The sequence below is a fragment of the Gymnoscopelus braueri genome, assembly GCF_963280865.1.
Source record: "Gymnoscopelus braueri genome assembly, chromosome: 2".
Classification (NCBI taxonomy): Eukaryota; Metazoa; Chordata; class Actinopteri; order Myctophiformes; family Myctophidae; genus Gymnoscopelus; species Gymnoscopelus braueri.
Genome location: NC_137604.1, coordinates 17,042,314 through 17,186,492, shown reverse-complemented (window position 1 = coordinate 17,186,492; position 144,179 = coordinate 17,042,314). Strand labels below are relative to the sequence as shown.

At 40.7% G+C, this 144,179-nt stretch overlaps 5 protein-coding genes and 1 long non-coding RNA gene across 10 annotated transcripts in view; 2 read left to right on the top strand and 4 right to left on the bottom strand.

Moving 5' to 3' along the window:
• Positions 1–12,415, bottom strand: part of patl1 (PAT1 homolog 1, processing body mRNA decay factor) — a 20,102-nt gene extending 7,687 nt beyond the window's left edge. The window contains exons 1-11 of one of the 2 annotated variants that reach the window (XM_080446664.1): positions 12,309–12,415; positions 10,744–10,933; positions 9,577–9,682; positions 6,958–7,155; positions 5,960–6,205; positions 5,186–5,274; positions 4,565–4,645; positions 3,732–3,932; positions 3,385–3,486; positions 1,303–1,389; positions 4–233 (exon numbers count right to left, since the gene is read on the bottom strand). In XM_080446664.1, the coding sequence (XP_080302790.1) occupies positions 4–233; positions 1,303–1,389; positions 3,385–3,486; positions 3,732–3,932; positions 4,565–4,645; positions 5,186–5,274; positions 5,960–6,205; positions 6,958–7,155; positions 9,577–9,682; positions 10,744–10,773 (1,370 nt within the window). In that variant the 5' untranslated portion in view covers positions 10,774–10,933; positions 12,309–12,415. The remainder of the gene's footprint in view (positions 1–3; positions 234–1,302; positions 1,390–3,384; positions 3,487–3,731; positions 3,933–4,564; positions 4,646–5,185; positions 5,275–5,959; positions 6,206–6,957; positions 7,156–9,576; positions 9,683–10,743; positions 10,934–12,308) is intronic. The other variant, XM_080446665.1, reaches the window with a different exon arrangement.
• Positions 12,416–15,106: 2,691 nt separating this feature from the next.
• LOC308103187 lies at positions 15,107–19,183 on the top strand. The gene is made up of 3 exons (XR_013934707.1): positions 15,107–15,412; positions 16,087–16,244; positions 17,501–19,183. It is a non-coding gene; the product is annotated as an uncharacterized lncRNA (long non-coding RNA).
• Positions 19,184–27,841: 8,658 nt separating this feature from the next.
• Positions 27,842–77,098, bottom strand: LOC308100171 (SLAM family member 5-like). 4 transcript variants are annotated; one of them, XM_080449116.1, is made up of 6 exons: positions 77,003–77,098; positions 34,705–35,001; positions 34,246–34,515; positions 34,020–34,127; positions 30,274–30,338; positions 27,842–29,727 (listed from the first exon to the last, which is right to left on the bottom strand). In XM_080449116.1, the coding sequence occupies exons 1-6, from the start codon at positions 77,040–77,042 to the stop codon at positions 29,602–29,604; spliced, it is 906 nt and encodes a 301-aa protein (XP_080305242.1). In that variant the 5' UTR covers positions 77,043–77,098; the 3' UTR covers positions 27,842–29,601. The 4 variants fall into 4 exon arrangements, with proteins under 4 accessions (XP_080305242.1, XP_080305241.1, XP_080305244.1 ...); XM_080449115.1 differs by lacking the exon at positions 77,003–77,098 and adding an exon at positions 46,251–46,361; XM_080449118.1 differs by lacking the exons at positions 27,842–29,727; positions 30,274–30,338; positions 34,020–34,127; positions 34,246–34,515; positions 34,705–35,001 and adding exons at positions 71,818–71,856; positions 72,798–72,859; positions 73,504–73,606; positions 73,689–73,958; positions 74,087–74,380 and having other exon boundaries at positions 77,003–77,061.
• On the bottom strand, positions 53,661–62,218 carry LOC308100195 (SLAM family member 5-like). The gene is made up of 5 exons (XM_080449148.1): positions 62,016–62,218; positions 55,776–56,072; positions 55,376–55,645; positions 55,181–55,283; positions 53,661–54,296 (listed from the first exon to the last, which is right to left on the bottom strand). Exons 1-5 carry the CDS (start codon positions 62,092–62,094, stop codon positions 54,260–54,262), a joined length of 786 nt encoding a protein of 261 aa, XP_080305274.1. The 5' UTR covers positions 62,095–62,218; the 3' UTR covers positions 53,661–54,259.
• A 29,821-nt stretch (positions 77,099–106,919) lies between the features above and the next one.
• LOC308094499 (uncharacterized protein) lies at positions 106,920–121,722 on the bottom strand (the record flags this gene model as incomplete). The annotated part of the gene is made up of 7 exons (XM_080441203.1): positions 121,637–121,722; positions 112,464–112,757; positions 112,024–112,293; positions 111,832–111,911; positions 108,990–109,085; positions 107,348–107,426; positions 106,920–107,116 (listed from the first exon to the last, which is right to left on the bottom strand). The coding sequence occupies exons 1-7, from the start codon at positions 121,674–121,676 to the stop codon at positions 106,920–106,922; spliced, it is 1,056 nt and encodes a 351-aa protein (XP_080297329.1). The 5' UTR covers positions 121,677–121,722.
• A 5,074-nt stretch (positions 121,723–126,796) lies between these two features.
• LOC308098206 (uncharacterized protein) lies at positions 126,797–130,676 on the top strand. Its single transcript, XM_080446465.1, has 3 exons — positions 126,797–127,016; positions 127,379–127,576; positions 129,431–130,676. Exons 1-3 carry the CDS (start codon positions 126,833–126,835, stop codon positions 130,438–130,440), a joined length of 1,392 nt encoding a protein of 463 aa, XP_080302591.1. The 5' UTR covers positions 126,797–126,832; the 3' UTR covers positions 130,441–130,676.
• Positions 130,677–144,179: the final 13,503 nt, after the last annotated feature.

Below are 144,179 nucleotides of genomic sequence, written 5' to 3'. Positions count from 1 at the left end.
CACCCTATTCCTCGGCTCTGCATGCGCTGGGTGAGCATGCGTCTGTGCTGCGGGTGGAGGTGGGTTGTGTTGTGACGGATGGGGGGGATATGGTTGTGGTTGGGGGGGCCGAGGGGAGGCGGGGGGCCCATGCGGTGGCCATGGGGGGGCGGAGGACCAGCGAAGAACGGCCTGAAGCCTCCACCACCCGGTAACAAAGGAGGGGCTGGACCACCACGGGGAAACCCTTGCACCTGGATAGAGAGAGAGTGTTGAGATGCATCTGTGATGGTCTGTCAAATTAAACTGATATTATTGAACAGATAGTGCGCAAGAGATCCCACTGCACGCTATCAGTCATATGAATTTACTAAATTTGAGAAAGCCAATGCTGTCAACTACCACCTCCACGTGTTGCACTTTGCAGATCATGTCATAGTCTACTTCTATACATTTAAATTAAAGTAAAGCATATTTCTGTTTAATTATGCACAAAAATAATCAAGTGCTAAGCTAAATTCCTTGTTAAATATTGCAACTCTATTACACGATGTTGAGCTCCCATGAGCACTGGATCTATACTTTCACTTCGTCCATTTGTGGTCTTAGACTGCCACCTTGTGTTTGAAAGGTATTATGACATTGTATATATTCTAGTTGTAGCACTATGTCGAATACAATGCTCTTATTTAATTATTGCAATTGCAGAGTGATCTTTTTGTTACATAACACGTATGTATATAATTTATTTTACTCTGCAGACACCCACATACACAGAAATTGAAGAATTTAAGGAATCCTGGGGTTGCTGATTCTTAAGACTGAAGAACAGTCTGTGTAAATGACTGTGCGATATGTATACTTTCATAAGCGCAGTAGTTAACTCATTCAGTGCCACATGACGTCTAAGACGTCCGTTTTTATCGCCATTGTTAAGCCCTGAGCGCCACGTGACGTCTAAGACGTCATAAAAATAATAACGTTTTTTACTTCTTTTTTTTTTCTGAACCCAAGATATCATGATTTGAAAATGTGCTGCTCCATTCACTTCTTGTTTAACTTCTTACTGAAAAAGCCTGTATCTCGGCTCCTGAGCACTTTTTTTTTACAATGAATTATTGGCTCTGGCACTGGGACAACACAGACAGAAATAAGTCTGGCACTGAATGAGTTAATTAGTAAGGGTGCTAATCTAGCTATATGTTGCACTATCCTGCAGAGTTTGAGTTTTTTGCTGCCATGCTCAGAAAGCACAACAATGCATTGACTCTCTAATTCTTGTTCGTGTTTTTATGCCATCACTGTGCGCTGTCACATACTGACCTGAGAGTTGAGCAGCTGGGCCCGCTGGATCTGTGACAGAACGGGACCAATACCGGGAGGGAACGGACCACGACACAGTGGAGAGTTCTGAAAACACACACCCAGTTAGAACCGCAACAAGAAGAAAAGAACCCCTGATGTATTATGACATTCAGGAGGCTACATCAACAGCTGTTGATCAAAAGTAAAGAATAAATATGAGAGCAAACAGAGATGGAGGGACAGAGGAACAGAAAAGAACAAGATAGGACAGGCTCTATAGAGGATCAAATTAAAGGGACGTTCAGCAGATTTAGACCTATATATAATTTATCTCTAACATACCTGTAGTACTTTGACCTGCAGAGAATATTAGCTCCAGAGCCAGCTGTTCGCTGGAACAGAAGCCGACATGTCTAGTGTCTTGCTGTTAACAAGCATTCTAAACAGGACATGCATCTCTGAAGGGTGGCCATAGCTGAATGGTTAGAGAGCCCGTCTGGGAAGTCAAAGGTCCCAAGTTCAATTCCAGGCCTCAGAAATGTGTCGAACGTCCCTGAGCAAGACATTTAACCCTTAACTGCTCCACAAGCACTACAACCATTGGCTGCTCACTGCTCCTAGTAGTTATAGGATGGGTAAAATGCAGAGGACATATTTCACGTTATGTGCAAATATATAGAGAAAAGAAAACACCCCAAGGGGTGAGGACCAAATTATTATTATATAAAAGCTTTATGGTTACCAACTGCCATATTTACTTTCATCATCTAGAAAGCAACCAACGCAGCACCATCAGTGGATGGTTTTATGGTCTTATTCCAAACTATCAGCTTCAATGTGCTAATGTTTACAAACAAAGGGAGCGTATCCATGTTCCCCAGGTTCCATGTTCCTCGCTTACAACTAACTAACACTAAGGGTAAGCGGGAAACATAGAACCCGGGGAACATAGGGATGACCCCGTTTACAATCTGACCTGACTGATGCAGTGGTTCACATTAAACTACGCTTTCAATTCACGGCAGTCTGTGCTGAGGCAGAGAAAAATAGTTTATTTTAAGTTTAGTAAGTGAACATGATGGCATAACGTCATGAAATAAATTCAAGTGTACCCCTCCCCCACTATGGAAACTACAAACTGCTTGTTTAGTTGTTTTCTAATACCCTGTGGAATGCTTGGTAGCAGCAAAATGCTGCCTCCCTGTTCCAGCCGACTTCGCTTTCTGCAGGTCCAGGAACCACAGGTATGTAAGAGACAAATAGCCAAATAGATCTAAATTTGCCAAACGTACTGTTTAAGGGAAGGATAGAGATGGCTGAAGGACTGATGGCTGGTGGGTAGGGAGACAGGTATGGAAGGACTGACAGCTCTTGAGACTGTATTTACATGTCACTGCTCAGTAAGGTTTGAACTAGCTGACTGTTAATAGATGTGTTTACGCAAGCATGTCATATAACACGACATATACAAGCTTCAAAAATATGTTTGTCATCCAACCTGGACACAAATACAAAATATGAAAACCTAAATAGTATTTTTTTTTTCTCCTTCAAAGGTTTCAGGGATTTTGGTTGCTGTGATCAAAGCTGACAGCTAGCTACAGTGCCAACTGGGTTACAATAATAAATGGAATATACAGAAGGCATTAGTAACAACCTTTCCACACAAACAGGGTATGAGTATTCATGATAACAGCTAAAACGGTACTGCAACTTTTCTTATTTGGCAAATACTTTCCCATTACTATTTACTGACCAACAACTTCAGCAAATCTAGTTTGTCCACTTTGAGAGGGTGACAAATCTTTTTGCTTTGCTTTTGCTTTTCAGCTGAAGTGTGTGATGTAATAGCTTTGACTTTGACTTGTCATTGGTTGTAGAAAATGAACCACTTAAACGGTTACCCGACATACTTCGTTGACCAAGGTCCCCCCAGGAGTATATACTTGTCCCCTCCTTTTTTCTATCTAAACCAAATCTCTTTGCTGAAAATAGCCTATTATGACCAGCCCAGAATAGGGAGGCTAGGGTTCACGTGCATAAGGGACCTGTGGAAGAAAAGAAGGAATGAGGGATGGATGAAGCAGAGGAGAGACTCACAGCTATATTGAGGAGGGTGTTGGGTGACAGGCGGTCAGGGAAGGGAGGAGGATATCTGTGCTGGACTGGGGCTCTCACATGAACCGCCGTGGGGTGGTGGATCTATGCACACAAACACAAACACACACACACACACAATACATATAAAAACACATACACACCAGAACAGCCACATAGAGGACAATACCAAGCACACAAAAAAACACAGGCACAAACAAGGGGAAAAGGGTTACCATCAATCAACACACTTCAGCTCGAACTATGTCAACTCTATTTGAGGGACAAGTGAACGGTGCAAACATAGTGTACAGCAAGAACAGAGATAAAAGGAATTCCTTCAAATTCACCTGATGATTGAGGGCGTGGCTCATTGGCTGTTTGGGCGGAGTCCCGATAGGCACTGCCCTCACAGGAGGGGAGCCAATCACGGGAGAGGAAGAACGTGGAGGGGGGACCCTCTCCGATAAGTCCCGGCACTCCTCCCCCCTCATGGGAGGAGGCCGCTTGGGAAGACCCACCTCCTTGATGATGGACATCAGTGAACTGTCCTGAGGGATGGAAAAGCACCAGAGACACCAATAATAAACATACTGTCCAATGATGGTTGTAGAACAACATCAACATGGCTCACATGCTCACATTCAAACCTTATGATTGATATTTACTCATTACTATTATTATCACAGTTACACTGGGCAGTCGCAAAAGAAAGAGCCTACTAAACCATTTTTACAACACAATATAGTGCATGCATTCAAACATATGGTATGTAAAGGAGAATTCATCTTGGCGTCCATAATTTGGCCATGTCATTATAAATCAAGTGTTAAAAATACACTGAAAGTAGCCGATCTAAAAGCTCACAACGTATTTAAAGTACAACTGGGTGTCCACAACAAATGTACATGCAGATCATTCAAGGTCTCAGAGCCCCCTCTTTAAAGTTGTTTGGGAGACCGCTATTTGCCATTTGTGCAAGAAGTCCTTATGTCATCCACCCTCACAGCAAGATATTTCCAGTTTTCATTTCAGAGAAAGGTGTTTCAATTATTAACCCACTGTTCTGAAGGTTGAGTGGAAGACATGAGCACAACAAGCAGCAATGCAGAGGCCAATGTCTTATTTCTGAGTCACAGTTCTGTAGAAAAGCAAGTAGAATGGAACAGCGAGCGATCCTCACCTCCATGTGAGTGACTAGTCCAGGGGTGAGGCTGATGGGCCCAAAACCCATGTTGTTCTCCCAGATGCTGTGAGAGTTTATCTGAGAGAGAGAGAGAGACAGAACAGGTATGTATGCAGAAGGACAGAGGAAGAGTTCCAGCAGTGCTTTATAGACATGGCAGGCCTCCTTGGAAACTGCCTTGAGTGAGAAAATCTTCTTTCAATCAATACGACGGGTCAATGTTATTATGAGTGCAGATTTATCATTTCACGTGCATCACTATTTGTCTGCATTTAGCCTAGGATGCACCAGCATCAAGTGAGCAATTGTACATTGTATTTCCTATTGCAGTAAATAAGACCTGAAATGGCCCACTATGCTACACATTTGTATTATTGTTTTTACAACAAATATTGTGAAAAGGTTGTGTAGATCTTAGTTCCACGGTCTCCCGGACCCTACCTACAGTACACGTGACTCGCCTCCATGTCATTCTTATCTCATATGTTCAAAAAAGATGGGGGAAAAAAACCCACATGATTTCATTTTCACTCAAGTTTTCAGAGCCGTTGTATGGAATAAAAAGGTAAGTAACAGGACACAGACTCAAATCAATAACGTAGTAGACAGAACACCAACCTGTCCCATGGGAGTAGTCCCTCTACGCAGTAAATGTTGCTGCTGCTGGTAGCTTAGCATGGACGGGGGAAGAGGGCCGGGAGGGAGGCCTGGAGAAAAACACAACACAGAAATATCAGTAGGTTAAAAGTTGTTAATCAAAACGGAATCTGAATCCCTTATCCAATCTTATGGGTAAATTGTTTATGGACAGAACTAAATCTGTACATGGACAAGTGCCCATGTAGTTATAAAAGATACTCTTTCAGCCATGAACAAAGAAACTTGACTGGCCTGCACGGAACCTAACCATAACCCCATCAAACACCTTTGGAAACAATTGGAACCCCAAATGCAAGCCAGGATTATTACATGAGGGTCTGACCTCATTAAAGGTCTTGTGTCTAAACGAAAACAAATCATGGGCATTTATATGGGGTTGGTACTTTGCTACTATATTATAACATTCTCAACTATTCTGAAATGGCTTTTCACTAGTTGGAACATTGCTGCTGCAATTTGCTTCCATTCACCATTCCCACAGATCTGCTTAAAAGATTAATTAACAGATTTGCATGAAACTTGAATACATTTAGATTAATTCATGTAATACATTTGAATAATTAGTGAGCTGGTCCTAAATGGATCAAACCGCATCCCTAATTAAGACGGACTACAGTGCTGACAATACGGCAGTCTTTGATATAGACAATCAGTACACACAAACAAACACAAACATTTTCTGATCTTAAAGGTGCTTAATAAATGAATGAATGAAAGAACGACTTAACTCACCGGAGGCAGAGTGCCCAGCAGGCAGCTGGTGGTGGTGGAGGTGAGGGGGATGGGGCATGGAGGAGGGTGGATGCAGGCCTCTGGGACGCTCCAGCACAGACAGTGCGGACAAACTTGAGCCTAGCGCGCCGGGGGATAGACCGGGGTTCTCGGCTGCCCCGACCCCCGCAATGGCCGGGTCTGCCCCCAGGATGAGTCGGGCCAGGGACTCTGCCAGGTCGCCTCCTGCTCCTCGCTCGGCCAGACCTATGAGAGTCAAGAGTTAGGCACATCTTTGATATGGCTAACAATGTAATTTCCGTTTTAACTTTTATATTGAATAAAATCATCATATGCATGCTAAATCTGTTCCAATAGGGTTCTATACATGCGCACCGCCCCACCCCGAAAAATTGCCGATCTACAAGCAAGGCAAATATGTCATGCCCAGAATAGGGATGCTGGGATTCATACGTTTAAAAGAGACAGCACAAATGCATATCGAGTCCAGATGAACTTGCTGCTGGCCTAGTCAACTTTTTGCTGGAGGAAAATAAGTTGTTAATTTCAGTGGAACTAGGAGGGGCTGTGATGTATGTGTTTTGGCTCACTGTTGCCTCACATGCCAAAATCGTTCCAAGGATTGCTCATATGAGGCCGGAACAAGGTCTTTGAGTCCTGTGTCAATAAGGAGGGAACTTGTAGCATGCACCCGGCATACTAAGTCAAGTTGTCAATCGATGTGTCAACAGGAAGCATAGAGACAATACTTGTTTTTGTTTGACTTTCACGCCTTGGCGTTTCCCTGAGGAATGTAAGCGCCGCAGTATGAATAGGAAACGAAAATCCCTTAACCGCACTGGAATGCTCCTTAAATTAGTTCTGATAATCTAAGAAAGTCTGGTACCTACAGAAACACATCGCAGTCATTGCAATTTCAGCCAGCTGAAACATCTTCAACGTGTTATATCCTGTTATTTAGTTCCATATGTTTTTCTATTTTCCAAGTCATCACCAACCTGGTGGAGGTAGACCAGGAGAGGAGATGTTGTGTGGAGGGAGGCGGCTGGCGGGAGGAGGGAGGTGGATGGAGAATGCATCATTAGCACCTCCCAAGTCTGCGTCACCAACCAAACATCTTCCTCCTCCGAACCCCAGTCCTGTTCCTGACACATCGAGCCCAGCGAGTCGTTTATGCTCCTCCTGCCAGTCATCATCTAATGGGAAAAAGAGAACAAACACACAATTAGATGTGTCATTGCGATGAATCGTCCATTTTATTTTAACTCTATGGAAGTAATCTTCAACTGGTGTACCGTAACCAGTTTTGCACTCACTATGAAGATCCAAATAGCCCAGTATTTAAATTGGTTTTGTCTGTGGCTGTCACGAGCATCTCCCAGCCATCTTTTGGGATGTTTAGCCACTGACAAACTTTGCTCTAGAGCCAGACTGCTTTTTAGGCCCGTCCCTGACTAAGAATTGATATAGTCGAATCTGATATAACGTCTACTGGGAGATTCGACTGAGAGATTGGAAGTCGAATCAGACTCCCTCAATCGAATCGTCGATTGAGGGAGAGGGCAATACACAGGATTACCAAGATGGATTGGCACGCATTAAAAGTTCCATGTGGACCTTTTATCTCTGATCACATACACGTGGATGGCACTCACCACTGAAAATGTCACCATGACCTGTGAGTATATTTTTGATTTATTGTCGGCCAGCTGAGCCAATCAGCATTATGAAGCATTATTCAAGTTTGAAAGCACTCGTTTTCAATCACACAACGTCCTGCTGCCTCCTGCATAATTATGTGACATTTTGAAGCAGGTGGTGTACGAACTACGCAGGACGTAGAGTGATTTACAACAAGCGCTTCCAAACTCGAACATATAGAAAATCAATGCATAGAATAGAATGTATTGACAGAAAGTTGCTCATAACATGTCTACCCAAGCGATCCGTACAGGTGCAATATTGATGAGTTTATCGTCGTATACAATTAATTAGATAGGACTTTTCAGTTTAATGAATGGCCTGTCAAGGGAGGGTATTGCAACTAAGATGCAGATAGCATTATATCATCTAAGTTGCTTGCGGCTAGCAGTTAAGGAAATTTTAGAAGCAAAATCCCCTGGTCTAATATTGATTTGCTTAAAGTCGTACAATATCGCAAAAAAATAAAACATTAATGCAAGGCACTTTTATTTCACACACCTATAAAAAGGAGACTATTGCATAAGAGGGGGCCTGGTAGAACACAAAATAAACGTAATGCCCGCACACTGTCTATACTTGCAGTTATGATTGGGTGTGTGATTTAATTTGCTATCCATCGGGAGCCAATCCCTACGTAATTGCCTTGGGAACCAATGGATCTCAAGCCATGTGGCCCATAGGTTAGGAGCCAGTATCTCCTGTTTCCGGAGCATTAGCAAAGCTTGATGTACAGCTTGAAGTACACCGCCTGGACATGATGCCATGTTGCAGTGACAGATACCCCCAAATCCAACCCTTGACACTGAGTACCAAGCAGGGAGGCATTGGGTAACATTTTAGAATTTGTTATGACTCGACTGGGGGTTGAGCCGTCTGCCTCCCAATCTCAGGTCGAACACTCTAACCACATGGCCACCACTGCCTGAACTGGTACTCCCTATGTGAGACGGCGTCTTACCGTCAAAAGGTATGTGCCTGGCATAAGTCTTCGAAAACGAAACATTGTATTTTTCAAATAAATGCTTTAATTTCAGGCACAGTATTACAGTGGGCAGGAGTCGTTTACTTTTGGATTGAGGAGTTCAGGAACAATTGCTATTGTTAAAAATGTTCCCTTTAAAATTACAGATTTATTGGCGAGTAATAGTATCATGAAAATAATGGTTAACAGGAGGGAGCGAGCCTTTCATTTCAAACTGAGCTAATTCTAAACATTCACCTTCCATGTATTTTGAACATTTGTGAGCACAGGAAAATAACTGTCCCCCCACATGTATTGTAATTTGCAATTACGTATAAGGTCTAGCTAAGTTTAGCGTTGCAAAGGGTCTGAAGTTTCCATGGGAGGTTAAACGCTGGAATTTTGGAAGTTTTCACTAATGCCAACAGAAAATTAAACACTATTTCAGTGAGTGAATAGTTAGTTTGGGGGGAAAATGCACTTAAGGCACACATTTAATGGAAATTCAGTTGAACTGCAACCTGCATTGTGAATTCAATGTGCAATGCAGTCCTCCATCACATGTACTGTTAATGCCAGCATCCCCTTTAACAGGAATACAGTACCATAAAACAACCCTTTACATGCACAGTGCGTTCTCGTGCATGTGCAGATGATTCTCAGCATCTTGCACACTAATGCAGTGCTGCTGATCCCACACCACTTTAAACCAGAATTGAAATAAAAATGACTCCTTTCTGATAACCCCCATATTTACATTTTATTACCATTAAATCAGAGTTGAAATAAAAATGACTCCTTTCTGATAACCCCCATATTTACATTTTATTACCATTAATTCCCTTTTAGTTCCGATGGAAGGTTTCCACCTTATTCCCAAATGTTTGCAAGCCTAGTAAATCAATTGCCATATGATTGGTTTTGGTCAATATGCATCCCGAGAGCGTCTTACCATTGGCCCCGGCTCCAAAGGTGTCGTCATTGAACTGATCAATCTCATCTTCCTCCTCTACCAGTCCCTCCTCTTCCTCCTCCAATTTACAGTCTTCATCCAGCGACTGCAGAGGAGAGACAGAGAGGATGAGCGAGGAATGAAAAGACCTCATGGAAAGGAGCGAGAGAGGAAGGAATGTTAAGTGAGTAGAGGGGAGATAAGGGCAGGATGAATGGAGGAAAGGATGGACAGAGATGGGGGAAAGGGGGATAGGAGTGAGAGATAAGACAGAGAGGGATAGGCAGCATGCAAGAGACGGCAGGAAATTAAGGAGATAGAAATAACCCTGCATAACCCTGCATAACCAGCCTACATCTTGCAATTTCACTTTTCACAGACGGATTCAGCCGTCAGCTGGAAGGCGGACCTATCAGCGAACAACAGGGAGTGGTTTAGATCAGGGGTCCCGGTCAGTTTTGCACCAAATAACACCTTCACGTAGTCAATATATTCGGTGTCACTGGGTTGGGGGTCGTCCTGTTATCTGATTGTCTCCTTTGTTTTATTAATCTCACTTTACAGCGGTTAGATTTGGTCATCGTACATATCAAATTGTAATTCTATGAGACGGGAAATGTACTAGATTGGGAGAATTGCATCTCCGACGTGCCACTAGGCGCAAATGTTTTGTAGCATTCTTTCTGTAACAAGTTTGCTGTGGCCGGGCATGTTAATATTAACATTTAGCACCTCAATGAGACGCTTGCCAGACTGGGGGAGTCGACAAGCAGCACACAATGGAATTCAATGTGTTGATAAGTACCGTCTTTAGTTTTGTTAAGTAGGCTACCCAAAACAGCAGTGAAAGATAGCAGCGGGAGATTGGACTGAGCACGGCTGGTCTACTAATACCTAAATGGTCATGAAAAGAAAATAACTAATTTTTACGTGGACTGGCATTGCGGACCACCAGTGAATGTTCCATGGACCCCAGGTTGTGAACCCTTGGTTTAGAATCTGAACTTTAGATACAGGAGCAGTGCCGTATTTTTTAACAACACAAATGTTTGCACTTGGAAGTGGTTCAGTAGATGCTGCTATGGAATACGTTTAGAAATCGATTCAAGGCAGGGAGAAGGTGTTATTGCTCTTCTCCCTAACGGGTTTAGCAAGGGTTTGATTTACCAAATAGCTCCGCTGGGTGTACGCCATCATGATGGCCTGCAGTTCTGACTGGTCAACGGGCTGATCCAAACGCCTTCACAAATATTTGTGGTCTACTTCCATTGATGACGTTCACAACCAAAGTGAATGCTGGGTTTTAATCACCACACCACAATGAATGAAGTGAAATGTGTGAGCTGGCTTTGTGAGGCTAAGAGATCAGAGAGTGGGGGAAGGAGGGAGGGAGGGAAAAAATAGTCATTAATTCATCCATCAGCTTGATTTAGATATTGTAGCACGCTGAAAACCCACAATGCATCAACTTAGGCATATGACTGAAGTTGAGCCTGTAGGAAGATACAAGAAGAAAGAACTTGCATTGCACACACACACATAGTAGGCTACAGGGTTGAGTTGTTTTGAGCAATCGTGGAAACAGATGTAGAGAGATTAATAAGCAGACAGTGTGGTTGGGACTTTGTGTATATATAAACATTATTTAACCCTGTGTCTCTTGTTATTGCCCACTGCCAAGAATATTATCCACCTAACATACTTAACGCCACACACAGTATAAACAGGTATAACCACCTTTGGTGTTTCTTAATCAGTGGGTCACTGCCTACATTTGATAACAACAGTGTCCTGGTGGCTGAGTCACCACACGGTAGCAACATTACATCTGTCTCTGGCCTCTTTCATAAGACTGAGAACACATAACTATGAGTATGCAATGCATGAACTCAAATCACACTAAAGGAATTGGGTCCCTGAGGGTCAAGGCTTACAACGTTTTTCCTGCCAATCTGTTGCTACTGACGTCAACTACTAACGCCAATAGTCACCATATTCAGTCCCAGTATTCTTCAAGGAGCTTTGAATCATGGCGTGTAATAAAAACAGCGTCTAAAGATAGCTGGCATGGTAACACTAGTTACAGTCAGTGACCCACCATCAACTAACCTCCTCGGGCTAGTCTAGTAGCTTGATTGATTGAATACATTATTAGACAGAAATACAAACAGCACGAGTACAGCCATACACTTGGTCTAAAAGGATTTACACAAAAAAAGTCCCTAGTGGACTTGTTTCCATTGAGGTCCTATGTATTCAATTCATCAACATAAAAATAACAGTCACCAAAAAGAAATATCATCACAACAAATACAAAACACTATACATTAGCTAGCTAGCTAGCTAGCTAATGCTGACGTTACATCACGCACTGGTCTGGGTCTCCACGTCGATAGAAGGACGCCCAGCCTCAGACCAGACAAAACACAAACACACACCACAAATGACTCTAGTCTGTCGCTATTATGAATAAAAGACGGCGCCAGAAGGCCGTGCGAGGGCACTGAGGACTAGCCGCTCCCCCCCTCTCTCCCTCTGCGGCCCATGTGACCCAGGAAAGCCCGCTGCTTCACGCAGGCCGCGGTACATAACACGCATAAACAATGGCCACAATTCAGCGTTAAAAACCGCGCACACACACTTGTCTCGCTGCCTTGTGTTTCCATACGACCGTCGGTAGCGTCTCATACATGATACGAAAGAATAAAGCAGACACGCAGCGTTTCTCTCACCTGGTATCGGAACATCTATCTTTAGGTTTGTAGGGAAAACAGTCTCCCAAGTCTCTACAGGAGCAAAGCGGCGGCGGCGCGGCGCGCGGGCGGGCGGCAGCGTTGACGGGAACGCGCAACGCCACTACGTCATTGCCTACGCGGACGAGCACGCACTAACACGGTTGTCCAGCTACAAGTAGGCCTAATCGTGGCCTTTTCAGGTGTTTTGTGATTAATTAATATCTTTATACTTGCAGACATGAAACAATTATCTAGTAACTTTATTTATTTCAACCCGCTGTAAACTTAAAAATATATATATATATAATAATTATTTTTATTTATATTTATATTTATATTTATATTTATATTTATATTTATATTTATATTTATATTTATATTTATATTTATATTTATATTTATATTTATATTTATATTTATATTTATATTTATTGGTCTCATTGTCTTGGAAAAGGGAAACTGAAATCATATGACTAGTGACCGTTTATTCCTCAATTAAAAAACAAAAGGAGTATAAAGACAGCCAGACAACTCTTCCACAATTTGAGCCTGTAGTCACTCAATTCAGACAACCAGAGGCGTAGAGACCGTTGGGCCACTCGGGCCTTAACCCAGACACCCAGTCAATGGAGCTCTAGCCCAGGCTAGCTGCTGAAAGACAGGCGGGGGGAAAAAAAATCAATAACAACAGATACTGGGCCTGCCCCATTCGCACCTTTTACCAAGCTACAAAAGCTGCCTGCATATCAATGGACCATTGTGTGAAGTAGCCTACTGTAGTCTGTAGGTAGGCATAGGCCATACCTGCCAACCCTCCTGGATTCTGCAGGAGACTCCTTTTATTTGACCATTTCTCCTTCATGACTCCTTTTCAATTTTTTTCTCCTGTTTTGGGGGATTTCACCATTTTTGTGTGGCAACCCATGTGTCAAAGGCTCATATAAGACCTCCCCTCCTCACACAATTCAATTCAATTCAATTCAAAGGGCTTTATTGGCATGAGAAAACATACGTTTACATTGCCAAAGCAGAAAGCACAATACAACAATACAGCAATACAATCGAAACAAAAAATATGTACATTTGAAAGTCAGAATCTTCAATAGATCAATTTCTATGTACCAAGATCACTGGGTGCAGGTATAGTGCCGGAATATACACAATGATTAGTCTTTAGGGTGGTTGTGTTCCGTTTGATATCCTTTTCCTATCACAGCAACTCACGAATCTTGCTGCTGTGTTTGCACATTGTTGTACTTCGCCCAGCAGATATGGGAGTTTTTTGTCATTGGTCATGTTTTCAAAATCTCCGCGTGTGGTTGTAATCTGTGGGAAGTATGTGTCTCTGATGTCTTGGTACAATGGACAGACGGTTAGGAAGTGTAGCTCGGTTTCCACTTCATTTTGTGTGCAGTGGGTGCATAGTCTGTCTTCTCTCGGAATACAGGTCTGCCTGTGACGACCTTTCTCGATCGCAAGACTGTGCTCACTGAGTCTGTACCTAGTTAAGATTTTTCTTTGTTTTGGGTCAGTCACGGTGCTCAGGTATTCTGCCACTGCGTATTCTCTGTTTAGGGCCAGATAGCATTCTAGTTTACTCTGCTTTTGTGTTGCTTCTTTCCAGTGTGTCAGGTAGTTTTCCTTTTGCTGTTTTATAATTTGGTTTAGTCCAATGGGTTTGCTATCTCGTGGCTCTGTTTGTGTTTGTGCCCGGAGTTCCAGGGCCAGCTGGCTGAGGGGGCATCTCTCTAGGGTTTCGCTCACACACCTCACTGATATGCTCTGCAGCCACGCCATTCATGTTCATTTGCATAGTACCTTGGGTTTTTGATATGCAAATCACCATGACAGTATTTGATTGTTTTTTTTGTTAGAAGGTGTGAGTGGTGTCCTCTGGCTCTCTCTCTCTCTCTCTCTCTCTCTCTCTCTCTCTCTCTCTCTCTCTCTCTCTTTCCGCCTCTCCAACGCGCGCGCACACACACACACACACACACACACACACACACACACACACACACACACACACACACACACACACACGCAGGCACGCACGCACGCACGCACGCACGCACACCACACACACACACACACACACACACACACACACACACACACACACACACACACACACACACACACACACACACACACACACACACACTGTGTGTGTGTGTGTGTGTGTGTGTGTGTGTGTGTGTGCGTGCGTGCATGCGTGCGTGCGTGCGTGCCTGCCTGCGTGCGTGCCTGCGTACTTAATGCAAGTGACAAAACCAGTAGATTATCAACATGTACAGTATTATGGTGCTTCACGCACACTTTTACCTTCAATTTCCTCCAAATATTAAGTCAGGTGTCTTGAGATTGACAGGGGTCGCGATGTCACGGCGGTCCCGTTGAACGTCAAATATAAACTGTTATTCAAACGAGAAACGACCATAAAACAACAGTAACAACACACTCTCCCAGCCGTGACCGCCGTGACATCGCGACCCCTCCTGTCAATCTCAAGACACCTGACTTAATATTTGGAGGAAATTGAAGGTAAAAATGTGCGTGTCGCCCGCACAGTATCGGCCAGGCCCAGCCAATACTTTAATCCTACGCCCCTGCAGACAACTAGACTACTATTTGATTTCCGAATTAAAGCGGAATCATATAACATTGTGTGAGGCAACTGTCTGGATCGAGAAAATGTGTCTTATTTTGAAGTTCACCGACAAAAGTCAAATGTGTTACAGAGTAGGAGCTTGACGAGCATGTGATCAGCCTGAAACTAAGATGTTGTTGACGGGAGACAGACTGGAGGCGTCGGTCGTATGCGAGCTTTGAACGGCTTCGAATTAGCCTAATAATTAGTGCGACATTAGACTCGTATTTTTTTTTAAAGAGTAAATGTACCGTTACTGCGCACATATTTTGTGATTTTCTTCAGTGTCTCTCAGTCTCATGCCCCTCCCTGACTGGAATAACATGTAATGCAAAAACTGGAAAAGAAGACGCAACGCACCAGAAAGAACAACAGAGTGATTCAGTGAAGTTTCGAAATGAAGCGCACTATTTCGTAAAAAAGAACCAGCTCATCATGTGACCCTGCAGAACTGGTGAGGGACGATGACCCGATGATTCAGAAACAGACATTTATAAAGTTGGCATAATAGGCTAGCTATCATTGATGATGACTGCATGACAACACACATGTCGCTAAACAACGATAATGACTTTAACTGCGTTCCTATTTTGGGCATGTCATTATAGAAGACATTTTCAAAAACTTTCCAAAAATGTAAACATCTTTAACATTATCAAAAATTGCAAAAATAGCAGATCCACAAGCTCAATTTGTGTCACAGAGCATGTCAATGCAAAACATATTTATTGATAATGCACCTTTTCAGGGTCGAAGTTTATTTCCTGGTAGTGTTTGTGAATATCAGTAAACTTTGACCTGCTCCCCCCAGTATGGCAATTACACTGACATGGTTTGATATAGCACTTTTCAAAACAAAAGTTGGAAAGTGCTTGCAAGAAAGTGTGTGTTTTTTCCACCACAAAAATAGGTCTCACTCCTTTTGTCTCCAATATAGGCTATTTATTTGATTAAGATAGGCTGATAGGCTATTAATCTTTATACTGTCTGAAAAGGGCCCAATACATTTTATTATTACAGTACAATTACAGATTAACATAATAATATTATTACTATAGCTAGACATGTGTTCACCTGACCTGACTTGTCCTGTCCTGTTGTCTAAATTAGTGTTTTATTCTGTAAAAGGCTCCAGCTCCACTATGGTTCAATGGCAGCTCAGCACTCTGGACCACCTGAAATTCTCGGGTTTTGGCTGTCCTCCTCCACGACATGGCCTCCAGCTCCTCTTCTGGTTTGCTAATGAATGCATACAACATGACGACAACCAGGGGGTTGTTATCGAGGTAAGACTATAATTAGATTCAAATTAAAGAAAAAAAAAAAAAAAGCCTTTGTGTCTAGAAAATACAAAACAAAGAGGAACATCATTGGCTTCTAGCTGGTTATTACTATTATTGCAGTACTGTAATATTAAACAACTGAATCATAAACAAAACTCCACACACATCAACAACAGACACAATTAAAGATCATCATAATATATATCTCATTAATACATTAACTTTTACATAAGTAATCTATTTAGTTATAGAACTAGAAGTTAGTGCTGCTGATAATAATTCCTTTTAACAGGACGTTCATGAAAGTCCTTGCGGGCTTGTTTCCAATGAGGGCCTGTGAGCAATTAGGGGTTAAGAGTCTTGCTCAGGGACAAATTTCATTTCATCGACACATATGCTGGCGTGGCCTGGAATCGTACCTGGGGCAACGAGGGCCTCTGGCTCCCTAGGCGGGCTCACTAACCACTCAGCTATGGCCGCCCCAAAATTCGACTCCGGTGGACCCTGTCCCTGGGTAGCGCAGTACATAGATAGCGACTACATACATGGATCCTCAGTCCAAAGCCAACAAACCGATAACTTCCACTCCTACTATCCAGCTACGTCTGAATACAGCCAGCAAATAGCTAAAGCCAACATAAGGCCCAAGAGTTACAGGGGAACAAGAGAGTTTGCGGGGACCACCGGTTTCTTCTGGGACTCTGGCTTTTACGCAAGGGAGAGAGGATCCGAGAGAGGTAATCAGATGGAACACAGAATGGTCTGTCTGTCTGTCTGTCTGTCTGTCTGTCTGTCTGTCTGTCTGTCTGTCTGTCTGTCTGTCTGTCTGTCTGTCTGTCTGTCTGTCTGTCTGTCTGTCTGTCTGTCTGCCTGCCTGCCTGTCTGTCTGTCTGTCTGTCTGCACACACACACACATTTTTAACAATTTATTTATGTCCGCACAAAGGGCATTTATACAAGGACACAAATATTACTGTACACACGCACGCACGCACGCACGCACGCACGCACGCACGCACGCACGCACGCACGCACGCACGCACGCACGCACGCACGCATGCACACACACACACACACACACACACACACACACACACACACACACACACACACACACACACGCGCGCGCACACACGCTACATGAATTTGTCTGGAGTGATGGTATGTCAGAAAACCCAGATGGTTCTATGTATTTGCCTGCTAAATGGCTTCAACACAATATTTACAAACATGGACCCCTCCCTGTTTTCTGCTCTTAGGATCTGAGAAAGACGACAAGAAATGGAGAAAACTTGCCATGGTCTTGGGCAAAGCGCTCCTCGCTGCTGGAGCCCTCTATCTGGGTGCCAAGTGTGTCAGCTGGCTGAGTGGCGGTGGTGGAAAACATTTGGACAGTACATCTATCAGTGGTTCTGTCATCAGAAGACCGCATGTGTTCACAGACACTCCCATCATGATGTTTTATGTGTTTTAGAGAGTTTTAGACTTAACATGTACTTTTTCAACAAAACATTTGATCTAGGCAGCGCAACAGATACAGAAGAGAAAAGGGAAGATGTGGAGCGGCATGTGGGGACATTTGAGACTCACATGCACGCGCGCACACACACAAGTTAGGAGAACTTCCAGACACGTAGAACTTTTACACACAGGCTCGTTGATCAGGAGTCAATGCATTGTGAGCTTGTAGGCGATTTTCTTCTATTTTCAAACTTGTTTTAAAGTGTAAAATAGTTGTTGTTTTTATATAAGCCTCACAAAAAGGAGACTGAGAGACAGGGTGGCAGATCACTGCTATGAAATTACAATCCAAAAAGAACCTCAACTGTTTCATGGCTGGACACTATCTGAAAGCTGGACATGGCAGAGACCATAGGCTACTTTTAACAGTTTGTGGGACAGAGCATGTTTGCCTGGATACTAGGGTGGAGACAAGAGAAAGAAACTGCATCCGCACCTTGAAGGCCAGTGTTTTCCCAGGACTGACAGAGGTAATTTATTTCTTTTTATAGACTCTGCAAATACAGTTTGTGTATATTTTGTTCTGTATAGACCGAATCATCATGACATCACCACAACCAAAAAGAAATTTCCGGGTAAAGAACGCTGTCAGCGTCGCATTGGAGCAGTTTTATTCATTAACCTTATTTTATTGTTATTGACTGTTAGACATATACTATTCTGTCATAAATATCCACAGGTTGAAAAACTAGACATACCTAATGGTCTGGACACTTTATTTTATATTATGAAAACATCCAATAGACATGAAATACCTGTTTGTTTACAAACACTCAAACATTCTGATAGTATTCCTGAATTGACATCTTAACACGTTAACTCTTACCCTCTATTGCCCCCTTGGGGACATGAGTGAAGTTGTGCTAGTTACCTGTTCAATTTGTCTCACTTGGCTGTGACCATGTAATGTGTGAACATTGGGTTTCAGCAACTATGTAGAGTTCAGTACAAACACTTTTCTAGACATAAAACCATTTATTGCAACGATATGGCATTGTATTTCGTCTCTGTCGGGTGGAAACCTCATATGTCCAAAACTGTAACTTTTCAGGATTCAAATTCAAAAGTAACAAAAGTATCAGATCGACAAGCTCAAAATGCGGCGCTTTGCGCTGCGTTACGAGCTTGTAGATCTGATACTTTTGATGCTATTGTGTGACGCTGTACTATGATCAATGGCGTTAATTCATGAAAAAACACAAAAGGTGAAAATGTGGAGATAGGAGGTTTCTGCCCGACAGCAACGATTTGGTGGTGTGGCTCTGCTGCTGTGATGCTCCACATCAAAAAGGTTTTATAGCCACTGAACAAGCGCATTGCCTTTAATCAAACTGTGTTTTGTACTTCATGCTCCTTTTATACATTTATCTATGACTTAATCAACATGACACTGTTTTTAAAACTGCTGCTATTTTTATGCACTTTGTGTTCCTTACATTTTTGTATTCTCTCTTCCCTACTTGTAATTGTGATGTGACAACAACGTTTAATTGGTTGATTGATTGCTTCTGACTCTGAGTTTTTACATGGACATGATAATAGACATGTGAACCCCTCATAGCGCAGAAACTAAAGAATTCAGAAATTAAACTAGCCCACATGAACGCACATTGAATGACATGCTGACATAGTGAAAACGAAATGCTTCTACAGGAGGAGGCTGGGGAGGAGGAGGGAGTTTGTTCACTGACAAGCTGTATTTTTTTTGGTAGCAGCGAGAGATGTTGAGTGAATGTGAACCAACCACATGAACACTAGTGTCCCTTTTCTGGGCATGTCATCATCATAGGCGGACATTCAGCGAAAATAGCCGATCGACAAGCTCACAACGCATCACGCTGTTTTTTATTGATTGATTGATTCATTGAATACTTTATCAGACGGAAATGTAAACAGCACGATAGTCAGTCAGACATTTAGGCTAAAAGGATAACACAAAAAAGTCCAGGGGACTTGTAATTCATCAACATAGCATAGAAACAACACAAAAATACATATCATCAACAAATACAAAACATATGTACAAAGATGCGTTGTGATGCGTTGTGAGCCTAACGATTGGCTATTTTCACCGAAGAGATTTGGTGTAGAGGGAAAAAGGAGGGGCCAAGTATAGACCCCTGGTCAATGAAGTATATAGTGTTTAAGTGGTTAAATAGATCATGATTGAATCATTAGGATCGTGGCCACATTGGAAGGTGTATGAGCGTGTGATTGGTTGACTTCCATGCCTGCCTGAACTACCTCGACACTTCTTTTGTGCTTCCTTTGTGACTCAGGTGAAGACATGAGGCAATTTTTTTTAAAGAAGTGCATTTTAAACTTTACACCCGCAGGAGTGCCTGGTCTGGGATTGTTTTATGTTTTTCTTTCAAAACATAATGTCATAGTATTTAATTTATGCATAATCATAATCAAATGATCAAATCATAATGACACTATCATACAGATATACAATCATAGAGTGCCTCAGTATAATTGTGTCAGGTCAGCAGACTTATACCGGCTTACATGTTTTAAAGAGTGGATTTCTTTCTTTCTTTTCTTAAGCAAACTCACAACAGAATGTTTAAACTTTAAAGGTTGAATGTACCTTTAACGTAACTTAGATCACCTGAATGATACTTCCGCAACACGTGAGCTTGTAGATAGGCTATTTTCGATACCGTCATCACAATGTATAAAGTATGAATCTGGCTTCACTCTCTGCCTCCTCCCTCTGTCTTCATGCAGATACATGTACACATGTAGACAGACAGACAGCTCACTCAAACAGATAGACAGACAGACAGACAGTAGAAAGCAAATCACACAGGCTGATCAGTGAAACAAATCTGCTGAAGATACACTATGGATCCAATGGAAGAGATCTATGTCAACGTGGAGGAGCTTGTTGGGACAGACAGACCCACATCATCCATCTACCATACGCTACACAGACGACCACAGGACAATACTGGTATGTCTATCTACAATATACGACTCTGTATTGTAGAACAACTGTTGGAGCCCTGCCTGAGGATCTAAGACTTAGGAAAGTCATTGTCTTCTTTTAAATCACTTATGGAAATGTACTTTTATGGCGAGGCCTCTTCATAATGTTTATTTATTTTGTCTTCTAATTGCCATTTTATACCCTTTCTTAATGCTTCTTATTTTGTTTTGAATTGATTACTTTATATTATCTCTTTCATGTTATTTTGCTGAAATGTTGCCTTATTTTTGTGAAGCACTTTGTCATATTGTTTTGAAAAGTGGCATACAAATACAGTTTATTATGATTATTGTAAGCAAAGTGACAGGGCAGGTCAGAAAGACAATGGTCACTCTTTTATATTATTATAAATATCATAATGAACTATTTGTCTAACAGTTTTCAAAACACAATTCCAAAGTTATTTATTTCTAGTGAGAGGACAGCCATTCTCCGTTGCCTCAGGGACCAGCTGCATCTCTAAGGCCCAGTGCCATGGCTGCAGTATGAGTCTAACATGCATGGTGTGGGAAGAAACTGGATCTCCTGTTTAAACTCACATAAACATGCAAACTCCACACAGAAAGGCCCTGGTTGGGTTTGAACCAAGAACCTTCTTGCTGGCCCTGACCGCTGGTGTAGCGGCACCTAGGCTACAATGTAGCCTGACAGCGCGTCGCGGGCTCAAGTCCCGATCCCGACGGCCTTTGCTGCGTGTCACTCCCCATCTCTTTCCCCATTTCCTGTCAGTCTACTGTCCTATTGACAATAAAGACCTAAAGGCCAAAAATGACCCCCCCCCCCCCAAAAAAATAATAAACCTCTTTGGGGTCTCAGAAACTTTGATTCTGGTGAGAAATGGTTAACACTTGAAGAAGTGAAACAGCCATACTGGAGTATCGTGCATTGAGTCAAACTAACCATTGCATCTGTATAATCTATTCTTGGATAAGCACCATCTACGCCATGAGAACGGTCAGTTTGGCGACTGAACCAAAGAGATACGATGAAGTAGAAACAGGATGTGAGCTAAAATAACCACTGTGCTTGTGTACAGCTGCAGAAACCAAGGCTATTAGCACTGACCAGAGCCAGACAGACAGTCCACATGTAATGACAGAGGTTAACCAAGTATCCACACCTGCAGAGATACAGACGTGAGAGTGGTCATTTTAGTCCTTGGAGAGTTTCAGTCACCTGTTGCACATGTGTCTTTGGAATAAGTAACAGCAAGTACAAACATATAACTCCTTTGTGTGTCCACTTACAGAAACTAAACCAGTGAGAATGAGCGTCATGGGACCAGATGGACCAGCAGCCAGCCACAAATACAAGCTGGTTACGATGTGTCTGGTACCCCTGTGTGTTGTCCTGTTCATTACGGCCATTACAATCTCTACACGCTGTGAGTAATTAACCACATCCCTGGTTACAGCCCTATTTTATACTTTGTCGTACAACAAAATAGCCAACCTACAAGCTCACAAATATATGCAATGCAGCACGTTGTGAGTTTGTAAGTAAGTAAGTAGTAGGTCGGGGAGGCTTGTTGTCAGTATCAGCCAGAGCGCGGGAGTCTGTCCCCGTTTCACAATGCGCTAGACTCCTGGGAGATGGATTGCTGAGGTGGAGCGCAACACCTACCATCAGCTCCCAGTACTTACCGCACGGCTTGTAGCACCCAAGCTATGCTACTCATCATACACTGAGTTGCCGGTGCCCGGGATCGAATACTGTGTAGGAGAATACTACGCACACCAAAGTCCTTATGGTGGTGCCGGCCAACGGCAGAATAAACTAAATAGTGGTTTTGGTAGCCAAAATACCAATATTTTATTATAGGATGCAGAGTAAACAAACCAACGTTTCAGCAGGTAACTGCCTTCTTCAGGGTATGAGCCCGGGATCGAACCCATGACCATGTGGTCATTTTTGCCTGTAATGACATGCCCAAAATAGGGACACCAGGTTGAATGTTTAATTCATTGAAAAATGCACATGCAAATGCCCATTTGGTTCCATTTGTACGCTCTCAGAGTTACGGGGGTCCTTGCAAATAAAACGTTTGAGAACCACTATAGTGTACTCATAAGGTGCCATAGTGTCATAGTAAATCAGTGTCATACATATTCTGAAGAAAACCTGGAGACTTGACATTCAGTAATTGGGTATTATGATCAAAATAAGAACATAATGGTGTGTAAAATAGAAAATCTAAAATTTGGCACAGACACATTTGTTTGTGTACGGACATATTGATGACCCCTGTATAGCGTACCTGTTTAAAAGAGGAGGTCGCACAGCTCATAGCCACGATGCAACTTTTATTTTGAAAGACACCAACATTTCTTCAGGGTATGACAGGCATGGATAACATTTATAGAGACTGGGGCAAAAGTGAACTCTTCAGGGAGTGTCCTCAATCTGGCCAACACCTAGGAGGGTGATTGGTTACCATTATTGACTGATGTACAAAAACATTAGACACAGAGTTAATATTACACAGGTATTTCTCTTTTGAATGTGTGCCAGGCAGTCTCAATCTAAACTGTCCTATAATTAAGAGTGAAAATACTGTTGGAATAAGCTACAGGCTATTGATGCACTTTAGATTTGTGTTTTTATGGTTTGTTAGGAATTTTCGGTGGTTTTCAGTGTTTTGTATCTTGCAGTTCATGTGACGTGCTGCGTGCTATATATTGGTGCTATGTGATTTATTGGACTAGTTATTGTTATTTTGTGTTGCAGGACCACATTGGAAATGTGTTTTATTATGCTTTTATGTATATCCTGGGTTCAAGTTATAATTGTGTTTACTGATATTTCTTTTACCAGAATGAAATAATATAAAATCAAATCAAATCAAAAGAAGCACCATTTTGATGTTTATGAACCACATACTGGAACAAACTTACAGAAAACAAACCTGATATTGAAACACAATTGTGATTTTCACAGATAATAAAGAAGACACTGGCTTGCAGGTCAACCACACCTCCGAGAACCCACATCTGATGGCTTCTAATTCTAACCTGTCCAAAGAGAGAGACCAGATCCAGTCCCAATACAACAACCTGACTAAAGAGAAAGACCTGTTACTAGCCAGTTACAGTCAGTTACAGACCAGTAACAGCCATTTACAGACTAGCTACAGCACTGTTTCCAGAGAGAAAGACAGGTTTCAGGGCAATTACAATACTGTAGTCAGAGAGAAAGGCAGGTTACAGAGTAATTACAATGCTCTAGTCAGAGAGAAAGACAGGTTACAGAGCAGTTACAATGTTCTAGTCAGAGAGAAAGAAGAGCTACAGAGGAAGGCTGGGCAGACAACACACTGTGGTGAGAAAGAATAATACTTGTATTTATATGTATTTGCTGTGTTGAACAACAGTAATGAAAAAGCTACTGTATATACACAGCTACAGTAAAAGTAATGCACTGTGTGTTACGTTGTGTTGTGTTGTGTTGTGTTGTGTTGTGTTGCATTGCTTTGCTGTGCTGCAGTGCCTTGTAGTGTTGTGTACTATTGTGTAATGTCATGTAATGTTATGGTATGATGTAGTGTGGTATAAGGTACTTGATTCTAATTGGTCAATCAAGACATTCTGCAGTCTGTTATTTCTGAATAGCAGACCAGTGTTATTGCTAAAGATATGATAAAGATAATCATTTTTAAATCAGTATTTCACATGAAATTTATGATTTTCTTCATCAGTAACCATGTACTACTAAGCAGAATAATGTACTGTCTGAGGCTGTAATTATTGGAAAGGGTTTATTTTCCGATAATGACCTCACTGTACATTGTCCTGCTTATTACATGGCTACTTATAAGCAAAATCAACAATTTCACTCAAAATGTTGGACTAAAAATAGCTTACAATATTCCGCTTCCATAGAGGAAGAGAAGCGGTCTGTTATTCAGAACAGTGGTCTGCTATCAGGAAATGACAATCAGAGTCGAGCATTCAACAAAGCCATATGATAAACATTGTTATTCTGTGTAACCCCAGCATCCTCATCCTGGGGGAACGTTCGTCAAAATAGCAGATCTACATTGTGAGCTTGTAGATTGGTTATTGGCAAAGGTGTAGATGGAGAGAAGCAGTCAAATCATTTTTGAAATGGGGTAGGCCTCAGAAAACCTATCCTATCAGCAACTCGGTTTCACTAAGACTATAGGGGGTTTAAGTGGTTAATAACGATGCTATGTGCACCAGGTTGTCCTGAGGGTTGGAGGAGGTGGCAGTCCAGCTGCTACCTGATGTCTGGTACTGGTAGTCAGAAGACATGGAGAGACAGCAGACTGGACTGTCAGTGCAGAGGATCTGACCTGGTCATCATCAACAACAGAGAGGAACAGGTTAGTCTGTCTGAGTACAGCTGCACATGCATGTGTGTCTTTCTGTGAGAGAGATACCTGTTGCAGACAGACAGAAGTGAACCCACACACATACTGTACAGTAAGGCTGAAGTACACGTACGCACGCACGCACGCACGCACGCACGCACGCACACACACACACACACACACACACACACACACACACACACACACACACACACACACACACACACACACACACACACACACACACACACACACACACACACACACACACACACACACACACACACACACACACGCTATGAAGCCCAGAGTTTATTTTGGCATATAAACTTAATTGCAATTGCAAAGTCACTTAAAAAAATGCATTCAGTAGTGGGAATGATTTTCCATAGAGAATAGATTTATGTGATGCTGTTATTTTGATTCACGCCAGGCATTTCTAAACCAACTAGGCAGTAATCTGAAGTTCTGGATTGGTCTAACTGATGCTGAGAGGGAAGGAACTTGGACATGGGTAGATGGAAGCACACCTGCTATGACGTGAGTACAATAAAACATGTTTTTCCTAATGTTTTATCCAATATTATTATTATTATTTTTAAACTAGTAATCACGGCACGTATAACTTGGTTCCATAATTCCATCTTATATAATGTCCAGTTACTATTGTAATGTAATATGCGTCACAATAAAAGGTGCATTAAGGCTAATGAATAGCTTGTGAATACTGTAGCTTTAAGGTAATTCAAACACCTATTTTGCATAATTATAGTAATTTCTTCTTCTTCTGTGTCTCTACCGTATGCAATGTAATAGATGTATCCAGAACAATGTAATAACAAAAAGACACCATGACATTAAAACATCAATTTCAACACATATTCATTTGTAACTCTGAGAGGGTACAAATGAATTTGGTTACATGTGTACCCTCTCAGAGTTAAATATTTATAAATATATATATTAATATTTTACTGTGCACCACCTCTCTTAGGTTCTGGAAACGTAACGAGCCTAATGACGCAGGAGGACAGGAGGACTGTGTTATGTTCAACAGCTACTACTTACTGCTACACAACTGGAATGATGCGCCCTGCACATCCGCTTTACAATGGATGTGTGAACTTCAAATGACACATTTGTCATGAAACAAACAAAAACAAACTGTAATGCATAATTGATTGACTGGCCTATTGATTGATAGTAATGAATGTGTCTGTCCTCGAAAGAAATGTGTGACTTTATTGTCTGGTTTTGCACTCATTCCTGGTGTTTTGCGTGATGACATGGATGCTGGATTGCAGTGGAATCTACTTTTGCTTTTGGTAGTCATATTTTTCATTTATTTCATTTCATTTCATTCATTTATTTGTCTAGTAAATTTTCCATTGCATTTTCCTTTTTTATCTTATATAATCTATAAATACATTTTCGTATGATAAATTGGACCCCCCCCCTTTCCACAATTAAAAATGTTGTTAAATATTGCACAGTATTCTTTGTTTCTTTGTGACTATCACCTCATGTAAGTCAACTGGCTGAAAATGAAAGGCAAGAGGAAAAAAGATAAATAAATAAATATTCACAACCAATATTAACATTTATATAACTTTCAGTGTCATGGGTCCATTTGTACGCTCTGAACACTGATGACTTTACTGTGTGGAGGAGCTACAGTGGGTGAGACTGGTACATTAAATATCTCAGATCAATATACAGTATAGCCTAATGTTGGTGTAATTATACTGCAATGAAGCAATGAAATGGCAGTCAATTAACTATGTTTTTTTTAAACTTTAATGTCCACTCAATCAGCAATATTTAAAAACTGTCACACCACTGTGAATAAAGATTCCTTAGTTATTCATTTCACTGTGAAGTTTAATGATACAGCTAAAAATAAATAACATCGTTATAATCACTAGATTATAATTATAATTCTATATTCATTTGTGCATACATTAACGCATACTCTAATGACTCAGAGATTACAATAAAGATGAAAAAATAAATAAAACAATTACAGAACAGAGAGACAAGTGTAGTCTAGGGTTTCCATGTTATTCTGGTGTGGCTGCAGGTCACAGACACAGTGGCTGTAAACCCACAAAGCACCCACACATGCAAAGATGGACTACAGCAGGACGCCTTTCAGGCCACAAATGCAAATAATACTATGCAAACCTACTTTAACTGAAGCTGTCAAGAAAAAAAATTCACACAGCCTTTGAGACCTTGAGACCTGTTTTACCATTCAATGATAGTGAAGGGAATTGCTCTAATCAAAGAGCACATCAGAAGCAAGAGAATATTGATGATCAACAATATTTGCATCATGCCCTATACAACCCAAGGAGGGCTCTACCAAAGTCCAACATCAAATTCATGTTGCTCTACTACCCTGGTTATCAAGGTCTCCTACTGCTGTTTTCTTGTCCCAATCATTCTCCCATAGTCATGCAAAAATGTACCAATAGGGGGGGCCAGAATTTCAAAAACATAGCTCTCACTCTGGTCATGTAGTGTCATAGACTATGGAAGCGAATACGTGCCATAATTAAAATGAAATTGCAAACTCGAAAATGCAATTGAAATGAGAGAGATGCTTTTTAATCTTCAGGAAATTAACGATTTTTTTTAGACAAAAATAAATGTAAAATGCAATAGCATTTGCATTTTCCTGAAGATTAAAAAGCATTTCTCTTATTTCAATTGCATTTTCGAATTTGCAATTTCATTTTAATTATGGCACGTATTCGCTTCCATAATAGACTGCTGGTCAAGTGTCAGTCATAACACAGTAGGCACTTTAGCCTGGTAAAGCCCCTCCCTCCGGAAAATCTCATTTCCAAAATGACAAATGAGATTTCCGGAGGGAGGGTTTACCAGGCTATAGGCACTTGTGCAGCCTATGGTTAGCACACTGTCATGTAATGAAAAAGGTCCCAGATTGTGATCAGATTTTGAATGTGAACTTATGCACAGCTCAGAAGGGCACTTTTACACATCAAGAAAAACTTGAAAGGCGGGAATGCAAAACAAAAAAAGAACAAAACTGTTAAAAATTGTAAGTCCATCTTTGGGAGCAGTTTTGGAACCAGACCTCCTCTCTATCATTGTGTTCATTGGCTACAACCATGCCAGGCTCTTTGGTATCAACATTTTAATTTAATAAAAGTTAACAAATATAAATATGATTAAGCATTTTAAATTGTAATAACACTGCAAGTAAGCACCAGCTCTTAGAAAGTGCTGGTAATTTTTGAGTTGATGCAGTGCTTTGAACTGAATTATAGACTGAATTGTTGTTGCCAGTCATAGCTCTGCACCATCACTCTGCCATCCTCTGAAGCAACCAGCTGAGGGATGTCTGTCTGTCTGTCTGTCTGTCTGTCTGTCTGTCTGTCTGTCTGTCTGTCTGTCTGTCTGTCTGTCTGTCTGTCTGTCTGTCTGTCTGTCTGTCTGTCTGTCTGTCTGTCTATCTGTCTGTCTGTCTGTCTGTCTGTCTGTCACCAAACCAGTGATGTCATCAAGGGTGCTGACTCTGATCTATCTGAAACGTTGCTTGACCAAAACCAAAGCACCAGACAGGAGCAAACTATTGTGTGACCTTGTTGTTCTGTGTAGAGAAGCACTGTACAGAAGACACCAGTAGGTGTCATGTGCCTACTGGTGACACCAGTAGGTGTCACCAGTAGGTGTCATGTAGGTGAACTGTTGAATGACTTAATAGTTTCATGCAGTCACATCTGTTTTGTTTGTGTATTCATAGGACAAATGTCACTCCTTCACTCTTTAGACATCCTCCAAATGATGAATATTGTTTCAGGCTCCATCTGTACACCAACTATTCATTATTTCCACCCAGAATTCTTGTAATTTGGGGCATCGGACAAAACTGTGGTGTAAATTAATTTTCTGCATGTCACTGCTCTTGAATTATGTAATCTGTGCATCATTTTAAATTGTACTAAACAAAGTCAGGCACTGATAGAGCATAATGGATGTAACCTAAACCCAAATATTAGGACATTGATTTGTGTATATCACACCCTTTGCGGCACATGTTGTCAGCGTGTGTAGGTGGACACTCTTTGAGGATTGATTACTTTTTTAAGGCGAGCAGATGTGTGCTTTCAACACCCATTCAGGCTGCAGGCAAAAAAGAACACAAGACAGTAGACAAAAGACCCACAGCGATGTCCTTTTTTGGACCTCCAACCTTGAGCTAATATTACCTCACCTGTTATTACCCTGAATCCATATGTCACGTACTTTTGGGCATCTTATCAGTAATAAAGGACTATCCACTCACAAAATTAGCAAGGAAGCAGATTTGAAATATAACAGACCATGGAATAATATTTGTACATTAAACCGAATACAAAAATAATCGTGTGTGTGTTTGTCTGTTATCAAAATTTTCTTAAAACAAAAGTGAATAAAATGGTGGTAATGATCAGATTCAATAGGCTGCCTTGGAGAGATTAAGTTCTGGGTGAAAAGGTTCAAAGTCACAATGAAGGCTGACTGCAGGCGACTGCATCTGTTTCATTCATGTGACGCAGTGACAGTGTGTCATAGACTGTGGTGAGATTGGAGGGTGGTCTTATTTCAGACAATCCCACTGAATTCCTTTCCTGGGTGAACAAGAAAACATGGACGTAAGAAAGACTTGAAAGTGTATAAGAATAAACCCCGCTTGGGGGATAAGAGATGGTGAAAGATTGTCTTCTACTGTAGCTTCATGAAAGGTGAAGGTTTGTTATTTTTATTACACACATAGTAGTAGAACAAACATTGTCTATTTGTCTTTAGGGAGGAAAAGCAAACAGAGATGACGGATGTAGTTAGGGAGATGATCAATGTAATGATTATTAAAGTTAAAATGATGGCCTCCAGTTATCATTACCTTGAGCTCTCTCTCTGTGTGTGTGTGTGTGTGTGTGTGTGTGTGTGTGTGTGTGTGTGTGTGTGTGTGTGTGTGTGTGTGTGTGTGTGTGTGTGTGTGTGTGCGTGTGCGTGTGCGTGTGTGTGTGTGTGAGAGAGAGTGTGTGTGTGTGTGTGTGTGTGTGTGTGTGTGTGTGTGTGTGTGTGTGTGTGTGTGTGTGTGTGTGTGTGTGTGTGTGTGTGTGTGTGAGAGAGAGAGAGAGAGTGAGTCAGTATATAACTAAAATATTACTAACCTGCTTGTCAGTCCTTTCAACAATATTTACTTCAGTATAAAGAGGTTCCTCTCTTTTGGATGGATCTACAAATGACAGTTAAAAAACTATTGAAACTTGAAACTTGGAAATTATGTATTATATAAAACAAACATGAGTATTACAATTAGCCTGATGGCTGATGGCCATCTATGTCATTGTTTTCTTGTAGTGTTCCACTATTCTTAAAAGGTGTTTCACTCACTATTTTAGGAAAAACATTGACACAAATGAACATAAAAAATGCACATACGCACTCTCTCTCTCGCACGCACACACACACACACACACACACACACACACACACACACACACACACACACACACACACACACACACACACACACACACACACACACACACACACACACACACACACACACTTCCCAGAACACCTGTACAAACATACAGTAAATGATAGATTGCAGCAACCTTATCTGTGTACAGTAACTGATAGTTTGGCTTTTAGGGAAGCCAAGCTGTCTGTGAGGAGAAGCTGCAGTGAGCTGTAGTCAGTGTTTCAGTGTGTGAAACTAATACAGTAAAAACTGAGATTTACCACCCCTCAATCTTTTAGTTTTCATGTGGGTTTCTGTCTAGCACTTCCCCATATGCGGTGCCATGTCATTATTGTCTCCGCCAGGCCGAAAGGCATGGCTAGAGAGTATGTTTTGCACCCTGTCTGTCCGTCCATGTGTCCGTCCGTCTGTGTGTCCTGTCCGTCCGTTACCAGCTAATCTCCCGCACCGTTGGCCCGGTCGCTGCGAAACTGTGCACACACACTCCCTGGATGCCAATTCAGAACCTCTGCCCTAAATTTTTCACATGGGCCTGTTATAGCGCCACCAGGAGCAGGAGGCCGCTTTGTGCAAAACTATTTTTTTTAATATTACTCCTACAGATTTTATCCAAACGTCAAGCAAATCGGTACACAGTATCTCTATAGTCATTTGATCAACACGAATCTGTCTGATTTCCCATATTCCATCCTCATTGGCTAAGGTTGCCTTCCAAAGTTTGCAGGATTGGTCCGTTTTGAACAAAATGCCTCAAATCATGAATGCAGCTTGCGATTTACGTGAAATTTCACACGCACGTTCCCACTAGGCCGAGGAAGAAATGCAACCCTTTTCACATTGGCCTGTTATAGCGTCACCAGCAGGTTTGATTTAGCAAAACACATTTTCGGAACAAAATGCCTCAAATCATGAATGCAGTGTCCGATTGCCGTGAAAGGCCTAAGAATAAATAGCACCCTTTTCACATTGGCCTATTATAGCGCCACCAGGAGGCCACAATAACGTACCTGACCTGGTGGAGACCGGTGCTCCGAGGAGTACTTATCTAGTTCGGTCTGATTCTGTTAAAATACATAATCACTGGCTAATGACTGTTTTAAGAATAATTTGATTTCTACACACTCCCCAGTATTTTTTATTTCTATTTTTGCTACTATACTTAGGTCTGTGAGTATGACTAATTATACATATATATTTCTTCTTTTTTTTTTTGATGATTAGATAGATTAGATTTTTAGATGTTGCAGGGTAAAAAAAAGAAAAAGAAAGAGGGATATTATTGTTCATGCATATAATATGCACCTGTACATTTGTGAACCTTAAACTGAATTCCCTAATAAAAATATATTTAAAAAAAGATACGAAAATCAAACTCCTGGAAGGGCATCATTTTCAAGATGGCGGGAGCTTAAAATGTCAGGAGCTTAAAATGTCAGGAGCTTAAAATGCCTATAAACTGGGAGAGAATATGTGCCATCTTGAAAATGATGCCTTTCCAGAATATTAGGGAATTCAGTTTAAGGTTTTTGAGTGGTACACGTTTGGGTGTACGTTTGTGCACGGCCTCAACAGCTGCAGCTGATTACAACACAAAATTGCAACCAGTTACACTAGTTAAACAGAAACAGGAGTGCAACTCATGCGCCACTTAAAGACATGCGCACGCACATACACACACACACACACACACACACACACACACACACACACACACACACACTTTTGAGTAAAAGTACTTAAAAGAAAGACAATACATTGATTAAAAATACTTAAAATGAGTATAAATACTTTAAAGTACCTACAATGAGTAAAAATACTTAAAATGAGTAGAAATACTTAAAAGATGTTACAACGAGTACAAATACTTAAAAGTAATCAAAGTCTGTAAAAAGTATCTAATTTAAGTAAAACCACTTGAAAGTTACTAAATTGAGTAAAAATACTTATGATACTAATATTAGAATCATTGCAAACAGACCACTAGGGGGCGAGCCCAACTTGCTTGCGATGGTGTTTGAAAACTTTATGCCCATACCAACACCATGCAAAAAATCTAAGATTTGTCACCATGTGCACGATCTTGATGATATTGGCCAAATTCCCTCCCAGCTACTGGGGATTTCCATCAGAGTTAAAGGGACTTGTTTTAGGGGGTGGGGGCGACACGATAGCCGCATAGCAAAGGGCGCATAGCATATGCCTTCTTCATCGTGTCCCCGGTTGGACTCCTGGCTGGCTGCTCGTGGACACGGCACCGGCCTGCTGTGTGCCATTCCCCTGCTCTCTGTTTGCCTTCCTGTGTCTCTATCACTGTTTATTTTATTTTATATTATCTTAAAAAAGGGAACCTTTTTGACATGACACATGATGCAGTACCTGACAACACACTCACAGGATGTTCAATGTGTACAGCTGCCTGTAAAACCCCTACTCCCGATACTATTATCTCAATTAAACTGTCAGAGTACTCCTTCAAAGTGGTTTCTTAAAGGACAACTTTGTTTTTTTACAACCAAGGTTTATGTTTTAGCTTGTAATTAAAGTAAATAAAAGATGATTTCATTTACTGCTTTCTATAGTTTTAGCTATTTTTGCGATCTTTTTTACGGGGGCATTCGGGCAGGTGGCTAAATATGTCTTTTTTTTTACACAATAAAAAAGATCGCGAAAATTGCTAATAAATTTAGAAAGCAGTAAATGAAAAAAATAACACTCATCTTTTATTTACTTTAATTACAAGCTAAAACATTAACCTTGGTTGTAAAAAAACTAAGTTGTCCTTTAAAGTAAAACCAAAACCTGTTCAAGCTAGGCTGAATAGATTTCTGGAAAGCTCTTGATGCCAGGAGCAGCAAAGTGTTTTAGCACTGCTGTCTTTAATGTAATGGCTTGGCAGTGGATCACCCTTCATCTGGCCTCTACCCTTTGACCTGTCCAGCTTGTGTGACCTTTAACAGGAGACTGCACTCATTCTAGGGGTCCCTGAGGCACGCAAGTCCCCCGACTATGTCCAGGTGCTGATCCATTGGGAGTAATGGCTTGCAAAAGTCACCAATATGAATGTATATACAGTCTGAAAGGCTTCTGCAGTGCAATGAAGATATACATAAGAACTGAAATAAAACAGAACATAAACTAGCTCACTAGTAGTTCCAAGATCACACATCAGCCCTTTTTTCTTAAGTAAGTAAACTGTACGTATACGGTCAGAGAGGCTTGTTTTCATTATCAGCTCATTATTAATAAAGTCTAACTAATAAATAGAAGGAACTTTATCCAGTTGGCCATCATTTTCCTTATATGATTTAATATTAAGTGCTGTATCTTTAAGAATTTGCACCAAACAAATCTAGAGATCTATTCAAACTGAGCTTGATTGGATTACCACAACCAATGACATCAGAAGTTATGAAAATTAATAATGCCTGCCTTGAGGTGTTCTGTCCCTTGTCCTCTTTCTTATTGTCATCACAACAAGGGCGACAGAGATGAAAACTGCAGGCACCACCAAACCCAACCACCAATATCTGTTTTTGTCTGTGAGGAACAAAAAAAGAGTAGCAATAACAATAACAAACAAACAAACAAACAAACAAAAAACATGATGATAAAGACATTACATGTTGTTTATGAATAGTGGTGGAACTGTCCTTACGTGGAAGGTTGTTGTCACTGCAGAGTGTTGTGATGTTAAGTGACAGTGTGTTGTTATTAGCAGGGTTGGCAGCCACACAGCTGTAAGAGGAGTTCAATCCCTCTATAGGTACAGTGAGAGAAAGAGAGGGAACAGTGCTGGTCTGGTTCAGTACCTTCTCTCCTTTGTACCAGTAGAGAACTGTCTCATCGTCCTTCTGTATAAAACACACCAAGCTGCAGCTCTCACTGCTCACATCAGAGACGTTCACACCAGGCATCGGTGCAGGATCTGAGGACACATTTAGTGAACAATCAAGACATGGAATTACTGATCTGCATTTGGAAACCCTAAACCACACTTTCAATGAGACAGAATTAGGCTAGTTGTTAGCAGCCAACAACTACCCTAATATTGTTTTTACATCTCTATGTAAATTTAATAAGAATTATTTACCAAGATGTTACAAAGTTGTCTTACCATAAACAGTGAGTTGATATATAACAGTAACAACACTTGTAGTTTTATCTTCTAATTTATAAATCCCTGAATAATTTCTCTGCAGTGTTGTGATTGTAAACAGTCCAGAGTCATTATTCCAGTGAAGTTTGTCTCTGAAATGTTTCTCCGTGATCGTGCTTTTCCTTTCCACCACCACAGCAATAATTGAATTATTTAAATATAGAGCTCCATCCTGCATTATTGGGGTAGGTAGTGTGATGGATCCTCCAACAGTTAGGTTCTCCTTCACCATCGTCATATCAGATGTGTTCATCACTGTAAACATGAGGTGATGTGACTGTCAGAGCAAGATTAATACAACACATATGCAATACTACAAGAGATCAAAGTGACAATAAAATGGTACACCACCCAATTTAACAAGTCAAGTGTTGTCCCCTTGGATATATGCATAATGATAATGTGTGAATGTGAAGAACCCTCTCCAAACAACAGGCTTGTATTTTCAGATAAATTAGTATGGACACCAAGACCAACACTATTTCCTTTCTCACACTCTTGAAGCATCAGAGAGACTGTGGTGCAAGCAGACTGCACTACTACATACCCCCCCAGTAACACACGGGCGGCTTGATAGAGTCACCGGCTTCTACCCCTGTCTACACTGTGTAGCTTGTAAAAACTCCAAGAAAATGAACACATTTAAAAGTGCAGTCACCAACAAACAATACACCACCAGACAATTTGTTAATTGTAGTTCTTCCAATGTCGTCTACATGATTTCCTGCAAATGTAACGTCCAGTATGTAAGCAAAACATCCAGTGCCATCAGACGCATGAGTGCCATCAGATGCAAGGACATTAAATCTCCTATTGCCAGACACTTTATGGGAGCCGGTCACTCCATAGCAGATCTGCCATTTATAGTTACCGTATAGAACAAGTTAAGAAATCCAGAAGAGGTGGTGACAACAAACTCCTTCAAACTGAATCCAGATGGATTTTGTTTGTTTGTGTTCCACTCATAAAGCACTGATGAAGGTCCCAGAACCGAAAAGTTTGCTAATTTTATTCACCCCTCACTATGAGCACAGAGCACTTTATGAGCACATCAAAATAAAAGAAATACTATTTTCTTAAAGGGATATTTCACTTTAGAAAAAAATATAGGTAATTTTATCGTCTACTCATGCTTTTGTGAGTGCCTCAGACAGTTTTTAAGTTGCTTGATTCAGTTTTTAGATATTTGACATTGATTTTATCAGACACGCCCCCTTCCTATACAAACCCATTATAACTTCAAACTCCATTTTTAACATGTTAGATCCATCAAAAACACCCGTCCTTGGATCTGGTGACTCATCCTTCCCTCCTAAAACGTGAGGGGGCTATGTTTTTTCGATTACCTTTTTCGTTTATTATTATTATTATTTTCATTATGGGACCAGGCTCTACAGAGCAGGGCTCCGTTTTGTTATTGGCATTATTTACGGGGCCAGGCTCTACAGAGCAGGGCTCCGTTTCGTTATTGGCATTATTATTCTTTTTACGGGGCCAGGCACTTCAGTGCCAAGGCTCCGTTTTGTTATTGGCATTATTCTTCCGATTCTTCTTCTTCTTCTGCCGTTTTTCGCAGTTCTGGCTGAACCGTGCATACGCTTTTTACGAAACTGTCATATGGTAGATGGTCATGAAAAACTATCAAGAAATAAATCTCACCCTCATTCGTCAAAGGGTGGCGCTATAGCACTCAATTGAAAATGCCAACTTTGGGCCTTGTACGAAAAAACCGAATAAAAAGACCTTGAAAAGAAAGAAAGAAAATGCCAACTTTGAACAGGTACAACTCATGCCCTGTTTGACCTAAAGCCATGAAACTTTGATACACACATGCGTCTACTCATGATGATCAACTTTCAAACTCTGACTTTTGACCTCTGACCTTTAGATCTCCCACCATTTTCAATTATATGAAAAACATTCATTGGCTAATAAAAGCTTAATTTCTTCACTTATGGAAAATCCGCCACTAACGTTTTGTCGGCACAGGTCCAAGTTCATGTGTAAAAAGTTTCGTGCAGATTACTCAAAAATCCCAGGAGGAGGTTTTAACTATTGCAGTTTTATGACAATTATTCATCTGGCTTATAAGACACTCACACAATGTACATACACCAAGATACACCACAGACAGAATACATAAACATTTTGATTGTCCAAGCTGTGGGTTACAGGTACATCGTCCTCCAACTCAACTGCCATGCTTTCTCTATGAATTTTCCTAAAACAAAAACGTCCTTATTGAACAGCCAACTTAACATTCAGACATCCAAAACAAATCTGGATTCTTATCCTGCATTTTTTCAAATAAAGAATTTCGTACATCATTGTACAGTGGACAGTGAAAAACAAAATGAACCTCATCCTCCACAACTCCCAGGTCACAAAGAACACACAATCGCTGCTCCTCGGGAATGCCAGTATATCTACCCACCTCAACTGCCAGAGGTAATGCACCAGATCTTAACTGGGCACAGAGAGACCTCTGTCCTCTCTTTAGATTGAATAATGTTCAGTGATATAATTCTCTTTATATTGAACATAATTTCTTAACTTTGCTTTTTTCCAAATGTCCACCCTCCATTGCTCCTGATGTAACATTGATAATTAATGTTTGACCGTATTTATGTTACAATGAAGGTTGTTCATAAAATATACATTTAAATCAGAAAGTGAAAATATTGAAGAGACCTCTCTTATCCATGGATGATTACATCTTCTATTCCAATTAAACATTTTCGTAAGCCTCTCTTCTGGCAGCTGGGTAAGGCGGCCACCGTCTAATCATTTCACATCTCTGCCTTGTGAGGCAGCTTTCCCAACCTGTATCACCTTCAATGGTAGACCCAAATTGGCCCGCTTGATTTCCTGAGCTAAATCATTTACATAAAGAGCAAACAGAGTGGGTGAGAGCACATCACCTTGCTTCACACCACATGGCGTGGGAAACCAGCCGGTTCTGAGGTTGTTTAACTGCAGGCAAGCGACTGGGGCTTTGTATAAAGCTTTTTTTTTTTATCAACAAAACAAACAAATGTGCTTTTACCCTCCTCTAATCTAGCTCTTACCACAGATGAAATAACAAAAATATGATCAATACAAGCCCTGTTTTTTCTAAAACCGTTCTGTTCATCCACCAACACATTATTTAACTCCAGATAATCAGTCTCTTATTTAAAACACTGGAGTACAGCTTATAAACTGTACTGAGCAAGCTAATGCCTCTATAATTTAGAGGGACTCCAGGGTCGGCCTTTGGAGATTTTGGAATGGGTATAATTATTGATTTGTCCCACACAGAAGGTGTGAAGCTAGTATTGAAACAAGTTTGACATAGTGTGTGTAATACAGACAACATATGAGGGGATTTAAGCACCTCATTGGGGAGTTCCTGCACCCACTGCCCTTTTTAATCTGGCTCTGTCTATAGACCATATTCACACGGCGGCCATATTGGAATTTAACATTGAAAGTGCTGCCACCCGGGGTGGCTACTTTCATTGACTTCATAGAAACATGGCCGCCGTGTGAATATGGTCTATAGCATCCTGAACCTCCTGTGTTGTTATATAATTATTTAGTGTATAATGTTGGTATGCTGTATGCTCATTGTACATCCCCTCCTCAAGTTCACGTTTTAATTTACACGTTTCTTTTAGAAATTGCTCATTGAAGAGAGGAAGGTTACAGCAAGCATACAGACCACTATAATCTTTCTCCCACTGTTTTAAAATCTGATTGGTTTAAAATGAGGATTCACCATTTTCCATTAGGATCTCCATTGGTATCAGCTTGCTCTTTTGGGGACCCAATGTATTTATTTCTCTCCAAAATAGCTGTGGATTATTAAACTGTGCTTGATCTAACTGTAAAGCTTGCCCTATCTTAAAATATCTCTTGAAAAACCTAAGCCTTCTATCAAAATTAAATAGTCATTTTTTAAATTCATCCTGAAGAATCCTCTTCCTCCCCTGATCTTTACATTTTAAAAACACTTTCTCAGCTGTGCGCAGGTTAAGCCATAACCCATTCAGTTCATTATTCCAATATGGTTGTTTGGTTCTATAAAACTTCTTAACATCATTATTTCTAATGACACAGTGTTTGTCTAATTCTTTATACAGAAGATTACAAAATCGTCCATAACACAAATCTATATTGTCCTGAGTTCTGCTACCATTTTGCAGCTGATTTATAACCTCAAGGAGAGCATTTTGGCACGTCTCAGAAGACAAAAAGTTTCCCGGGAGATGTCTAATCCATCTTTTTACACCCTGCTGCGCCTGCAAGTCTACAGTCCTCTGAGTATGAATTTCACATGCCTGAAAACGCACACAGAGCACCGAATGATCAGGCAGTCTGCTGCGCTCATCCAACAGTTTAACAGCATCATATCCAATTTTTTCTACAAGCTCAGAGGGAGTGTAAACACAACATTCGCGGCATGTGTTTAAATCAGCATGTGGGGTCACATTATAGTCTACCACAGTTTCCCGCGTAGAAATAGACGTGAAGTTATCATTTTCTGGGTTTAACCTTCCATTAAGCACACAACATTTAGAATCTTTCAGAAATTCAATGAAGGTTTGCCCATGTTTATTTACACCTGTGTCCAATGCAGTCCTAGGAGGAATATCATCTTCATCAACATAATCTTTCAGATCTGCAATTTGACTATTCAAATCACCACAGATATAAGTAGCGTCTACATTAGCTGTGTATATCAATGTCAATAAATGATTAAAGAAAAGATCTGCGTTCCGTCCCCAAGTTGAGGTTTCAGGGGATAAATAACAACAGACACTACTAAGGTTACCATATCTCTAGCTCAATGAGAAGAAAGGCAGCCTTTGAGTCCAGAGGTCACTGGTTCAATCCCTGTCCCCTACGATGTTTTGAGGTGATCTTGATTTGGCATTCGTAGGTTTACGCGTAGTATTTCTCGAGGTCAGGGGTAGGCATAGTTTTATTGAGGTTAGAGTTAGTGAGGGTTTAAAATGCTCATTTGTTAATTGCATGGTCTTCTTTCTCTCAAGTTCAGTCTTCTGTGTTTCTATGGCTTATTGTGCATATTACTTATCATTGCTTCTTTCTTTTTTCTTTCTGCATTCCCTGGCCCCGCTTATCGCTGCTTGCAGCTATATTTTTTATTTTTTATTTTTATTTTTCCCCAAAAATATTAAAAATAAATGAAAAAAGTAATTGAAAAAACACGGTCTCCTGCAAACTTTGGAAGCCAATTTTATCCAATCAGGATGGAATATGAATAGATATATGTGTAGAGATACTGTGTACCGATTTGCGGGATTTTTGGACAAAATCTGTAGGAGTACTGTCAAAAAATGTGTTTTGCACAAATTGGTCTGCTGGTGGCGCTATAAAAGGACCATGTGAAAAATTTGGGGGCAGAGGTTCTGCTCTGGCATCCAGGGAGTGTGTGTGCACAGTTTCGCTGCGATTAAGCCAACGGTGCCAGAGATTAGCTGTTCACACACAGACGGACGGACAGACAACCTGAATGTTGTCTGTGCATGGCATCAAGTCGGTCGGATTGGCGGTTGTCCAGAACCGCCGATACGTCTGGTTGTCCAGACCACTATGCTCATATATGGGCATGCCCGTATGTCCCATATATGGGCATGCCTCGTGCATCGCAAAGGACTCGAGGGAGTGAGGTGCCCGGTGTCAAGTCGACACTCTGTGTCAACGCTGCATGTAACACTCACATGAGGAGGGGCGGGGGGAGTGATATGAACGAGCCATGTGCGAGCCATCAGGTAAATCTGTCTGTGCCCCTTTTACCTATGAAGATCCTAGTGTCATAACAGTAGTACGGACGTCATAGACTAGCCTCTAAGTACTATGTTAATGGATACCACACTGGGTTCTCTAACCAAGGGTACAACCTACAAGTAGCTTACTCTGACAACAAGTAGGCCTACAATGTGCATGCTTTTGTCCAGGTCGGATAATACAACCTACAGAGCCACACTGTTAAAGCTACTGCTGTGTGCATGTGTGCACTTCTTTGGTGGATGTCTACCCCTGAGGATGTCCTGTCTCACACTTCTGCCAGAAATGGTTTCTCTATGTTGGTTTTGTAACCACACACCATCAGCTTGTATTTCCTAGTAACCTATGAAAACCACACACACGCACGCACGCACGCACGCACGCACGCACGCACGCACGCACGCACGCACGCACGCACGCACGCACGCACGCACGCACGCACACACACACACACACACACACACACACACACACACACACACACACACACACACACACACACACACACACACACACACACACACACCACTGAGAACTTCCTGTTTAGATAAGGACATGCACGTTCCTGAAAGTTCCTGAAATGGAACATACATACGTTCAAGTGGCAGGTTTCAGAGTTCTTCTACGTGGAAACACGCGTAAAGGACCTCTGCAAATGTAAATTATTTAACAGTTTTGTTTAGGAGCTTGGAGCTTGACAAGAGTATTATTTATTTAAGTCTTTTATAGTCTATTTTTTTCTTTATAAATTTAGAGTAGCCAATTTACCCCCCCCCCCTCCCTCCCCCGACCGCCGTTTGAAAGGTTTACTTTTAGTTTACTAACTATGGTAATTAAGCTCGCACAAATGCACGATCAGTCTATCAAGGAAGAACTATCCCATCACCGAGATATGGCACTCAGAAGAGTGAGATCGGCCAATACACACACATTATAGGCTTGGTAACTCAAAGGGCAACATAGACAAGATACTGAGGTTAGCCACTTGTATCCATTTCACTGGGTGGGCCAGTGCTCAAAACGGGTGGGCCTTGGCCCACGTGGCCTACTCCTGGCCCTGCCATTGTTACTCCTGAAGGAGCCAACAAAATAAATATCCGCACTCACTTAAAATAATTTTAAGAGTCTTTAATGTTCCGCAGTAGCAGTCAGGATAAACGGACGGTTTACCGCATCCGTAAAGGTCACGAATTGTTGTCAAAAATCACTTACAGTCAACTAAAATATGGGTTAACACTATTAACAATATAAGCACTATAATAATGATGATGGTTAAAGTTAAGAAGAAGCAAGATAAATGATCATTTGGTTGGAAGCATTGAGGTTTATGAGTAGTTCCTCCACGTTCACTGAAACAGATGTAGTCTTAAAGGTAATGAAAAGCAAAACCATTTTAGATAATACATTCACAATAAATCTCTACTAAGAGAATACCAGCACTCACGGAACAGTCCTTTTATGGCACTTTTATTTGTATATATTAAGTAGGCATGGTATGCTGCAGAGCAGACAGCAACGTACGCGTTTCGGCGTCAAGCCTTAATCAGCATTATTTGCTGCGGGCAACGGAAGTGTCCCATTTATAGTGTCCGTACGTAGCAGGTAAGACAACTTCACCTGTCCATGTAGAGAACAACTTCCAACCAACTTGTACAAAATGCGCAATCATAATACAAATTCATAAACAGGCTAAACAGCTAATTCCATTATACACATCAGAGTCTTTGAATACATATAAGTACATCTAATCTGAGTCTGTTCCAATATAGGAGTCCAAGTCGTAAAGCATAAATTCACTATATACCAAATACAACTAGAAAAAGTGCTCCTCGGAGCACAGGTCTCCGCCAGGTCAGGTACGTTATTGTGGCCTCCTGGTGGCGCTATAATAGGCCAATGTGAAAAGGGTGCCATTTATTCTTAGGTCTTTCACGGCAATCAGACACTGCATTCATGATTTGAGGCATTTTGTTCCAAAAATGTGTTTTGCTAAATTAGACCTGCTGGTGGCGCTATAACAGGCCAATGTGAAAAGGGTGGCATTTCTTCCTCGGCCTAGTGGGAATGTGCGTGTGAAAATTCACGGAAATCGCAAGCTGCGTGCATAGTTTGAGGCTTTTTGTTCAAAACGGACCAATCCTGCAAACTTTGGAAGCCAACCATAGGCAATGAGGATGGAATATGGGAAATCGGACAGATTTGTGTTGATCACATGACTATAGAGATACTGTGTACCGATTTGCATGACGTTTGGATAAAATCTGTAGGAGTAATGTAAAAAAAAAGCTATAACAAGCCCATGTGAAAAAATTGGGGCACAGGTTCTGAATTGGCATCCAGGGAGTGTGTGTGCACAGTTTCGGAGCGACCGGGCCAACGGTGCCAGAGATTAGCTGCTAACACACAGACAGGACGGACGGACGGACGGACGGACGGACGGACGGACAGGGGCGAAAACATACTCTCTCGCCATGCCTTTCGGCCTGGCGGAGACAATAATGCACAATCGACTGAGTCCTCACAAAGGGGGGTACGGTACCCATATATACACTTAGCAAGACAGAAAAAAATAAAGAAGAGCTTAAAGGGCCATTTCACCCCTGGAAGAAGTTTTCGGTCTTTTAATGAAGTTTAGGAGTCAAGAAACAAGATCCTGGGTTTTTTTTGTGAATAATCTGTGTTTTTAGATATCTAGTAATCTTCGCAATATTCGTGACGTTATTTGCATCATGAGAGATTGGTCTCATTCCTTTCCGCACTACATGTCTCGGCGTGTCTCAGTCAGACCATCTCAAAAGACAGCCCCAATGGGGTGTCCGTAACACTTTGTTCAACCTTCTTTCGCCACTCGGCCACTCCCATTAGCTGCGGCCAGCGGCCCTTGCAGAGTGAGGCATTACTTTACCTGAGTTATCTTCTGATAGTTGTACTTGAATGTTGACATGAAATAATAATCCTGTGTAGTGTTTCATAAGCGCAAGCTTGAAAAAAAAAAATACAGCGTGGAGTAGCAGCGCTGGTAAACAAACACCGTCACGAAAGGCTAGGATCATAATACCAAGGATGTGACAGTGATGTCAATACTATGCGACACGGAAGTGAAACTGCATGAAGATACTTATATGTCCCAGTGATATGACATCACTAACGAATCCTTGGACATAATATGTAACTAGATGAACGTTTGCGAGGACAGCCAGTGTTGCCAGATATTGTGAGAGAAATAAGCAGCCAGGTCTATGAAAACAAGCCCAAAAGAAAAATAACTATGCCAAGAGCACTTTACCTAGACATGGGATATTATATATTTGAAAATTGCTGATCTACAAGCTCACAACGCTTCGCAACCCATTGTGAGCTTGTAGATCTGCTATTTACAAAAAAATCTTGAGGGGGAAAAAGTCCAAAATGTGGATTTTTTGCAAAATATTTTTATTTGCTTTTCAAAATGTGGAATATTTTTGACACATATTTGTTAGGGGCTCCCTGCCACAAATTATAATTTCAGATGGGGGTCTGTGGAAAAATACATGAACATGTTTGAGAACCACTGGTTTAAACAGCAATCAAAACATTTGGAAACAAGCCCAAATATCAACTACATTTTAGAAAGAAGCCGCTTATAATAAGCAGACATGGCGACACTGGCATGCTGTTTGGATGTTATTGTTGGAGATCACACCCACATGGAACCTCCCCTGCCACAAGGCACCAAAGCATTCTGGGAGTTGAAGTTATAGGCAGTGATACGCTGTGGTCCCCCCTGTGGTCCCCCCTGTGGTCACCCCTGGAACTTCTTCCAGGGGTGAAATGCTCCTTTAAGGTAAATGTGGTCGTACTACATGTGTCTATCCCTTATCCAGTCCTTGTGTTATAAGAGGTAAAACAAATATTACTTCCACTAACTAGTATTACAATGACAAGAATATAAATAAAACATTGCAAGTTGTAATGAACAATATAATGTGCAAATGTAGCTACAATCAGGCTCACTCTTTTGATAGGAAGACACCTATCAGGTTAAGACACATACCAAAACTAGAAAACATAATATTAGGCCTTTTGAGTGTTTAACTATTAGCATACCATGCCTACTTAATGGATAAATACAAGTGCCTTAAAAGGACTGTTCCGTGAGTGCTGGTATTCTCTTACAGAGATTTATTGTAAAGTTACTTTTCCAGACCGTGCACCCGGTAAGAAAGTTTAGTATTGTTGAAACGAGTTGGAGTCGTGCTCACACCCTTGATTTAAAGATAATACATTCAGCCCAATTTAACCCACCTCGCCATTTTGGCCATGGGTAATCTGTCCTTCTCCAGGCCGGCAAATACAACTGCGCTTCATGCTTCCCCAAAATAGGGCCGTCAGTCCTTTACAAAAAGGACAAACTCTAACATTGACACCTGAACACCTGAACACCTGAACACCTGAACACCTGAATTATTATTTCAAAGGATGAAAAAATGTAATACATGAATTAAAATATCTGGTATTATGACTCACAAATCTTTTTAAAAAACATGTAAATAAAGTTTTTAATATAGTGAAATTCAACTTATTAACTTACATTTCATGAATGCTATGAATGCCATAATTCTGATGATCAACGAGACTATAATGATCCCAGACACAATCTATTTACGCTGGTACTGTCAGAGGCAGGTGATACCATAGACTGTATCAAATGGCAAACAAACAAGCTATCTTGCTGCTGAAAGATGCTGACTGTGCCGTGCCGCACATCTGTTCATATTCACCAACAATCCTGACTGCAATCTGATCTTTTCTTGTTTTTCCATGTACCATTTACACTGACCAGTTGACTCTTACATGTTACCATTCTTTGTGCCAGTATAAATTTTTTCAAACATTTTATGTATATCTGATAATGCAAAATAAATGTATATTGTGTCTTGTATACTGTTTTGCATAAGAACTTTGTAACAAGTATTGTATTGCAGAGAATGTTTGAAATGTCAAATTATACTAAAATCTAATGACAAATATATCTAACATAGTTTAATAAATATGTTCATACAGTCTGCATTTGTTCATCTTCTCAAATATGTAACCTTTATTAGTCCTGGCATGGCATTACTTCTGATTAATTTGATGTCTTTTCAGCCATATTTCAAACAGTGCTTAAATTGGTGAATAATTAATCAGAGCATTAGAACATCCTGCCTTAAAGGTTTTCATTGTCCCACAGATTCAAGTAATAATTAACTTCAAGTTCTGACCTGCGTAGGTACAGTACATCTACTCCTTCTCTGCCCTACTTCATCATACAAGAGTGCCGCACAAAATTAGCAAAAATAGCTGATCTACGAGCTCACAACGCATCACACCGCAACACATTGTGACTTTGTACATCTGCTATTTTCACTATGTTGTACTGTACAAGTAGGCCTACAAGTGAAAGTGGTTAAGTCTATCTGTGAGGTTTATAAACATTTAACCAATGACAATGTATAACAAGAGCTTGGGACTAAATAATAACTACATTGGATTCATTGGAATACAGGTTATTTAATTTATTTTCTATTTTCTATCTACGATATATAGTATAGGTTAACAATAATGAATATTTTGCTAAGACCAGGACAAATACTATGCAAGTCTAATATAGAATAAGACTGTGTCTAACAAGTCAACTTGATATCATACAGGTTATGTAACAAGAAAGTTAAGAATAAACGGTAATTTACCTATGAAAAAGACCAAAATCGTCAGTTTTGGTATCAACATCGTAGTCCGGTATATTCTCTGTAGACTTAAATTGATGACGGTCCTCAAACATTCTAATCACAAAAACCATCATGTGTCCGTTAAGAGTTTTGAACACACCCACCACATTTACAATCGGTATGTCTGGGGTCGGGTTGCGGGCGCAGCTGTTCCAGCAGAGAGCGCAGAGGAAACAAGACTGCAAGGACTTAATTGAACGACCTGTTAAAAAAAGGATTATCCTTATCCTTATCCTCCAGACTACCCTTTTCCCAGACAACTTCATCCTGAGGTGTTCCAAAGGCCAGCGTGGGGATATTATTCCCCCATCTGGTCCTTGGTCTGCCCCGGGGCCTCCTCCCAGTGTGATGTGCCCAGAGGACCTCCCTAGGGAGATGCTCAGGAAGCATCCGTACTAGATGCCCGAACCAGCTGAGCTGGCACTTTCGTGAAGGAGCTGCAGCATACTCTGAGTCTCTCCAGAGTGACAGCACTTCTCACCCTATCTCTAAGGGGAAGAGTAGGAACAAAGATTTACCCATATATCGAGAGCTTTGTCTATCTGGCTCAGCTCTCTTTTCGTCACAACAGTGCGTTACAGCGTGACTGCAATACCGCTCCTGCTGCTCCAATTCTCCAGCTGATCTCGTACTCTGTCCTAACCTCACTTGTGAACAAGACCCAGAGATACTTGAACTCCTTCACTTGGGGCAAAACCACATTATATGCTTCAAAGAGAGGTTTGTTGAAAAGCATAGAACAATCCAGAACAATGTTTCTCTCTCTCTGGGTCTGATCAATGAAACACAGTTTGATCTTGTGAAAGGCTCATTTCAAGGGTGGAATATGAATTCAATCAGAAATGTAAAATGCAAGTCACCTTCAAAAGAATCCAAGACACACTGTAGTGTTTGTGCAAAATTAAAATACATAAAATATATAAATAAAACAAAATATATAATACTTTCTTACCACAAAGTAAAAAAAAAATCTATAAAGAATCAGCATGCACCTGTTTACAACTTTAACAGTCACCCACCTCTTCATCTGGGAAAAACTGTGTAATAATATCTATGACTCCTATATTTTATCCCTGGTTGGTGGTACTGGTGATCATACATCCTAGTGACATCCTCTGTATGCAGTGACTGTTTACACAGGCCCCACGTGCTGTTACCATGTTTACACAGACCTGGAGCCAGGATCTGAATGTGTATTATATGTGTTTACACTGTTGCTACAGTGATGTTTGTCCAAGAGGGGGGGGGGGGGGTTGATTAATACCAACGGTCCCAAAATCTGCTACGCATAAAAAACATTAGTAAGAAATTATTGAAAATTGCAGTTTTATGTCAGAAATTGTCCCAACTTCCCTTTTCGTCCATCCAATTTCCCACCATTTACACTGTTTATAAAAACTGTATTTTAGTCAACATTTACTGTATGCCTAAATGTATTTACTGTAATTGAATGTACCTCTCAGAACCTCACTGATCATGATAGTGGGGTGATTTTCCACGTGCATAACTTTTTATTGACACTTCATCATTTGAGGAATTATTAATAGTATGTAATAATAGTCACAAATATATGACTGCAATACTACTGTTCAATGTAAAGTAATGTAGTAACTCAAATTCTCACTCACACTAAGAAAAGGTGGTCTGGCTCAGTGGCAGTCGACCACAATGCAAAACAGGAACTGACAAGTTTCACTGTTGGGTTTGGCAAAATGTCACGTACCTGCCCACACACACACACAGTTAAGGGATGCAAAAGACTGTTGAAGAAAAATAAGTGCCTGCTTGATTTGTGCTTGTGGGCTGTCAGGGCCCCTCGGCTGCAGCCCTGTGAGCCTGTGGTTACAGCATGGGGGTGGGCTGGAATGTGCAGTACCTTTAGTACTTCTTCTTTCTTTCACATGAACATAATGCAGTGGAAATACAATGCTAAAAACCCCCTCAGGGTTGAATGACATGCAGTAGTTTGAGACAGCACCTGCTGCAAAAGAAGATAACATGTACTGATAATAACTGTTAAAAATATGATCATAGACAGATTACATATCAGAGTTGTTGTGTAACCTGGCAACATATTCTCACTTTCAAGTAGTACTATTGTGATGGCTTGGAGCAACATCCGGGCATCCCCTCACATGAAACCTTGACAGATGGTCAAATACGTTCCAACTCGTCACCTGTTTGCTGGCACGGTGTGAGAATGCATTGAACTTGGCAGATAGCTTGGTCCTATGTAATGTAATGTGCAGTCTGTACATACTAACTCAATATTAATAACAATACTTATACTATTACTAATACTAACTAACTGGCTGGTTTCAGAAACTGTCCAAAGGAAATGTAATTGCCTATACGCCAGACAACATCAAGACAAATTATAGATGCTAAAATCGGTCTGGGCTGTATAGGCAAATATATACCTGAATTACAATTCAAGCTTGTTTGCATAAAGTTCAGTGATGCCAACGGAACAGAGCAACCCTTAATGTCTATGCTGTGCATAAACTGTTATGGCTGTGGTAAGATATACTGTACATATTTGGGAGTCAAAAGGGAGGCATGAATGACCTTTTAGAACCTCTGGTGCTGGTGCTGTCCATGGTGCTGATATTTGCTAACGACAGAGGTAGGTTGCTAACCCGGCCTGTTGAGGCATAGTGAGAGTCTAGAGCTAGAGGATGGTTGTGTTATAGCATCCCGTAGCATACAGTAGCATTTAGCTACCATTTAGTTGGCTTATTCTGTAATATATCTCTTTCTTTCTTTTGTTTTCCTAAATACTTCCAGTTCCATCTATTCATCTTCATCCGTGTATCAGGAGTCGGGTTCCACCAGTGAATCCCAGACTTCCCTTTCCCGGGCCAAATTAACTACTTCATACTAAGGCCAGTGTGGAGATATACAGTAATCCCCCCATCTGATCCCATGGTGTGCCCCATGGCCTCCTCCCAATGGGACGTATTTTCCTAAATTAATGTTTTGTGCACTTCAGGGAATGTCAATCAATCTGGTGTTTGTTTATACATTTTAACAATGGCTTTTATCTGTTTTTTTGGCAAATACTCTATGTTAGCCAAGTCAGTCACCAGAGATCTGGGGTCTCATACTGTACAAAATATAAATTATATAAGCTGATGGTTTCATTCCAACTTACACCTCCAACAATTCATACACAAAAGTGTCCGCAGGAGCACTTATGTCAGTGTCAATGTGCTGACAATGTGGGCAGAAAAAAGGTTGAGGAAAGTATTACAGTAGCACTAAACTAAGCAAACTGCATTTTAACGTCAGTGACAGATCATACACTTTTATTCATAGTGTGTTCATGTATTTGAGAATTTACAGACAGTGGTTGGGGCCTCAAATAGTTAATATTTCTTGTCATGTATTCAAATTCGAGAAATTGCCTATTGGACACTTTTGTGTGTCAAATGTTTTACAAGTACTGTAGGTATGATTGATTGAATAAATACGGATACAATAAAGTGACAAAAACGGGTGAGGACGCCACCATACTGTACCTGTTTGCCCACCAAATTACAAAGTCTGCCCCTGTGCTCCTTTTCAAGTTGTTCTGTCATACTGCTGCATGATAGTGTTTCATGCTCCAGGGGTAAGACTCAGTAGACAGATGTCCTGTCCTTGACAACCTGAATAAACAGGGAAACACTGACATATTCATGTTAGTTTGTAATGTTTTTTCACTTATTTTGATCTAAAGAGGTGACTTTACACACTTTAATACTGTATAACCACCAGTCTCATGAAGGGAAATCGCCATCTAGTGATCAAAGTGGGAATCAACTTTTATTTAACCACCCGTATCATCATATATGATGATATGGGTGGTTTAAGTGGTTAAAACATCGCTTTAAGGATTACAATGAATTCGAAGGTCAGTCTCTTCAAAAGAGCTGTGGACTTCCGTAAACTATTTAAAATAAAGGTAAAAACTTCAGACGATGACTCTTTGCATCCTTTTTCTACATCTGGTTGATATAAGTGAGTATTTTTGTATTTTCACTTTTGTGTGTGTGTTTCATTGGGTGTGGTGAACACCATTTAACATTTCTTTCACACTGATGAAGGCTGGACAGCCAAAACGTTTGTCATCTTGTCAATGCAGTATGAGGCATATAGAAAAATACAAAATATGGACTTTTATTTATGGAGTGTGACCCTCCATGGTTTGATTTATTTAATAGTTTTTCGGAACTCACCAGAGTGGTCAGAGCACAGTGGCAGAGTTAAATTTCATGGTATAAAACCTGAAAATCTGTATGACGTTTAGACCATTATGTTTATGATCATTGAAGACACAATCTTTTGAATGTTCTGTATTTGAACCACATTTTATCCTCCAGCCTGTGATCCAGCTGTTATTCAACCTGTAGTCCTACATCAGGACAGTGGAGTCATTACAGCCAAGGTTGGAGAGTCAGTGACTTTGAAATGCTTCTACCAAGAGAATGCTGAGATGCTTCTCTTGTGGTACCAGCAAGCTTTGGGAAATAAACCTCAACTTGTATCAACTGCCATGAAGCATATCCACATACCAATGTTTTACAATGAGTTCAAGAATTTGAATTTCTCTGGAAAAAATGAAGGGGGAATAAGCCGTCTCACAATCAACGACCTTCGCCTGTCAGATTCAGCTACGTATTTCTGTGCGATGACAGATGTCGCTGCGGTTACATTCGCTCAAGGAGTCTTCCTTAATGACCAGGGTACCCATTCCAACACTCAAGACATTACACAGCAGCCAGTAACAGAGTCTGTCCAGATAGGAAACTGTGTGACTCTGAACTGTACAGTATACACTGACACCTGTGATGGAGAACACCCCACAGTCTACTGGTTCAGAAATGGCAAATCACAGCTTGGAATGGTTTATTCCCATGTTGGACAGTGCAAAGAGCGTTCCAAAGCGCAATCCACCAATCACAGCTGTGTCTATCACCTCCCTATGGAGAATGTGACCGTGGCTGATGCTGGAACAAGAGTGGAGATTGTGGGTAGGTGATTATCAACATGATATAAGATCTTGAATGTCTATAGTGCAAATGTTAACGCACACCAATGACTGTGGTGAGGTGCTGACTACAGGAAACAAACTTTAAAAAGGTTACATAGAAGTTCATATCATTCTGATGAAGACCAGCAGGCCAAAACCTGAATGAATTACTTCATATGGAGCCATAGTGTGTGACACTTTTTTCTTCTTTTTAACATCCTGAATGACTGAACAACCTTACTGCTTGAATACGTCATTGCATATAAATAAACAATGGGGTGTTCCATCTAAACAGACGTGACCACAGTGTCTCTACTGTTGGTGTATGGACTGGGTGCAGCATTGGCAGTTCCTTGATCTCAATCTTTGTCTTATCTTACATCCTTTACAACATGGACAGGAAAAGATGCCCTGAGGGCAGAGGTAGGTGGCATTCAACAAATCAAGTGAAATCTTCACATCAAATTTATTTTGATCAGTTATATTGTATCTTTTATATCCAGAGAATACTTCTCATCCAAGAAATTCTGCAGCCTGTGATTCTGAGGTGAGTATTATCTTCATATTCAACCACAGACACCCAAATGTAACCCTATACAGCATCACAAGATTGGAAAATTAAAATGTTCACTCTAATCACAGTCGTGCACACATTTCCTTTGATCTCACATTACGTCCTGTTATCTGTCTCATCAGGGCCGAGATGCTGACAACCTCCATTACGCTGCTCTGAGTGTGAACAATAACGGCAGACTAAGAAGACAAAGGGACAGTGAAGATGTTTGTGTCTACTCTGGAGTTAGACAATAGAACTAATCAGAGTGGAAATGTATTCTCACCTGTCCCTGTTAAGTTTTGTTATTAGTCTTAACAGTTTAGACTTCATTCCATATAAGCTGCATTGCAGCCCCAAAAGCCAAAGGACCTGAATTGGAAGAACATCTTTCAATTCATAATGGCCAATGTACAATATGATGCAATAAATGTCTCAATATGACAAATGGCATCAAAAGTGATCAAGAAAATCAATCAAAGAACAAGATTTTTGGGCAGGATTTCCTCTTTTGTCAACAAAAGTGCTTACAAGACTCTAGCTGACGCACTCATTCAATGCCATTTTGATTATGCTTGCTAAAAACTAAGCTTCAGACCTCTCACATGAACAAACTGATATGACTACTTCTCGACCTTTAGCCCATGACCCACCTAATTCAAACACACTTTTCTAGTTTGGGATGGCTCAGGATGAAAGACCCTGGGCCAGGGTTATTAAGCAAATATCATTGGGATTGGTATTTAAAATAGTCAAAGAGACATTGCCCTCAGTGCCCTCAATACACTCATACATATCGAACTACTTCTCCAAAGTGAGACACCCACAGCCACAACACATGATCTGGTACTACCCAAATTTAGAACAAACATGGGAAAGTTCTAATTCTACTGCTCTGCCACCAAAATGTGGAATGCCCTGAAACCATCTACTTAAAGATGTGTATCACTTCTTTTTTCTTTAAAAATTGGCCTGAAAAAACACCTATCAGGAGACCAAAAGGGGAGGTAAATGTCATTTTCCCATCTCTTTTGTACAGATAGTTTTTGTATTTGTTGATGACATGAATTATTGTGTTAATTTTGTATGCTATGTTGATGAATTGAATACATACTGTAGGACCACAATGGAAACAGGACCTTTTTGTTATCCTTTTAGCTTTAATGTCTTACTGTACCACATGCTGTTTAAATTTCGGAATATTTTTGATTGAATCAATCAATCAAAAATACATTATTAGAATGTGTTGTGTTCACAGTGATCGGGTATGTTCTGAGTCACTGACTGTGGGCAAAAGTCACAGGGGAGCTATAGTCATTATCCCTCACAGTCACAGCATGGTCAGGAAGACTCTCAAGTAAATACTCTGATCATAATGTTGATGCAGTTTGCAACTTTCAACCTCAAGACTGACTGTAGCTGAAAGCTTCTGTTCTTACTGTGTGCTCACATTAGTTTGAGTTTCCATGACGACACTGAGGACAGGAAGTCAGGCCTGCAGCTTCAGCGTAGGGGAGACAATCTGATAATATGTACTTACTGTGAGTTGTGGGTTGATACTTCATGTTGAATTTTCATACTGAAACAAACATTGGAACACTGAAACAAATCATTGATCGTGTACTCTACACATCACATAGGCCTCAGTAACTGGTGCAGTAATAATTATTATGTTAGACACTGTACAATATCTATCCAAACAAAAAGCTGTTACTGTATTGAGTGAATGCATCCTTCTGACCTTTAAAAACTAAAAATTGTACACAAAAATGTATTGTACACTCCCAAGCTTTATTGTCCCACACCCAAAAACAAACTTTAATTTCATTTTATAGTACAGTTTGTGCTCAAGGCTCTGGAGGTTCTAGGTCAAATACAAAGTGCAGCGGAAACCTGTTTTGTTTTGGTGTGTAGACAGCTCACTGTGGGCGGCCGCCGGCCGGTCATGACATACGGTATATATATATATATAGGTATAGATAGGAACAAACAAGACACACATCAATTGGTGTCTGTCTTTGAACCAGGCAGTCCAAATGCAAACAAATGCAAACAAATATGTGTGAATTTCTTAATAATTATCCATATGATGAGTTCATAATTGAGTTGTTGTCATCCATGGTGTCTATGGACTACTATCATCTAAACTACAATACACTGCTATGGATGAATGGATGAACAACCCACAACAAATGTGGGTGAAGGATGTGATTTGCGCACATTTATTGATCGAGAAAAATGACAGTGAATAAACCCATCAGTGAATCATAATCACGGTTAATCATCTAGAGTAAGCACTAAGCAGTGTGGAAGGAACATTTTACTCCATGTTTTGACGTTTCACTACAGAGTAAATGATGACCTCTCTGTCTCTTTGTCTCCTGGTTGAGTTGTGGTTGAAGCTCAGAGCTGCATACTGCAACCTGTCAGCTGCTTCATCCTGCAGGGGAGTGGAGGGACACGTGTTATTCTCCAGTGTTAACACAAGGGGGAGTTGGGGATAAGTCACAAGATAACATACATGAGAAGACTTTAATTTGTCTATTCAGTCAGATATTCTGAAGACCAGAGCAGATAATGTTTGGTTCATAATGTTTCTTTCTTTTCATTATGTTGTTCCGTTATTTTTAGAGACACACACACGCAGGCACAATGTATCTGTTATGTAACTTTAAGTGCTGTCTCTTTGAGAATTTCCACCAAACAAATATCGTAGATCTATTCAAAATGAGCTTGACTGGATTACAACAGCCAGTGAAATAAGTGCAAGATTCAATATTCAAGAGATTGAAGAGGGTAGCATTTTTCAATACAGGTACAAGCATTTAAATGTTGTGCCATGTTCCAGGAATGTTGAACAACAATACAATATAACAACAACATTAGAATAATTATAATACTGAATATAAAAAATATATAAAGATTTAATAGTACAGGCAAGATAGTCCAGAAACTCTTTAGCTGCAATGGGGAGTGTGCATAATGTGGGGGAGAATGTTAACTAGATACAGTAATGTGCAATAAAAGATAAACACATACTGTATGCATATATACTGTGTACAGTATATATACACTTACATAATAGATTCATAGATTTTATTTATTGATTGCTTTCTTTCTTCTTACTGTGATTTACAATTATAGATTTGTTTTATTTGCTTTTAACCTGAATGTTGAGTTATCTGACCCCCTCGCCCTCAAGAGGCCTTCTCTCTTGCCATGCCACAGTTGAATTTTTGTTCTTAATATTCTGCCTGGTTAAATAAAGGAAAAAAACCTCTAGGATGAGTTATAAAGTAATCCAAATGACTAATAGATTCTTACCTTCTTTCCGTCTTTATTATCACAGCAAGGTTTGCTGTGATGATAACAACAGCAACCAATAACAGCAACCAACAATATGATGATCCTATCCAGCTGTCTTCATCTGTGAGTGATGAACATTTGAAATCAACATTAGCTAAAACATTTGTTGATAAAAGACATGTTGTTTATGAACAGTGGTGGAACTGTCCTTACTTGTAAGATTGTTGTCACTGCAGAGTGTTGTGATGTTAAGTGACAGTGTGTTGTTATTAGCAGGGTTGGCAGCCACACAGCTGTAAGAGGAGTTCAATTCCTCCATATCTACAGTGAGAGGAAGAGAGGGAACAGTGCTGGTCTGGTTCAGTATCTTCTCTCCTTTGTACCAGTAGAGAACTGTCTCAACGTCCTTCTCTATAAAACACACCAAGCTGCAGCTCTCACTGCTCACATCAAAGACGTTCACAGCAGGCATCGGTGCAGGATCTGAGGACACATTTAGTGGACAATCAAGACATGGAATTACGTATTTGTATTTGGAAACCCTAAACCACACTTTCAATGAGCCAGAATTAGGCTTAGTTGTTTTTGGCAGGCTGTTACAAAGTTGTCTTACCATAAACAGTGAGATGATATAATGTTTTAACTTTTGTAGTTTTATCTTCTAATTTATAAATCCCTGAATCATTTCTTTGCAGTCCTGTGATTGTAAACAGTCCAGAGTCTTTTTTCCAGTGAAGTTTGTCTCTGAAATGTTTCTCCGTGATCGTGCTTTTCCTTTCCACCACCACAGCAATAATTGAATTATTTAAATATAGAGCTCCATCCTGCATTATTGGGGCACGTAGTGTGATGGATCCTCCAACAGTTAGGTTCTCCTTCTTCACCACCGTCATATAAGATGTGTTCATCACTGTAAACATGAGGTGATATGACTGTCAGAGCAAGATTAATACAACAGTGACACACATGCAATATTACAAGAGATCAAAGTGACAATTAAATGGGACACCACCAAATTTAACAAGTCAAGTGTCCCTTTCAATATATGAATAATGATCATTTGTGAATGTGAAGAACCCGCTTTTTTGTAATTTTCTGGCAGCAGGTCTGTCTTGCAAAACTGTATGAGTAAAAATACAGACACTAAGCCGTGACAGACACTATTTCCTTTCTCACACTCTAGAAGCATCAGAGACCATGGGTAAAGCAGACTGCTACATACCCCCCCCCCCCCAGCAACACACCGGCCTCTACCCCTGTCTACACTGTGTAGCTTGTAAAAACTCCAAGAAAATGAACACATTTAAAAGTGCAGTCACCAACAAACAATACACCACCAGACAATGTGTTAATTGTAGTTCTTCCAATGTAGTCTACATGATTTCCTGCAAATGTAACCTCCAGTATGTAAGCAAAACATCCAGACCAGTCCGCACACGCATTATAGAACACATGAGTGCCATCAGACGCAAAGACATTAAATCTCCTATTGCCAGACACTTTATGGAAGCCGGTCACTCCATAGCAGATCTGTCATTTATTGTGATTGAACAATATAAGAAATCCAGAAGAGGTGGTGATTAAGACACCAAACTCCTTCAAACTGAATCCAAATGGATTTTCCATTTACAGTCTGTTAACCCGAGTGCCGGGTGGCATGACTGAAGACCTCTCCCTCCAGTGCTACCTATAGGAACCCTGTATTGAATATCCTATGTAGGCCATACTATGATGTAAAGTTTTTTCAAAAGATCTTGCAAAAATGGTTTAAAAAAAATGCTAACATGATGTAAATTGGTCTGTAAAATGAAACACGATTTCAAATGTAATACTGTGTAACCTTAGGTTTTTTATGTAATGTTATGTCCACGCCCCACCATTGCCATGGTGATGACCTTGAGCAGTGATCCTCAGCACCTGAGCTGATTTAGAGCCCTATCCACAAGTTTCCTAGGGCGTTGTGGGCATCACTTCCTGTCGATTTGATCCCTGATACCTGATCAAATCGACAGGAAGTGATGCCCACAACGCCCTATCGGAAACTTGAGGATAAAAGCAACTTGTTTGTCTGTGATCCACTCATATAGCACCCGGGACCAAAACGTTGGCTAATTTTATTCACCCTTCACTATGAGCACAGAGCACTTTATGAGCATATAAAAATAGAATACATTTTATTTTCTTAAGTCTTTTTCTGCAGACCATATCTTCAGTCTCATATCAGGCATCACTGCTGTTTATTTTCATCAATGCCCAATGTGCCTTGACATTATTTGTCTCGAACATTTCGTTATGTCTGGCAAAGTGTGTGCTAGCTTTATCCATTCATTAATTACCATCTTGTTGTGTTTGTTGTAGCTTGCTATATTTATCTGTAATGACACAGATGACATGCTACAGTGTTGTTTAGTTTCTGACCACGGTGCCCGGTGTGCAACAGCAATGAGCGACGGCATTGTACAGAGGTGGATTATGACCACAGCCAACCTTTCTTAAAAACTTCAGTTTTTAGAATTAAAATTACACAGTATATGATCAATATAGATTACACTCAAAGGTGATGGGGACAGTTGGCAGGAGGCCCGGTAGTGTCTGGGGGTACGGGGGGCTTTCACGTAGGAAGCGGCCATGTGCCCGAAGTGCACTTTTCTTTTGTTTTAACAATTCACAAGTTTTTCCCCTTTGAATTCAGACACATTCATAATTATCTGTTAATGTGACAGATACGGGTCACATTAACAGATAATTGTGTCCTCATAGAAGTTTTGAGTTTGTGAAAACATCCATAATCCCTAAAATCAGTGGAAGTGAATCACTAGAGCATTTTCAAATAGCTAAATATTGTACTCTTGCTTGACCTGTGCTGCACCCCTGCTGTTGCTGGGTGACGATCTAGTGTATTTGGGCCTTATGCTAAAAAAGATAAACTATTTTGATAGAGCTTACCCCATAAATAACTAAAGAATATCAGGAAGTCTTAAGTGGAAGTGAAGCATATTCACATCTTTATATATTGGCTTGTTGTATATAACATGACATGCTGCCAAAAACACAGGTACAATACATGGTTCCTGTTTTCACCACTGAGGCATGGGTAAAACAGGAACCTTGATGATTGTGTTGGTTGCCTTGTCTTGCAGTTAATTGCTCAAACTTATAAATGCACCAAATAAAGTGATGAATAATCATACAATGCCTTAGTGTCATTTTCACACACACACACACACACACACACACACGCACACACACGCGCGCACACGCACACACGCACACACACACACGCACGCACGCACGCACGCACGCACGCACGCACGCACACACACACACACACACACACACACACACACACACACACTCACACACACACCACTGAGAACTTCCTGTTTAGATACCGTACATACAAGTTCATGAAATGGAACATAACAGAAAGCCACATACCGGTAGATTCAAGTGGCAGGTTTCATGAACAGAAAGGTCGGTAGCACTTGCGATGCATCCTATGTGTATAATGCATCATGAACATACTTATACAGCATTATAATCTTCTCATAACCCTTTATAATCAGATTTATAAGAGCTCATAAATACTCATAATGCTTTATTACCATAACCATAACACATTATAAGGCATTTTATAATGACTTATAAGTATCAAGTGTTATAATACTTCATAATTGCTGCCAAACTGGTAACAATTGCTATGCATCCCAAATTATTTCTCATAGTTATAATCCATTATAATCAATTAATAATGCTTTATTATCACTGTTATAATGTGTCATAATTATTATAATGCATTATTATAATGAATTATAATACGATTATAAGTTATTATAAGCGGTCATTTGTTACTTTATGATCATTTGATGAGGCTTTATTATCATGTTTATAATGCCTTATTATCACTTATAAGGAATTATACTGTGATTATAAGTTATTATAAAGTGAACATCTGTAACATTATGATCATTTTATAAGATGTTATTATTACATTTTTATCGCCTTTAAATCACTGTAATAATGCATTTCAATTACTGTTATAATGCATTACACTATGATCATAAGTTATTATAAGTGGCCATTTGTTACTTTAAGATCATTTAATAATGCTGTATTATAATGTCTAAAATGCCTTATACTCACTGTCATAACACATTTTAATTACTGTTATAATGCCTTATTATCACTTATAATGCATTATAACTGTGATTATAATGCATTATAGCAGAGCATTATCAATTGATTATAATGGATTATAACTATGATAATTAATTTTGGTTTGCATAGCAAGTTTTACAAAGTGGGGAGCAATTATGAAGTATTATAATACTTGATATTATAAGTCATTATAACATGTTGTATAATATGTTGTTATGAATATGTATAACTGTAATCATCACGTGTTATAAGCATAATACAATCCATTTATACTTGAACTTATAAGTCATTATACAGTAATAAGCTTTATAATGTGTCATGGTTATGGTTATAAAGCATTATGATTATTTATAAGCTCTTATAAATGTGATTAAAACGGATTATGATCAGCATTACAATGCCTTATAAGTATGTGTATAATGCGTTATACACATGGGATGCATAGCAAGTGCTACCGAAAGGGGTTCTACGTGGAAACACTCGTAGAAGACCACTACAAACGTAAATTATTTAATTTAAATGTATTTATTATGTCTCTATTTTTTTCTGATTTTCTGATTTAGAGTAGCCAATTCTGGAATCTAGCCAATGGAAATGTTACCGCATCCGAAAAGGTCACGCATTGTTGTCAAAAATCACTTCTATTCAACTAAAATATGGGTTAACACTATTAACAATATAAACACTATAATAATGATGACGGTTAAAGTTAAGAAGAAGCAAGATAAACAATGTGAAAAGGGTGCCATTTCTTCTTAGGGCTTTCACGGCAATCGGACACTGCATTCATGATTTGAGGCATCTTGTTCCAAAAATTTGTTATGCTGAATTAGACCTGCTGGTGGCGCTATAACAGGCCAATGTGAAAAGGGTGGCATTTCTTCCTCCGGCCTAATGGGAATGTGCGTGTGAAATTTCACGGAAATGGCAAGCTGCGTTCATGATTTGAGGCATTTTGTTCAAAACGGACCAATCCTGCAAACTTTGGAAGCCAACCTTAGCCAATGAGGATGGAATGTGGAAAATCTAACAGATTCGTGTTGATCACATGAATATAGAGATACTGTGTACCGATTTGCATGACGTTTGGATAAAATCTGTAGGAGTACAGAGGAGTACAAAAAATGGGTTTTGCACAAATCGGCCTCCTGGTGGCGCTATAACAGGCCCATGTGAAAAATCTGCACAGATCTGTCCAGTTTTCCATATTCCATCCTAATTGGCTAAGCTTGGCTTCCAACGTTTTCAGGATTGGTTCGTTTTGAACATAATGCCTCAAATCATGAATTCACGATTTTCGTGAAATTTTGCACGCACATTCCCACTAGGCAGAAGAATAAATGCCACTGAAAAATTTTCTAATCATCCTTATGGTGGCGCTATAAAACGCAGATTTGCGTTTTTACCTATAACTGCACCGATCTGCGTGAAACTTTGCAGCACACTCCCTAGAGGCCAAGGAAAAACCTTTGCCCTGCATTTTTCACATCTGCCTTTTAGAGCCCCACCAGGAGGCTGACTTTTGTAAAACAATTTCTTTGCTATTACTCCTTCAGATTCTGCCCACAAATCACTCAAATAGGTACACAGCATCTCTATAGTCATGTGATCAAGACGGATATGTCCGATATTTCATATTCCATCCTAATTGGCTAACATTGGCTTCCAAAGTTTACAGGATAGGTCAGTTTTGAACAAAATGCCTCAAATCATGAACGCAGCGTGCGATTTGCGTGAAATTTTGCACGTACATTCCCACAAGGCCGAGGAAGAAATGCCACCCTTTTCACATTGGCCTGTTATAGTGCCACCATGAGGCCACAATAACCTATCTGACCTGGCGGAGACCTGTGCTGAGGAGCACTTGTTATAGTTCCACATATGTTATTCAAGGCAGTACAGTATGCAGTTAGTTTAAGTTTGGATGGATCACTGTTTACTTTAACATATCATTGCTGTCAAGCAATGTTTTTTCTTAAATGAATGCCCAACTTCATCATACAAGAGTGTCACACTAAAGTAGCGAAAATAGCTGATCTACAAACTCAACGCATCACATCGCAACACATTGTGACCTTGTAGATCTGCTATTTTCACTAGTTTGTACAAGTACTGTACAAGTAGGTCGCCTACAAGTTAAAGTGGTTAAGTCTGTCTCTGAGTTTAAAAAATATTTAACCAATGAAAATGTATACAAGAGCTTGTGACTAAATAATAACTACATTGGATTCATTGGAATTTTTTAAATAATGGTTTTGGAGATATGTAGTACAGTAGGTTAACAATAATGAATATTATTGTAGCGAAAATAGCTGATCTACAAACTCAACGCATCACATCGCAACACATTGTGACCTTGTAGATCTGCTATTTTCACTAGTTTGTACAAGTACTGTACAAGTAGGTCGCCTACAAGTTAAAGTGGTTAAGTCTGTCTCTGAGTTTAAAAAATATTTAACCAATGAAAATGTATACAAGAGCTTGTGACTAAATAATAGCTACATTGGATTCATTGGATTTTTTTAAATAATGGTTTTGGAGATATGTAGTACAGTAGGTTAACAATAATGAATATTTTGCTAAGACCAGGACAAATACTATCCAAGTCTAATAAAGAATAAGATTGTGTCTAATAAGTCAACTTGATAGCATACAGGTTATGTAACAGGAAAGTTAATAATAAACAGTAATTTACCAATGAAAAAGACCAAAATCGTCAGGTTTGGTGTCAACATCGTAGTCCGGTATATTTTCTCTGTAGACTTAAATTGCATGATGAAAGTCCTCACACATTCTAACCAACTAACCACAAAAACCCATGTCTATCTATACACCATCATGTGTCCGTTGAGTTTTTAGAACACACCCACATTTACAACCGTTATGCAGTGTGAATCTATCTCTCGTGGGACGCTATTGTAAAGACTGCACGCGCAAGTCACTTAACACCTACACTACAGGTCACAAAATGGACATTTGATATGCATCTAGGCTTTCCTTTGTTAATTCACCTGGGGTGACACCCGGCAGTCGGCAGCCTTTGTAAGGCGTTCCAAGGCCAGCGTGGGTATATAATCCCCCCATCTGGTCCTTGGTCTGCCCCGGGGCCTCCTCCCAGTGTAATATGCCCACTGCCTGATATGACCCCCCTTCATCTCCATTCATGCATAACCAATTCATCTTCCTGACAGGTTCATCTCTTTCTTTTTCAAATTAAGAATGTTAAACGATGTTTGGTTTGAAGGTGTGGTCTGTACCAGTGAACCCATATATCGAGAGCTTTGTCTTCTGGCTCAGCTCTCTTATCATCACAAAAATGCGGTACAGCCTGCTGCTCCAATTCTCCAGCTGATCTCCCACTCCGTCCTAACCTCACTCGTGAACAAGACCTAGAGATACTCGAACTCCTTCAGTTTGGGCAAAACCTCATCATATGCTTCAAAGAGAGGTTTATTGAAAAGCAAAGAACAATCCAGAACAATGTTTCTTTCTCTCTGAGTCTGATCCATCAAACACAATTTCTGTTTGATCTTGTGATCAATTTCATGGGTGGAATATGAATTAAATCAGAAATGTAAAATACAAGTCACCTTCAAAAGAATCCAAGACACACTGTACTGCGCAACATTTAAATACCTTTATTTTACATGGCAATAAAGTATTTAAAATGACACATTGCAACAACCTACAATCCCTTAATCAGGGTTGTCGCCAGCAGTAACATCCACACCTACAGTATTGTGTTAAAACATTTAATAAAATAAAATATATAATACTGTCTTACCACAAAATAATAGTTTTCTTTATATAATCGGCATGCACCTGTTTGCAACTTTGACAGTCACCCACATCTTCATCTGGGAAAAACTGTAATAATATGACTCCTTTATTTTATCCCTGGTTGGTGGAACTGGTGATCATCCTAGTGCCATTCTCTATGTTTACACAGGCCCCACATGCTGTCATCGTGTTTACACAGACCTGGAGCCGCAGGATCTGAATGTGTTTTATTGTGTTCAGACTGTGGTTAATGTTTATCCAAGAGAGAGAGAGAGAGAGAGAAAGAGAGAGAGAGAGAGAGAGAGAGAGAGAGAGAGAGAGAGAGAGAGAGAGAGAGAGGGGGGGGGGAGCAGTTTTAGGTCAGAAATTGTCCAAACTTCCCGTTTCGTCCATCCAATTACCTACCATTTACACTGTTTATAAGAACTGCATTTTAGTCTACTGTATGTTGGTCAACATTTACTGTATGCCTAAATGTATTTACTGTACTTTCATGTGCATAACCTTTTATTGCCACTTCATCATTTGAAGAATTATATTATTAAATGTTATTAATGGTAAATAATACTCACAAATATATGACTGCAATGCTGTACTGTTCAATGTAAAATAATGTAGTAACTAAAATTCTCACTCACACTGAGAAAAGGTGGTCTGGCTCAGTGGCTCTGTACTCTGTCGACCACAATGCAAAACAGGAAGCAACAGTACAACTGACAATTTCCACTGTTGGGTTTGGCAAAATGTCACGAACCCCCCCCCCCACACCCACACACACACACACACACACACACACACACACACACACACACACACACACACACACACACACACACACACACACACACACACACACACACACACACACACACACTCAATCACACCCAGTAGTATACAGTAGGTTAACAATAATTAATATGTTGCTAAGACCAGGACAAATACTATCCAAGTCTAATATACGATTATGTCTAATAGTAAGAAGTCAACTTGATATCATACAGGTTATGTAACAGGAAAGTTAAGAATAAACAGCAATTTATCTATGAAAAAGACCAAAATCGTCAGGTTTGGTGTCAACATCGTAGTCCGGTATATTCTCTGTAGACTTATATTGCATGATGAAAGTCCTCACACATTCTAACCAACTAACCACGAAAACCCATGTCTATCTATACACCATCATGTGTCTCTTGAGTGTATTGAACACACCCACATTTATAACCGGTATGTCTGGGGTCGGGTTGAGGGGGCACAACAATTCCAGCAGAGAGCTCCAGATTTCCCTTTTCCCTGACAACTTCATCCTGGGGAATCTTGTGACGTTATAATGGGCAGTGTGGGGATATTATCCTCCCATCTGGTCCTTGGTCTGCCCCGGGGCCTCCTCCCAGTGTGATGTGCCCAGAGGACCTCCCTAGGGAGATGCTCAGGGAGATGCTAGGCATTTTCCTGACAGGTTCATCTCTTTCTTTTTCAAATTAAGAATGTTAAACAATGTTTGGTTTGGAGGTGTAGTCTGTACTAGTGAACCCATATATCGAGAGCTTTGTCTTCTGGCTCAGCTCTCTTATCATCACAAAAGTGCGGTACAGCCTGCTGCTCCAATTCTCTCTCTCTGGGTTTGATCCATCCACCATAACAACAAAAGACTGTTGCAGAAAAACAAAGTGCCTGATTGATTGGTGCTTGTGGGCTGCCCCTGGAGCTCTGGGCCCCTGGGCTGCAGCCCTGTGTGCCTGTCGTTCCAGCATGGGGGTGGGCTGGAATGTGCAGTACCCTTACTACTTCTTATTTTTTTACATTAACATAATGCTGTGGAATTACAGTGCTAAAAACCCCCTCAGGGTTGAATGACCGACAACATGTTCAAATGGCAGTTTGACTGACACCACCTGCTGAAAAACAAGATAACATGCACTGATAATAACTGTTATAAATATGATCATAGACAGATTACATATCAGAGTTGTTGTGTAACCTGGCAACATATTCTTTAGTTAAGTATAAGTTGTACTATTGTGATGGCTTGGAGCAACATGGGGGCATCCCTCACATGAAACCTTGGCAGATGGTCAAATCCGTCCCAACTCGTCACCTGTTTGCCGGTACGGTGTGAGAATGCATTGAACTTGGTGGATAGCTTGGTCCTATGTAATGTAATGTGCAGTCTGTACATATTAACTCAATATTAACTAGAAAAAGTGCTCCTCGGAGCACAGTTCTCCGCCAGGTCAGGTGTGGGGCAGCAATGTTCGGAATTTGCCAATCAAGATGGAATATGAAAAGTAGTACGGATCCATCTTGATCGCTTGACTATAGAGATAATGTGTACCGATTTGTGTGATGTTTGGGAAAAATGCTTAGCAAAAATCGGCCTCCTGGTGGCGCTATAATAGGGCAATGTTAAAAGGTGGCATTTGTTCCTCAACGTAGTGCGAATGTGCCTGCAAAAGTTCACCGCAATCGGACGCTGCGTTCATGATTCGCGGCATTTTGTTTGAAATGGGCCACTCCTGCAAACTTTAGATGTCTATCTTAGCCAATCAGGATGGAATATGAAAGATCAAACAGATCGGTCTTGATCACATGACAATAGAGATCATGTGTACCGATTTGCATGACATTTGGATAAAATCCAAAAATGTGTTTTACATAAGTCGGCCTCCTGGTGGCGCTATAAAAGACAGATGTGAAAAATGCAGGGCAAAGGTTGTACCTTGGCCTCTAGGGAGTGCACATACAAAGTTTTACACAGATAGGTGCAGTTATTGGTAAAACATGAATTGGCCTGTTATAGTGCCACCATGATGCTGATTTGAAAATTGTTCGCACGCTGTCTTCATGATTTGAGGCATTTTGTTCAAAACGGAGCACTCCTGCAAACTTTGGAAGCCATTCTTAGCCAATCAGGATGAAATATGAGAAATCTGAAAAACTTTTCGTTTAATGACTATAGAGATGCATACCATACTGCGTACCGATTTGCGTGATGTTTGGAGAAAATCTGTAGGAGTACTGTCAAAAAATGGGTTTCGCAAAAAGCGGCCTCCTGGTGGCGCTATAACAGGCCCATGTGAAAAATTTGGGGCAGAGGTTCTGCTCTGGCATCCAGGTAGTGTGTGTGCACAGTTTCACTGTGATCATGTCAACGGTGCCGGAGATTAGCTGTTCGCACACGGACGGACGGACAGGTGCAAAACATACTCTCTCTCTCTCTCTCCGCCATGCCTTTCGGCCTGGCGGAGACAATAACAATACTTATACTATTACTAATACTAGCTAACTGGCTGGTTTCAGAAATTGTCGACAGGAAATGTAATTGCCTATACACCAGACAGATTATAGAGGCTAAAACCGGTCTGGGCTAGGCAAATATATACCTGAATTACACTTCAAGCTTGTTTGCATAAGGTTCAGTGGTGCCAACGGAACAGAGCTACCCTCAATGTCTATGCTGTACATACACTGATATGGCTTGGTAAGATATACATATTTTGGAGTTAAAAGGGAGGCATGAATGACGACAAGCAAATATGATAGGCGTACTGTCCTTGCCTCTTATAATAACAATGGTAGAGGGTATGTTTATGGTTTATTTGTAAGAGCAACTTTCTCCATAGAGGAAAGGTGAACAAAGATCCCAAAGACCACAGACACCTGTGATGCAAATGACAGTGATACTGTGCTGTGCATTTTAGTTTTAGGAAACTACCTATCTAGAACGATTTATACTGCGGAAAGATGCAGCCTCCAATATTATTAAGTAAGCAGATAGAGAGAGATAGAGATGCATAGTAGGCCTACATCACTCCAGACTAGCCAATTCTTTTTTTTACCTATTTTTCTCCCCAATTTAGTCATTATGCCAATTAATTCCCCCTCACATATTTCTGTGTTGTCACTGCAGTCACCTACTGACTCACCTGCGAGTGAGGAGCCCCCATCGGGAGGACGTAGGGCCTTCGTCCTGCTCCTCCCGTGCAACACTCCCTGCCGCCTCAGCCCGTAGGAATACATGCAGTGAAAAATATCTGCCCCAAACACGGGTCAGTTGTGTTTGCATATAGACGCCAGACAAAGTCGGATGCACCATGATGGATTCGAACCCACAACCTCCGTGCTGGTGGGCAGGGATTTTACCACTGCGCCACCCGAGCACCTTACTCTAGTGTCAGATTGATTCATTTTGTTTGCTATATTTTATATATTAAACCGACTAGAGTAGACAACCACGGATAACAGCTAAAAGTGTTAGGTCATCTGGAAATAACTGTTAAGCTAGGTGCCTTGATCTGAAATTAATCAACTGTTACTAACGTTAATGTTAGCATATAACTCTCTCTCTCTCTTTCTTTCTCTCTATCTCTCTCTCTGTCAGAGCCAGTTAGTAGCCTCACTAAATAATGTTATACAGCCGCGTTATGTGAAATCATCTGTGGTGGGTTACCTCCAAGTTACATTATATTAGGTTGTAGACTATTATAGGGATAATGTTGGGCCAAGGATATTTTTACATGCCTATAGGTCAGCATATTCAAATCACATGCTAAATGAGTCAGAGAACACAGGAGGTACAGCCTCCAGAGGTATACAGAGGTATAGTGGCCTTTCAGAGAAAGGAACTCATGAAAAACTGAACTCCATGTCACCTTATTACACATAAAAGCCTGGCACAAATGTTGAAACAGCCACTGTCTGAACTACAAAAATGTATTGAACAACAATGAATAAAAATAGTGAAATTCTATTTCATGTTTATGATACATTTTCATAATAAATACGAAATAAATCAAAGGATAAGTGGGCACACTCATCAATACAGTGTCTTAGAACCTCTGGTGCTGGTGCTGTCCATGGTGCTGATATTTGCTAACCCTAGGGCTTCTAGTGTTAGAGGACAGAGGTAGGTTACCAACCCGGCCTGCCATTTAGTTGGGTTGTTCTGATAAGATATCTCTTTCTTTCTTTTGTTTTCCTGAATACTTCCAGTTCCATTCTCAGTTTGAGAATTTACAGACAGTGATGTTGGGGCCTTCATTAGTTAAACTGAATCCATATTTCTTTTCTTGTATTCAAATAAAAAAAATGACTTTTACACTTTTGTATGTCAAATGTTTTACAAGTACTGTAGGTATGATTGATTGAATAAATACGGATACAATAAAGTGACAAATACGGGTGAGGACGCCACCATACCCTTTTGGCCCCCCAAATTACAAAGTCTGCCCCTGTACTCCTTTTCAAGTTGTTCTGTCATCCTGCTGCATGATAGTGTTTAATGCTCCATGCAGGGGTAAGACTTTTAAAATATTAAATCATTTCAAAAAAGGTAAAAAAATAAACGAATGTGGATGTGGAAAAAAAGCTACAGTATGTTTCTTCCTTGGCCTACTGGCAGCGGGCACAAGAAATTTGATAGTCCATTTTCAGTCCATTTTGTCTGTCCAGGTTAGCCCTGGACAGACACAAACAAACACAGAGACCCGCTTCTCTAGATGGCTCTGCCATGTCGACAAAAAACGACAAAATTGCAGGCCTGGCAGACGGTATCAGAAAGCAGGTCAGCCAATCACGAACAAGGTCAGTCTCTTCAAAAGAGCTGTGGGCTTCCGTAAACTATTTACAGTAAAGGCAAAAACTTCAGACAATGACTCTTTGCATCCTTTTTCTACTTCTGGTTGATATAAGTGAGTATTTTTGTATTTCAACTTGTGTTTGTGTGTGTTTTTCATTGGGTGTGGTGAACACCATTATTATATCATTTCATTCACACTTTTTGGCGGGACAGCCAAAAAAAGATTGACTTTAATTTTTGAATGTGACCCTCCATGGTTTGATTTATTGAATAGTTTTTTGGATAACTCACCAGAGTGGTCAGAGCGCAGTGGTAGAGTTAAATTTCATAGTATAAAACCTGAAAATCTGTATGACGTTTTAGACCATTATATTCATAATCAATGACACGATCTCTTACATTTTCTGTATATGAACCTAATTTAATCCTCCAGCCTGTGATCCAGCTGTTATTCAACCTGCAGTCCTACGTCAGGACAGTGGAGTCATTACAGCCAAGGTTGGAGAGTCAGTGACTTTGAAATGCTTCTACCAAGAGAATGCTGAGATGCTTCTCTTGTGGTACCAGCAAGCTTTGGGAAATAAACCTCAACTTGTATCAACTGCCATGAAGCATATCCAAATACCAACGTTTTACAATGAGTTCAAGAATTTGAATTTCTCTGAAAAAAAATTAAGGGGGAATAAGCCGTCTCACAATCAACGACCTTCGCCTGTCAGATTCAGCTACGTATTTCTGTGCGATGACAGATGTCGCTGCGGTTACATTCGCTCAAGGAGTCTTCCTTAATGTCCAGGGTACCCATTCCAACACTCAAGACATTACACAGCACCCAGTAACAGAGTCAGTCCAGATAGGAAACTGTGTGACTCTGAACTGTACAGTACACACTGACACCTGTGATGGAGAACACCCCACAGTCTACTGGTTCAGAAATGACAAATCACAGCTTGGAATGGTTTATTCCCATGTTGGACAGTGCAAAGAGCGTTTCAAAGCGCAATCCACCAATCACAGCTGTGTCTATCACCTCCCTATGGAGAATGTGACCGTGGCTGATGCTGGAACCTACTACTGTGCTGTAGCCTCATGTGGGCATACTGTTTGGAAATGGAACAAGAGTGGAGATTGTGGGTAGGTGATTATCAACATGATATAAGATCTTGAATGTCTATAGTGCAAATGTTAACGCACACCAATGGCTGTGGTGAGGTGCTGACTACAGGAAACAAACTTACTTACATATGAAGTTGATATCATTCTGATGAAGACCAGCAGGCCAAAACCTGAATGAATTACTTCATATGGAGCCATAGTGTGTGACACTTTTTTCTTCTTTTTAACATCCTGAATGACTGCACAACATTACTGCTTGAATACGTCATTGCATATAAATAATCAATGGTCAATTATTTTAAAAAGACATGCTTACTTACCTTGGGGTGTTCCATCTAAACAGACGTGACCACAGTGTCTCTGCTCTTGGTGTATGGACTGGGTGCAGCATTGGCAGTTTCCTTGATCTCAATCTTTGTCTTATCTTACATCCTTTACAACATAGACAGGAAAAGATGCCCAGAGGGCAGAGGTAGGTGGCATTCAACAAATCAAGTGAAATCTTCACATCAAATTTATTTTGATCAGTTATATTGTATCTTTTATATCCAGAGAATACTTCTCATCCAAGAAATTCTGCAGCCTGTGATTCTGAGGTGAGTATTATCTTCATATTCAATCACAGACACCTAACAGTAACCCTATACAGCATCACAAGTTTTGGAAAATTAAAATGTTCGCTCTAATCACAGTTGTGCACACATTTCCTTTGATCTCACATTACGTCCTGTTATCTGTCTCATCAGGGCCGAGATGCTGACAACCTCCATTACGCAGCTCTGAGTGTGAACAATAACAACAGACTAAGAAGACAAAGGGTCAGTGAAGATGTTTGTATCTACTCTGGAGTTAGACAATAGAACTAATTATAGTGGAAATATATTCTCACATGTCCCTGTTAAGTTTAGACTTCATTCCATGTAAGCTTCATTGCAGCCTATTTCACATACATATTTCAATTCATAATGGCCAATGTACAATATGATGCAATAAATGTCTCAAAATGACAAATGGCATCAAAAGAGATCAATCAAAGAACAAGATTTTTGGGCAGGATTTCCTCTTTTGTCAACACAAGTGCCCACAAGACTCTAGCTGGCGCACTCATTCAATGACATTTTGATTATGCTTTCTAAAAACTAAGCTTCAGACTCATATGAACAAACTGATATGACTAATTCTCTGCCTTTATCCCTTTATTGGTATTTAAAATAGTCAAAGAGACATTGCCCTCAGTGCCCTCAATACACTCATACATGTCGAACTACTTCTCCAAAGTGAGACACCCACAGCCACAACACATGATCTGGTACTACCCAAATTTAGAACAAACATGGGAACGTTCTAATTCTACTGCTCTGCCACCAAAATGTGGAATGCCCTGACACCATCCACTAAAAGATGTGTATCACTGTTTTCTTTAAAAATTGGCCTGAAAAAACAGGAGACCAAAAGGGGAGGTACTGTAAATGTCATTTTCCCATCTCTTTTGTACAGATAGTTTTTGTATTTGTTGATGACATGAATTATTGTGTTAATTTTGTATGCTATGTTGATGAATTGAATACATAGGACCACAATGGAAACAGGACCTTTTTGTTATCCTTTTAGCTTTAATGTCTTACTGTACCACGTGCTGTTTACATTTCTGACTAATAAAGTATTCAATCAATCAATCAATCAATCAAAAATACAGTATTAGAATGTGGTGTGTTCACAGTGATCAGGTACTGTATGTTCTGAGTCACTGACTGTGGGCAAAAGTCACAGGGGAGCTATAGTCATTATCCCTCACACAGCATGGTCAGGAAGACTCTCAAGTAAATATTTTGTCCTGATCATAATGTTGATGCAGTTTGCAACTTTCAACCTCAAGACTGACTGTAGCTGAAAGCTTCTGTTCTCACTGTGTGCTCACATTAGTTTGAGTTTCCATGACGACACTGAGGACAGGAAGTCAGGCCTGCAGCTTCAATGTCACAGCATCTTGCAGCGTAGAGGACACAATCTGATAATATGTAGTTATTGTGATTTGTGAGTTGATATGTCATGTTGAATTTTCATACTGAAACAAATAAACATTGAAACACTGAAACAAATCACTGATCATGTACTACTGTACTCTACAATCACATACTCAGTAGCTGGTACAGTAATAATTATTATGTCAGACACTGTACAATATCTATCTATCCAAACAAAAAGCTGTTACTGTATTGAGTGTATGAATCCTTCTGACCTTTAAAAACTAAAAATACCACACACACAGCATATTGTACACTCCAAAGCTTTATTGTCCCACACCCAAAAACAAACTTTAATTTCATTTGATTACATTCATTACATTTTTGTTTTTAGAGAGAGTGAGAGAGAGAGAAAGAGAGAGAGAGCGAGCGCGAGAGCGAGCGCGAGAGCAAGCGCGAGCGAGAGAGACAGTTTGTGCTCAAGGCTCTGGAGGTTCTAGGTCAAATACAAAGTGCAGCGGAAACCTGTTTTGTTTTGGTGAGTAGACAGCTCACTGTGTGGGCGGCTGGTCATGACATACGGTATATAGGAACAAACAAGACACACTTCATTTGGTGTCTGTCTTTGAACCAGGCAGTCCAAATGCAAACAAATATATATGTGTGCATTTCTCTCTAATTATCCATATGATGAGTTCATAATTGAGTTGTTGTCATCCATGGTGTCTATGGGCTATTGTCATCTAAACTACACTACTACAATATCAAACACACTGAACACAATAGACAAGAGGTCATTTATCTAATAACAGAGTTCTGTTCAGCCACACTGTACACAATGAATGGATGAACACTCCACACCAAATGTGGGTGAAGGACGTGATTTGTGCATATTTATTGATCCAAAAAAAATGACAGTTCATTGATATACAGTAATAATCCTTATAAGTTCATAAACCTATCATATCATATCATATCACGGTTACTCATCCACAGAGTCAGCAGTGGAAGGAACATTTTACACCATGTTTTGATGCCTCACTGCCTGGTTGAGTTGTGGTTGAAGCTCAGAGCTGCATACTGCAACCTGTCAGCTGCTTCATCCTGCAGGGGAGTGGAGGGACACGCGTTATTCTCCAGTGTTAACACATGGGGGAGTTGGGGATAAATTACAAGATAACATACATGAGAAGACTTTAATTTGTCTCTTCAGTCAGATATTCAAGCAGAGCAGATAATGTTTGGTTCATAATTTCTTTTCATTATGGTGTTCCATTAGAGACACACACACACACACACACAAGCACACAGGCACAGTGTACCTGTAATTTTACTTTAAGTACTGTCTCTTTGAGAATATAGTATAGGTAAGAAAGAAACTCTTTAGCTGCAATGGGGAGTGTGCATAATATGGGGGAGAATGTTTTAGTAACTAGATACAGTAATGTGCAATACAAGATAATCACATACTGTATGCATACATACTGTACAGTATATTATACACTTACATAATAGATTTATATATTTTATTTATTTATTGTTTTCTTTCTTCTTACGGTGATTTACAATTATAGCTTTGTTTCTTTTTTTTTTACATTTTAGCCCCTAACCCCTCGCCCTGAAGAGGCCTTCTCTCTTGCCACAGTTGAAAATAAGAATGTGTTCTTAATATTCTGCCAGGTTAAATAAAGGGAAACAAACCTCAAGGCTGAGTTATAAAGTAATACAAATTACTAATAGATTCTTACCTTCTTTCCGTCTTTATTATCACAACAAGGTTTGCTGTGATGATAACAACGCCAACCAATAACAGCAACCAACAATATGATGATCCTATCCTGCTGTCTTCATCTGTGAGTGATGAACATTTGAAAAAACATTAGCTAAAACACATTTGTAGATAAAACGTGAACAGTGGTGGAACTGTCCTTACTTGTAAGGTTGTTGTCACTGCAGAGGGCTGTGATGTTGAGTGACAGTGTGTTGTTGTTAGCAGGGTTGGCAGCCACACAGCTGTAAGAGGAGTTCAATCCCTCCATATCTACAGTGAGAGGAAGAGAGGGAACAGTGCTGGTCTGGTTCAGTATCTTCTCTCCTTTGTACCAGTAGAGAACTGTCTCATCGTCCTTCTCTATAAAACACACCAAGCTGCAGCTCTCACTGCTCACATCAGAGACATTCACAGCAGGCATTGGTGCAGGATCTGAGGACACATTTAGTGGACAATCAAGACTTGGTGCCAAGACGTTGTTGGCACCATGTATATGTATTTACATTGTTTATAATAACTGTACATAAGCATTATTCATAGGCAAATAAAAGCAAACTTACCATAAACAGTGAGATGATATAATTTAACAACAGCTGTAGTTTTATCTTCTATTTTATAAATCCCTGAATAATTTCTCTGCAGTCCTGTGATTGTAAACAGTCCAGAGTCTTTATTCCAGTGAAGTTTGTCTCTGAAATGTTTCTCCGTGATCGTGCTTTTCCTTTCCACCACCACAGCAATAATTGAATTATTTAAATATAGAGCTCCATCCTGCATTATTGGGGCAGGTAGTGTGATGGATCCTCCAACAGTTAGGTTCTCCTTCCCCACCGTCATATCAGATGTGTTCATTACTGTAAACATGAGGTGATATGACTGTCAGAACAACATTAGCACAATTCACAAATATCAGAGTGACAACAATTAAATGGTACCTGCTGTAATTCAAATTAAATCAAGTATAAAGGCTTCGTTTTTGTCTGAAACGTTAGGCATATTCACTTATTAATTTGTTACATATTGGACCCCCTTCTTTTGTATTTCAACTAAAGTATTTTTTTTTAAAGTTCATATCTCTCTCTCTCTCTCTCTCTCTCTCTCTCTCTCTCTCTCTCGTTTGATCTTCACAGATTATTGTGTAAACAGCCACGGTTAGATGGAAGATTAATTAAGGCTATATGCATTTACAAAACCAATGTTTCCGTTCTCACGCTTCTGAAGAAATGGTTCCACTATCTTGGTTTTGTGACCATGTCATAGCAGCTGTATTTCCTAGTAACCTATGGAAACCACTTGTCCTATCACTGGTTTTAGACCCTCTGAGTGCACGGACAGCACACCACAGACTATTTCCTGTTTCGATACATACGTACATGTTCCATTGAAATACAGAACGGAAACCTCTGTAGATTCAAATGGCAGGTTTCATGACACAGAGGTCTTCTACCATAACTTGAACAGCACCACTAAGCTGAGGAGCTTTGATGATGATAAAAGCATTGTCTCTATGCAGTCTATTATAGTCTATTATAGAATCTATTTTATTTGTCTGCTGGTTTAGTAACTTGAGAGTTAAAAACAACTCCCTCAGTAACATGGTTAAATATAACAGCACATCATACAACACAAAATAATCAGCAAGCAGCAAGCCTCTCTCCATTTTCCACAGAGTAGTTTATATATATTGACTGATTCTTTATCTCTCAATCTATTGAATGTCTGATTTGTTTATTGGGTGCGTGAGTTGAACTCACTCACTTAAAAGGGTAGTTCTTTTTATATGATTTGTATGTGAATGGAACATCACATACAAATATGCATACTGTAAGTCAGTGTCTTGGGGCAGTGACCACAAAACTACAAGCAATCAGTTTCATTAAAATGTATTTATGTGTGTGAAATAAATCTATATCTTAACTTGATCTGAAGACCTCCAGGTCGAAATATTGTCTCATTAAACAATTACATTTCTTTGCATTGGGACTACGTATGAGTGTGCAGTGCAATTTTCTCTTCTTTTCTAGTTTCTGACTATTGCTGATTCTCACCCATATAGGTTGTGTGTGCACCCTGCGTTAATATTTATGTCTTCATGTATTCCGTTTTTTTGGCGTGTAGACAGCTGGTCATGACATACGGTATATAGGAACAAACAAGACTCACATCAATTGGTGTCAGTCTTTGAACCAGGCAGTCCAAATGCAAACAAATGCAAAGCATGTGTGCATTTCTTAATAATTATCCATATGATGAGTTCATAATTGAGTTGTCCCCCTGTTTATTCAACAAATAAAACAGTAAGATAGCGGCCAGTCAACTCGACTAGGAAAACAGAAAATGTCCATCCCTAGCACAGACCATGCATGTATTTCTTTGGTGACAATAAATTGGGCGAGTTTACAAGCGTCCTGCTCTTGCCTCTATCTCACTGCTGGGTTCCACACATGCCGTAGGTAGTTACACCCTCATCACATACGTTACAAATGATCTAATGTCCAAATGGTCAACATCAATTTGGATTGTAAGGAGCAGCATAGACTCTAGGGGCTGCTAGCTGGGATTTTAGACTTGGGTGGCAGGTGGATGGGCATGAGGTGTGCAGCAGACGGGCAAATTGATAAACTGCGTAGGTGAAGGGCCATGTTTTTCCCCGCCTGCAAGTCTTTTGTATTTTCAGGACTTGCTGTGGGAGGAGAGGTGCAGTAGGGGTCTCACTTGTAAATCAGCAGCGCATTGCAATTTTGAACAAGGTCCACAATATGTCCACAATATAATATACTCGTCTTTTTTACTTTGATATGAATCCCTCAAGCATTGTGTTATGTTATTCTAACACACACGTGACAGAGGTTAAATGCTTGTATACCCAACAAAACTGTTGTGTGCCATTATAACACCAGAGATTCGAACACGAGTCTCCTGTGTGGGAAGGGACACTAAAGCCAAACATTTTAACCACAAGTCTAAGAGGGAATATAAATATGTATGATATAAAATATATGTAGGCCTAAGACCAGTATCAAACCTATCCAGACAGTATTTAAACAACGTGTAAGAACAGTATGAAACCTAGTATCTAGACAGCATAAACATGTAAAACCATCCTCAAATACATCTGGAGATTCTAGACAGTATATGAACAAGCCTTCAGCATCTTAGACGGTCAAATGAACATCACTGTGACATTTTAAGCATGCGTGACTTTCTCAGATCGGAAAATCTGGTGATGCATTACAGGTAGGTCTATTAGTGCTGTCACCAGAGGTGACCGAGTGCACTATACCAGCAAAAGAAAGTTGTTTTAGTCAATTGTCCTTGTTTATCCAACATACAACAATACAACATACTGTAAAACTTCCCAGCACATGGCAGAAAAAAACACTATGCAAGTCTAACACAACATTATGTAATAGTCTAGAAGACAACATGATATACAATTAAGAATAAACAGTAATTCAGTAAAATTTAAAGATTACCTATGAAAAAGAGCAACAGCGTCAGGTTAGGTATACCCATCGTAATGCGTCAGATTGTGTCTCATCAGGTTTATTCTCTGTAGGCTTCTATTGCATGGTGACAGTTTCCTCTACCTATAGCCCTAACTCCCAACACCCGATATAACCACCCCCAACCCAAGAGAGGTGTTGATTAATGCTGATGGTCATAACATGTTACTCATCTAATTATTATTTTAATAAATTATTGCTGATTGTAGGCTTATCATTAAAATAAACACACGGACACGCACGCACGCATTACATGCACGCACGCAATTTACAGGGAAACGAATATAACAGGGTTGATAGTTCATTGCCCCTAAGGATACACATGGTGCCTTCTCCTCCACACAGACAAACTGCCCATAACAGCTGCAACAGAGCAATATTTTGCAAGTTGTTTGTAGTAAATTTGCAGGACCAATCCTGCAAACTTTGGAAGCCAACCTTAGCCAATCAGGATAGAATATGGAAAATCGGACAGATCGGTGTTTATCACATGACTATAGAGATACAGTGTACTGATTTGCGTGATGTTTGGATAAAATATGTAGGAGTAATATCAAAAAAATTGTTTTGCACAAATCGGCCTCCTGGTGGCGCTATAACAGGCCCATGTAATTCAGAGGCAAAAAATTGGCATCCAGGGAGTGTGTGTGCACAGTTTGGCAGCTACCGGGCCAACGGTGCCTGAGATTAGCTGCTCACAGACAGATGGACACACGGACACACTTCTTGATCGTGTCCCCGGTTGGACTCCTGTGTGCCATTCTCCTGCTCTCTGTCTGCCTTCCTATCTCTCTATCACAGTCGCTATCAAAATATTATCTTAAAAATAGGAACCTTTTTGACATGACACATGCCTGTAAAACCACTCCTCCCGATAGTTTGATCTCAATTAAGCTGTCCTTACTTCTTCACAGTGGTTACTTAAAGTAAAACCAAAACCTGTTCAAGCTACTGTAGGCTGAATGGATTTCTGGAAAGCTCTCGATGCCAGGAGCAGCAAAGTGTTTTAACACTGCTGTCTTTAATGTAATGGCTTGCCAGTGGATCACTCTTCATCTGGCCTCTACCCTTCAACCTGTCCAGCTTGTGTGACCTTTAACAGGAGACTGCACTCCTTCTAGGGGTCCCTGAGGCACGTGTCGTATATGATGAGGCATTAAACTGCGGTTACCAGCCTGGTTGTAATAAAGAAGAGGAGAAGAAGAGACGTCAGGTTTCCAAGTTCCATGTTCATTTATTCAGCATTCGAGTACAACGGCATCATAACAACATCCAGGGGCAGAGCCCTGTTCCTCAGGACTGCACTCGTACTGAGCTGCATTTCAGTCTATCTTTATAGCAGTGAGATCTAAAGAAGGTACATGTGTGGGTGTGTCAGCCCTGAAGGGTGAGACCCCACCTAGACAAACAACAGATCCCACTTTGAGTCCCTGATTCCATTTGCACCTGTATGAGCCAGGAAGGGGGGATGGGAGACACAGGCCTAGACCTCCTGTCTCCCAGGTAAAACAAAAGGCAATGTAAATCGTACTTCACAGCTATGCAGAGTGTCCCTAATTACCTATGCAAACGCCAGGCTCTGAGTCAACAACAGGTCACTTGAATAGCCCAAAAGTGCAGACAGTTAGACTGTGTCTGTTCTACAACACATTATTATTACTCTTACTTTAACTAGGTTACTTTAGTATCATTTCTTTATATGTTTTGACTTGCACACTGTTCAATAACTATAAGCCATATACCACACACGCAAGTAATGGCTTGCAAAAGTCACCAATATGAAAGTATATACAGTCTGAAAGGTTTTTGCAGTGCAATGAAGATATACATAATAACTGAAATAAAACATACCATAAACTAGCTCCCTACTGTAGTTCCAAGATCACACATCAGCCCTTTTTTCTTTTATAAGTAAGTAAGTAAGCTGTACGTATACGGTCAGAGAGGCTTATTGTTGTTATCAGCTAATAGAGTTGATAAAGGGTCGTAAATCCTGCTCTATGTTAATTAAAACTATTTGTAGTTAAACCGCTGAAAACCCAGTGTAAAAAGGATGAGACGAAATCAAAGACAGACACAGGCCGGTTCTCAAATTAAAAGGTTGACATTGTATTAAGAGAAAGAATCAATCCACGAGGCACCGTACAGCAAAAATATCTCTCTGTCATTACAAAGACAGGCAATAGTATTTATACACAAGTTGGAGTCCGGACATCAGATATGAGGTGGATCCTAACGATTGGTTAAGACCCTCAGACGTCAGATCATATCTGATGAGCTGTCAGGCATCAGGGTGTCATCATAATGAGTTGTTGTTCATCTTATAGTATCCTTGTGTACATCTTATGGTTTCATAAACAAGTTATCCCTTCGATATCATAGGACATGTGGCAGGTTTATCTGTGACAGGGTGACAGCTGACAGAGTAAATTAGTGACGATGTCAGGTCATACAGAGATATAGGTCATGTACAGAGATACAGGTCATTAGGACATTAGATCACAAAGCGTTGACCAAGACATGTTTTACTGATTGGAAACATATGGAGCCGGCCCCAGATAGCTATGGAGCCAGCTACATGGCCTTGGTAGGGAAAGTATAGTAGAGTTACATAAAGCATGTTTAAAGTACAGGCCCAAAAAGACATCACTATATTAATTTGACTGGTTAGATCGATAGTTATAGATCATATCAATCTGGTCCACAAAACATATATATTTAACTCCATCATCAGCTCTCAGCTTTCTCTTTGATAAAGTCTAACTACTTTTATATTGTTCCCCATGGCCATGATTTTCTTTATATAATTTAACATTTAGTGCTGTATATTTAAGAATTTACATCAAACAAATCTAGATCTATTCAAACTGAGCTTAATTGGATTACCACAACCAATGACATAAGAAGTTATACAGATTAATAATGGATACCTGCCTTCAGTAGTTCTGTCCCTCGTCCTCTTTATTATTATTATCATTCATCACAACAACGGCGACATAGATGATAACTGCAGGCACCACCCAACCCAACCACCAATAACTTATCCTGCTGTTTTCATCTGTGAAGAACATTTCAACATTAGTAAAATACAATAAAAAGATGATAAAGACAATACATATTGTTTATGAACATTGGTGGAACTGTCCTTACTTGTGAGGTTGTTGTCACTGCAGAGGGCTGTGATGTTAAGTGACAGTGTGTTGTTATTAGCAGGGTTGGCAGCCACACAGCTGTAAGAGGAGTTCAATCCCTCCATATCTACAGTGAGAGGTAAAGAGGGAACAGTGCTGGTCTGGTTCAGTATCTTCTCTCCTTTGTACCAGTAGAGAACTGTCTCATCGTCCTTCTCTATAAAACACACCAAGCTGCAGCTCTCACTGCTCACATCAGAGACGTTCACAGCAGGCATCGGTGCAGGATCTGAGGACACATTTAGTGGACAATCAAGAAATGGAATTACTGATCTACATTTGGAAACCATAAACCACACTTTCAGTGAGCCAGAATTAGGGTTAGTTGTTGTTGGCAGGCAACAGGCTGTTTTTACATTGTTTACATCTCTATGTAAATCTTATTAGAATTATTTACAAAGATGTGGTTACAAAGTTGTCTTACCATAAACAGTGATATGATATAATGTTTCAACTTTTGTAGTTTTATCTTCTAATTTATAAATCCCTGAATAATTTCTCTGCAGTCCTGTGATTGTAAACTGTCTAGAATCTTTATTCCATTGAAGTTTGTCTCTGAAATGTTTCCCCAGGATCATGATTCCCCTTTCCACCACCACAGCAATAACAGAATTATTTAAATATAGAGCTCCATCCTGCGTTTCTGGGGTAGGTAGTGTGATGGATCCTCCAACAGTTAGGTTCTCCTTCACCACCGTCATATCAGATGTGTTCATCACTGTAAACATGAGGTGATATGACTGTCAGAGCAAGATTAATACAACACACATGCAATATTACAAGAGATCAAAGTGACAATTAAATGGGACACCACCAAATTTAACGTCAAGTGTCCCTTTCGATATATGAATAATGATCATTTGTGAATGTGAAGAACCCTCTCCAAAAAACAGGCTTGTATTCAGATAAATTAGTCATTCAGATAAATTAGCCAGCTCCCACTTCGTCCTAACCTCACTCGTGAATGGCTGTATTGGAACTGTATTGGAACTGTATTGGCTGTATTGGAACATTAATATTGCCTATGGCTTATGCCTTTGAGTTAATAAACTTCCTTGGGGGGGCAGGGGGGGGTTATCAATTGAATATTCCACTATGATCAAACCATTCACCGATCCAAACTGGATCTCCATTTTTGCTGATGCATATGAACACAACTCTACAAGCATATGAAGAAGGAGCCGTTGACCCCAGAGGTCAAATGCCCCAAACAGCTCTGTTTACACACATCCTGCAGTCTACGTGCCCCGCACGCACACACACGTGCACGCACAGATATACTGATGTGCACGGACATACACACAGAGTTTCCTAGACCCACTGGCCAGGATTGACAATGTTGCTGACATGGAACCATGATATCAGGACACAAACTTGGGACAAATTTAACTGGAAACTAGAAAAAGTGCTCCTCGGAGCACAGGTCTCCGCCAGGTTAGGTAGGTTAATGTGGCCTCCTGGTGGCGCTATAACAGGCCAATGTGAAAAGGGTGCCATTTATTCTTAGGCCTTTCACGGCAATCGGACCTTGCATTCATGATTTGAGGCATTTTGTTCCAAAAATGTGTTTTGCTAAATTAGACCTGCTGGTGGCGCTATAACAGGCCAATGTGAAAAGGCTGGCATTTCTTCCTCGGCCTAATGGGAATTTGCGTGTGAAATTGCACGGAAAGCGCAAGCTGCGTTCATGATTTGAGGCATTTTGTTCAAAACGGACCAATCCTGCACATTTTGGAAGCCAACCTTAGCCAATGAGGATGGAATATGGACAATCGGACAGATCCGTGTTGATCACATGACTATAGAGATACTGTGTACCGATTTCCATGACGTTTGGATAAAATCTGTAGGAGTAAAAGGGTTTTGCACAAATCGGCCTCCTGGTGGCGCTATAACCGGCCCATGTGAAAAATTTGGGGCAGAGGTTCTGAATTGGCATCCAGGGAGTGTGCGTGCACAGTTTCACAGCGACCGGGCCAACGGTGCCTGAGATTAGCTGTTCACAGACAGATGGACAAACGGACACACAAACGGACGGACAGGGGGTAAAACATACTCTCTCGCCATGCCTTTCGGCCTGGCGGAGACAATAACTGAGACCTGTCAGGCCTGAGTCTGATAGAGGCTGTGGGGCAGAGACATGATAAAACAGTTCATGTACTGTATGTTAAAATAAAGATATAACTGGTCTAGCTGGTCGGTAGAAGACAAATAGACAGACAGAAGGACATACAGAAGGACATACAGACAGACAGACAGACAGACAGACAGACAGACAGACAGGCAGTCTCAATGTTGCATGGAAATGTTCAATAACAGTTTCCCTCTCTCCCTCTTTTCCCCCCTTCTCTCTCTCTCCCTCTCTCTCTCTCTCTCTCTCTCTCTCTCTCTCTCTCTCTCTCTGTCTCTCTCTGATCGAGCTCTCCATGGTCTGACGTCCACAGAAGCTGTTGTCTAACTCTGATTTTGACGTGATTTGACGTTGGGATCCCATAATTCACGTGTAGTTTGTATTAACAGGATGGTTGAAACACGTCATGGCTTGTCTCACACTACCCATAATGCAATGTATTGTAGTTGTCTCACCATCTGTTTGAGCAAGTCCACAGCAGACGAGGAGATACAGCACTGTGGAGACAGACAGACAGACAGACAGACAGACAGACAGACAGACAGACAGACAGACAGACAGACAGACAGACAGACAGACAGACAGACAGACAGACAGACAGACAGACAGACAGACAGACAGACAGACAGCACCAGTTTTACATACTGTTAATAATAATAATTTCTAATCAGGGTTGTTCAATTCAGCTCTCAGTTCGGTTCAGATCAGTTCAATTCATGTCATACTGTAGTTGAGTTCATTTATTTGTGTTATTACATTAATTTCATATGCATGAATCATTGTTCAATATTCAACTCTATGATTGTCCTGCAGCCTACAGGTGAAGTAGAGCTGCATTCAGTCCATCCACAGACAACAAATGATCCACACACACATACTCCAATGAAATGGGACTAGCTCTAAACCAAGAGCAAACCCATTATGGATTATTCATTATGGATTATATTATGGACACATACAGGACAACAAAACTAACAACAATGTCAACACACAATACCATGGTTGAATGGACAGAAATAAGAAAGCCTTACATTTTACATTTTACTACACTTTACGTAACTTTGTGTGTTTTCCTCTCTGACTTCCTGTTTCTGTCAATATTTCACACTCATTCTTTCTCTCTCTTTCTCTCTTCCTCTCTTTTTCACACATTCTCTTGGTCTAAATAAAATATTCTTATGAAAGATTTTTATGTTAGCCTATTATATAACTGTCTGTCTGTCTAACGGGTCCATTTGGTTCCATTTGTACACTCTCAGAGTTAAATTAACATTGATTTTACAATATGAATTGGGGTCCCAAATGCCATTATATGGGGGTCCGTAGCCCTAATACATGTCAAACTGGGGGTCGTTGAAATTAAAATGGTTGAAAATCACTGCTAGAGAGCCGTAAAAACCTTCTCTTATGGGGGTCCCTGGCTTATCTTTTCAAATGGGGGTCCGCGGGGTAATAAGTGTCAATTTGGGGGTCCTTGACATGAAAAAGTTTGAGAACCACTGGTTTAAATAGCCTATTGTGTGTAACATTATTAACTTTATTTCTACAGGTCAGATTGACTGAGCACAAAAATGCATGATTTGAATCATCAGCTAAGCCCAGTAGAACACATAGAGGATGTCAATCTATTGGAACACCGAAAACACCAAATCCAGTTCATCCCCAACACCAGACCATTAGCTTTGTAACAGGACCAGAAACAATGGATACCAGTTTCACAACCACATTCAAGGCAAAGAGGTGATGTATTAAAGAACAGGTGTTATTAACAACAGGTGTTTGCAGTATGTATTGTATGTGTTGTATTACTATGAACTGAGTGGAGATTCACACGGGCAGATACAAAGATACACAGCATATGTGTCGCTCTGTCGCTTTGTATCTGGGTTGCTCAACACGGTTGTTGACGCCAAGTGTGCATCCGTCATCGGAGCTACAGTTGCAGTTTTGTATCTTTGTATCTGGAAGTTGAATCCAGCTCAACTTCAATTTGTAGCTTTGTATCTTTGTATGTTAAATTAATGGTAGCATGTATCTTTGTATCTGCCTGTGTGAACGCAGCATAAACCTCACATCCACTCATTTGTAGTTTATAGGGCCATTCACACCAAGCGCTATCATTTATTTAAATATTAAAAATCGCTGTGGTTTAAAAAACTCAAGTGGATGGCAGGGTATGTACACATCACAACTATAACAAATATGTAACACTCTGAATTGATTTAAGTATACAGAGGACTAAGCTGTTCACTAATGGAGAGGTCGTACCCTCCTCCCGACAGTAGGGGGCGCCTACACTGCAGGGAACTACACTGTTAGCTAACCAGGAAGTGAAATCCTTCTGACATGGGTTAGAGATCATTGTGATTCTGTGCAGCAGAGTGAACCTGTACCCCTTTTCTTCTGTTTTTCAGGTAAAAGGTCATTAGTTCAGCAAGAGAGAAATGTGGAATAAGTTAATAATGGGAAATAGTAGTCTGTTGATCTGTTTCCGTTTAAGAGTCCTGTTTAAAGGCAACATGATTGTTGAGAAATGATCAGACTATGTCTGTATTGTAATTGTACTAGTAGACAACGGAGGTAATGTACTAATGATGATGGTACTGATATGAATGAAAAGAAATAAGACATGATTGGTCTGTTGAAAAGTGAAATGTGAAGAGGTTAAATTGGGGAAATACTCAGTTTGAGTATTCAGAAAATAGAGATGTTAAAATGCCTGTGTTGTTATTTTAGTGGGTAAGATTGTGATTTCCAATTGTATTCAGAACGTCATTAAGGATATTTGGGAAACTGTAATGAGGTTAATTGTTCTTTAATATAGTTATGACTTTAGTCAATGTTGATATTGTTATCTGGAAAAAAAGGTAAAGTGTCTGGTGACAATCTAAACTGTTGACACTGTTAGCTAACCAGGAAGTGAAATACTTCTGACATGGGTTAGAGATCATTGTGATCCTGTGCAGCAGAGTGAACCTGTACCACTTTTCTTCTGTTTTTCAGAAATAATAATAAAAATGATTAAATATGATACAGTGGCTGGTTTATTCCACGTCAGACCTGTAACATATTTTGGTGCCGAAACCCGGGATTCCAGACATCAACAAGTATCGAAGTTAACAAGAGGACCAAGATTGTTCGTCTATTACCCTGTCCCATAAAATGGAGCTTGAGGAGCTACAGGAACAGGCCAGTGCTGCATTGGCGAAGCTTCAGAAAGAAGAACTGGTCCAGGTCGGCTTGTGGGCAAAATGCAAGGGACTGGATGCAGCGAAGCAAAGCAGACAGGGCCTTGTTAAGCTGATTGAGGCTACCATTGATGAGGTGGCAGAGACGGAGGATGCAGAGGCGGCTAAAACGTTTATGAAAAACTTACTAAGCACAATAGGAGGCCTCAAGGGCAGTGGGGGAGAACATGAAGAGCTGTTGGAGCTGAGAAGAAGATATGTCAACTTAGAGATGGAGCAACAGAATGCCAGAGCCCAGATGGTGCAACAGATAAAGTCACTGAGTCAGAGGCTGGGCCAGCCTTTGAGCCTGGCAGGCCATAGCACCCCTCAAAGTGAGACCGGACTCGCCCCAGAAGTGACTATCAAGAAGGAGTTTAGGATTTGGGGTCAGATTGGAGAAGAGGGCCAGGAGGAGAGGTTGAGCTACACCAATCTGCTTCACCAGATTAACGGGGGTCTAAAGAAACGCTATAAAGACTCAGAAGTCATCGAAGCAGTAATCCGAGCCATAAGCCCTGGCCTATCATTGCGGAGCATGCTGGAGTCTAAGAGCGACCTCACAATCCCCAAGTTAAAGACTGTGTTGAAGGGCCATTTCAAAGTGGAAAGCCCCTCTGACCTATATCATCAGCTGATCAACCTCCTGCAAGAACCGAAAGAGACAGCCCAAAGTTTCCTCTTCAGAGCCATTGAACTCAAAGACCGTCTCCTTGCCTCCACAGATGAAGAAGGGGAAGAACAGTATGGAGCAGAACTGATCCAAAAGAAATTCCTCAGGTCAGTGTACACTGGACTGCAAAGTGAGTCACTGAAATTTGATATGAGGAATGTGCTTGAGAACACCACAATAACAGATGAAGAATTGATTGAACAACTGAACCTGTCTTCACGGTTGGAGGAGGAAAGGAGACATAAGTTTAAGAAAACCGTCCACATGAGGACGGCAGCTGCCAGTGAGCTACAGACAGACCTGAAGATCAATTCCAGTCCCATCCAATCAGGAGGGGATGGACAACAGTCAGAGTCCCCACAGCGAAGTACTGTGGCGGTGAAGGGAAAAGTTGTAACGGAGAAGCGAGGAGAGTCTGCAAATAAAGATGTGGTGCACGAGTTGAGAGCTGAGATGGCAGAGATTCGAGAGCTGCTAAAAGACTGTATGGGGCAACGTGGCACATCCCAGCCAGGGCAACTGATGAGAAGAAGGCAGACTAGAGCTTGTGAGACATGCACGACACAGGGAAGGATGGACTCATGTGAGCACTGTTTCAGGTGTGGAGAAACGGGGCACTTCTCATGGGGGTGTCGTCAGTACAGGTCGAACCAGGGAAACTGAAGAGGACTGCTGAAAAGGGGAGACCTGCAGTCCAGAACACATTCCCTATGAGAGCACAAACTACAAAAGCAAAGCAGGAAGGGGATTGGGCCTCGGAATACACCAAGAACAAATCGAGACTCTGAAGATAGGCTTCCTGAACCCTAAGAGTCAGGCTACATTAGTGGATGTGGTAGGAAAGAGATGCATGGTGCACTGTATGTTTGACAACACCCCAGTAACAGCCTGGTGGGACACTGGCGCTCAAGCATGTATAATGAATGAACATTGGAGACAGACATTTCTCCCGCACACCCAAGTCAGACCCCTCAGTGATTTGTTGGGACCAGTGAAACTTAGTGGGTTAGCTGTAAACCAAACTCAGATACCTTTTAGTGGGTGGGTGGAAATAGAAATCAGCTTTGGCCAAACTGAAAATTCCCCTAAAACCAGAAAAGTACCCATTCTAGTAAGCCCTGACCCCCATGTGGCTGAAGACCCCATTATTGGGGTTAATGTGATTGAGTGCATACTGAGAGAGGGGGTAACACCAGAGCTAATCACCACCCTTGGAGCAGCCTTCACTCTGGAGCCAAAAGAGGTAGAGAAATTGGCAGAAGTACTCGTCTCCTCAGGAGAAAAACATGAACATACACCAGTGAAAGTGGGAAATGTATGCATCAAAATACCACCTGGGGAACTGGCCATTGTGAAAGGCCGCACCCACGCTGGAATATTAGAAGATGAAAAGGTGATGCTTTTCGTACCAAATGGAGGACTAGACTGGCCTGAGGGGCTAAGCAGTGGAGAGATGCTTGTCACACTACAGAGGGGAAAATCATCACGTATCAGAATCCCAGTGATGAATGCTACAAAACACACACTGACATTAGACAGGAGGATGCAAGTGGGCCACTTAGAGCCAGTGAGTGGATTATACCCTGCCTTGCGCAGCACTTTTGTGGTCAGTGATGATAAAGAGACAGACAGAGAGAGGCATCCACCAGCTATCAGTAGGGACAAAGAAGAGACCGGAGACAACAAGCCCCCAGAAGGAAAATGGGACCCTCCAGTTCAACTAGACCACCTGCCTTAGGAGGAGCAGGTGAAAGCACGGCAGTTGCTAAGGGAAGAATGTAAGGCATTTTCACTTCATGAGCATGACATTGGAAGTATTCCCTCATTGAAGATGCATATTACTCTCCATGATCCCACCCCTGTGAAAAGAACATACATGTCTATCCCTAAGCCTCTTCATCAGGAAGTAAAGCAGTATTTGCGTGACCTGTTGGATAGGGGGTGGATCCAAAAGTCTAGATCACCTTACTCCTCTCCAGTGGTGGTAGTGAGAAAAAAGGATGGAGGACTACGACTCTGTTGTGATTACAGAGAGTTAAACAAGAAGTCTGTTCCAGACAGACATCCAATCCCCATAATCCAGGACTTAATTGATAGCCTGTGTGGGAGTTCCTGGTATTCAGTTTTGGACCAGGGGAAGGCTTATCACCAGGGTTTCATGGCGGAGGAGAGCCGCCCATTAACGGCATTCATCACACCCTGGGGCCTGTTTGAATGGACCCGGATACCCTTTGGGTTAAGCTCTTCACCTGCAGAATTCCAGAGAGCCATGGAGGAATGCCTTGAGGGGCTGACGTCTGACGAGATGACGTCTGTCTACCCTATTTGGATGACAACCTGGTCCATAGTCGCTCCTTTGATGAACATTTGAACCACATCCGCCTGGTCTTACAGTGCTATCAGAAGTATGGCATTAAACTCACTGCCAAGAAATGTGAAATGTTCAGGAGGAGTGTTAGGTTTCTAGGCAGGATAGTACCTGCCTAGAAATATACCGACCACAGCCCCAGCGCTAGCGCTTCTCCAGCTCAACGTCGAAGGTCTCACCATTGCCAAGATCAACATCCTTGAGCACATAGCCAGCAAAAACAACGTGACAGTGATCACCCTGCAGGAGACCCACCAGGAAAATAAGAACATCCTGAGGGTCCCTGGGTACATCTTGGCCGGCCACATCGCCAATAAACATCATGGCATTGCTACATTTGTCCGCAAAGATATGGCCTGGTCAGCCGCCGGACAATCTCCAGGGGGTGCAGAGATAGAATACATTACAACCAAAGTGCAAGACACCACCATTGTCAACATCTACAAACCACCACCCAGTAGACTGGTCCCATCGTCCCTGCCAGATGTCCCAGCCCCTGCCGTGTACGCTGGTGACTTCAACAGCCACCATACAGACTGGGGTTACAGCAGCTCCAACGCTGATGGTGACTTCCTGGTAGACTGGGCCTCAACGGTTGATGCTACACTCCTATACGACCCAAAGGAGCCACGCACCTTCTACTCTGCACGATGGAACAGCACCACCAATCCAGACCTAGCTTTCGCAAAATGGCATAACAACCAGTCACTCCCAGTAAGACGCATCCTGGACATGTTTCCCCGGTCACACCACCGACCGTCGCTCATCACCATCCCATCCCTGGTCCAACCAGTGCAAGGGAGGGATGTCAAGAGGTGGAACTTCCGGAAAGCAAACTGGGCAGGCTTCACTGAGCAAGTGAACAAGGCAGCTGTTGGTCTACCACACCCGTGCCCCAACAACTTGAACGATGCCTACGACTCGTACTGCAAAATGCTGCTGGCTGCCGCCAAGGACAACATCCCCCGCGGTGTGCGCAAAGCCTACGTTCCCTGCTGGGATGAAGAATGTGAACAACTTCTTCGCTCCCATACAGGAGCACAAACCAGCGAAGACAGGGACAAAGCAGCAGACGACCTATTCTGCAGGTTAAATGAGAAACGTAGGCAACGATGGATGAGACAGTAGAGTCAATTGACTTCACACACTCCAGTCGACAGGGGTGGCAGACCCTGAACAAGCTGACTGGAAGGTCAACAACTCCTCCGCAGTGCCCCATCACTGCAAACTCCATCGCGTCGCTCCTGCTGAGTAATGGCCGCTTCCCTAACGCAGACAAGGACTTCAATAGAACAACATCAGCAAGGGTCCACGAGCTGCTCAGGGCCCCAGGATGTGATTCCAACCTATCCATCAACTTCACGACGAAAGAGATCGATCTGGCCACACAACGCCTGAAGACTGGTAAGGCACCAGGCATAGACGGCATCCACCCTGAGTACATAAAACATCAAGGCAAGAAGGCAACTGACTGGCTCTGTTCCTTCCTTTCTGCATGCCTCCAGTACTCAAAGCTGCCAAAGATCTGGCGTCGTGCTAAGGTGATCGCCCTGCCAAAGCCAAACAAGCCGAGCGATGACCCAAAGGGATACCGGCCCATCTCACTGCTGTGCGTACCCTTCAAGCTCCTTGAACGCCTCATCCTGGCACGCCTCACCCCAGTGATCGACCCCCAGCTGCCCAAAGAACAGGCTGGCTTTCAAAGCGGTATGTCAACAACAGACCAGGTGACCCTTCTGTGCCACGACATAGAAGACAGCTTCCAGGCAGGAGAGAAGGCGGGTGCCGTCTTCCTAGACCTCACGGCTGCCTACGACACTGTCTGGTTGCGTGGGCTACATATGAAGCTTCTGGAGACCATCCCAGACAAGCACATGGTGAGCTTCATAATGGAGTTGCTGAGCAACCGCAGCTTTCGGCTACACACCAGTAACGGCCAAAGCAGCAGGGTGAGAAAGCTCAAGAACGGTGTCCCGCAGGGCTGTTATTCAACATCTACATCCACGACCTACCCACAACAACATCAAGGAAGTACAGCTATGCAGACGACCTGGCAATTTTGCTCAGCAAGCCATCCTGGGAAGCAGTAGAAGAGGGCCTCTCTGAGGACATGAACATTCTGTCTTCATACCTGAAGAACTGGCGCCTCAAGCTCAGTGTTGAGAAGACCGTATCAACAATGTTCCACCTCTACAACAAGGAAGCAACCCGTGAAATTAACATCATGGTTGAAGATGCCCGGCTACAGTCCCAGTCCTCCCCGACATACCTTGGGGTGAAGCTGGACAGAACACTGTCATTCAAACAACACCTGGACAGTGTCAAGGGAAAGACCACCGCCCGTGCCGCATTGATACGCCGTCTAGCCGGTACTACGTGGGGAGCCACCACAAAGACACTGCGCATCTCCACCGAGGCTCTGGTGTTCCCCGCCGCTGAGTACTGTGCCCCAGTCTGGAGCCGTAGCCCTCATGTGAAGAAGCTGGATGCTGCCCTCAACACCGCCCTACGGACCGTCTCCGGATGTCTACGAGCCACTCCAACAAACCAACTGCCTGTCCTCGCTGGAATCGCTCCAGCAGAGGTCAGACGAGAAGCCGCCACGCTGGCCCTCGCTCGGAAGGCACAGATGAGTGAATCCCACCTCCTCCACAAGGTCATCACGGAGACACCACAGCGCGCGCGCCTCAAGTCCCGGCGCCCCTTTGCCACACAGGCCCAGGAACTGCTCCGCACAACACCAGCAGACACCTCCAAGGCTTCCTGGGTGAAGGCAAGATGGAGGGAGCAGTGGAAGGCAGCAGAACCATCCAGGCTTCACAAATACATCGAGGACCCAGCAGATGTTCCTGGCCAGCACCTCCCACGCAAGGAGTGGACAACCCTCAATCGCCTGAGGACAGGTGTGGGACGTTTCAATGCATCAATGCACAAGTGGGGTCTCACAGACAATGCCCAATGCGAATGTGGGGATCCAGAAAAGACTGTGGAACACGTTATGACCAGCTGCCCCAAATACCGGCCACCTAATGGTGATCGTGGTTTAATTGACCTAGACAATGACACACTGGACTGGCTTGCTGCAACGGAGCTGAAGGACATACGACAGAAGAAGAAGGCAGGATAGTATCAGAACAGGGCTACACAATGGATCCAGCAGACATTGAGCCGGTGCTGGCTTTGAAAGAAAAGAGACCTGCCACCGTGGGAGAGTTGAGAAAAGTATTAAGCTTTCTGTCATACTACCGGCCATACATAAAGAACTTTTCACGCCGTGCCAGAACCCTGTATGGTCTGTTGTGTCAACCAAGTGATGCAGGCATGAGGACCTTAGCAGCAGCTCCAATGGAACCCCTGCGTGGAAAGAAAGGTACCAAAAAGAAACGCCACAGTCAGCTGACCAGTAGTACCCACATATGCTGGACAGAGGAACACCAGCTGGCATTGGAGGAATTAGTTGACTGTTTGACCAATCCTCCAGTGCTGGGCTACCCAGATTTCTCCCAGCCATTCGTACTGCACTGTGACGCCTCCCAGGAGGGTTTAGGGGCCGTATTATACCAGAGGCAAAACGGTAACATGGTGGTGATTGGCTACGGGTCAAGAACCTTGAGTCCAGCTGAGAAGAATTACCACCTGCACTCGGGGAAATTGGAATTCCTCGCAATGAAGTGGGCAATATGCGAGCGTTTCAAAGATTACCTGTACCATGCCACGTCATTCACAGTTTATACGGATAATAATCCGTTGACTTACGTCTTAACCTCTGCTAAACTGAATGCGACCGGCCACCGCTGGGTGGCAGAACTGGCTGACTACAATTTCAACATCAAGTACCGCCCTGGCCGTGTGAACAGCGATGCTGATGGCCTTTCCCGTATGCCTCTGCAAATTGAGAAATGGGATGAGGAATACACAGAAGACACTCAAGTGAAGGCGGTGAGTGCTGCGCTGAAGGGAAGGGAGACCCTCACTACGTGGATCAGCCCAGTAATCCTAGATACTTTGGGTGGTGACCCAGTCTGCCCATCATTGTCACAAATCCCTACAAAACAGCTAAAGACTGCTCAGGAAAAAGATGTTGAAAAAGTCATTGGTCGGGCCCTGTGGTACCTCAAAAGAGGCCAGCCACCCACAAATGCTGAGAGGAGAAGAGAACACAGAGAGGTGGGCATCCTTCTGAGAGAGTGGAAGAACCTTCACCTTGATACTAAAGGAATCCTTTACCGTCAGACCTCCAGAAGACGTCAGCTGGTGCTACCTCGGGAGTTCCACCTCTGTGTCTACAAGGAGCTGCATGAGGAGATGGGGCACCTGGGAAATGAGAGGACTATGTCACTCGTAAGAGAGAGATTCTTTTGGCCCCAAATGCAGAGTGATGTAGAGCATTATGTGACTGAAGTCTGTGAGTGCCTTAAGCGCAGGAAGCCAAATAAACCCACCCGAGCCCCCCTAACAACAATCAAGACAACTTACCCTTTTGAGTTGGTATCTATTGACTTTTTGCACCTAGAGCCATCCAAACAGGGCTATGAATACATCTTAGTGATCATGGATCACTACACAAGGTTCACCCAGGCTTATGCCACAAAGAATAAATCTTCAAAAACAGTGGCTGAAAAATTGTTTGAGGACTTTGTGCTAAAGTATGGGTACCCTACTCGTTTTCATCATGACCAGGGACGCGAATTCAATAACAAACTGATGGCAAGATTACATGAACTGTGTGGCATCCAAAATTCCAAGACCACACCGTATCACCCCCAAGGGAATGGGCAGGTGGAACGGTTCAATCGGACTTTGCTGTCAATGTTACGGTGCCAACCTGAAGAACAGAAAAGAGATTGGCGGAAAACCCTCCCCAAAGTAGTGCATGCCTATAATTGCACAAAACATGAGGCCACCGGTATTCCCCCTTTTATCTACTTTTCGGGCGCTCCCCAAGACTTCCAATTGATTTAATAGTGCAGCAGATAACCAAAACAATCGTTCAATTTGTGATAAAAGCATGAAATTTGGTACACTTATAGCCAAAGGCATTCCAAAAAGAATTGGATATGGAGCCATCATGAATTTTCAATTTTTCAAAATGGCCGCCAGCAACAACTATTTTCTTATGAATGATATAATATGATATTTCAGACTTATTTACTATACATAGTACTTGGTAAATGTCTTTTGGATAATAGAAAATTGTCATCGAATATTCAAGATGGCCGCCATTTTTCAAGATGGCAGCCGTCACTTGTAGTCCAAGAGCTTAGCTCCCAAATACAAAGGAATCGTTCAGTTTGTGATAAAAGCATGAAATTTGGTACACTTATAGCTAAAGGCATTCCCAAAACATTTAGATATGGAGTCGTCATGAATTTTCAACATGGCGCCCATGGCAGACATTTTTCTAAATGGCCACCAGCAACAACTGTTTTCTAATGAGTGATGGATATAATATGATATTACAGACACAATTTGTTGAATTTATTTACCATATGTACTTGGTAATGTGTTTTTTGGATAGTTGAACATTTTCATTGAAAATTCAAAATGGCTGCCATTTTTTCAGACTAGTTAGATATGGATGATCTCTGTGTCGAATTATACATTTTTCTTGATGCAAGAGTTGAATTAGGAACTTTCTAAGAAGCTTCCATCTATCTCACAAGACTCATATTAAGTGAGGCTAAACCTAGGGTCTCAGGGAAGACCATTCACACTCGCCTTCACAGAAACAGAGAGCTGTGCACTGTAACTGAGCTTTTTTGCACTTGCACTGCCCAACACAACCCTTCTTACATTTGCAAGAGACAAGTTCATAACTGGACTGGCCTGCATCTGGTAGGCATGTCCAGAAGGGTTCATAGTCCCCCTCAGATGTCTTTGACCAGCCCCATTTGCACGGTGAAGGTAGTTCTGGTGTTGACACCAGCACTTGACCCCACACGTGGCCTCCTTGGTATACTGCTCTCTTGACATGCTCTTCTAGGGCAGCCTTGGTCGGAGGGATTGATTGTACATTGTGCCTCTTTGCAAATAACTTCCTCCTTGCCGTATCTATTTCTGTGCATGTGCTGGTTCGGTCATAGAGTAAGAAAATAAACCTCTCAATTGTGGTCATTACCTCCTGTGGTATGTCATTTGGTGCTGAAGACAATTTCAACAGGGCATGTGTAAGCTCAGGAAACACAGTCCATACAGCCCACGCAGTCTTTTTCCCATGGCCAGCAAAGCTTGACACAGTGTCACAAGGTCAATGCATGGAACAATGGTAGTGCGCGTGCTTTCTCAGGCCTCTTTTCTTGCCATTATAATTTTTATTTCGGCTATACGGCTGCCATCTTGAAAGAAACAGTGGTCATATTCAGTTGTGAGGTAGAAGGAAGCTTCTGGCCAATTCCAAAGTTCCAAATTTGAATTCTGCATCATAAAAAATTACTGATTTGACACCGAGATCACCCATATCATACAAGTGACGACTGCCATCTTGAAAAATGGCGGCCATCTCGAATATTCGATGACAATTTTCTATTATCCAAAAGACATTTACCAAGTACTATGTATAGTAAATAAGTCTGAAATATCATATTATATCCATCATTCATAAGAAAACAGTTGTTGCTGGCGGCCATTTTGAAAAATTGAAAATTCATGATGGCTCCATATCCAATTCTTTTTGGAATGCCTTTAGCTATAAGTGTACCAAATTTCATGCTTTTATCACAAACTGAACGATTCCTTTGTATTTGGGAGCTAAGCTCTTGGACTATAATGTTCAACCTGAATCCAGATAACTCAGAAAACACCTATGATGAGTATGTGCAAAGATGGAGAGAGCAAATGACTGAGGCCTACCAGATCGCATCCAGAGCAGTAGAAAAACATGCTGAAAGGGGGAAAAGCCATTACGACAAGAAAGTGTATGGCACAGACCTACAGCCAGGAAGCAGAGTTCTCATCAGAAACCTCAGTGAGCGCGGTGGCCCAGGTAAACTAAGATCCCATTGGGAAGACAAAATACATATTGTTGTGGGCAAGAAAAATGAAGACAGTCCGGTCTTTGAGATTCGACCGGAGGATGGAAAAGGAAGGAACAGGATAGTCCACGGAAATCTCCTTTTGCCTTGCGACTCACTCCCATTGAGTCAAGCTGTTGATGCAAAGAAAAGACAGAAGCAAATAAGACACCCCCAGCAAATTACCTCTACAGCTTATCAGGGACAAGAGGATTCAGATGAGGAGTATGAAGGTGTTCTTATTCCTGTGATTTCAGCGGGGAAAGAAAACAGTTCAACGGCAACTATGCTAAATAACAGGAATATGGACAACAGCAGGCCCGAAGTTAATGTGGGGTCAACGGGAGCAGAAGCGGAATCCACAAGTGAGCCCGAGCAGGAGGAGGACAGCCTAACATCAGCCCAAGAATCAACAGTGTCTGACCAAGAATCTTCAGATGGGGAAGGACAGGACCGCTCCACGGATTCAGTGGACAGCCAGGATCAGAGACTGTATCCTACCAGGAATAGGAGAGCACCGTTGACCTTGACCTATGATAGTTTGGGACAGCCATCCCTGAGTCATCGAGGTGCAGGGGTACAGAATCTGAAAGTATCCTGCCACCAGATTGCAGCGAGTCATGGATTTTGGAGACCATGGCTGTTATAGAGACTGTGAAAAAGAAGAAAATTAAAAAGACTGTTGTACTGACAACTGATTCGCACAGTCACTCCTCACCACAGAGACTCTAGTGTATTTGAGACTGTGAATGACTATGGATAAATAAATTTAAAAAAAGAAACAGAACCTGAGAAAGCTAATGTAAAACTTAGGGTCACTGAGAAGGGTATGGAAAAAAAAAAAGGTTGTAATATGTTTTTTTTCTTATTTAGTGGGGGAGGGTGTAACACTCTGAATTGATTTAAGTATACAGAGGACTAAGCTGTTCACTAATGGAGAGGTCGTACCCTCCTCCCGACAGTAGGGGGCGCCTACACTGCAGGGAACTACACTGTTAGCTAACCAGGAAGTGAAATCCTTCTGACATGGGTTAGAGATCATTGTGATTCTGTGCAGCAGAGTGAACCTGTACCCATAAGCCAGATTCCATACCCGAAAATCTCGGCCACTCGCTCACTCCCACTCGGTCACTCCGACTCCAAACCGGATGTACTCAGGTTCCAATTACTCAGTTGCTTCTTGGAGGAGGCGAGTGGAGTCGAGTGGAGGAGCCTAGGAGGCTCTCTACTTCCGCATTTAGCGAGTGTACATCAAGTGTAGGCTCGACCACTCTCCACATCTCCTCCGCGGCAGACTTCCGCATCACGTGTACACGTTTTGTCTGTTTTTTCCCTTCTCCCGTGACGTATACATGGTCCTCCTCCACATGTGGCCACACAAACAATGCTTGAAACCCGAAACCATGCCCCGAAAACACCGGCTGTCCCCCCCTTCGCCCCCACCGATCACTAGTTGCGCATCTCACACACACACACACACACACACACACACACACACACACACACAGTGTAAATTGACTGAAAAGACGCAACAATACGATATAAAGTATAATACAATGATATACATTGTAATATATTGTGCACACTTATTCTGTCTCAAAAGCTGATAGTTCATTTCTCTCCTTGCATGTCTCAATGCAGTGCATGGACTACTATAAATTACTGTGACAAAGATTATGTTTAAAATAATGTATTGTATTTATATATAGACTGAATATAGGAGAGGACACTTTACGCTTTAACTATAGCCGTACTCATTCTGAACCGATTCTTAAAAATGTTAATTCTCTATTAGCTGTGAAGGGTCTTCTTTCATGTCTATCAGTCATGATTTATTTCGCTATCAAACAATATCAAGCAAAATCACAAAATCGTCTGAGTTGTTTTCTTTTTTCTTCGTCCCAGAAGTGGGGGGGATATCACCCAAACTCTCAAAACCCCGGACATTTGAAGGATTTTATAAAACCCCCCAGACAGCCCCCCAAAAGAGGATATGTCCGGGTAAAAGAGGACGTATGGCCACACTGCATGAATGATGTAATTCAGAGTCAGACATACTCTGTAATATACGGTGGCTGTTATAAGCAGCAGTGCCGTACGGGACTGCTGCGGGGGGTGGGGGGTCTGGGGACTGTATGAGCAAAAAGAGGGATGGGTCAGGATTTAATTCATAAATGTAAGTTTGCTCATCCTGGCGCTTCGTTCACTATTTCAGGAATAAATGGCTTTGCACAAAATGTTAACTATAAAGATAATGTGGCCATCCACATTGATGAATTGTCTATTCTTATATTCTGTATTATTCAATACCTGCATATTATTCTATGCATATACATTATTTTCATGGCAATGACAAGCTATATGATCGGCTCGGTTGGCTGAGTTGGCTGTGTTCCAGTGATCCAGCTGTGTGAGACGTCATAAGTGATCGCGGAATTTGCCGTCGCTTTGAAATGACGCGCTAAGTGCAGTCCGATCCTTTGAGGCCAGCTGGTCGGCCACTCTGTCCTAGCAAATAATCCTCGGCTCCTCGCAGGGGCGGGGCTTAGGCGCGAGTGGAGGAAGCGAGGAGAGTGAGCGAGTGACCGAGCTTTGGGGAATGGAATCTGGCTATAGATATATATAAAGGCTAGATGACTCACCCGCGCTGCTGGCCTATGGAGTACGACGTTGCCACATGGCGGCCATCTTGAAACAGTCATTCATAACATTATGTCTATGGTGCATATACTTTAAAATAACCATAGCGTGCTCAATTTTCATCCGATTTTCAAACGGTTTGGTGTGTTGTAAACACCAAAGATGTAATAAAATTATACATTTATAAAATTATAAAAAAATAAAAAACATGATTATAATTATAAGTATGCAGTATCATAACTATATCTTTGGTGTTTACAACACACCAAACCGTTTGAAAATCGGATGGAAATTGAGCACGCTATGGTTATTTCAAAGTATATGCACCATAGACATAATGTTATGAATGACTGTTTCAAGATGGCCGCGGTTGAGCTACGCTTGCGCCGTCCCCTTGAGCCATCTAGCCTTTATATATATCTATGCCTGTACCCCTTTTCTTCTGTTTTTCAGGTAAAAGGTCATTAGTTCAGCAAGAGAGAAATGTGGAATAAGTTAATAATGGGAAATAGTAGTCTGTTGATCTGTTTCCGTTTAAGAGTCCTGTTTAAAGGCAACATGATTGTTGAGAAATTATCAGACTATGTCTGTATTGTAATTGTACTAGTAGACAACTGAGGTAATGTACTAATGATGATGGTACTGATATGAATGAAAAGAAATAAGACATGATTGGTCTGTTGAAAAGTGAAATGTGAAGAGGTTAAATTGGGGAAATACTCAGTTTGAGTATTCAGAAAATAGAGATGTTAAAATGCCTGTGTTGTTATTTTAGTGGGTAAGATTGTGATTTCCAATTGTATTCAGAACGTCATTAAGGATATTTGGGAAACTGTAATGAGGTTAATTGTTCTTTAATATAGTTATGACTTTAGTCAATGTTGATATTGTTATCTGGAAAAAAAGGTAAAGTGTCTGGTGACAATCTAAACTGTTGACACTGTTAGCTAACCAGGAAGTGAAATCCTTCTGACATGGTTTAGAGATCATTGTGATTCTGTGCAGCAGAGTGAACCTGTACCCCTTTTCTTCTGTTTTTCAGAAATAATAATAAAAATAATTAAATATGATACAGTGGCTGGTTTATTCCACGTCAGACCTGTAACAAAGACAATGGTGAATGATATAGTTATAGCTAAAGTGCTTAATAGCAGATGACAGTGAAGTACAATTTAAGGACTTTTAAGATCTTTTTAATACCTACAAAAAAAAGACCATTACTGCATCAAAAGTAAACAACAAACTATACTATAAAAACTGGTCAAGCATTGGCCAAATTGTTAAATAATATAAGAAAGAGGCAAACATTTTGAAAATAGCTCATCTACAAGCTCACAATGCTTCACAACGTGAGACGAGGCATTGTGAGCTTGTAGATCGGCTGTTTTAATAATATTCATTTGTGGAACTGAGTCAAACACAATTGAAGGCCTCAACTCCTACACATTCCAAGTGTTTGTCAGGGTGGGGGGGGGGGGTCCCCAGTTCAAATAGGATTATTTTGGGGGGTCACGACCTGAAAAGGTTGAGAACCCTTGCTTTATAGGAATAGCCCTCATCCATTTTCAGCCTGAGCTTCCATTTGCTTTTCTCTGGTGACAATCTAAACTGTTGACACTGTTAGCTAACCAGGAAGTGAAATCCTTCTGACATGGTCTAGAGATCATTGTGATTCTGTGCAGCAGAGTGAACCTGTACCCCTTTTCTTCTGTTTTTCAGAAATAATAATAAAAATAATTAAATATGATACAGTGGCTGGTTTATTCCACGTCAGACCTGTAACAAAGACAATGGTGAATCATATAGTTATAGCTAAAGTGCTTAATAGCAGATGACAGTGAAGTGACAATTTAAGGACTTTTAAGATATTTTTAATACCTACAAAAAAAAAGGCCATTACTGCATCAAAAGTAAACAACAAACTATACTATAAAAACTGGTCAAGCATTGGCCAAATTGTTAAATAATATAAGAAAGAGGCAAAAAATTTGAAAATAGCTCATCTACAAGCTCACAATGCTTCACAACGTGAGACGAGGCATTGTGAGCTTGTAGATCGGCTGTTTTAATAATATTCATTTGTGGAACTGAGTCAAACACAATTGAAGGCCTCAACTCCTACACATTCCAAGTGTTTATCAGGGTGGGGGGGGGGGGTCCCAGTTCAAATAGGATTATTTTGGGGGGTCACGACCTGAAAAGGTTGAGAACCCTTGCTTTATAGGAATAGCCCTCATCCATTTTCAGCCTGAGCTTCCATTTGCTTTAGATAAAAACACTTAACCATCCCTCCAGCACTTTAATAACCTTGTTTGGTAACAAAAAAAGTGGATTTCTGTCTCATTAAATAAATGCAAATTAAATGTAAAAAGTACTCACAAGTTATTATACAGGTTGATGCAAATTTCATCCTGACAACCTGAGAGACAGCTGCAGTCCGTTGTTTGACAAAGACCCCTCTGAAGATCTGTTTGGGCAAGGGGACCATTTCCTGTCTGGTAAGATACTCAGCCACACACTTGCCACACACACACACACACACACACACACACACACACACACACACACACACACACACACACACACACACACACACACACACACACACACACACACAGCCCCCAAATGAACACATGCAAATACAGAATACTGTTTTATTTATGTTTTTAATATAGCTTCTGTGACTATATTGTGTATTAAAACACTACAAATGGAAGCTACATGTCATAGCCTAGCAGAAGTTCTGTGTGTGTATATATGTCTGCGCATGCGTGCGTTCATGTGTGTGTGGCAGTGGTGGAAAAAGTACTCAAGTGTTTTACTTAAGTAAAAGTATAAATACTGCAATGTAGAAGTACTCTGTAAAAGTCCGGAATTCAAAATTTACTTGAGTAAAAGTACAAAAGCATTGGTATCAAAATGTACTTAAAGCACCAGCGGTGTGAGCTTGTAGATTGGCTATTTTCAAATAGCCTAGGTATAAAATAGGGCTAAAGTGGTTAATGTATGTTTTATAATGTAATAATTTATATCTGCAGTACTTGAGTAAATGTACTTAGTTACTTTACACCACTGGTGTGTGGACATGCAGGACACACAGGCAGGTGACATTCAGTAGTTGAAGCAGGTTTACAGTTGTCAATGATAAAGACAACAAGTTACAGACAGTCTCCCCTACATTGAATTTAGATGTTAACAGACTGAATATTTGTATTAATTAATTTACCAGACATATCAGTAGACTGAGATATCTGACTCCGATTGTCTGGCTACGCAAAACTACCAAGCCCACAGATTGTCAAGGAAAGGAAGTCACACCTTTACACCAGAGCCTCCCAGGGTTGCATGCTGAGCCCTCTGCTGTGCTTCCTTTAGTTTAGTTTAGTTTAGTTTAGTTTAGTTTAGTTTAGTTTAGTTTAGTTTAGTTTAGTTTAGTTTAGTTTAGTTTAGTTTAGTTTAGTTTAGTTTACTTATATCATCATCAACAGTATCCACATTAGAACCTTACATACTGTATATTTGGAAAAAAATATATTTAAGGGTGACCGAAAAGGTAAAGGCTGAAGCTACTAGCTTACACTGTAGGCCAGTGGTTTTCAACCCTTTTCATGCCAAGGACCCCTAAATTGATATACTTTTGGCCGCGGACCCCATCTGAAAATGTTTTGTGCCAGGGACCCCCAGCAGCAAAGATTTGAGTTAAAAATGTTCTCTTTAAAAAATAAATATATATTCATAGATTTGCACACATTTTCGAGATTTTTCAAAAATAGCAGATCTACAAGCTCATAGCGCGGCACTCGGTGCCGCGCTATGAGCTTGTATATCTGCTATTTTTGAATAGCCAAAGCTAAGCTAAGTTAAAATGATTGTGATATGCTATATTAATTAATTTAGGTCGGGATCCCCTAGTACTCTATCAAGGACCACTGGTGGTCCCCGGACCACTGGTTGAAAACCACTGCTGTAGACCCTATGTGCCTATCTTTGTACAAGAAATGTAGAGGATGTACAGTACTCTCTTTGCCACTCCCAACAAATCAAGTTTTATCAAGTGCTCACACACCTGCCTCTAATAACATGATCACCTCTCTTCATCAATCTACTTACTTTGGTGAAATGTCTGAAATAAAAACAACAACATTAATTTACACAACACTGATGATAGTCAATGAAGCCATTTATGAAATCTATGAAAAAGTTTAATCTGCAACACAATTGTAAACAATGTGGGGGTCCCTGCTTCACCTCTCTCTCAGCTAAGCGGTCCTTGGCCTTAAAAACGTTGAAGACCCCTGGACTAGACCCCTGGGAGATGGATTGCTAAGTGATGGAGCACAACACCTACCATCAGCTCCCAGTACTTACCACACATCTTGCCACACCCAAGCGCTGCGAGGCGCTTGTGAGCTTGAAGATCGACTATTTTTGACAAAGAGGTATAGGTGTAGTCTACACCTATACCTCTTTGTCGAAAAAAGAGCAGACCAAGTAAAATACCAAGCTTCATCTCTCTCTCAGCTAGGGGGTCCTTGGCTTGAAAAACGTTGTAGACCCCTAGCCTGGTATCCAGCCTGCTTCGCTACGTTCGGCAGACTTTTTTTTCTCTCTTCGCTTCTCTGAGAAGCGAAGAGAGAAAAAAAAGCCATAAAACAAAAAGTCGATTGTTAAAAGGTTAAAGGTGTATATTCTAGTTATCATTGCTATAGATTGTTTGTTCAGTAACAGCGGTCTCCCCCGTCTCTTTAATAAACAGAAAATACAATTTCAGGTGGGTTACACATTTCATTCAATCAGAGAGAGCACCCTACAAAAATCCTTTCAATTTCAGTGTTCCAGTTCAAATTATGTCTGCTCATTTATTTGTTTCATCACTTCCTGTATGAGTCCTCTCTCCTGATTCGATGCAATTGGTATCCTGACCTGAAAATGTTAACTTTTTCATCTGTTCACTAAAGAGCTGGAGAGTTGGGGAGGCACCTGTTAAACACACACTCTATAACAGTGATTTCTATCAGAATATAGTTATTTAACATTTCTTTTAACCAAAAAATGTCACTTACACCACCTTGAAGTGATGTCATTGTAACATACGTGGATAGTAATGCTCTGGTGTGGGATTATTATGGCTAATTTATTTTCTTTTTAAAAGACAATATGCATAGAAAAGGACATAACACATGACTATCTGCTTACCAAGTATATTTAATTGGCACAGTTAACACAATACAAAGTATTCAGTGCTCCAAAAAACACAAGCAGGCTACCAAATGGAACACAAACGAAAAGTGCAAAAACACACCATTTGGTAGATTTTACAAAAACAAAACAAAAACATAAAACAAGAGACAAAAAAAAAGAAGTCTTACTTCAAAGCAGAAAAGGTACCAGTATAACTTCAATAGTTTCTCCTTTTCTTTCTTTGTTTAAAATGTATGTATACATTCACATATTTTCTCTAATTCCAATAAGCAATTTCTTCTGTACAGATATAGCCTTCTCTGGTGCACTGGCTAAAACATTGCTATTGTCTACACTGTTAAAATTCTGAGACTTCAGCAGACAATGATAATGTGGTTGAGTGAGCGACTACACAACAACAGGTCAGGTGACCAGCTTCAGGGCCGGTAGTGAACAATACATATACTGTATCTTAAACCCATTTGAAAACATGTTTATAAAAAAACTAAACATGTCATCCCAGCACTATATCATTAAACAATACTCTATACATGTTATTAAACATACAGTACTATGTAGTCTGGTATTTTATCTACTAGGATAACGCTTCATTAACTGTGAAATGTACAACTTAACAAAAAAGTAAAAACATGCAGATGATAGCCTACTGTACCATTACCTCCACATCCATTTCGTAGACTTATTCCAGATTAGAATAAACTGGATCAACTTTTAGGTCTTGGTGATACTGTGAGTGAAACATGAGTTAAAAGACAATTAGCAGCTTTGCAGAATGTGGGTCATATTTGAACAGTGTGATGAATATGTTGTTGGTGCATTTGGTTGACAGAGTTTTATCTTTCACTGAGTTCAGTTCCAATTCCATCATAATACATCACAGATGTCTCGGCTTATTGGAAATTTACTCAACAACCACTTGACCTCAAAAGTATTAATAACTCTGGACAACAGTATGATATGATATGAACAATTAAACAGTAGTCTATGTACTGTACCATTTTCATAGACATCAGATCGCCTCGATCCTTCATTTACACTTGTGTTGCCTAAAGGTAAACAAATAAACATTAAAATGAACACATTTATTTTAAACATGGTTTCGATTGTAATTATTCTGCTTAGTAGGGAAAACAAAACACACCTGAGCTGATGGAATTTAATGCACTTATATTTATCTACCGTATAAAGTTAGAAATTAATTGACAGAAGTACTGTATCCTTAACCAACATGATTGGTTCAGGTTGTATAAAATACATACATTATGTTAACTCAGTCAAAGCAAGTGCAGATGAAGAAGTCTAGTTGTTTTATTTTCATCCTACTTTTTAAAAACATATATCTACGTTTCACACTTACTGCTGTTGATGCTACAACACCTGAATTAAACGACAGAAAACAATGATGTCTGTCTGTCTGTCTGTCTGTCTGTCTGTGTAAAGACTGACCGTGCTGCAGTGGGCAGTAGGCTACACATCATCAGGAACCCCACTTTGATTTTATTTTTTAGACCTCTGCTCTACAACTGAACCTGGATTGGTTCCCTGAGACGGAATGGGTCTGTAATGGAAACAAGATATATATTATATAAATAAAAGTAAGCTGAAATGAAGAAGAAAACAAGATGTAATCTACTGCTGTCATGTTGATGAAAAGACAGAGATCAATACTGTACTTACATGACATAAATTGGATCTGTAAATAAAAAAACTAAGTTTAATTATGACCAATAACAACATACAAGCAGTATGGCAGTTTCTCCTTCATGAGAAAGCTTGCCAACGAGCTGGTGGTGACACTGTCAAAGTAAACAAAACTGTCCCAAGTTACTGTGCTCAGCAGGTGGCGCTAAAACATTTCTAATCAAGTGATAAATCTTTGAAACTGAAAAAAAAGACTCTTAACATTAACATTCTACAGTAAAACCAAATTAAATTAGATTAAATATGGATGGAATGTTTAAAAAGATATACTGTATACTGTATCATTTTCATAATCAGAATGAATCTGAGTGATTATTCACAGCATAGATTGGGTTGCCATCGATTATGTTGCCATAGATTGGGTTGCCTAAAGTTAAACAAATTATTATTTCATTTAGTGTTTATGTTTGTTATTTCAAACATGAATTTAGATAATTATTCTGCTAAACTCTATAGAGGCCCCTCAACATGTGATTCCAATTTGGAGATGAATGGATGCATTTATTATATATGGCACTTTCTGTAAGACATACAGGCTCTGATATGTCTACATCATGTACATTTTGGGGTGGAGGTTCTTCCTTGGCCTACTTGGAGTGTGCATGCAAAGTTTTACACCGATCCAGAGGTATCTGAGATTAGCCGAACACAGTCTCACACACACAAGCACAACATTATGATTTGAGTACAATGTACCACAAGCAATGGAAACAAGCCCCCTGTGGCTTTTTGTGTTATCCTTTTAGAATAATCTTTGACTGTACTACCTGTACTGTTAACAACCTTTTTTTAAATAAAAATATTTATATTTTAATCAATCAATGGTACAGTATGTACTGTAGGTTTTGCGATAGTGACCGCCCATTGTATGGTACTTTTCACCATGTGGGATAAAATGAGTCCACTATAAAGGGTATAATAATGGTCACTATAAAATTGAGATATACCACTCAATCAACATGATTGGTTCAAAGACTGACTGTGCTGCAGCGGGAAGTTCACGTCCAGGGGTCCCACTTTGATTGGTCCTCTGGTTTGCTGCTGAGCCCTGTTTGTTTCCCTGAGACTGTACAGGTCTGTAATTAAAAATACATATTTATCAGTAATGAAGTACAGTAGCTATATAAGATGTAATGTACTGCTGTCATGTTGATGAATAGACAGAGATCAATACCTACCTGATACAACATGGATCTGCAAATAAGATACAAAAAGACCACGAACAGTATGATCAATGTGAACGCACAGTATTGGAAGTGCATATGCTGTGAAATAAGTCATGTATTGTATTATATTGCACAGGTTAAAATACAGAAGTACTGTATAGTGTTTGTTTTAACATGTTGAGCAAAAATCACTTAATAGGCTCAAAATTGTGCAGAACACAGTTGCTGTACATCACATCCTGTAGAATCTTGCAGCTTCTTTAAATGTGTGTGTGTGTGCGTGTGCGTGTGCGTGTGCGTGTGCGTGTGTGTGTGTGTGTGTGTGTGTGTGTGTGTGTGTGTGTGTGTGTGTGTGTGTGTGTGTGTGAGAGAGAGGTGTGGGCTTCTTTGGAATAATAGTGTTATATTTAATGTTGTCTCATTCTGTTTTCCTCTCTGACATCCTGTGTCTCTCAATATTTCACGCTTTTTTTCTGTTTTTCACACATCTGTCTCTTTTCATCTCTCTACCTCTTGGTAAAAAAAACATATTCCCAACATATTCTTGTCAATAAAAGATTCCATGTTTATCTTTAGGTCTACAAAGTATCTTCATTGAACACAAATATGCACGTCTTTTTAGTGATCAGTGAAGTACCTCTGCATTTCTTCCAGAGACAGAGACCCAGAATCAGCAGAAAGATGGAGACTCCAGCCCCCATCAGAGGGTAGAAATATGGAGGCAGAGAGAAAGACGGCGTGTCTGATTGGTCGTTGTCTTTGGAGGCCGGAAAATCTGAAGCAGAATGACACACAAATTCCTTTCATCACTTATACTGTATGCAGAGAATACTTCTCATCCAAGAAGTTCTGCAGCCTGTGATTTTGAGGTGAGTATTATCTTCAAATTCAATCACAGACACCCAGATGTAACCCTAGTATACAGCATCACAAGATTGGAAAAATAAACTGTCCGCTCTAATCACATTTGTGCATTATTCACCCATTTCCTTTGATCTCACATTACGTCCTGTTATCTGTCTCATCAGGGCCGAGATGCTGACAACCTCCATTACGTTGCTCTGAGTGTGAACAATAACAGCAGACTAAGAAGACAAAGGGACAGTGAAGATGTTTGTGTCTACTCTGGAGTTAGACAATAGAACTAATTAGAGTGGAAATGTATTCTCACCTGTCCCTGTTAAGCTTTGTTATTAGTCTTAACAGTTTAGACTTCTTTCCATGTAAGCTTCATTGCAGCCCCAAAAGCCAAAGGACTTGAATTGGAAGACCATCTTTCAATTCATAATGGCCAATGTACAATATAATACAATAAATGTCTCAATATGACAAATGGCATCAAAAGTGGTGAAAAGTTTTCATTCTACTGCTCTGCCACCTAAATGTGGAATGCCTTGACACCATCCACTAAAAGATGTGTAACACTGGTGTATTTCAAAATTGGCCTGAAAAAACACAAATCAAGAGGCCAAAAGGGGGGGGGGGTAAATGTAATCTTCCCATCTCTTTTGTACTAGTGTTTGTATTTGTTGATGACATGTATTATTGTGTTAATTTCGTATGCTATGTTGGTGAATTGAATACATAGGACCACAATGTAAACAAGTCCTCAAGACCTTTTTGTGTTATCCTTTTAGCTTTAATGCTTTAATTTAATGTACCACGTGCTGTTTACATTTCTGACTAATAAAGTATTCAATCAATCAATCAATCCAGGTATGTTCTGACTGTGGGCAAAAGTCACAGGGGAGCTATAATCATTATCCCTCACAGTCACAGCATGGTCAGGAAGACTCTCAAGTAAATACTTTGTGCTGATCATAATGTTGATATTAGTTTGAGTTTCCATGACGACACTGAGGACAGGAAGTCAGGCCTGCAGCTTCAATGTCACAGCATCTTGCAGTGTAGAGGACAATCTGATAATATGTACTTGTGATTTGTGAGTTGATATGTCATGTTGAATTTTCATACTGAAACAAATAGACATTGAAACAATGAAACAAATCACTGACCATGTACTACTGTACTCTACACATCAAGTAACTCAGTAGCTGGTGCAGTAATACTTATTATGTCAGACACTGTACAATATATTTCCAAACAAAAAGATGTTACTGTATTGAGTGAATGAATCTTTCTGACCTTTAAAAACTAAAAATACCACACAGCATATTGTACACTCCCAAGCTTTATTGTACACAAGACACACATCAATTGGTATCTGTCTTTGAACCAGGCAGTCTAAATGCAAACAAATATATATGTATGCATTTCTCACTAATTACCATATGATGAGTTCATAATTGAGTTGTTGTCATCCATGGTGTCTATGGACTACTGTCATCTAAACTACACTACACTGCTACAATATGAAACACACTGAACACAATAGACAAGAGGTCATTTATCTACAGCCACACTGTACACACAATGAATGGATGAAGAACACTCCACACCAAATGTGGGTGAAGGACGTGATTTGTGCACATTTGTTGATCCAGAAAAATGTCAGTTCATTGAAATACAGTAATAAATAAATGATATAAGTTCATAATATAGTTCATTATATCAGTGAATCATATCACGGTTAATCATCCACAGTCAGCAGTGGAAGGAACATTTTACTCCATGTTTTGACGTCTCACTACAGAGTAAATGATGACCTCTCTGTCTCTTTGTCTCCTGGTTGAGTTGTGGCTGAAGCTCAGAGCTGCATACTGCAACCTGTCAGCTGCTTCATCCTGCAGGGGAGTGGAGGTACACGTGTTATTCTCCAGTGTTAACATAAGGGAGAGTTGGCGTTAAATCACAAGATAACATACATGAGCAGATAATGTTTAGTTCATAATGCTTCTTTTCATGGTGCTGTTCCATTATTTTTAGAGACACACACACATACAGTACGCACAATGTACCTGTAATTTTACTTTAAGTGCTGTCTCTTTGAGAATTTCCACCAAACAAATATCGTAAATATCCTAGATCATTTTCAAAATGAGCTTGACTGGATTACAACTGGCTGTTGTAACTTATGTGAAACTAGAAAAAGTGCTCCTCGGAGCACAGGTCTCCGCCAGGTCAGGTAGGTTATTGTGGCCACCTGGTGGCGCTATAATAGGCCAATGTGAAAAGGGTGCCATTTCTTCCTCGAGCTAGTGGAAATGTGCGTGCATTCATGATTTGAGGCATTTTGTTGCAAAAATGTGTTTTGGTAAATTAGACCTGCTGGTGGCGCTATAACAGGCCAATGTGAAAAGGGTGGCATTTCTTCCTCGGCCTATTGGAAATGTGCATGCAAGTTTTCACGGAAATCGCACGCTGTGTTCATGATTTGAGACATTTTGTTCAAAACGGCCAATCCTGCAAACTTTGGAAGCCAACCTTAGCCAATCAGGATGGAATATGAAATATCGGACAGATCCGTCTTGATCACATGACTATAGAGATACTGTGTACCGATTTGCGTGATGTTTGGATAAAATCTGTAGGAGTAAATGGGTTTTGCACAAATCGGCCTCCTGGTGGCGCTATAACAGGCCCATGTGAAAAATTTCTGAATTGGAAAAAAGGTTCTGAATTGGCATCCAGGGAGTGTGTGTGCACAGTTTCGCAGCGACCGGGCCAACGGTGCCGGAGATTAGCTGGTAACACACGGACAGGACAGGACACACGGACGGACACACGGACGGACACACGGACGGACGGACAGGGGGTAAAAGGCGGAGACAATAAGTACAAGATTCAAGAGATTGAAGAGGGTACTATTTCTCACTCACTCATACTGGTGCAAGCATTGAAATGTTGTAACATTTTCCACAGGAATGTGCTAACAACAATACAATATAACAACAACATAAGAATAGTTATACTGGATATAAAAAAATCAATCAATAAATAAAGATTTAATAGTACAGGCAATATAGTAGAGATCAGAAAGAAACTCTTTAGCAGCAATGGGGAGTGTGCATAATGTGGGGGAGAATTATTTAGTAGCTAGATACTATGCAGTATATATACACTTACATAATACACGTTTTATATTTTATTTTATTTATTGATTGTTTTCTTATCTCTGTGATTTACTGTGATTTACAATTATAGATTTGTTTTTATTTGCTTTGAACCTGAATGTTGAGGTTTTTTTAATATTTCAGCCCCTAACACCTCGCCCTCAAGAGGCCTTCCCTCTTGCCACAGTTGAAAATAAGAATTTGTTCTTAATTGTCTGCCTGGTTAAATAAAGGTAACAAACCTCTAGGCTGAGTTATAAAGCAATACAAACTAGACGCGTCGCAATTCTGGGAAATTGCAAAGTGTGGTTGCGCCGACGCCGGTCGCGGGCGGCCGCCGGGACGCGAGGATTACGCCTGGAGGATTACCGTCGGAGGCCGCGCGACGTGCGATTCGAATTCGGTGCCGATCGGATCCCACGTTCGTGACACGTGCCGTTTTGATTTGAGGAAATAGGCCCCTCCCACTAAAGAAACAGGCCCCTCCCACAAATGTAGCGGGCCGATGACATCGTCATGTCACTCCTGAGATCACTTGCTTTTCTTTTTGAGAGAACTGATCCCCCCAAAAATCATGTTTTTGTGTCAAACGGTTACATTTTGCGCATTTGTGGCGCCCCTATGGGTCAAAGTGGAAATGCTTTTGGGGATTTGTTGAGTAAACCATCCTCGACATGTGATTCAAATTTGGGATTGACTGGACGTTTTGTTCGCGTTTTTAGGCATTTTTTGTAAAACGAGCCCCTCCCGCTAACTTTGGAATCCAATTACGGCCAAACAGTATAGACTATCAAAATTCCGCTTCGATGTGTGTATCGCATGGGTCCATAGATGGGTCCATAGATCATGTGTACCGTTTTTTGTGAGATTTGGACAAAATCTGTAGGAGGAGGAGCTAAAAGTGTGTTTTGAAGAAAATTCTAAATGGCGGAAAATCTATCCAGACGGAAATGGGCGTGGCCTATATGGGGAGTTGCGTAGTGACCCAAGGAATCCAGGGGAAAATATTTGTTTTATTCTACGACCTACGGTTCAAGAGTTATAGGCCAAAACGTAAAGTGGGCTGTTATAGCGCCACCATGTGGCCGACTGGTGTAATTATTTTATTAATAATTTGGCAATAAACAATGAACCTCCCCTCAAAGTCTTTTAACTCTAGCCCTTACAGAAAAAAATACTTGAATTTGAGTTTTTTTAATTTTCCCATTAAAGTGGATGGGGAAATTTAATGCACTAATAAATCAATATCAATTAAATTATGTAACCAATCTCTTAGCAAAGTACAAGTGCACGATTCCCGGTGAAGCCGGTCATTTTGACATATGCCACGAAATTGGGGAAAAAAAACTGTGGGAGGAGTAGCAGCCCGAAATAAAGTTTATCTAGAAAGAAAGAATAAAGTCGGTAGAGTACTATAGTCTGGGCAACCACACTAATTACTAATAGATTCTTACCTTCTTTCCAACTTTATTATCACAACAAGGTTTGCTGTGATGATAAACACACCAATCAATAACAGCAACCAACAATATGATGATCCTATCCTGCTGTCTTCATCTGTGAGTGATGAACATTTGAAATCAACGTTAGCTGAAATACATTATGAGAAAGATAGGATGTTGTAGATAAAATACATGTTGTTTATGAAAAGTGGTGGAACTGTCCTTACTTGTGAGGTTGTTGTCACTGCAGAGTATTGTGATGTTAAGTGACAGTGTGTTGTTATTAGCAGGGTTGGCAGCCACACAGCTGTAAGAGGAGTTCAATCCCTCCATATCTACAGTGAGAGGAAGTGAGGGAACAGTGCTGGTCTGGTTCAGTATCTTCTCTCCTTTGTACCAGTAGAGAACTGTCTCATCATCCTTCTCTATAAAACACACCAAGCTGCAGCTCTCACTGCTCACATCAGAGACGTTCACAGCAGGCATTGGTGCAGGATCTGAGGACACATTTAGTGGACAATCAAGACATAGAATTACTATCTGTATTTGGAAACCATAAACCACACTTTCAAATTAACCAGAATTAGGCTAGTTGTTAGGACCAAGTCCTACCATTTAGGCTACATTGTTTATAACAGCTGGTAATTAGCATTACTTACTAACTTACCATAAACAGTGATATGATATAACTTAACAACACTTGTAGTTATATCTTCTAATTTATAAATCCCTGAATACTTTCTCTGCAGTCCTGTGATTGTAAAGAGTCCAGAGTATTTATTCCAGTGAAGTTTGTCTCTGAAATGTTTCTCCAGGATCGTGCTTTCCCTGTCCACCACCACAGCAATAACGGAATTATTTAAATATAGTGCTCCATGCTGTGTTTTTGGGGTAGGTAGTGTGATGGATCCTCCAACAGTTAGGTTCTCCTTCACCACCATCATATCAGATGTGTTCATCACTGTAAACATGAGGTGATATGACTGTCAGAACAACATTAGTACAATTCACAAATATCAGAGTGACAATTAAACAATTAAATGGTATCTCCTGTAATTCAAATTAAATCAAGTAGTAAGGCATCCTTTTTGTTTTGATTGATTGATGTACTTTATTTAGTAAGACATGAGAACAACAGTACATTGATGTACAAATTCACAATACAAGGTCTACTAAACTGGAAGACTCATTATGCACTGAGCTTGTTTAAGATGAGATCCCCATGCAGATCTGACTGAAAACATTGTCTGAAACATTAGGCATATTCACTTAGTTAAATATTGTACTGCTTTTTTGTATTTCAACTAAAGTATTTGTTTAAAAGTTCATTTTGCCTCTGTGTCTCCCCCACCCCCCTCTCCATCTCTCTCTCTCTCTCTCTCTCTCTCTCTCTCTCTCTCTCTCTCTCTCTCTCTCTCTCTCTCTCTCTAGTTTAATCTTCACAGATGGTTGTGTAAACAGCCCCTTAACAGTTGGATGGAAGAAACCTCTATCCCTACTCAAAGTCTAGAGTCTGCAAGAGATTAATTAAGGCTATGCATTTAGCAGATGCTCTTATCCAGAGTGATTTATTAACAGTAAGATGATTCCTGCTGTGACTTTTCATTGCTACTGTACCTCTCTTTTTCCTTAAGGAGACATACTTTATTTCTCTACATTTATCTTTAATAACTATTGCCACACTTGCCAGACATTAGGTATTATAATTGTTATATATATATATTTGGTAACACTTGGCTATGAAAGGAGATGTACAAAACCAGTGTTTCCGTTTTCACGCTTCTGAAGAAATGGCTCCTCTATCTTGGTTTTGTGACCAAGATAGACCAGCTGTATTTCCTAGTAACCTATGAAAACCACTTGTCCTATCAGTGGTTATAGACCCTCTGAGTTCACGGACAGCACACCACAGACTATTTCCTGTTTCGATACATACATACGTACATGTTCCAGTGAAATACAGAACGGAAACCTCTGTAGATTCAAATGGCAGGTTTCATGACAGAGGTCTTCTACCATAACTTGAACAGCACCGCTAAGCTGAGGAGCTTTGATGATGATGAAAGCATTGTCCCTCAGTTACATTGTTAAATCCAACAGTATGAAATACAATATAAAACTAGAAAAAGTGCTCCTCGGAGCACAGGTCTCCGCCAGGTCAGGTAGGCGCTATAATAGGAGGCCCTATTATAGCGCCTCCTGGTGGCGCTATAATAGGCCAATGTTTAAAGGGTACCATTTGTTCTTAGGCCTTGCACGGCAATCGGACACTGCATTCATGGTTTGAGGCATTTTGTGCATTTATTTCTTTTGCTAAATTAGACCTGCTGGTGGCGCTATAACAGGCCAATGTTAAAAGGGTGGCATTTGTTCCTCAACATAGTGTGAATGTGCGTGCAAAGTTTGACCGCAATCGGACGGTGCGTTCATGATTTGCGGAATTTTGTTCAAAACAAGCCACTACTGCAAACTTTAGATGTCAATCTTAGCCAATGAGGATGGAATATGAAAAAACACATCCGACTTGATCACATGACTATGGAGATCATGTGTACCGATTTGCGTGAAATTTGGATAAAATCGGAAGGAGTAATATAAAGAAATGTGTTTTACATAAGTCGGCCTCCTGGTGGCGCTATAAAAGGCAGATGGGAAAAATGCAGGGCAAAGGTTTTTCCTTGACCTCTAGGGAGTGCGCATACAAAGTTTTACACAGATCGGTGCAGTTATAGGTAAAAACATGAATCGGCCTGTTATAGCGCCACCATGAGGCTGATTTGAAAAATTTCAAGTGGCATTTCTTCCTCGGCATAGTGGAAATACGCGTGCAAAATGTCACCGAAATTGCATGCTGTGTTCATGATTTGAGGCATTTTGTTGAAAATGGAGCACTCCTGCAAACTTTGGAAGCCATTTTTAGCCAATCAGGATGGAATATGAAAAATCTGAAAAACCCGTTTCGTTTAATGACTATAGAGATACTGTGTACTGATGCGCGTGACCTTTGGACCAAATCTGTAGGAGTACAGTAAATAAATGTGTTTTTCAAAAAGCAGCCTCCTGGTGGCGCTATAACAGGCCCATGTGAACATTTTGGGGCAGAGGTTCTGAATTGGCATCCAGGGAGTGTGTGTGCACAGTTTGGGAGCGACCGGGCCAACGGTGCCGGAGATTAGCTGGTGACAGACGGACGGACGGACGGACACACGGACACACGGACGGATGGACGGACAGGGGGTAAAACATACTCTCTCGCCATGCCTTACGGCCTGGCGGAGACAATAATCAGCTAGCAGCAAGCCTCTCTCCATGAAGTGTTCCACAGTTTTGTTAAAATGTACAGACATATGTAATGTAGCATTATGTGTGTGAAAGAAATCTATATAGCTCTGAACTCTCAAAAATCCGTACCTGGCTTACCGATAACAAACTGTCTCTACACCTTGGGAAAACTGAATCCATCCTATTTGGGACCAGACATTCCCTCAGTAAAATGAAGGTAAATGACTTCAAGGTCAAAGTCGATGACACAATCATCACTAGCAAAGAAGAGATTACCTATTTGGGATGTATTCTTGACAAATACCTGACAGGTGAAAGCATGGCAACAAAGGTGGTCAAAGGAGTAAACCAGAGAACCAGATTTATGGGCAGAGTTTCCTCTTTTGTCAACCCTCAGGCCCTCAGGACCCTCTCAGGGGTCCTGATTCAGCCCCTTTTTGACTATGCTAGCTCCTCTTGGTACTCCAACACCTCAGTGTCACTGCAGACTAAGCTTCAAACCTCCCAAAACAAACTGATCCGACTACTTCTCGGACTGGGGCCCATGACCCACCTCTCTCCCACTCACTTTGCCAGCCTAGGCTGGCTCAGGGTGGAAGACAGGGTTAAACAACAAAAAATGGGTCTGGTTTTCAAAATTGTAAATGCAGATTTGCCCGATATGCCCCCTATACCCGCATATCTGTATAAATACCTCGAAAAAGTTAGTGACACCCACAGCCACGAAACTAGAGGGAGCGTAAACAACAATCTGGTACCACCCACCCATAAAACAAACATGGGCAAATTCTCCTTCTATAGTACAGCCACCAAGGAATGGAATAGTCTAACCCCATCCCTCAAAAAATGCAGTTTGCTGGGCTCATTCAAAACAGCCCTAAAAACCCATCTTTCTGGAGGCCGAAAGAGGAGCTAGTACCAGTTTCCCTGTAGACAGACGATATTTTGTATTTCCTCATGCTTTTTTTTTTTTTTTTTTTATATAATTTTTATTTTTCCATGCTTCCCCAATCAATTTCAATAACTTAATCTGAAGACCTCCAGGTCAAAATATTGGCTCATTAAACAATTAAATTTCTTTGCATTGGGACTACGAATTATTTTCTCTTCTTTTTTAGTTTCTGACTTTTGCTGATTCTCACCCATATAGGCTGTGCACCCTGCCTTGTTGGATGTATTTATTATTTATGTCTTTGTGTATTCTAAAAATAAAACAGTAAGATAGCGGCAAAGGAAAACTGAAAATGTCCATCCTTAGCACAGACCATGCAGATGTCTGCCCATGCATGTATTTATTTGGTGACAATGAATTGGGCGAGTTTACGAGCCTCCTGCTCTTGTCTCCATCTCACTGCTGGGTTCCACACATGCCGTAGGTAGTTACACCCTCATCACATACGTTACAAATTATCTAATGTTCAAACGGTCAACATCAATTTGGATTGTAAGGAGCAGCATAGACTCTAGGGGCTGCCAGCAGGGATTTTAGACTTGGGGGGCAGGTGTGCAGCAGATGGGCAAATTGATAATTTGCGTAGGTGAAGGGGCATGTCAATTTGACATGAGAAAACATACGTTTACATTGCCAAAGCAGAAAAAACAATACAACAATACAGCAATACAATCAAAACAAAAAATATGTACATTTGAAAGTCAGAATCTTCAATAGATCAATTTCTATGTACCAAGATCACTGGGTGCAGGTATAGTGCAGGAATATACACAATGATTAGTTTTTAGGGTGGTTGTGTTCCGTTTGATATCCTTCTCCTATCACAGCAACTCACAAATCTTGCTGCTGTGTTTGCACATTGTTGTACTTCGCCCAGCAGATATGGGAGTTTTTTGTCATTGGTCATGTTTTCAAAATCTCCGTGTGTGGTTGTAATCTGTGGGAAGTATGTGTCTCTGATGTCTTGGTACAATGGACAGACGGTTAGGAAGTGTAGCTCGGTTTCCACTTCATTTTGTGTGCAGTGGGTGCATAGTCTGTCTTCTCTCGGGATACAGGTCTGCCTGTGACGACCTTTCTCGATCGTAAGACTGTGCTCACTGAGTCTGTACCTAGTTAAGATTTGTCTTTGTTTTGGGTCGGTCACGGTGCTCAGGTATTCTGCCACTGCGTATTCTCTGTTTAGGGCCAGATAGCATTCTAGTTTACTCTGCTTTTGTGTTGCTTCTTTCCAATGTGTCAGGTAGTTTTCCTTTTGCTGTTTTATAATTTGGTTTAGTCCAATGGGTTTTCTATCTCGTGGCTCTGTTTGTGTTTGTGCCCGGAGTTCGGGCCAGCTGGCTGAGGGGGCATCTCTCTAGAGTTTCGCTGTGTGTGAGTGCCTTGTTATGGAGTGCATCTAGGTCGGTGGTTGTAGAACTTAAGTGCTCTCTTTTTTATTTTGATTATGAGTGGGTATCATCCTAATTCTGCCCTGCATGCATTATTTGGTGTTTTTCGCTGGGTACGGAGAATGGATTTGCAGAATTCTGTGTGTAGGGTCTCGGTTTGGTGTTTATCCCATTTTTCAAGGTCATGGTTTGCTAATGGTCCCCAGATCTCACAACCATAGAGGGAAATTGGTTATATCACAGAGTCCAGTATTTTAAGCCAGGTTTTAAGCATATAATGCCCTTCTTGCCTTGTCTCTCAGGTCCTTTACAGCTTGGTTGTAGTTCCCTGTGCTGCTGATGTTTAGGCCAAGGTAGGTATAGTTTTTTGTTTGTTCTAGTGGGATTGTATTTAGGAAAAATGTATGGTTTTGGCGGCTGGATCTTTTTTGAAATATCATGATTTTAGTCTTAGTTAGGTTCACTGTCAGGGCCCATGTCTGGGAGAATTTGTGTAGGAGATCAAGTTGCTGCTGTAGTCCTTCCTTGGTTGGAGACAGCAGCAGCAGGTCATCTGCAAAAAGTAAGCATTTGATTTCTGTGTTTGCCAAGGGGATGCCTGGAGCTGTGGACTGTTCTAACGTTTTTGCTAATTCGTTGATATATATGTTGAAGAGTGTTGGACTGAGGCTGCATCCCTGTCTAACTCCTCGGCTTTGGGGGAAAAAGTCTGTGTGCTTTTCGCCTATTTTAACTGCGCATTTGTTGTTAGTGTACATTGATTTTATGATGTCACCCCGCCTGCATGTCTTTTGTATTTTCAGGACTTTCTGTGGGAGGAGAGGTGCAGTACAGGTGTCACTTGTAAATCAACAGCGCATTGCAATTTTGAGGTCCATATGCCCACGATACATATACTTGTCTTTTTTACTTTGCTATGAATCCCTCAAGTTGGGAAACATAATTTAGGATGTTTAGTATGTTATGTTATTCTGTTATGCTCCTCTTTGTTTCGGACCCAATAAGATGTATTCCACATATTTTTTTCAGTGATCCCCCCCCCCCCTAAAACATACTAGGAGGAAGATTTTTTTCAAAAAAGTGTACAGAAATTGTTAAAATTATGTTTTTATGTGGACACGCCTCCAGTTCATTAAGTATGCCTGGTTCTCACCTTAGCACTTCCTCCACCACCTTAGCACCACCCACCTGTCCTAGTCCCTCCTCCTCCTCATGCCCACACCTGTTGTGTTATGATAATGAGGGGAGGGTATGTTATTACTATGTCACTAAAGCGCTCTATTGGCACGTTTGACCCTCAAGGTTTCAGCCTCCAGGTAGAAACTCAAAATAGTCAGAGAAGACATAAAACACCATAAAAACACCACCAGGGAGTGATGAGCGGTCAGGATTTCAGAGGCAATTATGCGGGCTACGGGTGAGCGGGTCAGCCGCTCTCACACGAAAAAAAAAATATATATATATATATATTTTGAACAACATGCTTGTTTATTCAGCCCATGACAATGTTGTGCTACTGTAGACATTTAAAGGGACTTTGGGTACTCAAAAGAGCGCTATATAATATATATATATATTCCTACCGCGGGGCGGGTTGAGCCATAGATTTATATATGGGTTCGCGAGGCTGGTTGAGGCGGGTTGGGTTCCCTGGCGGGTTGGGGCGGGGCGGGTCATGAAAAAACCCGACCCGCACATCACTACCACCAGGGGGCTTAATGAAGTTCTATCAACCTCATAGACACATGAAAAACAGAAAAAGTGCAAAACCATGGCACCACCTCTTTAAATATTCTTGAATCATTTGGTACTTTTTCCGGGTACAAGTTGAACGTACAGAAAAGCGAATGCTTTCCTGTTAATCAACCGGCCAAAGTAATACCCCAATCCATAATTCCCTTCAATGTATCTAGCAAGTTTAAATACTTAGGAATTATTATCACTAACTCTATTCCCTCTCTCTGTGAGGAAAACTTTACGGTTTTAACAGCAAAAGTGAAAACTGATCTACACCGATGGAACACCTTACCCTTTTCCCTTGCAAGCCGAGTGCAATCCATCAAAATGAATATACTCCCCAGATACCTACTTGTTTCAGTGCTTACCCATTTTTTTTACCCAAACAGTTTTTTCGTCAATCGAACTCACTAATTTTGAATTTTATATGGAGCGGGAAGACTCCAAGAGTATGTAAACCTTTACTTCAGAGGGAGAGATCAAAGGGGGGACTCGGTTTACCTAATTTTCAGTCTTATTATTGGGCAGCAAACATGTACAAGATCCCACTCTGGATCTCAGATACAGAGGATAGTTGGCTTCAACTGGAATCTAATTCCTGTCATTCTTCGTCCTTAAAAGCTTTAGCATGCAGTAAACTTCCACTCAAACCTAGGCAGCACTCTTCTAATCCTTTTGTTATTTCAACCTTAAAGATTTGGCAACAAATTAGACAACATTTTGGCTGGACCTCTCTGTCTCGAGCTACACCGTTATGCAACAACCAACAATTTCAACCGGGCAAAATTGATGGAAGATTCTCCAGCTGGGCTTTACAAGGGTTGTCTTGCCTAGGAGACTTCTACATGGACGACACATTTGCCAGTTTCACACAGCTACGCTCCACATTTAACCTTCAACACTCTGATCTATTCAGATATTTTCAATTTCGTAACTTCGCTAGACATAATAATTTATCATTTCCACAGACTCCGCCGGCTTCGGGTATTGACCATATTCTACCCTCATTATAATACCCTCAGTATTGACTCAACTGTCAAAAGGCCACATTTCTTTTTTATATGATATTGTATCGGCACCGACCCCTCCCGCTTTGAATAAGCCGAACTGGGCATCACTTTGTGACACATTTTGGGACGCTGCATTAAAAACTATTAACTCAGCCTCTTCTTGTGCAAGACTATGTCTCATCCAATTCAAAGTACTTCATAGGATACAGTATAGCAAAGCTAGATTATCGAGAATATATCCAGATCTCTCTGATGCCTGTGACAGATGCTCTCAGGCATCAGCCGATCTGACTCATATGTTCTGGTCATGTCCAAGCCTGACGGAATACTGGAGATCTTTCTTTGATGTTATTTCCGAAATATTAGCACTGAATGTGGATCCATCACCTTACATTGCTATCTTTGGTGTCCCAGAAGAGGGGACCTGAATGAACACCAGACAAAATAATATAGTTTCATTTGCTTCTTTAATTGCTCGTCGTCAAATCCTCCTCCTATGGAAAAACCACTTACCTCCTTCAAACGCATCCTGGCTGCGGGATTAAATGTCATTTTTGAAACTTGAAAAGTTTAAATTTGCTGTCCGTGGCTCGGTTGAAAACTTGGTGGACAGGTGGGTGGGAAGGTAGGGAGAGGGTACTTAGAAGCAGGGAGATAGCCGAAGGGGACGTTTAAAAAAATCAAAAACCGACAAGAAAGCACTGACCTTGAAACCGCTGGTAAACATACCGGTAAATGTAACTATGCGATGTCATGTACTATGTATTTATATATAGTCATGTGATGTATCATTGCAAAAATGTGGAATAAAATGTAAATATAAAAAATTGTATGTTATGTTATACTGTACACGTGACAGAGGTTAAATGCTTGTATCCAACAAAACTGTTGTGTGCCATTAAAACACCAGAGATTCGAACCCGGGTCTCATGCGGGAAGGGACATCTTAACCACTAGCCTAAGAGGGAATATAAATATGTATAATATAAAATATATATGTAAGACCAGTATCAAACCTATCCAGACAGTATTTAAACAACGTGAAAGACCAGTATCAAACCTATCCAGACAGCATAAACATGTAAGACCATCCTCAAATCTATCTAGACAGTATATGAACAAGCCTTCAGCATCTTAGACGGTCAAATCAACATCACTGTGACATTTTAGGTGATACATTAGTGCTGTCACCAGAGGTGACGAGTCCACAATACCAGCAAGAGAAAGTTGTTTTAGTCAATTGTCTTTGTTTGTCCAACATACAACAATAGAAAATACTATAAAACTTCCCAGCTAATAGCAGAAAAAAGAATGAACAAAATAAACCCACATATGATCAAATACTATACAAGTCTAACACAACATTATGTAATAGTCTAGAATAAGACAACCTGATATCACCCAGGTAATATAACAATACAGTTGAGAATGAACAGTAATTACATCACTAATAGAGTTAAAAGATTACCTGTGAAAAAGAGCAACAACGTCAGGTTTGGTATACCCATCGTAATGCGTCAGATTGTTTATTCTGCAGGCTTCTATTGCATGGTGAGTGCCTAGTTTACTCTCACATCTATAACTCTAACCCTAACCACATCCCAACATCCGATATAACCACCCCCAACCCAGGTCATAAAATGTTACTCATCTAAACAATATTTTGATAAATTATTGCTGATTGTATATCATTAAAACAAACGCACGCACGCACACACGCACAATTTTCAGTACTTTTACTTTGTTGTACCTTTTACTCCACTACGACTATTTGACAACTTTAGTTACTAGTTACTTGGTAGATTTTGATTATTATTAAAAAACATGCATTAACCACATCAACCCTATATTATGCATACTTAGGCTATTTGAAATTGGCTATTTTCGAAGCATTTTTATACATTTGGAAACTTGTGAAATGGGACATTCTGCAAAATGAGTACTTTTACTTCCAGTACTTAAGTATATTTTAATGCGAGTACTTTTGTACTTTTACTCAAGTAAATGTTGAATACCGGATTTATTTTTGTAACAGAGTATTTTATACAGTGTGGCATTGGTACTTGTACTTAAGTACAAAATGTGAGTACTTCTTCCACCACTGGTGATAACCTACTGATCTACTACAGTGGATATACAGGGGTGATACTCCAGTATCATTTGATTCACTGCTTTCTTTGCTGTAAGATGCTGTGATGTTGGTTTTGTCACAACTTGGCTGAGATGTTACATATTGATGTATGGGAGCTGCTGTTTCTCTGAGGACGGAAATGTACCATGTCAGTATGAGTGACTAATTCTCACTGACACTGAGAAAGGTGGTCTCCACTCTGTAGACCACAATGCTAAACAGGAAGCTGTCGTCTCTGCCTACAACGTCAACTTCCACTGTTGGGGTTGCAAACACGAATGAACCACAGAATACAAAGCAGAGGCCAAGTCACATTTGTATAGAGAAGTGTAATGTTGGGCTCTGGTCTAAAGATAATACTTTTTATCAGTGGTGGAAAAAGTACTCACATGTTTTACTTAAGTAAAAGTATCAATACTGCAATGTAGAAATACTCTGTTACAAGTAAAAGTCCAGAATTCAAAATGTACTTGAATAAAAGTACTAAAGTATTGGTATCAAAATGTACTTAAAGTACCAAAGGTAAAAGTACTTAAAAAATCACACCCAGTGTGAAGTGAGGGGTGCTATTTATGAGTTATTAATATCCTAAACCCACTTATAGGAGCGGTTACACCGCTCAAAAAACTACTTGTAGATCGGCTATTTTCAAATGGCCGAAATATATATAGGGCTGAAGTGGTTAATGTATGTTTTGTGATAATAATCTAAATCTGCAAAGTAACAATATTAACTAAAGCTGTCAAATAATTGTAGTGGAGTAAAAGTACAATATTTGATAATGAGATAAGAAATTGGAAATACTCAAGTTAAGTACAAATACCTCAACATTTTATTTAAGTACAGTACTTAAGTAAATGTACTTAGTTACTTTCCACCACTGCTTTTTATATGAATGAAGTTTTACATTTGATATTGTCCTTGTCTCTTATAATAACAATGGTAGATTTTGTGTTTATGGTTTCCTCATAAGAGCAACTACCCCAGGCAGCACTGTCCTGTGATGCAAAGGACAGTGCTGCTGTGCTGTACATTTTAATAGTTCTTAGAACTTGCAGATCCTGCAGAAAGAAGCAAGCCTCCAATATTATGTTTATAAGCAGACAGACAGAGAGATAGTATGTAGAGATGCATATACTGTATCACTGTCGTATCTGAATGATTCGTATTGTTTACTTGGTTGGGTAATATTTGCTTGAATATACTCCTGTAAGTGTGAAGTTATGCTTTGTTACATGCAAATATGTATGTTGTGTACATCTTTGAATTGTCCTAAATGTGCTGCCACAAAAGAGCCAATAGAGTGATTTACTTAATCAATACTGAGGGGCTTTTCAGTATTATAGGTATAGTCCAGTGGTGGACAAACGTTTTGGCTTAGGGCCAAATTTAGAAACAACTTAGGCTACTATGACATACAGTAAGTGGGGGCTTCCCCTTGCCCTTATTCTGTATAGTAAGTGTTTACACACAGCTGCCTCCATTGTTTTTACGGTTTGTTTGTTTGTTTGTTTGTTTGTTTGTTTGATTGATTGATTGAATACTTTATTAACAGTTTGCAAAAAGGTACAGTGGTACGATTATACAAATGGTGCTAAAAGGATAACACAAAAAAGCCTTGAGGGTTTGTTTCCATTGTGGTCCTGTGTATTCAATTCATCGAGGTCATCTACCTTCGTTCAAAGATGACTGAAACGCCTCAATCACCTGCTTTTCATGCAGACCCATGAACAGCTGATTGATGAGTTTCCTGAACAAGGTGTTTAAGAGCATTTAGAGGGAATGACACGTGAACCCAGTATTACTTTGGTAAATAAGGGAATAACTGTGACTGCTGTCCATGGTGCTGAATTGATTGGTTGTTTCCTATAACTTGAAGGGTGTGGCTGCTGTCCATGGTTCTGAATTGATTGGTCGATTTTTTTATATTATTGCCTTGTCAACATGAAGTGCACAATTGATTTGGGCATATTTGGGCAAAAACCCCAGACAGACATATAACATAAACACAAAGATTTCCATCTTCGTTTTCATTCATCACAACATAATATGTAGGTCTAGTGATAAATGAATGTTGCATTCAATGATTCATTACGCAGAAATATTGGAAAATATGAATAGTTAAATAATATTGGATGGTATTATTTTCTTTTATATGATATAACGGTAATCCATAATTGCAGTTCATTCCATTTAGAGCATAACTCACATTATAGTTTCCAATGTAATAGCTTTAGTTTTTTTGCCGTTAAATACATATGGTTAAATATTAGTCAGTGTCTCCCTCTACTGTCAGCAGTTGACAGGCTGTCATTCATTGGTAGTCTCGTGCTGACAGCCCATACTCAGTGTCACGGGGCAACCCGTGCCCAAGCCCCCAGAACCCAGTGGTTTCATTGAAGCCAAATGGACATGGTGGCCATTCATGGTAGTGCAGGCGCGTGCAGGCCTGGGGCCTCAACACATGAACGCGAAAACGGTTTCGACCAATGGGCTCGACTCACGAGCATGCGCACGAGCTTGCGCACGGGGCTGCGCGCTTCTGTGACGCAAAACGCGTCACTGTGACGCAAAACGCGTCACAGAAGTGACGCGTTCGGAGCCCCAAATAGGCCGCGCCCACCAAATTTCCAACCCGGAAGAAGGGTTCAATTGAGCCCATGCGCTGGGTGAGCAACTCAATGCAAGTGGATGGGAGGAGATTTCTGGTGCCCTCTCTATTATTTTTAACTCTATGCCCGTGCCCTATACATAAAGACACATGAGTTAAGGGCATTGCACGCACACACACCACACAGCTGCGTCCAATTCATAATCAAGACCACCGGCGGTTTGGAGCAACTGTTGGAAGTGTGGCAGATATGTCCTAACAAAATGTCAATACTATAATGTAAATACTGTTGAATGCATTCACAAATTCACAAGTAATTCACACAGACTTTACAGGGATAAAACATTCAGTTTATTGTGTAACCTGTGGTAAAAGGGGTTGCTTATTGTTTGTCACCTGTAACTCCTCTGCAGTACTGGCACTGGGGGTTGAACTGCTAAACAGAGCATGGACCAAACCATGTAGCTTAAGTAGGGGAGGTCCCAGTGGAAGGTGCCATGTACTGTAGAGGAGGAGGGGTGTTTCACAATGTTTATGGGCAAAGTATTATATTATCTATGGAAATGAATTCGAACACAAAATGGGGTTCAGTCTGAAAGTACCATATCTATTTATGTGTTGGGTTATTCATGTTATATTTGTCAGCTTGTAGATAAGCTATTTTTGAAGGTTAATTGCTGCCTCTGTTGTGGTAGGATCCTCTCCTATAAAAAGGAGACAGCAGAGTCAGAGCTTCAGTTATGTTTGGGCAGGCAGAGAGCTAAGAGCCCAGTCAGAGCTGAAAGGGCCCCCCTCATAGGGGTGTAGCCTAGTGCGCTTTGTTTTGTTCTTTTCCCTTTTTGTTAAGTTTTGCATCAATTTCCTGAGTTCGTTATCTTCGTATTTTTTGGCCAGTATTATTTTTGTTATTCGAATACATGCACTGTAAAAAGCTACACTGACTTGGTGGAGGAGAAGTGGGAGAAATAAAGACCACAAAAGAGTATTTCTGACTGTTTTTGGAGTCTCGACCTCCGGTCAACTTTACACTCAGTGTCCAGTCAGTCATAAACTCACTCTGTGATCTTTGTCTTTAGTGGCCTACAGCAGTGGTTCTCAAAGTGGGGTCCAGTGTCCCTCGGTGGTCCTTTAGGGGTCCCAGGGGCCCTGGGAGGGGGTCTCCAGCTAAATCATTGATAGTTAGGAACCAATTGGAACCCTGATAGTCTCCAAGAGTGTACAAATGGAACATTGGACCCTTACAAGTGGAACAAATAATTGGATCCTTATGGGTCCATTTGGTTCCATTTGTGCTCTCTCTCAGATGTATGTGGGTCTGTGGTCTAATGCATAACTGGGGGTCCAAATATTTGAGAACCACCGGCCTACAGTGCGCAGAAGACAATGTGTGACCGATGATTTCACAATAGCATTTATTCATATTAGCATGTCCACTCGCCTCTCGTGGACTTCAATGCATTCCAGAGGTATCCAGCCTCACAGTGCAGTTGACGTCGCTTAGAAGGTATCTGACATCTCCTTCTTCAATATACTCCTTGCGTCTACCCGGAAGTTCATTGCATTAATTGGTCCTTTCTTGGTCAACCAAAGCCCCCAGAACCGCGGAGAATGGTTGAAGCTTCAGAAGCCTGGTGGCTGAAATTGGTATTGCAGAACTTTTGCATTTGGGACAATACTGCGCATGCTTCTATCGTCTAAACCGCTAGTGCGCCTGCTCCATTGGCTCCATTGGCTCCAATCCAGGAAGTAGAGGTACTTTCGGGTGCTTCACGCGCTGGTGAGCAACTTTCATTGAAATGAATAGGTGGGGGCGGGGCAATCCGCTATCCTTCCTCTATATATATTATAACTCTATGTGGCCAACCCACCGAGAGAGATACATTTAGTAGCATGTCCATGTTTTGATATAAATCATTCTAAACATGACTTTACTACGGACACTGAAGTCCTTGATCAACCAGCGTCTCTGTGCTGCTGCTGAGGAGCTATTTGGAGACATTGAGATCATTCTAACAGAGTACGAGGACGAGACTCTCCGCTCCAAACAACACATTGAAAACCAACCGAACCAAAGTCCAATACTGGACATCAAACTACACACAGCAGGTCGGCACATACACAACCACTACACTGCGATTTAAACCAGTCAAAACACTGGTTCAATACAGTTTGAATTCAAGTTAGCAGGCTGATCTAGGCGGCATCAATCCTTGTTGTACTCACCCAATAATTAATTACATAGATTTGGAGTCAGATAATGTCTTCTAGTTTCATATCCATTTGAAAGTTCTGGCAGAAAACGTGTGTTTAGTAAAATATATCCATATCTTTTCCATGAGCTGCACACTAGAAAACACTGGTGGATAGGAAACGAATCAATAAGCAGGAGAATCAATCTTATCCAAAAAGCAGACCACCTCAGAAAGCTCTTAGTTTCTCTCTGCTGACTTTACCTTCTCTCCCCCTAGATCTCTCACTCTTTAATGTGTGTAAAGAGGAGGCTTCCCCTGAACAACAGGAGAGGAGCCCCAGTCTGCTCCATGGGGAACCAGAGTCTCCACAGATTAAAGAGGAAAAGGAGGAGGTGCTACTTCAAAGACCAGAGGAGGCTGATGGGTCAATGATGACATTAATAGATGGGGAGACGATGGACGACACTCTCTCAGGTAAAAAACAGTCAATATGAGTCTGATGAGTCTGATGATCTGAGTGTTGGCTTTTTCGGTTGACTTCCATCAGACAAACAACATGTGACAGGGTCTCTCTCACACACACACACACACACACACACACACACACACACACACACACACACACACACACACACACAGTTTGGGGTCATACTCACTATGTATGACCCCCCTCTACTCAGGCTTTTGTGAGCACCCCAGATAGTTTTTAAGTTGCTTGATTCAGTATTTAGATATTCGATATACATTTTATCAGACATGCCCCCTTCCTATACAAACCCATTATAACTTCTAAATACTGAATCAAGCATCTTAAAAACTGTCTGGGGTGCTCACAAAAGCTAAGTTAAAATTACCCCAAACTAGTTCTAAAGTGAAATATCCCTTTAAATAAAGATTACTATGCCCAAATCAATCATGCACTTTATGTAGGCAAGGCAATAATAATAATTAAAAAAAAAAAAAAATTAATTCAGCACCATGGACAGCAGCCACACTATTCAGTCACAACGTCTAGAGGCTTTTTATTTTTAGGTTAGATTTAGGTGTGTTTAGACTAGATTTAGGTGTGCCAGTGTGCAAGCATTGACCATAGTTAATAATATTCAGGTTAGGGTGAATATTAAGGCATTATTGTCCCCGCTTCACATGGGCCTTTTATAGCGCCACCAGGAGGCCGATTTGTGCAAAATATTTTTTTTTGACTGTACTCCTACAGATTTTGTCCAAAAATCCCGCAAATCGATACACAGTATCTCTATAGTCATTAAAACGAAACGGGTCTTTCAGATTTTTCATATTCCATCCTGATTGGCTAAATTTTGCTTCCAAAGTTTGCAGGAGTACTCCGTTTTGAACAAAATGCCTCAAATCATGAACACAGCATTCAAATCAGCCTCATGGTGGAGCTATAACAGGCTGATTTGTGTTTTTACCTATAACTGCACCGATATGTGTAAAACTTTGTATGCACACTCCCTAGAGGCCAAGGAAAACCCTTTGCCCTGCATTTTTCACATTTGCCTTTTATAGCGCCACCAGGAGGCCGACCTATGTAAAAAACAATTTTTAGATTAAGCCTTCAGATTTTATCCACATTTCACGCAAATTGGTACACATGATCTCTATAGTCATGTGATCAAGACGGATCTGTTAGATTTTTTATATTCCATCCTGATTGGCTAAGATTGACATCTAAAGTTTGCTGGAGTGGCCCGTTTTGAACAAAATGCAGCAAATCATGAACGCAGCGTCCGATTGCGGTGAAACTTTGCACGCACATTTGCACTACGTTGAGGAGCAAATGCCACCCTTTTAACATTTCCCTATTATAGTGCCACCAGAAGGCCCGATTTTTGCAACAATTTTCTTTTTTATATTACTCCTACAAATTTTGTCCAAACATCATGCAAATCGGTACACATTATCTCTATAGTCAAGTGATCAAGATGGTTTCGTCTGATTTTTCACATTCCATCCTGATTGGCGAATTCCGAACATTGGTGGCCCACAATAACCTACCTGACCCGGCGGAGAGCTGTGCTCCGAGGAGCAATTTTTCTAGTTTCAGCATGAAATCAAGTGGTAAGGAAGTTGAGTAAAAGGAGATTCAAACCGTATACAATTCAAAACTGAGACAGTGTTTTTCACTACAGTCAAAGTGTACTGTACAGCCCATAACAAATGTCTTTAATAAATGAGGATGGGTTATGGTTTAGAAATGGAGCATTTATTTACAGCGGAAGTTCCTCCAACTACCACAGATAAAAAAACAGCATGGAAATTTCACACATTTAATGTTTACTCTCATTTTTACTCTCTTTTGCCTAGACTTCCTGCATCTCCCTGTGTGTAAAGAGGAGGCTTCCCTTGAACAACAGGAGAGGAACCCCAGTCTGGTCCAGGAGGAACCGGAGCCTCCACAGATTAAACATGAACAGAAGGAGCTGCTTCAAAAGCCAGAGGAGGCTGATGAGTCAACGTTGACATTCCTCATACTGAAAAGTTTATATGATGATGAAAATGGGGAGACAGAGCCTCTAGCCAGCACCTCAACTGAACACATGAAAACACATTCTGTGGTAGAGGACTATGGAGCATCACAACCAACTGGTGATGTCCAACTCCTCTCTTCACACTGCTCTGAATCTGACACTGAAGACAGTGATGTGTGGGTGGAGACCAGGGAAGACCAGTCAGCTTTAAACACACTGAAATCACACAAGACACATATGGAAGGACAAACATTGCCTTTGAGCAACACGCTCTCCCAGGACCTGAAATCGTCAAATCAAACTCCAGCCATGAGGAATCACTCAGGGAAGAACCCCATCAGTTGTACAGTTTGTGGCAGATTCTTTGGTCAAATGAGTGATCTAAAAAAACACACAAGGATTCATACAGGGGAAAAGCCCTATAGTTGTACAGTTTGTGGTAAACTCTGTACTCAAAGGAGTTATTTGAAAGTACACATGAGGACTCATACAGGCGAAAAACCCTTTATGTGTGCAGTTTGTGGTAAAGGCTTTGGTCAAAATGCACATCTGAAGACACACATGAGGATTCATACAGGAGAAAGGCCCTTTATTTGTATTGTTTGCAGTAAAGGTTTTACTCAAAGGATTTCTCTGGAAATACACTCAAGGACTCATACAGGGGAAAAACCCTTTATTTGTGCAGTTTGTGGCAAAAGCTTTGGTCAACTGTATGATCTAAAAAAACACATGGTGTCTCACACAAGGAAAACAAACTTTACTTGTACAGTGTGTGGCAAATGCTTTGTTCAAAAGACACATCTGCAGAAACACATGGGGGTTCATACAAGGGGAGAAAGCTATTAGTAGAACCATATTTTAGTGATAAAGGTCATAGATACTAAAGCAGGGGAATCACACAATCTGACAATATCAACATGACTAAATTAAAGAAAGAAAGTTAATGTATCTGTTTCTCAATGTGCAAAATCAAAAAAACTATTTGCAGGAATATTTGCCATGAAATTCCATTATTAAACAAACACAAGCAGTAACAAAACATCCTAATCCATTGGGCAGTTAGGACCCGTACTAGGTCAGACTTGAAGGTCATCTTCGAAACATGTTGACATTGTTTTACTTGTTAAAATATGAACTAAGCCTGACATTAAAGTTTTTAACCTAAAGAAGAGTGCCGTCGATTCCCCCCTTCCCCCTTTTTTCCTTGATATTTTTTAGTCAAAGCTTACAAGTCTTACAAGCCCAAATAAATTAGTATTTTGGGGGTCCATCTGAAAATATTTTGTGCAGGGACTCCCATACAAGATTTGTGATGTTAAAATAGCAGATCTACAAGCTTTCAACACGTCACATCGCAATAGCATTGCGAGCTTGTAGATCAGCTATTTTCAAATAGCTGAAGCATAGGGTTAAAGGGGTTAAACTGATTTTGATGCTGTATTAACACATTCAAATTACAGGCCAGTAGGCAGTGCTGAATGTTGGAGGAAATGTGCAGAACTGGAAGCCAGTCATACACATATTTTCTATTTATGCCCAATATTGAAAAGGTTTTGGGAGATAGTGCAGGTAAATATAATAGTAAATGGGACTACATTTAGTAGTACTACAGGAAAGCTATCCCTATCCTTTTCTTGTTTTTCCCTCTTAGCTCTACTTTCTTTATTTCCCCCTTTTTTTCTTTTTTTTTTTGTATTATTAATTTCTGTTTGTATATGTATAAATAAATACAAAATCTATAAAAATGATGCCCGATGAATTAAACAAGTGAAGAAAACTTGTAAGATATTATGGATGAAATGGATCACATGTATTGTACGAACCTGCAATAAAGTATATATTTTTTTAAACCACCAAGTATTAAATATAAGCCCATTTATTTTGTTCTTCAATAGAAATCGCAATATTTTTGTATTGACACCAAATGTAATTTAGTAAGTAATTTGTCAATTTATCAAATACAAACACAAAACAACTTGGAACATAACACTTATGAGCTGACAAAAACAATGATTGCTGTATTTCTAATGATTGAAATTGTATTGCGTTTTCTGTGTCCTCCCTCTCTGTCTGTCTCTCCCTCTATCTCTTTGCAAGCATCTCCAGTGGTCAATCACCTCATCATCTACTGCCAATCAACCCATTACTTGGTCCCTTCTCCACCAAATGTGCTTTTATTCCCATTTGCTAGTCCTGCTCCTTTGACTCCACTTCCACTAATCCAATCCATCTGCTGGCATATAAGAGGCCCGACCACCCAGTCTCCCTCATCCACATCACCTGTTGTTTGTAGCCTTGTACTTATGTGTTGTGAAACCCAGAGGAAACTTTGAATTATTTTTGTGTATGTCCTGCCTTGGGTTAGGTAAGACTCTGTACATAGTTAATCAAGGACGGGAAATAGGTAAGAGGCCTCTGTTTTACTTTCTGACCACTGGATAGAGTAGTTAGGCAGGCAGGCTTTTGTTTTTGGTAATGCTTAGTAGTTATTTGTTGTTTGCAACATCTGTGTCCCTTGGTTGGCTTGTTTTTGTCTGGTGCTTTGTAAATATTGTAAATGCTTTTCAATAAATACATCACCTTTTAAAACCTTGTTTTGTTCTGGTGAACTTTGGGAGTTTTATACTTTAATCAGGCTTTAGGACTAGCATTGGAAAATGATGGGTACATTTTGAAATTTCATCCATTAAAAAGCTAAAAGTAGCAATTAAAGACCCATCTTTAATAATAACCATTCATTACTTAAAAGTATGATTGCATGCATGTCACAAGTCAAGTCAAGTCAAGTCAAGTTTATTTGTATAGCACATTTAAAAACAACATCAGCTGACCCAAAGTGCTTTCCAAACAAAGAACGGATAGACCTTAGTCTATTTACAAAGCAGAGTAAAGGCATAAAGAGACAAAGTGCAGTAGAGACAATAACAAAACAGAACAAAACAAATAAAAACACGGCAGGGACAAAGAAACAACAGACAGAGAACCTCAATGTACGTTAAAAGCAAGAGTAAAAAAGTGGGTCTTCAGTTTTGATTTAAAAATCTCAATAGTGGGACTTATCTTAATGTGAAACGGGAGATTATTCCAGAGTATAGGTGCAGCCACGGAGAAAGCCCGGTCACCTTTGGTAATGAGGTTTGTTGAGGGAACTGAAAGGAGTTTCTGGGTGGATGATCTGAGTAACCTAGTGGCAGGAGGTTTATGTAGCAGATCAGAGATGTATGGAGGGGCTAGGCCATTGAGAGCTTTAAAAACAAAGAGCAGTGCTTTAAAATCAATTCTATATTTTACTGGTAACCAGTGCAGTTGAGCCAGCGCAGGGGTGATATGTTCTCTTTTCTTCGTTCCAGTGATGAGTCTAGCAGCTGAGTTTTGAACCAATTGTAACCGGGAGATGGTGGACTGGGGTAACCCCAGATATAGAGAATTGCAATAGTCCAAACGAGAGGTGATGAAGGCATGGGTTATTGTGACTAGGTCGGTGTGTGTTAAAATGGGTTTTAGTTTGGCTATGGTTCTGAGCTGGTAAAAACTGCCCTTGACAACACTACTAACCTGTTTATTAAAATTAAGGGCTGGGTCAAAGAAGACACCTAAGTTCTTTATAGGTCTGTTTAAAATTGCCTTAAGGGGGCCAAGTGCTTGAGAGAGACGAGCGGTTGAGGTTGGAGGGCCAAACACGATTACCTCAGTCTTGCTCTCATTTAGCTGGAGGTAATTAGCTGCCATCCAGCTTTTTATGTCCTCCAGGCAGTTAAAAAGATTGGTGAGTGAGCTGGTGTTTTCGGGTGTGGCTGGTACATAAAATTGTGTGTCGTCGGCATAACAGTGATAATTAATATTGTGCTTATGGAAGATGGTGCCAATGGGGAGCATGTACAGAGAGAACAGAAGAGGTCCTAAAATTGATCCTTGAGGGATGCCACATGTAATGGGGGCTGAGGATGAGGGGCAGTTACCAATTTGTACATTAAAAGACCTGTCCTGTAAATAAGAGGCGAACCATTTTAAAACTGTACCCTTAAAACCAACCTCATCCTCCAAACGTTTTAAAAGAGTAATGTGATCAATCGTATCAAAAGCTGCACTAAGGTCAAGGAGGATTAAAATGGCACAGGATCCGTTGTCAACTGTTAAAACAATGTCATTATAAACTTTTAGCAGTGCAGATTCTGTGCTATGTTGTTTTCTGAAACCGGATTGGAATTTGTCCAAGATAGAGAAGGAGTTGAGGTATGATGAGACCTGTGCGAAAACAACTTTTTCTAAAATTTTGGAGAGAAATGGCAGCTTAGAGATGGGTCTGTAGTTATTGTTATCATTGGGGTCAAGGCCTGTTTTTTTGAGTAATGGCTGAATGGTGGCATGCTTAAAACTGGAGGGGACGATTCCCGTTTCCAGACTGCTGGTGATGATGGCCATAATGAGGGGACAAATGGTGATGAAAACCTCCTTGAAGAGGCGAGAGGGAATACTGTCAGAGGGGCAGGAGGTGGGTTTTAAGTGGGCGACCACCTCAGACAGGAAGGAGGAGGACACAGGTAGGAAGTCCCGAAAGTGGCTTGATGAGTGATGGATTACAGCGTGATATGATGCTGGAGGTAAGATGAGCGATCTGATATTATTTATTTTGTCTGTAAAAAAGTTTCGAAACTTCTCACATGTGTTAAAATCGGGAGCGGGAGTAATGGCAACGGAGGCAGCAGGGTTTAAAATGGTGTTTATGGTTTTGAAGAGTATTTGGGGTCGATTGGAGTATGTGTTTATTAGGTCAGCATAATATTCAGATTTGGCTGTTTTTACTGAGGTTTGATAGGTCTTTAGGCAATTGTTGAGGATTTCATAGGAGATCTGCAGTTTATCTTTCTTCCATTTTCTTTCAGCCTGCCTACAGGCCTGTCTTAAAGTGCGAGTGGTCTCATTTAGCCACGGTGTACCAACCGCATCACGCTTGCGTCTAACAGTTTTTAAAGGAGCTACAATGTCCAGTGTGTTTGAAGTGATAGAATGGAAAAATGAAACTAGGTTCTCTGTGTTAATGGGTGAAATAAGGGTCTCGGAGATAAGAGATGAGTGGGAGCGCATGAGTGCGTTGGAGAATTTTGTGGCTGTGGTTGGGTTGATAGAGCGGGCGAGATAGTGTGACGGAGATGAAGGAGAGGGAGGGCATGGCAACATGGATTCAAACACAATCATACAGTGGTCAGAGACACCAATCTTAAAAATGTCAGTGTTGGAAATGTGCAGACCAGTTGATAAGACAAGGTCCAATGTGTGGCCCTTGTCATGTGTAGGCCCAGACACAGATTGTACCAGATTAAAAGAGTCCATAATGTGAAAAAAGTCCTTTACCATAGGTAAGCCCGTACCCTATACACACACCACACAAGGACTTAAAGGGTTTTAAATATGTTTATTTGTTTTTTTTATTGGCACTGTGGGGAAGTTGAAGTATTTAATAATATTACCTGGAATTTATATAGCGCTTTTCTGAGTACTCAAAGTCGCTTTACAAAGCTAAGTAGAACACAATCAAAACAACTTTAATAAGAAAATACAGAGATTAAAAAGGCTACAGAAGGCCAGGGAATAAAACAAAAGTTGAGACTAGGGTGGTAGGAGATCAGCTAGGTGGGGAAAGCAGTTCTGAAGAGGTGGGTTTTGAGGGTGGTTTTGAACACGGCAAGGGTGGGGGCGGTTTTGATGTGAGGTGGGAGTGGGTTCCAGAGGGTGGGTGCTGCAACGGAGAATGCCCTATCACCTCAGGTGTGCTTCGTTTGTTGCTTTCTCTGCAGTGCTGGCAATCCTATTGATTGGAAGGGGCCAAGCACTGTAGAGGAGGAGGGGTGTTTTTTCATATGTTTGTATTGTCTTATTTAATACGCCAGGGGAAACAGTTGAATTTGTTTGTAAAGTCCTTTATGATTAATGGTAAATGTGTAAGATTTGGAGAGAAAAGAAGTGGGCCTTAGTCAGCCAGGTTTGAGTTAATTGGGTTACCACTTACTGATTATAACCACTCATCTGTTTAAAAGGCATGCATGCTGCAGGTGACTGCCAGATGTACGATAATTATCATATGTACTATAATTTTACCCCCTGTACGATCGATAATTCCAAAAATGCCCAAATGTACGATCATTTTGCCATAGGCCTATCACAAAATAAATTGTGAATATATTAAATTCCCTGGCTGCTGATTCGGGCTCCGGTTTGGCCTTTCAAAATAAGTAATTAAATCAGTAAATCTGACCCTAGATCTGTACTTGGAGTTTGAGGCATTAAAAACACCGGTCGCGTCTTCTCAGTCTTGTTTCTTACAATAAATATGCTTTTTTTGTGGTGAAATTACATATTTACACCTGTGATTTATTTTTTGGCTGTGTACAATAGTTTTCTTTCAAATACGATACTTTTAAGCCTCCTGTACGATAATAAATAATGTGGCATCTGGTAACACTGCAGGTGAAGTTTCAGTTCAGTTTGGCTTGAGGCTAGCCCAGGACTATGGAATCAATTTACTGCCAATACTCCTAACTTCAAATAAAGCTTTCAGAACCTTGAAAACCTTTTTTGCAATACTGAAAATTCGTTTCGAATCTCTGAAAAAAAAATTGAATCTCTGAAAAAAGTGTTGAATCTCTGAACAAAGTGTTGATAGGCCGAAAACAAAATTCAAAACTCTGAACAAATATTTTACAGTGTTTCGCCAACACATTTTCAGAGTTTCAAATTTGTCACAAACACACTTTCAGAATATGCATTTTGGCACTGTTCTCCCTGGGTATTATTTTGTTTTACATGTGTGAAACCTTGTAAACTCCTGACTTAAAATAAAGGTTTCAAAAGGCTTTAAAATAATTTCAAGACTGAGAACTGGTTTTGAATCTTTGAAAAAAGTGTTGATAGGCTGAAAGTGTTTCTCAAATCTCTGCAAACACATTTTACAGTGTTTCGTCAACACCTTTTCAGAGTTTCAAATTGGTCACAAACACACTTTCAGAATATGCATTTTGGCACTGTTCTCCTTGGGTATTATTTTGTTTTCCATGTTAGAAACCTTTTAAATGGGAATCGTTTTTGAAACTAGCAACTTTATTGTTGAAAGACTGAAAAAAAAATGCAATGGTTAAACTTTATTTTGAAACTGTGATTCAGCGTCACACACACAGCAGCACATTCTCCTCAAATCTCTGAACACACACACACACACACACACACACACACACACACACACACACACACACACACACACGCACGCACGCACGCACGCACGCGCGCACGCACGCGCGCGCGCGCGCGCGCGCACACACACACACAGCGGCAGAGGCATGCCATATGTGTTGAAACTCTGCAGCGTTCTGCTACTCGAAACCTCGCAGGGAGGCGGGGGGGGGGGGGGGGGGGGGGGAGCGGAGGCGGGACCAGAGGCGGGGCTCTTAAGTTAACTCTGCTACGGTGGGTCACAGAATTCATTAAGTCACCAGTTCTGGTGTAACAGCATCAGTCTCTGCGGTGCAAAGCTTGACAAAAACATTAGCTGCCGTTTTCAAAGGTTTTGTATTTGTCACGGTTTGTAATCACATCTGATCTTGTTATGAAATCATCACGGCATAGCAGTAGCCAGTGGTGGAAGAAGTACTCAGAACAGATCTTTTACTTAAGTAAAAGTAGCAATACCACAATATAAAAATACTCTGTTACAAGTAAAAGGCCTGTCTTCAAAATGTTACTTGAGTAAAAGTACAAAAGTATTGGCATCAAAATATAATTTAATCACCAAATTATTAAAATGTTTGAAAATAGCAGATCTACAAGCTCACAACACATCACTATGTGACGTTTTGTGAGCTTGTAGATCTGCTATTTTAAAATAGCCTTTGTATAAAATGGGGCTAAAGTGGTTAATTTGTTTTATAATATAATAGTTGCAAAGTAACTAATGTTTTCAAATAATTGTAGTGGAGTAAAAGTACAATATTTGCCTCTGAGATGTAATGGAGTAGGGTTAAGAGTAGTTGCAAATTGTAAATACTCTAGTAAAGTAGAAAGTAACAACAAATGTACTTAAGTACATGTACTTAGTTACTTTCCACCACTGGCAGTGACGGCCATTTTCTGATTCCATTTTTCCAGACCACATACATTTTTCCCAGTAGAGATTTCCAAAAATATTTATATAAATAATTTTAAGCCTAGAATCAAGCCATCCAGGAAGCTGGTCAATCATGACCATAACACATTTGATTCTGTGGAAAAAAAAGAATCGTATGATGTACTATATTTAATAAATACCCTTTTTATGTTGTTGTGGCATGTTTTTATTGTTTCAGCCCTTTTGGTGAACTCTCATTCTATGTGTCCATATGGGACAAAACTCATTGTGTTGTGTACTTTGTTATTGATGAATTGGTAACAAAACATTTTTCTTGCAGGACGGCGAAGTCCGGAGCAAAGCCCAGGTACGATACTGTACAATATACTTTATTGTCTCTGTGGGTAAACATGTCTGGGAGTGGACTCGTGCTGCACACACATGGCTACCTACATTGTAGTAAGGGGAAAAAACAACTACACATAAACCAAGTAGCACATGCCATAGCAAATCACAATAGCAATAAGATTTTGATTGAGGTATGTCAAAATCAATTTTCAAAACTGTCGTTTGTTACTCTCTATTGTCTGCCGTAGAGCAAGAGCTCCTAATCTGTGCGGAGAATATGAGGTGGTCAATAACAAAATTAGAATGAACAGTCTGCCAATGTATTGTTTATACATCGAAGATGTAACAGCGTTCAAGTATATGTCAGCTTTTTATTTCTCTCCTGATTGTATGAAATTGTTATCCCTCAGACATGGGACCCTGAAGAAGGCAGCTTGTCTGTCCGAAACGTTGGTCTTTGTCTCGTGTCCACAATAAAATGCATCGGCAGCTAAGAGTGTATACTCTATTATTATTTAGTGTTTATTCCGTTGGCCGGCACCTCACAAGGACCGGTGTGTTGTGCACCTTTTTGATAATCCCTCAGACAAGAACATTTATTTTCTATCCACTCACTAAAGAGCTGGAGAGACGGAGCTATTCAACACTCATTTTAACAAAGCTAACACTTAACGGCCCATTTAACCTGATCATATACCTCAGTAGTTTAAAAAAAAATCTAACACTACGCTTTTCAGAATTATGGAGTTGTCTTACATTTATTTAGCTAAACTATTCAGCTACTGTACATGGCATTGACATTAGAGGTCAAAACTATAGCTAAACTTCTGTAGAAGAACATGATGTAGCACTGGGCAGCCTCCAGCCTAAATACTTTCACTATGAAGTTGTACTGACTTCATTCATTTGTTCCTCCTGAGATGTATTGATCGGTCTTTTAATTTAATGTCAAATTTCTGTGACAACTAGGTCATGATTGAGCTCATCACCTGGCCATCAGCAACCGAGGATGAAGAGGACGAGGACTATCCACTTGAAACGAGATCAAGGATTGGAACCTACCTTAGGCAGTTCATTGAAACAGGTATATCATGTCCATATAGAAGATACGTTTTAAGAGGGTTACTGTCCCCCATCAGTGGTTCTCAAACGTTTTTGTCTCAGGGCACCCCTGTAAATAACGTTTTCATCCACGGCACCTCTGAATTACATTGTTACTGTGTAGCTCCTTACATTTGTCATATTACACTACGTAAATATTTCCCTCTAAGATACAATATGTCACAAGACAATCTTGAGAGAATATCTGTTTCCATTAGGATAAATAACTTAATACTTGACGTTTAACCACTTGAACACCAGCATCCCTTTTCTGGAGGGAACATACACCAAAATGAGCAGATCTACAACTTCTACGAGTAGATCTGCTATTTTGGGGGAAGAGATTTGGATTGAAAAAGAACGCACAAAGTACAGTGCAACTCGGGTCCGTTTTTACTAAGTAGACCTTTAGAGGGTCTAAGTGGTTAAATGAAGTGATATTGATCAATTCCAAATATTATCAAAGTATTATGCGGCACCCCTGGACTTGGGTCACGGCACCCACTTTGAGAAACGCTGGTCTACATTATATCATGCGGCTGGCGACTTAGTTTTTCTTTCCCTCCTTTACATTGGCGCCCAGCTTAAAGCTACAATATAGGATTTACTATCTAATCTGTATGGTAGAGTATGTTAATACAATATAACAGACGGTACCCCAGATTGGACATTAGATGCTCGGCCATAATTATTGTACTTCAGATATCATTGCAATTACCTCTCAATCTGTAGATAAATGCTGTAGTTCTAAAGTTGTGATGAAATTATTAACAAGTGTACCTGGGCTGAAACTTATTGAACAGCAACCAAGCCCATCATTTTCCAAATCACTTTGATCAGTTACCATTATATTACACGCATGGTTTCAAAGATTTCAGTTTGTGATGGTTACTCTTTCCTGCAGTAAAACTGAAATGTTGTTTCATTAATATGAAGGTATGATAATAATTAAACGCATATTAGTAAGCTTTCCTTTTTTTTCGTCTAGCTCCAGCAGACTCTCTTGATGACCTTCTGAAGTTTTGGACTGGCTGGGGGGTCCTCCCTGGGCCTGGGGGGCTCATAGTGGAGGTCAGGAGTGGGTATGGGATGTTCCCAACATCCCATACATGCTTCCAGGCCCTCCGTCTCCCAGGCCATTTCAAGACTTATGAAGATTTTGAAAAGGCTCTCCAAGCATCCATCAGCACAGTCAACACTGGTTTTGGACTGCAAATGCCGTCTCCTGGTTGCTCTTAATGTCATCGTTCCTTCTGATTTAAGCTATGCTTTTATTTATTTTTAAACACTGCCTGGTGTATTTTGTAGTCCAGCTCCCCCTGTCTCAAGCCTTGCAGGTTGAAGGTTACCCAATGTGCTGGTATAGTCTCATCTCAATGTCTTAATTAGTTACAACACATCACTGCTGCCTAAGGACTCCTTCCCAAAGCACATGTGTTTTTGCCTGGCTTTAACAGGACAGTTTCTCTCTTTCTCTGATCTGTTTATTTCCCTATTGTAAGGCTAACACTTGAACTTCAACAGACAGGAACATAGTACTGGTCCCTTGTTTACAATCAGATGCACTTTAGGGGAAAGATGTTTTTAATGTTCTCTGATCTGTTTATTTCCCTTTTACTGTTGCCTTGTTTAAAAACTGTTGAAAACCCTGGGTAATGTAGCCTGGGATCCAGCCTGATTCACTACGTTCGGCAGATTTATTTTAAGCGAAGTGAGAGAAAAAGAGAACCTGCCGAACGTAGTGAATCAGGCTGGATCCCAGGCTACTGTTGTTAATACACTTTAGGGTAAAGATGTTATGGATCTGGAAAGGTGCATAGCAGTGGCGGACATTTTCTGGTTCCATCGTTCCAGACCCCATTCACTCAGAGATTTCCAAACATATTTATATCAATTAATTTAAGCCTATAATCAAGCCATCCAGGATCCTGGTTAATCATGACCATAAAAGGTTTGATTCTGTGAAGAAGGGGAAAAAAATAATATCTTAATTTGTTTCCTCTTATTCACAGAATCAAATGTTTTATGGTCATGAATCACCAGGATCCTGGATGGCTTGATTCTAGGCCTAAAATAATTGATATAAATATTTTCGGAAAACATAATGTGGTCTGGATCGATGGAACCAGAAAATGGCCTGTTATGCCCTTAGCACTTTATAGATGCACTATTTTTGAAAATTGGCTTTTTTGAAGGCCCTGACTGACTGACTGTATTTGTGTATTTTAAAATAAAATAATACAATGTTCAGTAAATGTGTTCTGCTCAGCATGTTTTTAGTCACAGTATTTTGTTAGAAGTCATAGATGGACTTCAAATAGCCAAAGTATGGCTGAAGTGGTTAATGTTTTGTAAAATAGGAAATACTCCAGTAAAAATTAACTAATTATACTTGTACGGTACAGAGTAAACATACTCAAGTTACTTTACACCACTGAAAGTAAGCATGTCCAACTATCAACAGTGATATGAACATATAGATTATCAATATGTACACTGTTTACTCCTAATGACAACCAACAGCTAGTGTTACTACAGTGTTCATAGGTGTGTACAGTCTCAGCTGCAACAATGTATTATGACAAATGTAACAGTATCCCTTTAACAGTCTGGTCGACCAATTGGTAGAGCACATTTTAAGTCACTATTTCTCATTGAAAACAATGCTGAACTTAACTCAACCTCATAGAGCCCTTTCTATGTTGGTTGAGGTATGTTATGGCAAAACAAAGGTCCACTAGATGTCACTGTTTCCCAGTCACATGGATTCTCAAATGTGGGCTCTTTTTGGTTGAAATTTCATAGGTAAGATTATTTATTTTGTCATATTATCATTTCAAAGGTGTTACTGAACATGATTAACTTGATACAATTAAAAATGTTGGTCTAATGTGGTCTAATCATTTTCTGAAAACATACTCTACCAAACGGATTTTTTGTCGCTTTATGGTAATAGTAGTGTAGCTAAAGTAATTAAAAGGTACCATTTGCTATGGATAAATAGGGCTTCTGGTGATTCAGTGTTGTTAATATAATACATATAATGTTATTTAATTATATATATGCTGAAATGATTGTATTATCTGTCATTGGCTGAGCAGTCTGCCAATCCCTTGTGAGCGTCAGTCATTGGCCGAACGCTGTTGGCCCCACCCAGCCCAGTAAATACAAAATGTGATTGGAATGTACTTCAAACGGCCCCGCCTCTGGTCCCGCCTACGCTCCCCCCCGCCTCCCTGCGAGGTTTCGAGTAGCAGAATGCTGCAGAGTTTCAACACATATGGCATGCCTCTGCCGCTGCTGCTGTGTGTGTGCGCGCGCGCGTGTGTGTGTGTTCAGAGATTTGAGGAGAATGTGCTGCTGTGTGTGTGACGCTGAATCACAGTTTCAAAATAAAGTTTAACCATTGATTTTTTTTTTCAGTCTTTCAACAATAAAGTTGCTAGTTTCAAAAACGATTCCCATTTAAGAGGTTTCTAACTTTGAAAACAAAATAATACCCAAGGAGAACAGTGCCAAAATGCATATTCTGAAAGTGTGTTTGTGACCAATTTGAAACTCTGAAAAGGTGTTGACGAAACACTGTAAAATGTGTTTGCAGAGATTTGAGAAACACTTTCAGCCTATCAACACTTTTTTCAAAGATTCAAAACCAGTTCTCAGTCTTGAAATTATTTTAAAGCCTTTTGAAACCTTTATTTTAAGTCAGGAGTTTACAAGGTTTCACACATGTAAAACAAAATAATACCCAGGGAGAACAGTGCCAAAATGCATATTCTGAAAGTGTGTTTGTGACAAATTTGAAACTCTGAAAATGTGTTGGCGAAACACTGTAAAATATTTGTTCAGAGTTTTGAATTTTGTTTTCGGCCTATCAACACTTTGTTCAGAGATTCAACACTTTTTTCAGAGATTCAACACTTTTTTCAGAGATTCAAATATTTTTTCAGAGATTCGAAACGAGTTTTCAGTATTGCAAAAAAGGTTTTCAAGGTTCTGAAAGCCTTATTTGAAGTTAGGAGTATTGGCAGTAAATTGATTCCATACAGGACAACATCAGGGGATTATTTCCTGTTTTTGGAATGTTGTTTTTGGCCAGTCTTATTTATTTTTGTCGCCGGCTTGCACTGTTTGTTAATCCTTTGGAGGTAAATATATTTTATAACTTAGATACATGGAGTATGTGTACACTATGTGGGAATAGTTTATTCAGTCACAAGATGCATAAAGCGACTGTACAAGTGTAACATTCCCACTCTCTCACTGATTTCCAGAAACGAAGTGGCATGGGAAGACAGTCAGACAGTCATGATTTGCATGTTAATTGTGAAACTCAACAAACTGCGCAAATTAACATGAATGGCCATGGCTGCATATCAGTGGGGTGTGTATACTGACTGAGCAGAGGGGCAGTGTTACGACCTTATAAGGTCCAGAGGATATAGAGGCGTAACATATTTCAAACCAGTCAGGGTCAACCAAAAAAGTGTACAGTTTATTAATTAACAACTTAAATTCACAAAGGAAAAACAAACAGGGGAAGCATCAACGTCAGGGTGGCCAAATAAGCCAGAACAACCCTACCTTAAAAGAAAACAGTCTAAGCTACACCAAAACAAAAAGTACAGTCTAAACTCCCTACCTAAGAAAACAGGGATAAAAGAAAATGGCGGCACACCCCTAACAGCTTCCCTGTTCAGAGGTAGGCCTACTCAGGAAAAGGATTTGCAAATACAATTGAGGAAGATACAATTGAGGAAGGTCTCCTATCTAAGAATGGGTTTAGGTTATGTTGACTTAGTCTAAATGTAGTTAAGTAGAGCTAACTTTACTAAAGTAAGGCCTATCTGATGAGGCTTAGAGTTACTCTAACAGGCAGTTGGAAAAACAGGTCTCGACTTGTGGTGCTGCAATGGTAAAAGAGGGCTAGTGGGCTGTTCGTTCCAGGATTTTATACTGGCTGGTTGATTTGGGGAATGGGAGCCAGGTGTGTCCCCAATCTCCACGCCACTCCTCCAATCTCCATGGCCACTCCCACCTT

Excerpts from the sequence above, each read along its gene's own strand:
- LOC308100195 (XM_080449148.1), bottom strand. The coding sequence starts at position 62,094 with ATGCAATTTAAGTCTACAGAGAAAATATACCGGACTACGATGTTGACA. Across the intron at positions 56,073-62,015 it reads GATTTTGGTCTTTTTCATTG|TGATGAACACATCTTATATG; the intron begins GTAAATTACTGT and ends TCATGTTTACAG. Across the intron at positions 54,297-55,180 it reads ATAATAAAGACGGAAAGAAG|GATGAAGCAGCTGACAGGTT; the intron begins GTAAGAATCTAT and ends ACTCCCCTGCAG.
- LOC308100171 (XM_080449116.1), bottom strand. The coding sequence starts at position 77,042 with ATGGGTATACCTAACCTGACGCTGTTGCTCTTTTTCATAG. Across the intron at positions 34,128-34,245 it reads CAGTGACAACAACCTTCCAC|ACAAAAACAGATATTGGTGG; the intron begins GTAAGGACAGTT and ends TGTTCCTCACAG. Across the intron at positions 29,728-30,273 it reads TTGAAAGGACTGACAAGCAG|GAAAGGAATTCAGTGGGATT; the intron begins GTTAGTAATATT and ends TTGTTCACCCAG.
- LOC308098206 (XM_080446465.1), top strand. The coding sequence starts at position 126,833 with ATGACTTTACTACGGACACTGAAGTCCTTGATCAACCAGCGTCTCTGT. Across the intron at positions 127,017-127,378 it reads CATCAAACTACACACAGCAG|ATCTCTCACTCTTTAATGTG; the intron begins GTCGGCACATAC and ends CTCTCCCCCTAG. Across the intron at positions 127,577-129,430 it reads GATGGACGACACTCTCTCAG|ACTTCCTGCATCTCCCTGTG; the intron begins GTAAAAAACAGT and ends TCTTTTGCCTAG.